Genomic DNA, 144179 nt, shown 5'->3' on the forward strand with positions numbered 1-144179 from the left:
AACCTTCTATGCCATAGCCAAGACTCTTCTTCTTTTGACATGAAACACTTAATCAAAGCATTAGTAGCACTTTTAAATGATACTTGATAAATATTGTCTACCCTTGTGCCTACTAGTACTGTGTCAAGTGTGTCAATGTTTTTAACCAAACATTGACTTGAATGAAATTCAATTGTGTAACCCGTATCACACAATTGACTGACACTTAGGAGATTAAAAGTCATTCCCTTGACTAGAAGGACATTCTTGATATGAAGACATTCGGATATATGAATGTCTCCAACTCCTATTACCTTAAGACTACCATTGTTACCAAAGGACACATTACCTCTACTTTTGTTTTGAAGAGAAGCAAATAGAGATTTGTCCCCGGTCATGTGCTTGGAGCATCCACTATCAACAAACCAAGTTGATAGGTGCTCCCCCTCGATCAATGCCTACAAGATACGAAAGATAGATGTTTTAGGTACCCAAATCTTGGGACCTAATGCATCTACAAGAAGTGACCTAGGAACCCATGCTTTGGTCATACCCTTCCTAGTTCCATGAACCCTAGAATCATTTGATCTATGGTATTGGGTCCTAGACACTAATGAGATAAAACTCGATTCTTTGGGTTGATAACCTATCCCGGCTTTGTTGTAGACTGCCCTTTGGGCATTTAAGATCATGTCTAATGTCTTAGAGCTAGTTGAGAATTTCTCAAGCATTTTCTTGAGCTTCTCAACCTCACTCTTCAAAGCCTTGTTCTCATCTTCAAGAAGCTCTAGATGGAGGTCATCAACCTCATCTTCCCTAAGAGCCTTTAGCATTTCTACTTCTTCTTTTAACAATTTATTTTCTGTTTTCGATTTTTTAAGCAATGTAGATAAATGAGTAATAGTCTTATAACATTTTTCTACATGAGAAGAGGTTACCTCTTCATCATCCGAGGATGATGAGGCCGCGTTTGAAGCATCACTTGAGTTGCCATCGCTTCCGGAGTCCTCCCTTGCCATGAGTGCTAAATGGCGAGTGCTCTTCTCCTTCTTCTCTTCTTCCTCGGATGAGCTTGAAGATGACTCATCCCAAGTGGCCTTAAGGGCCTTCTTCTTTTTGCTTCTTTCTTCTTTCTTCTTGGCTCGTTCTTCCTTCTTCTTGGCTCGTTCTTCCTTCTTGAGCTTAGGACACTCACTTCGGTAGTGCCCTTTCTTACTACATTCATAGCACGTAACGTTAGATTTATCAATGTTCGGATCATTAGGTTTACCTTTGTATCTTCGGCTTCTTCTCATGATCCTCCTCACGAAATTCGCCATTTCGCTTGATGACGATGATTCGCCTTCGTCATCGGACTCGGAGGAAGAGGTGGATGAGGAGATCTCCTTTTCTTTCTTCTTTTCCTTCTTTCTTCTCCCATCCTTGCTCCTTTCTCCTGCAACAAGAGCAATACCTTTCTCCTTTTGGCCTTTGTTAGCAAGTTCATGTAATTCCATTTCACAGAAAAATTCATCTAACTTGACAATTGAAAGATCCTTGGATACCTTGTAGGCATCTACCATAGATGACCACAAGGCATTCCTAGGAAAAGCTTTAAGTGCATACCTTACAAGATCGCGGTTTTCTACATTTTCATCTATGGAATGGAGACCGTTAATGATCTCTTTAAACCTACCATGAAGTTCACTTACATTCTCATTTTCCTTCATGGTGAGGTTCTGGAGTTGGTTGAGGAACAAGTCTCTCTTGGCAATTCGAGAGTCCCGAGTCCCTTCTTGAAGCTCAATGAGCTTGTTCCATAGATCTCTTGCACTAGTAAAAGGACCTACCTTGACTAGTTGGTCCTTGGCGATTCCACATTGCAAGGTGACCATGGCCTTGGCATCGGCTTGTGCTTTGCGGAGTTGTTCGGTAGACCACCTTGACGATTCGAGCTCCTTACCTTCCTCATCTCTTGGTGGTGTGTAGCCTTCCTTGACTGAGAACCACATGGCAATGTCCGTCTTTAGGTAATACTCCATGCGTCCCTTCCAGTACTGGAAATCTGCCCCTTCAAAGTAAGGTGGTCGATTTGTGCTAAAACCTTCCCTCATGGCCATCTCTTTGCTCTTAGGTTGTTAAGCCGGATGAAGAGCTCCAAGCTCTGATACCACTTGTTAGGATTTTGGATGGCTAGAGGGGGGTGAATAGCCTCTTCAAAAGCTAAAACTTAAAGATAAAACTCACACGAGTGGTTAGCGCAGCGGAAAACAAGTTAAGAACAGAATAAGAATAAGAGAAGAAACAAAGCAAACCACAGTGACTCAAGTGTTTACGAGGTTCGGGGATAACTTGCCCCTACTCCTCGGTGTCCGTAAGGTGGACAAGCCGATCTTCGGTAGATCAACCCCGGTGAACACCCGGCTATGAACTTTCTCCTTCTCGGTGGAGTGACCTCTCAACAAAATCTCAACAGGTATGTAGAATATAGCACAAGACTTACTGAGCTTGGTGACTTAGGAGAATGAAAATTAAGCTTACAGTCACGCGAAGGTCAGTGAAACAGAGAGCAAGTCGAGACAGCCGCTTCTCAGCCCCGAGCGTCAAAGCTTTTGCACTGATCGACAGAGAGTGTTTCTTTTTCTTCCCCAAGAACTTCTTCTTAACCCTCTCTTCAACCAGCCTTTTATGTCTCTGCCATCTCTGCCTTTCGCCCGCAACGGATCCCTGCCAAACTGCAGCAAATCTCTGCATCCAGCCATAGCATCGCCAATCACGCTTCTTTCTCATCTGATCATCTGAGCTCACACCAATGGAATTCTGGTCTTCACTGGTGTCTCTGAGCTCCACCCAATCACCATGAGTTGAGCTGATCGATGCCAGATCACCGCCAGATCGCAGCCACGACTTTGCTGCTTTAACAGGTTTACAGTGGAACATAGCAAAAGTCTCTCTGGTATCCTCTACTAATGAAGCTCAATTTGAAATCAACCAATTGCAAATTACCAGTAACCTGCACCTCAAAATCTTGCAGCAGATGGTTAGAAATATTTAGGCAAAAGCAACTTTGAATCAGAAAGAATCAGAGAAAGTGCATGCAAAACAGACTATAGTATGGATCGGTCGGCAGACCGATCCATACGTTCAAATCTCTTTTTCGATCGTTACTGATCGGTCTGCGGACCGATCAGGAACTAACCTGATCGGTCCTCAGACCGATCAGGTGTCGCGCGCACAAGCCTGATCGGTCTCCGGACCGATCAGGCATCAATCTGACCGGTCCCGAGACCGGTCAGTATCGATACAGTAGCATTCGCAGTATGCTACTGAGTTCTCACCGATCGGTCGGCGGACCGATCAGTAACAACACAGTATGCTACTGAGTGTTTACTGATCGGTCCGTAGACCGATCAGGGCACACTTAGTGTCACTGGCACCCGTGCCACTTGTGCCACTGGATCGGTCATCAGACCGATCCAAGGCTGTGATTTAAGAGGCAAGCTTCCAAGCTTGCTACCCTTAATCCTGACAGTCCAGAGACCGAGCTACCGAGCTCTTCTCCGACTATACATGCCAAGTTTCCATACTTGGACTTCCCAATACCAGATGTCCGATCACCCTTGATCCATCTGGATTTTCCCTTGCCTGGCTTCACTCACCAGGACTTTCCAATTGCCTGGTTTCACTCACCAGGACTTTCCAATTGCCTGGCTTCACTCACCAGGACTTTCCAATTGCCTGGCTTCACTCACCAGGACTTCTCCAATTGCCTGGCTTCACTCACCAGGACTTCTCCAATTGCCTGGCTTCACTCACCAGGACTTCTCCAATTGCCTGGCTTCACTCACCAGGACTTCTCCCGTGCCAAGCTCCTTGCTCGGACTTTTCCCAATCAGATTAATCAGGTCAACCAAGTCAACCCTGATTTGTCTGAGTTAATTCAATATCTGATTGAAACTTAAATCAGTGTCAACATCAAAACAACATCCAGGTCAGACTGTATCAACAATAAGGACATAGACATATGCTAATACAAATACAAACGGGCCATAAATGGCTAATTATTTATTCGACGGGTCATCAGATTGTACATTGGACTGCTTGTTTAAATGTGATAGATTAAATATTTTGCATTTGGTTTGATGCAAATAACGAACTACTTCCTTTCCACACATACAATGATGGATGTCTAAGAATCCTTTGGTGCTATGTCATATTTAATTTGACAAAATTCGTGATGCGGTGATAAAGAGGGGTCCACACTAGAGATAGGTCAAAGTAAGGAACACAGGTTGATGTGGAGGTCAAAGTCAGAGAGACACTGACCATAGATTGGCTGAACGGGCCAGTTATGGCCGGGTGAACAGCATGTCCGAACGGGCAAACAAGTCAAGGCCGAGCGAATGACTTGTCCGCCCGGATGAGAGGCATGCATCCCTTCAATAATGGAAAAGCTAAGGGAGATTGCTCGGTGCAGCACAATCGAGCATAACGTGTCTCAATCGAGCGACCACCAGTAGGCCTAAACAGGACTCGCTCGTATATCTCCTCGTACTCTTTTAGAGGTTTGTGTCGGTGACAACAAAAGCATGTTCCGCAGGCAAAGTGTACGGTAAAAGCTTCTAGATTGTTACATCATAAATATGCATGCTCGCTTAAGGAAAGGTGTTGGAGACATTTTTTGACTTATCTTTTCATAAGACACTTGGGAAAATGTGTGCACACTTTGAGATGCGTGCGCAGGCACTACATTGACACTATAAAAGAGGGTTCCCATCTACAGGAAGAGGTATGCGCAACTTCATTATTTTACACGCTTTAGCTATAGTTTTTCACTATTCTCTATATCATTGGAAACTGACTTGAGCGTCGGAGAGCCAACATTGGGAACTCCTTCTTGGCCCGGCACTAATGCTTCTGTGTTGCAAGACTACGTGGAATCTCCACCCCGTCAACTTTCCAGACACATCCCTAGCTTTTCGTCTTCTCCGCTTTTGGACAGGAACATATTTGGCGTCGTCTGTGGGAAGTTCACCTACATCCAAAATAAAAAGATGAAAGACACTGGACGACTCACCACCGCGATGCTAACACAAGAGGACCTGGAACTATTGATACAAACTTGAGCGGTTAAAATGATGGAGCAACAACAGGCAGCAATTGTTTACTGCGCAAATGACCCTGTAGTCTTAAGGACAGGTCAGCAAGCTGATCCAAGAGGCTGAAAGGAAAACCCTGTTGTTTGGAAGCCCAACAGCAGGTCGACTGGCACCTTCGGAGAAGCGCCAGACGCACCAATCCCTTACTGCTGTGCATTATTCCGCACGTCGTCAGAAGAACAGGGCCGAGCAAAAAAACCACAAAGTTCCTCTTTAGAGGACGCACCCGTCTAGGACAGACAGAAAGGGAAAGCACCCCGGCTCGACGACTCTCCCGAGCAAATAAATAGACAATTCTCCTAGGAAATCTTGGATGACCAATTGCCACAACACTATAGGCTATTGATGATCAGGGAATACATGGGAGCAACTGACCAAGAAGATCACCTGATCAAATTCGACAATATGGTCACACTCCACCAGTTTACCGATTTAGTCAAATGCCGAGTATTCCTCATCAGACTCTCCGGATCAGCACAGAGGTGGTTCAGGCTACTGTCGATCGGATTGATATGCAATTTTAAAGACTTCCAGATAGCATTCCTCCAGTATTTCGCGAGCAGCTGCCACTATCAGAAGACGAATGTCAACTTGTTCGCAGCCAAACAAGGGCCCAAGGAAGTATTGTGGGCGTATATTAAGAGATTTAGCCAAGTGGTCATAGAGGTTCCATCAGCTACTCTGAAAATCTTAGTGAGTTCTTTCTCACAAGGACTGGTGGATGGAGAATTCTTTCAGTCACTCATCAAGAAACCCCCGAGAGACTTTGATCATCTGTTTGGGCGAGCTACCGAGTACATCAATGTCGAAGAGGCCCAAGCAGCTCGGAAGAAGGAAGTGATCCCCGAGCCAACCTAGGTCCTGAAGCGCCGACTGGCGCACACACACTAGCCACTTAAGGGGCCTCGAGCGGGCATCGCGCAGCAACACCCAAAGCCCCGAACTCATACGGTTCAGCATGTGGAGGTCGAACGAACGAAGATCGTCGAGCATAAACCGTGGACACCGCTCTTCTATTCCTATTATCGATCACCAATGCACGACACCAGAGATTGGTATCAGCTCAAACCAAAGCCACATCGACCGACACCTTCAAGATTTCGCCATCGGTCCCCGACGTCCAATCGCCTCCATCATAGTCGATCGAGAGGACAACAAGAGGAAGGTAGGCTAGGAGATGAGCAACATCGACAGTAGCCTCCGCGTAGAGAATACGATAGGCCTACACGGGCATATGTCAAGCGGTCATGCCCGTAAGCCCGGGAAGAAGAGAATCGAAGCATGCAACACCACTCGGGGCAACATCGGTATGATCGAGGGAGGCCCGACCGACGGTGACTCCAACAGGGCTCGGAAGTCACACGCAAGATTGGAAATATACGTCGTCGAGTGCAGCAAGGAGAAAGCAGAGGGAACGAAGATCAGTTTTGGCTCTCAGGACTTAGAGGGAGTAGATGTCTCTCATGATGATGTCTTGATCATCAAGGCAATAATTGCTAATTATAATATTCATTGTACTTTCGTGGATACATGAAGTTTAGTGAACATCATGTTTAAGAAAGCGTTCGAGCAACTTTAGATCGAGCAAAGTGAGCTCCAGCCCATGACAACGTCCTTATACGGGATAATAGGCAATGAAGTGTTGCTAATCAGTCAGGCTCGGTTGGCTATATCCCTCGAAAAAGAGTCATTCCGACGGACGAGGATGACGAATTTCATTGTGGTGGATGCCCTGCCCGCCTATAATATCATACTGGGATGACCGACGTTGAATGAGTTCTGGGCGGTTGCATCCACATTCTGCCAAAAGATCAAGTTTTCCGTGGATAATTTGGTTGAAGAAGTTAAAAATGACCAACTAGCAGCTAGGCGGTGCTACGTCGAAATGGTCAAAATTGAGTCACGGGCTGCATGGAAGACTCAACAACTAGAGGTAAATGTAATTATGGAAGAGACTCTCATGCTAGTCTATGACGAAAAAGAAGAAGTCCAAGTGTATCCCAGCCGACTAGAAGCCACGACATTCATCGCGACTGACCTAGGTGCAGAAAAGAAGGCAGAGTTGGTTGCCTATCTGAGGCAAAACCATGATGTGTTCGCATGGGCAACGCACGAGCTCCCGGGTATCTTGCCAACCATTGTACAACATGAGTTGCACATCCAACCGGATGTCAGTTCGGTGAAGCAAAAGAAAAGAGACTTCAGCTTAGAGTAGAATCAGATCATTCGAGCAGAAGTGGAAAAGCTGCTGGAGGTCGGCCACATATGCGAAGTACAATTCTTGGCCTAGCTAGCTAACATGGTGCTGGTCTCTAAGTCGGGTAATAAATGGTGGGTCTGCATTGACTTTAGAGTCCTGAACAAGGCATGCCCGAAGGACTACTACTCGTTGCCACACATTGATTAGATGGTGGACTCTGCGATCAACTGCGAATTAATTTGCATGCTGAATGCATACCAGGATTACCACTAGGTTCCGCTCGCCAAAGAGGATCAAGAGAAGGTTAGTTTCATCATGGCGGACGGAACCTTCTGCTACAATGTGATGTCGTTCGGACTGAAGAATGTCGGAGCCACCTATCAGCGGCTGATGAATAAAGTGTTTCGAAGGCAGATCGGCCGAAACATGGAGGCAAATGTTGACGACATTTTGATAAAATCCCTCTGAGCCACTAACCTTTATGTAGATATAGAGGAGACTTGTCGAACGCTGAGGAGGTACGGAATCAAGCTCAATTCAAGTAAGTGCCTATTCGGAGCGAGGAGCGGATGATTCCTTGGTCACATCATCACCGAGTGAGGGATCGAAGCAAATCCTAGCAAAGTAAAGACGCTTAAAGACATGCCCCCTCCATGCAACCTGAAGGAATCTCGACGATTGATCGGACGGATTACCACCTTGCCAAGATTCATATTCAAGTCGTCTGATTGGACCCACCCTTTCTTTAAGGTTTTGCGCCGAGTTATGAAATTTCAATGGGGCGCTAAGTGCGACAAGGCGCTAGAGGAGCTCAAGAGTTATCTAACCTCTTTACCTGTATTGACAAAACCCATGCTGGCAAGCTGCTCTGGATGTATTTATCATCCACAGAGTAGGCGATTGGCTCAGCATTGGTGCGACAGAATGACGCTGAACAACAGTCGGTGTACTTTTTGAGTCATATATTGAAAGATGATGAATATCGCTAAACTTGTCTCGAGAAACTAACCTACGGGCTAGTCCTCGCCGCTCGGAGGTTGCGCCCATACTTTTCGTCACACCCTATAATTGTATTGACTAACAACACTCTAGAGAGGGTTCTTCTCAATCCTGAAGCGTCCAACCGACAAATCAAGTGGACCACGGAGCTAAGAGAATTTGACATATAGTACCTGCCCAGATCGGCGATCCAGGTGCAAGCCTTAGCCGATTTTGTGACGGAGGTACAGAACACTGAGCCAGAGGCAACCTAGAGAATTTATGTGGATGGATTTGTTAGGATCGTTTGTACTCGGCTAGAGAGGGGGGTGTGAATAGCCGCCCCAAATTCTCGCGTTCTTCCTACAGTTAGGGTTAGTCGCAGCGGAAATACAAGGAAGAAAATAAGGAGAAGAAAAACAAACCGATGTAACGAGGTTCGGAGATGAACTCCTACTCCTCGGCGTGTCCGTAAGGTGGACGAAGCCTACCAATCCGTCGGTGGATGAGTCCCCGGAGAACAGGCTAAATATGAGCTCCTTATGGGTGGAGAAACCTCGCCACAACTACTTCTTGCAACAGCAAGATAAGGAGTACAAATACAAGAGAAGCAAGAAGTAAATACACAGCAAATGTAAGCAACCCTTGCCTTCTTGTCGACTGTTGAAGAAGCAACAGCTTCTCAGACGCCAACCACAGCAGCAGCTCAGTCGGAGTCCCAGCCGAAGGAAGAAGCTCACGCGAAGCTTGAGAAGAAGAGCTCAACAAAGCTCAAGCACCAGAACAGCAGCTCTGTAGCAGAAGAGAAGAGGAAGAAGCTCTAAAAGCCAGGCTCGCAGCAGCAGCCCTCCTTTTATAACCTGCGGAGAAAGAAGCACAGAAGAAATCTAGCCGTTGCGTCGCAACGGCTAGTGTCCTGATCGGTCTGTGGACCGATCAGGGAACCTACTGATCGGTCCACAGACCGATCAGGGAACTTCCTGATCGGTCTGGGGACCGATCAGGCTTTGTGCTGATCGGTCCCCAGACCGATCAGCCCCTCTTGCGCCTCGCTCCTGTTCGGCTTCTGATCGACTCGATCAGAATATTCGCGGTATCACCGGATCGATCCAGCTCATGGTTTTCGCCCAAACCAAGTCCAAACCAACATCCGGTCAATCTTGACTGTTGGTACATTGCGCCTAGCATCCAGTCACTCCCTTGACCTGCTAGGACTCCCCGCCACACACCGCCTAACATCCCAGTTAGGACTTTCTCACCGCCTGACTTCACTCACCAGGACTTTCCAACCGCCTAACATCCCAGTTAGGACTTTCCCTCGTGCCAAGCTCCCTGCTTGGACTTCTCTGCCAAGTCTCCATACTTGGACTTTTCCAGTGCCAAGTCTCCATACTTGGACTTTTCCGTGCCAAGTCTCCACACTTGGACTTTTCGCGTGCCAAGTTCCCTGCTTGGACTTTTCCAGTGCCAAGTTCCCTGCTTGGACTTTTTCCGTTGTCTCCATACTTGGACTCTTTTCGAATCAGTCAACCAGTCAACCTTGACCTACGGTTGCACCAATAATCTCCCAAACATCTATTCTTGTCCCATATCAAGAATACAACTCTTCCACGAGTGTCAAACATCAAAATACAACTCAACTAGGTCAACCTTGACCTAAGGTTGCACCAACAATCTTCGTAAGTCAAACATCAAAATACAACTCGAGTCAGGTCAACCAGGTCAACCTTGACCTAAGGTTGCACCAACAATCTCCCCCTTTTTGATGTTTGACAAAACCATAATCAAGTTAGGTTAATCCGATAACCTAACTTAGGTTTCCCAATGTTCTTCAATGTTCTTCCTTGAACATTATATAGAACATTCTCCCATTCTCCAACACTCTCCCCCTTTTTGACACACATCAAAAAGAGAGAATCAAGGTCAAGAGTTTCCTCCTAATGAAAGTCCCATACCTTTCATTGAAACTCTTAATTTCCCCTTGATACTAAACTCAACAATAAACTTAGTGACAATCCTATGTCACTAATCCTCAAAAGTCTTAAGGAGTAAAAACTCCCCCTAAGCGTCAACTCCCCTTGACAATTAGGTAAAAACTCCCCCTAAAGGTTAACTCCCCCTTGACCATTGCACCAACAATGTCTTGGAGAGTTTCAAACCTTTAGAAACCCGAAACTCAACTCCCAAAAACTGAAATTTCAGACACCTGCTGAAAATCAGAAACTGACACGTACTGATTGGTCCTAAGACCGATCAAAAACCCCCTGGATCGGTCCCCAGACCGATCCATGCTTCATTGATCGCACTGGATCGTTACTGATCGGTCACCAGACCGATCAGGCCTTCACCAGATCGCACCAAGCTCTCTGGATCTTACTGGATCGGTCTGCAGACCGATCCATGCTTCACTGGATCGGTCCGCAGACCGATCAGGACTTCCCTGGATCGGTCCCCAGACCGATCCAGACTCTGACAGGAGATTTCTGAAATTTCCTTCCCGAAATTCAGAAACTCCTAGAAAATTCCAGAAAATTCGAAAAATTGTGAAATTTTGAGGATACATTCCTCATAACATATACTATCATGGAAAAATAGTTTTCTATGAAAATAACTTCCATTTTTCAATCTTGATACAAAGTTCAAAAACTTTGAAATAGTTCAAGTTTAACTCAACTTTGTATCACAATGTTCAATGATGAATGCAATCACCAAGATGGCTTCATCAAGGTTTTCCAAATCAATTTCAAAATGATTTTAAACCTTTTAATTTAGGACCATAATCTTAGGGCTAAATGTACATGACTTGTACACAAGCTTTCCTATGATCCTCCATTTCTTGAATTAGGCTCATCTAGGTACAAGAACTATGCACCTTGATCCTAATTCATGATCCTAATATCTCACACACATCTAAAGTGTATCAAACACATCCATGGCAATTTTGATGTGAGATATGGGTTTAGGTATCTTAGACTAAGGTCTCATGCATTTTCTAAACACAAATTTGATCTCAATATCAAAATGTGTTTTTCATCCTTAAATCAATTCAATTGATTATTAATGCAAGAGATGATGACATGGCATAAAATGGTATCATAAATGAAAACATGTGGCAATGTCATGATGTCATGGCATAAAGTTTGAAACTTAAATAAACATGACATAAAAACTAGCCTAAGCATTATCATGACATTTCAAATGATAATAAAACTAAACATGATGTCATGACATGTGAGGGCAAACAATCATGGCAAGATTTAACATAAATAAATATACCTAGATTACCTATCTAAGTATCCTTAACCACTTGGCTAACTTCAAATTTAATCCTAGATTGTCCCAAAATGCCAAAATCCTAATTTTGACACTTCTTGAACTCTAGATTAATTCATGCCACTTAAAGATCAAATTTATCCTCAAAACTTGGCATGTTTCATTTTTTTTTCTTCGAGAGTTCTCTAGATTTTCCCAAATTGTGCCAATTGAGATTAAAAATAAAATTTCCAATCTTTAGGCACATTTAACTCTTCAAAGGAGTAAATGATAATTCCATTTCATTTTCAAAAGTTCTCAAAACCTTGAAAATGCTCCTTGAGTGTCAATTTCCTCAAAGTTGGGTTAACTACCCTTCTAATCGGAGTTGACACTTTCTAACCCATCTATGGGGTAGAGAAGATGCTCCTAGGAACCCAATACCTATTAGAGCTCATTGGGTTCACTAAATATTCACTAGGGATAACTTCCCTAGCAACCCTCCTAATGACCCTCTTAGGCTTTAAAGCCTTGGTCATTTGGGTCTCATCAAGGTCAACTATAGGGGTGACTCCCCTTGTGACCTTGGTAATGGTCTTCCTAGCCCTAGGTTTTGTTCCATAATCGAATGAAATATTATGATAAGTGGGCTTGACCAATTGGGACTTAGGTTTGTGACCCAAACCTTTCTTGTCCTTGGACTTGGGTTTTTGACCCCTAGACCCTAGAGTCAAATCCTTAAGAGCCTTTTCTAGAGAGTCAAGTCTTGACCTCAAGACTTGATTTTCTTTCTCTAATACCTCAAGTTTTGATTTATCATTTTTCTTTGAGGTATTCCTAGACATGTGTCTAGATGATTTGGGATTTCTATCTAGATTTTCCTTAGCCTTAGATGAGTTAATTCTAGGGTTAGCATTTCTAGAATTGTTCTTATCTAGGCTAACATGCTTGGCTCCTAAGCACATGTATCGATTTCTAGTGTTAACATGCTTATCATTATTGACAATGGCAATAAGACTACTAGCATGCATCCTACTAGAATTGCAAGAATGAGCTTTAAATGTTACCTTAGGGTTTGCCTTAGCTCCCCCTTTACACGTGTTTGGCCTCTTGTCCTTGTGAGGTTGCCTCCCCCTTGGACATTGACTCCTATAGTGTCCCCGTTGCTTGCATTGGAAGCACACCACGTGCTTCTTTCTCTTGCATGTCGGGACTCCGGCTTCCTTGACCTTTGGTGCCGGTGGAGTCTTTCTAACCCTCTTTGGACACTTACTCTTGTAGTGCCCAAACTTCCTACACTCAAAACACATTATGTGTAATTTGCTTGAAATCACAGTGTTTGAGTTACCTAGGGTTGTGGATGTAGATGAGTTTTCTTCTTCATCCCTTCCGGAGGTAGATGCCTCTTCTTGCTCCGATCTTGAACAAGAGTTCTCCTCCTCTTCTTCCTTGGATGTTGAGTAACCCTCAACTCCCAATTCGCTTCCTCCATGATGTGAGCTACTTGGCTCATTAGGCTCTTCTTCATGGAATTTTGCCAAATTGTTCCACAATTCCTTGGCGTTGTTGTACCTATCTATCTTGCACAAAACATTATTAGGTAAAGCAAATTCAATAATTTTTGTTACCTCGTCATTGATTTCGGATTGTCGGATTTGCTCTTTCGTCCACTCCTTCTTCTTGATAGGTTTTCCTTCCTCATCCATCGGAGGGGAAAACCCTTCTTGTACACAAAACCAATTTAACATATTAGTCCTAAGAAAATACATCATCCTTACCTTCCAATATGTGAAGTTGTCGTGAGACTCGTAGAAGGGTTGAATCGTGACATCTTCTCCATAGAGATCCATCTCTAGCCCATGCTCCCCCGGGTGTTGATCCGTCGAAGAGCGGCCTCGCTCTGATACCACTTGTTAGGATCGTTTGTACTCGGCTAGAGAGGGGGGTGTGAATAGCCGCCCCAAATTCTCGCGTTCTTCCTACAGTTAGGGTTAGTCGCAGCGGAAATACAAGGAAGAAAATAAGGAGAAGAAAAACAAACCGATGTAACGAGGTTCGGAGATGAACTCCTACTCCTCGGCGTGTCCGTAAGGTGGACGAAGCCTACCAATCCGTCGGTGGATGAGTCCCCGGAGAACCGGCTAAATATGAGCTCCTTATGGGTGGAGAAACCTCGCCACAACTACTTCTTGCAACAGCAAGATAAGGAGTACAAATACAAGAGAAGCAAGAAGTAAATACACAGCAAATGTAAGCAACCCTTGCCTTCTTGTCGACTGTTGAAGAAGCAACAGCTTCTCAGACGCCAACCACAGCAGCAGCTCAGTCGGAGTCCCAGCCGAAGGAAGAAGCTCACGCGAAGCTTGCGAAGAAGAGCTCAACAAAGCTCAAGCACCAGAACAGCAGCTCTGTAGTAGAAGAGAAGAGGAAGAAGCTCTAAAAGCTAGGCTCGCAGTAGCAACCCTCCTTTTATAACCTGCGGAGAAAGAAGCACAGAAGAAATCTAGCCGTTGCGTCGCAACGGCTAGTGCCCTGATCGGTCTGTGGACCGATCAGGGAACCTACTGATCGGTCTACAGACCGATCAGGGAACTTCCTGATCGGTCTGGGGACCGATCAGGCTTTGTGCTGATCGGTCCCCAGACCGATCAGCCCCTCTTGCGCCTCGCTCCTGTTCGGCTTCTGATCGACTCCTGATCGGTCACCAGACCGATCAATTATCACACAGTATGCTACTGATGTGTTACTGATCGGTCACCAGACCGATCAGAATATTCGCGGTATCACTGGATCGATCACCAGATCGATCCAGCTCATGGTTTTCGCCCAAACCAAGTCCAAACCAACATCCGGTCAATCTTGACCTGTTGGTACATTGCGCCTAGCATCCAGTCACTCCCTTGACCTGCTAGGACTCCCTTGCCTGGCTTCACTCACCAGGATTTCCACACTGCCTAACATCCCAGTTAGGACTTTCTCACTGCCTGGCTTCACTCACCAGGACTTTCCAACTGCCTAACATCCCAGTTAGGACTTTCCCTCGTGCCAAGCTCCCTGCTTGGACTTCTCAGTGCCAAGTCTCCATACTTGGACTTTTCCAGTGCCAAGTCTCCATACTTGGACTTTTCCCGTGCCAAGTCTCCACACTTGGACTTTTCGCGTGCCAAGTTCCCTGCTTGGACTTTTCCAGTGCCAAGTTCCCTGCTTGGACTTTTTCCGTTGCCAAGTCTCCATACTTGGACTCTTTTCCGAATCAGGTCAACCAGGTCAACCTTGACCTACGGTTGCACCAATAATCTCCCAAACATCTATTCTTGTCCCATATCAAGAATACAACTCTTCCACAAGTGTCAAACATCAAAATACAACTCAACTAGGTCAACCTTGACCTAAGATTGCACCAACAATCTTCGTAAGTCAAACATCAAAATACAACTCGAGTCAGGTCAACCAGGTCAACCTTGACCTAAGGTTGCACCAACAGGATTATCCAACCGACAACAGGATAGCGGTGTTGCGTACTTCTGATATCACCACGTGAAGATCAAATGCAGTTGTCCGTTCGACTGGACTATTGAGCCATGAACAACGAGACAGAGTATGAAGCGCTGATCGTCGGGTTACAAGCAGCTCAACACGTGGAAGCCACCTGAGTCCTTATTCACTTGGACTCCCAACTAGTAGCACAACAGCTATCGGGAATGATGGGGTTGTAAGGTTGTAAACATAGTCCCACATTGAAAACACATAGGAAAGATCATGAGTTTATAAGAAAAAGATATCTCCATTGATATGAAGCATTTTGGGTTGAACCCAAAAATAAAATCATGAAAGCTTATGCCCAAAGTGAATAATATCATGTCATTATGAAGATATCTAAATTCTTTTCGATCCTTCAATTGGTATCAGAGCGAGGTCGCTCTTCATCGGACTCACCACAGGAAGAAGCACGAGCCAAAGCCATGATCTAAGCTCGAACCATGTGAGTGAAATCTTGAACGAAGTAGAAGAGATCCTGAATAGGTCAAGAGTGACTCGATGCTCGAGGGGAGACCCTGAGCAGGTCAAGAGTGACTCGATACTTGATGAACCTTGTGGTCTTTTGTTTGAGGGGGGATTGTTGGGGTTGCAAGGTTGCAAACATAGTTCCACATTGAAAATACATGGGAAAGATCATGAGTTTATAAAAAAAAGATCTCTATTGGTATAAGACTTTTTGGGTAGAGTCTAAAAATAAAACCATGAGGACTTAGACCCAAAGTGGACAATATCATGTCATTATGGAGATATCTAAATTCTTTTCGATCCTTTAGTGAACTTTTGAAATAAATAATGCCCAGCTAAATCTATATGCTGAGGATTTTAAAATTTTAAAGGCTAAATTTTCAAGAAGTAATTATCCAAAAAAATCCCACGAGCGAAGAATCAATATGTGGACGAGCTGGTAAAATTAGCAAGTTTCTTAACCCTTATAATGTTCGATAAGCCAATCGAGCAGGTAATATTAGTTGCTCATATTTGTTAGAGTGTATACTAAAAGTCTAGCTTTTTATAAATATTTATTTTGAAATAAAGAATCACATTGGTCAAATGTCTACATTTATATGCTAAGTGTAGTTGTTCAATTAATTTATAGACAACATGGTGTGTGGTGTCACACACAGAAGATCATGTTATCAATTCCTTATAAATTATAAACAGTAGCTCACGACTAAGATGGATTGAGCAGGACCATTTAAGGTAAGTTTTTTTTATACTGATTGCATAAAAGAACAAGATCTTTGTTATTATGGAAGTGTGTGCTCTTAATCTTGATATAATAATAAGCGTATATATTTAGTATTTATTTATTTAATTTATCAAAGGGTTTGATTTAGTTCGATAAATCAATAGGTCCGATAAGTTGGGAAATAATATTATTTATAGTGTGTGTTGTTGATTATAGAAGAAAACTGTGTCCTAGGAATCTAGGTTGATGATGTCTCCAAGAGGAGCTCATAAGGATTTTCATGTAAACCCTGTACGTGGACTTAGTCCGACATGACGATGAAGTTGAGCGGTACTACTCTAGAAGTTAGATATTAATTAAGTGAGTTGTCAGTAACTCATTTAATTGTAGGCATTCTATATCTTAAACACAGGGAGACTAACATACTCATGATAAAAAGGAGCCCATATAGTAATATGGGATTAGTGCGGTAGTTCAATTATAACTCTTTAGTGGAATGAGATATTATTGATGAACTCGAGTTGGGTGTTCGGGGCGAACACGGGAAGCTCAAGTTCATCGGAAGACCAAAACCAATTCCTCCTCTTGGTCCCTGTCGTAACCTTTTATTTATAAAGTTTTATACCCACCTATACCCACCTTCTTACCCATCCTTAGGTGGCCGGCCAAGCTAAGCTTGGAGCCCAAGCAAGGGCCGACCAAGACATGACTTAGATGGGTTGAAGTGTGGCTGGCCTAGCTTGAACCCAAGCTTAAGTGGTCAGCCACAATAAATTAAAAGGATTTTATTTTAAAATCTTTCCTTATGTGGAAGACATTGTTTTAAAAGAGAGTTTAAAATTTAAATCTTTCCTTTTATAGCTTTCTACAAAAGAGAAATGTTTGATATCTTTCCTTATTTGTAGTTAAAAGGAAGATTTTAATTTTTGATAAAACTTTCCTTTTTTGTAACCATCCTCATGGTTTTAAAAGAGAGTTTTAAAATTAAATCTTTCCTTTTATAGTTTCTACAAAAGATTAAGAGAAAGATTTGATATCTTTCCTTATTTATAGTTAAAAGGAATATTTTAATTTTTGATAAAATTTTTCTTTTTTGTAACCATCCTCATGATTTTAAAAGAGAGTTTTAAAATTAAATATTTCCTTTTATAGCTTTCTACAAAAGATTTGATATCTTTCCTTATTTGTAGTTAAAAAGAAGATTTTAATTTTAAAGAAAACTTTCCTTTTTGTAAATCATCCACATGTTTTAATAGAGAGATTTTAATTTATAAAAGTTTCTTTTTATAACCAACCATGAAGGGAATTTTTAAAAGAGAAATTTTTATTTTAAAATTTCCGGAAACAAATTAGGAAGTTTTAATTTTGTGTTTAAAACTTTCATTTTTTGGAGGATTTGATATGGCCGACCGTTAAGGGTTTAAAAGGAATTTTTAATTAAATTTTCCTTTTCATTGGCAAGGAAATTAAGGAAGTTTTAATTAAACCTTTCCTTATTTGCGAAGACCAAGGAATATAAGAGAGAGGGTAGAGGTACATCACCTCATAACAATCTATCTTCTATTATTCCTCTCTTCCTTGTGGTGGTCGGCCCTCTCTTCTTCCTCTTCCCCTATTCTTCTTCTTAAGTGGTCGGCGGCATCATCTTCTTCGAGAGATCTTGGTGGCCGGATTTTGCTTGGAGAAGAAGGAGAGATAGGAGGCATTTCCTAGCATCCCTTGGAGCTTGGTTGGTGGCCGAAGTTCTTCATCTCTAGGAGATTGTTAGTGGTCAAAACTTGCAAGGAGAAGAAGGAGGCTTGGGTGGATTCTCGTCTCAGTAGATCGTCGCCCACACGACGTCCGAGATAAGAAGAGGAATACGACAGAAGATCGTGAGGTTTATAAGCTATAAAAGGTATAACTAGGTATTAGTTTCCACATCATAACTAGTTTATCCTTTTATTTAGATCTTGAAATACTAACACAAGAGGCTAATGAATCTAGGTAATCGAATTTATGTTTTTAATTTTGTGTTTCTTTTGTTTTTTCGAACTTGTGATTCGATTATTCTTTTTGGTTAAACCTAGGGTTACTATAAGGAAATTAAATATTAAATTTCGTTGAAAGACTTTGTCTAGGAAGTGGTGGATGCTCCCATACCCAAGAAAGCCTAGTACCTCATCATGTTTAACCTGGAAGCCAATCTCTGAAATTAATATTTAATTGAATTTGTAACATGGGTGGATTTGGATCAATAATGTTAAGTATCGTTTGTGATCCAAGTCTAAACCACTAAGAACAGATAAATTGAATTTGGAATCAATAATGTTAAGTTCTGTTTGCGATTCCAAATTTAATTTCTAAAGAACACAATAGGTTGTTAGGAAAGGTTCAGGACTTGTACAAAATTTTTGTACAGGAGAATCGGTACGATATTCCGAGTAGCAACCAACAATATTGAGAGGTCGGCTGAGGGAGGGATCTTAAACAATTGGAGGACACTTTTGATCGAGTTCCTCCGAGCGGACAACGTGTTGACCGACCGGGAGCAGGCTCGATTAATAAAAAAGAAAATCAGATGGTTCACCTTAATAGGAGATCATCTATACAAAAGAGTCTTCTCGAGATCATTATTGAAGTGCACCGGGTTGGAAGACATTCAATACATTATGTAAGAAGTTCACCAAGGCTCCTGTGGCAGTCATCTGGACGGTCGTTCATTGGTAAGAAAAATCTTGTTGGTGGGCTCTTTCTGGCCTACCTTGCAAACTAATGTTGCAATGATGGCGACAGCCTGTTTGTTACCAAAAATATCAGAACATATCATATAGACTTATAGAAGAGTTGAAGGCATCTGTTGTCTCATGCCCATTCGACTAGTAGGGCATAGACATTGTGGGACCCTTCCCATTGGCGACCGGATAGAGAAAATTTCTTCTTGTGACGTGGACTATCTAAATAGGTGGAGATCGAGCCACTCGCTAAGATAACTGAACAAATAATTATCAAGTTCTTGTGACAGAACATTTATATTAGTTTAGCGTCACTCACAAACTTGTCTCCGACAATGGAAGGGAATTTCAAGGGTGGAAGCTTAGAGAGTAGTGTGCAGGCTATAGTATTACGTAGACCTTCACTTTAGTAGTTTACCCCAAAAACAATGGTCAGGTGAAAGTCACAAATAGGAAAATTCTCAAAGGACTAAGGACTTGGCTCGACCACGTTGGGTGGAGCTGGGTAGATGAAGTGCTAAGCGTGCTTTGGGCCTACCACACCATGCCCAGGGAAGCCACAGGCATAACCCCGTTCCAATTAGTATACGGATAGGCATTGAGTATGATCAAATGTATCTTTACGACGAGGAAAACCTTGAATGGTGTCTCATGGAGCAATACTTAATAGATGAGATCAGAGAAAAAGCAGCCGTGCGGTTGATGACATACCGATAGAGGATGAAGCAAAACTACAACCGGAGGGTGATTCCCAGATCTTTCCAAGTTGGCGACTTAGTTTGGAAAAGAGAAACCGGTCGACGACGTCACCAAGCTGGAGGCCCCATGGGGAGAACCGTACAGAGTAATCCAAAATCTCAATTCAGGATCCTATTATCTACAAAATGAGAATGGAAGGAACTTGGAACAGTCTTGGAGTGTAAATCATCTACTGCCCTACTAGGCTAGGTAGTAAGTTTGAGGTTGAATTCCTATAAATTGTAAAAACATTTGTCTTATGAATGTAGGAAAGGCTAAATGGAAAATTTGCTAAGTGTCCCAGACTCACGTGTCGTTCGGCCATGTTATAAGTGAGCAAAGTCCTCACGATAAAGTGTCAAAGACTCATGTGTCATTCGGTAGTATTATAAGCAAGCGAAGTCCTTGTGATAAAGTATCAAAAACTCACATGTCGTTCGGCCATATTATAAGTGAGCAAAACCCTCACGATAAAGTGTCAAAGACTCACGTGTCGTTCGACTATATTATAAACAAGCAAAGCCTTCGTGATAAAGTGTCAAAGACTCATGTGTCGTTCGGCAGTGTTATAAGCGAGTAAAGCCCTTGGCCTAAAGGTGTCAAAGACTTATGTGTCATTTGATCGTGTTATAAGCGAGCAAAGCCCTTGCGCTAAAGAGTCAAAGACTCTTGAGCAGTCAGCCGGGTTATAAGCGAGCAAAACCTTCGCGATAAAGTATCAAAGACTCATGTGCCATTCTGATGTGTTATAAGTGAGCAAAGCTCTCGTGCTAAAGGTGTCAAAGACTCACGTGTCGTTCGGCCGTGTTATAAGTAAGCAAAGCTCTTGCGCTAAAGTGTCAAAGACTCACGTGCCTTTCGGTCATGTTATAAGGGAGCAAAACCCTCGCACTAAAGAGTTAAAGACTCCCGAGCAGCCAGCCTAGTTATAATCAAGCTAAGCCATCGCGCTAAAGAGTCCAATACTTTTGAGCATCTAGCTGGATTATAAGCAATCTAAGCCCTCGCACTAAAGTGTCAAAGACTCAAGACCTGTTTAGGCGAGTTATAAGCGAGCAAAGACCTCGCGCTAAAGTGTCAAAGACTCACGAGCCATTCGGCTGTGTTATAAGCGAGTAAAGCTCTCGCGCTAAAGTGTCAAAGACTCTTGAGCAGCTAACCGAGTTATAAGCGAGCTAAGCCCTCACGCTAAATGTGTCAAGGACTCTTAGCCCATTCGGGCGAGTTATAAGTGAGCTAAGGACTCACGTTAAGTGTCAAAGACTCACACGTCTTTCGGTTATGGCATAAGTAAGCTAGGCATTTGCACTAAGTGCTAATGAGGCATGAGCCGCTCGACAAAGATACAATTTTGTTTGACATACTATATGGACAAATATAAAAAGCCAAGTATACTACGCTAAGGATAAGCTAAGGGATCGCAAGGCTCTATAACAAAGAACTTCAAATCATCGAACGGGAGCGCATGGATTCATACTTAGAAAATTTTTTACAAATCGCGCTTGGCGGATATAGAAAACTGCTAATAAACTTATTAAAAAAAAGGTAAATCCGCTACCTTAGCGACCTCCTAGTGTCAGTCCCACGGATATAGAAAGAGGTAAATGCATGTACACAGACCATATGCGCATGGTTGGGTAAACCCTAGGTCGTCAATTCTTGAGAATCGAGCCCTGACCATTACGACAAAGATGTCATGCACCTACCGTCTGCGCTACGCCCTGGGGGCACTGATAAACTTATTAAAGAAGCTAAGTGAGGTAGTTGAGCATGTCGTCGGGGAGCGAACTTGAGATCTTCTCCTTTTTTATAATTTTACTCGACAGATCGGGGGAAAGATAACCGTCGTTCTTTAATTATTGGAGGGTTCTATCGATATTATAATAAAAAAGGTGGAGAGTCTAGTCGATGAACATTTCATTGAATTCAAGGGAGCAAAGGTATTTCACCCTGAAAGATTTCTGCCGATCGGGTTCCTCCTCCTTGAACTTATTAAATGCAGCCTAGGACGCCTCTAACTCAGCCTTCAACGCAGCTAGCTCGACAACTTGCTTGTCTATTGTTCGTTTTATTCCCCGAGCTAGAGCTCACTCACCACCTGCTCCGATGTTTGATTAACCTACTCAGCCACAAGTGTCGCTTCGGCCTCTTCTAGTTTTTTAGGCAAGACCCGAGCCTCCTTATTTTTGGTATCCAAATCTTCGATGGCTTGGAGTTTCCTGGCATTGGCAAAATTTATCTTCGACTTGAAGTGTTGAGACTGCTTAGTCAGCTGGTTGAGCTGAAGTTCTTGATCATGATTTTTGTTCTTTTCAACTATAAGCTCTCGCTCGGACCCCAGTAGTTGCTTGAAGCTTGTGTCCAAGTCTTTTTTCAGTTGGGCAACCTCGACAGTTAGTTGTTCAACCTGACCGCTTGTGTTGTGTTCAGCTAGCCGACCGACGCTAGGAGCTGCTTGTTCTCATGTTCGAGGAAGGTCAACCGTTGGCATATGGCCAGACTTTTCACCCAACACTACAAGTCAATGGAGCAAGTTAGCGCCGATCGAGAAAAGTAAGAAAAGTTGTCGCTATACTTACCCTAGTGGTTTTTTAGGTAAAATCGTCAACAAGCTCCCCAGGAGGGAGGGTCACCGCTTGGGCCCTAGCGTCCCCAGACTTGTGCTAGAGGACCTTGGATGGTAATTTGATGTTGTGGGGAGTGTGGCGCAACGTCGTCTGGGTGGCGCTAGTCGTCGGTCGGCAAACGGAGGATAACCTTGATGTGTCTACCGCCGCTCGAAGTTGAAGGCACTGAGATAGTCGAACCCTTGGATTTGGACTTTGGGGAGGAGCGAATAATGGACGTGGGCGCTTCTACACTAGTCAGTGGAGGTGGAAGATAGGTGCCCGAAGGTGTGATTGTTATCTTGAACGGTAATGTAGACAGCGAGAGGGTCCAGTCGGATGAAGGGAGGTCGGTAGCACAGCCTCCCTCTTAAGAATTGCAGAGGTAGAGGATTCCCTCCTCTCGAAAGGAGGTTGAAAGGTCGTCATTGGAGCACGAGCCTACAAAGCTAAAGTCGTCGAGCAGGAAGAGGATTTCGCTTGGTGCCGATTGTGGAGTTGGATCAACGGCTCGCCTGATGTGACCGATTCGAAAGGAACAACAACTGGCACCATGGAGGGGCACTCGGGCGGTAGCTAGCCGCTGCGTCACTTGCTGCCACCTAACTTTCCCCTGCCTTGTCGGTCAAGGTCGACTCTTCGAAGTGTTCGACCGACAATAGGTTGTGGGTCTACAGCTCAGTTATTTCTTTGGCATTAATGTATGCATCGGAAAGCATGCATTTGTCACTCAACAACACGCAGTTCATGATTCGATCTGCAAAAGAGTAAGTGAAATCAGTTAGATTCAAATAAGACAAGAAGAAAAAGGTCATACCTAGAGGGACGAACAACCGTGTTCGGATCGAACTTATCTCGAACATATACAAAACGCCCTCCAAGAGAAGCCGATGTATGTGATATTTCTGACAGGTCAAACTGGAAGTTGCTTAGAGATAGGCAGTCGAGCTGCTGTACCTCTTGAGCGGGGGAGGTTTTGACAGTTCGATCTACCAGCTGGTTGGAAAGTCAAGCCAAGCAGGCAAAGTAGAAATAGTGCTCATTCCAGTGCTTATTTGAGGAGGATATTTTATCAAAATATACAACCCACTTGGGCTTGGAAAAGGAAGGTGTCTGGCTTAAAAATTTTGAGATAATAAAAGTAATGAAAAACATGAGGCACTAGAGGGATTCCATACAGAAAAAATAGTACGACTACCCTACATAGCAGTATGAAGGAATTGGGTACTAATTGATGCATGAGAATATGAAAATATCTATAAACTTAAAAAAAAAAAAAAGGGATTGACGGGAAAATGAAGGCCAACATAGAATTGGTCTTTAAAGAAGGGCAAGAAGTCATTTGGAGGCAAGGGAGGGTGGTCATAAGAGGGAATGACGATTTGATACCCGTTGGGAAAGCAGTAGATGAGTTTCATTTGGTCAACCTCATCGCCATTAAATTTGGACTCGATGGAAGTGTATCACAGCCTAGGGGCAGCTGGGGGTGGGGAATGGGAGATGGATATGGAACAGAGGATGGAAATTGAAGGTCGAAAGGGAGAAAAGAGAAGAAACTTACGGGCGAGAAGAAGATTGCCGACAACAAATAGAGAAAAGAGAGCAAAGAGATAACGGAGACAAAGACGAAGAATGCAAAGGGGAGAAGGAAAAAAGGTAAGAGTTTAAAAACCTTGCGGGCTATCGACGAGGGCCTTTTGATCGAGGGTTTTGGAAAATGAGGCTTCATCATGACTGTTGAATTCGAAAAGACAACCATCATATCAAACTCAAACAATCGCTATTCACATCACGCATGCGATGGTATACAGGGGCAACACATGACATTCGGTTACAGGTGGCATTAATAAGGAAGCAGAAAGCATGATTACAGGGTGTGGTCAAGCATACTTTGCATTAAATGGGGGGGGAGAGAGATTTGAACGACTTTCGAGAAATTATGATGACGTCAGCGACTATTAAAAGGCACTACGTAGGTTGAGCGGTTGGAGCAGAGATCAGAAGGAAGAAAAAAAAACAGCTAAGTGTCGGCCATGATATCGCCAAGCGACAATTGAGCATTGAAGATCATAGTCGAACGACGACTATAAACTCTTAAGCATTGAAAATTACAGGTGAGTGACGGCTATAAACTCTTGAAGCAACAACAATCACAGTCTAACGGCGACTAAAAACCCTTGGGCAAAAAAGATTACAGCTGAACGGTGGCTATAAACCCTTGAGCGAGGATCACAGCCGAGTGGCGGCTACAAACTCTGGATAAGTAAACATCATAACCGAATGACGACTCTAAACCCTAGAACACCTGGTCAGGGAGAAAGAATGCTAGGCCACACTAACCGTCTAGTCAGTCAGATTTGTAGCCTCCTTCGACTAGACTTGAGGGGAAGGCTTGTGATGCGGTGATAAAAAAGGACCCCACCAGAGATAGGCCAAAGCAAAGAATACCGGCTAACGTGGAGGTCAAAGTCAGAGAGGCACTAACCATAGATTAGCTGAACGAGCCAGTTATGGCTGGGCGGACAGCATGTCCGAACGGGCAAGCAAGTCAAGGTCGAGCGGGTGACGTGTTTATTCGGATGAGAGGTAGCCCTCCAACAACGAAAAAGCTAAGGGAGATTTCTTGGTACAGCACAACCGAGCAAGGCGTGTTCTGGCTGAGCGACCACCGGTTGGATTGGAGCATCGACACGTGGCTCCAATCCAACTCTAACTGCCCTCTTTGCCGGGCGAGAATCACGCCGGAGGACGCCGCCGTCCCCGTCGACAAGCTCCCTGCTTTCCTTCGAAGAAGGGGACTCGTTCCGGCGACGTGACAATCGACGTAAGGGACGATGAGCCAGAGGTGGACTGGCGGAGGCAACTGCGGCTCCACGGGAGCACCGACGCAAGGCGGCCGCCTCCAGCCGTGCCGCCCATGCGACGGTCCTTCTTTGTTGACATGGCAGCGGTAGATCGCCGACTATATGGGCAGGTGCAGAAGATCGTGTGGCGGCAAACCGCTGGCTCTATGGGGAGGTGCAGAAAATCGTGTGGCAGAATCCTCGCTTCCGAGAAGCGGCGACATCCATTGGAAGAGGCGATGAAGGTAGCAGCGGCGTCGGCAGAATCCGACGAGGGTTGTTTCCATTTCACCGGCGATCGAGCAGCGTAACAACCTTCTCCTAATGGTTTAATTTTTAAAAGAAAAAAAAAAAGAAAAAAAAAAGTAAAGTCGAAGAGTGTGGAATTAATATTGTTAGTAAATTTAGATAATATAATTTTTATTTTTATTTTATATTATACAATAATATCCAAGTTTTTTCACAAACTTTTACAAATTTTAAAAAATTCACTAATATAAAAATTCTGAATTATTTTAAATCAAAATCAATATATTTTTATAATTTTTTTAATATATATATATATATATATATATATATATATATATATATATATATATATATATATATATGCTTTTAAATTTAAATTTGATAATATAAATTGAAAATAATAAATTTTTGAACAAGTAAAATAAAAATTTAAAGACATATAAATCCTCATAATTATGTGTTTTTAAAATTATAAAAATTAAGTACATATAATACTGATTTTTTTTTGAAAATTTTTTTTAGTTGACATTAGAAATAGAAATATGACTTTTTGAACCGATTAATTTGAGATAAAACTCTTTAAACCTGTTTTACATAGGATGGAAATGAAACTCTTGTCCATTCTAATATACAATTATATTGGCATTTCTTTTATGGGGATAGCATCATCTCATTACATTCAAAAGTCAATAACAAAATGACAACATTCAAGAATTTTGAGAGGCAAAATAAAACTTTTCCAAAAATAAAAAAAAAATTGAAAATGATGGCAACGGAGAAAAGTCTTAACTTTTAAAATGAAATTGTGAAGAGAGCTGAGAGTTGACTTTGATAATGAAGTGGATTGACTTGTCAGTGATCATGATGGCAAAATAATTAAACGAAAATTGTTGAGGTTTGACCAAAAACTAACTGTTAAAATTGCCATAATAGGGCTTAAATTGACAAAAGAAAAAAAATAAAAATTTTATTTAATAATCAAGTATCTGGTTTCATGGATGATTATTAATCTACCACGTAAATTCTTATGTATATTTACAAGTAGACTTTCAAAATATCCGTCCCATTTGAAATTTGAAAATTTTAAAATATCACCTGGATTAAATTATTATCCTCTAATGATGTTTTAAATTGTGTTTAACCATTTTAAAGAATATAATATGTTTAACCAGTCGGATGAAGGGGATCAGTAGCACAACCTCCCTCTCAAGAATCGCAGAGGTAGATGATTCTCCCCTCTCGAAAGGAGGTCAGGAGGTCGCCATTGGAGCATGAGCCTGCAAAGCTAAAGTCGTCGAGTGGGAAGAGGATTCCGTGCCGATTGCGGAGTTGGATCGACGGCTCGCTTGATGTGGCCGATTTGGAAGGAACAACAACTGGTGCAATGGAGGGGTGCTTAGGCGGCAGCTCACCAGTAGTAGTCGCTGCATCACTTGTTGCCACTTGACTTCCCCCTACCTTGTCGGTGGGCTCTTCGGAGTGTTCGACCGGCACAGGTTGTGGCCTTGCAGCTCGGTTACTTCTTTGGCATTAATGTCTGCATCGGAAAACATGCATTTGCCGCTCAACAACATGCGGTTAATGATTCGATCTGCAAAAGAGAAAGTGAAATCAGTTAGATTCAAAGAAGACAAGAAGAAAAATGGCATACCTAGAGGGACGAACAACCGTGTTCAGATCGGACTTATCTCGAACATATACAAAACACCCTCCAAGAGAAGCCGGTGTATGTGATATTTCTGACCAGCCAAACTCGAAGCTACTTGGAGGTAGGCAGTCAAGCCGCGCTACTTCTTGAGCGAGGGAGGTTTTGATAGTTCAATCTGCCAACTGGTTGGAAAGTCAGGCCGAGCAAGTAAACGAATGTAGAAATAGTACTCCTTCCAGTGCTTATTTGAGGAGGACATTCTATCAAAATATACAACCCACTCGAGATTGGAAAAGGAAGGTGTCTGACTCAGAGAGTTTGAGATAATTAATAAAAGTAATGAAAAACACGAGGCACTAGAGGGATTCCATACAGACGAAATAGTACGACTACCCTACATAGTGTTGGGTGCTACTCATAATTCCGTTCTGCTTCCCATGTAAAAAAATTTATACAGGCACTGAACTTTCCTGACAACCTATGTGTTCCTCATGAGTTAAACTTGAATTGGAAACGGAACTTAACATTTTCACTTCAAATTCCACTCATGTGTTCTTCAGTAGTTAAAACTTGGATTGCAAATGATACTTAACATTATTAATCCAAGTTCATCCCATGTTACAGAAGTTAATTAAATATCTATTTCAAGGATTGACTTCCAGGTTAAACATGACGAGGCACTCGACCTTCTTGGGTATGAGATCATCCACCACTTCTTAGACAAAATATTTCAAAAAATAGGATATTTAAACTTCTTACAGTAACCCTAGGTTTAACTACAGAGACATCAATAGAAGCACAAAATCAAAACACTAAATCGAAACACAAAAATGAAACATGAGATCGTTAGCCTCTTGTATTGGTATTTCAGGATCCATATAAAGAAAAACTAGTTTCGCTGCGGAATTAAGAACTAGTTATACCTTTCTTTGTAAACAAAGATCTCTTGATCTTCTGCTGTATTCCTCTCCTCCTCTTGGACGTCGTGTGGGCGACAATCTACCAAGATGAAATCCACCCGAATCACTTCTTCTCCTCCAAGAAATTTCGGCCACCAAGGAATGCCAAAATAGGAAACTTTCTTCTCTTCTTCTTCCTCTCAAGCAACCGGCCACCAAGTGCTCCTTCTTTTCTTTCAAGTTTTGGCCACTAAGAAGAGATGGGTGCCGACCTTAGAAAGAAGAAAGGGAGAGAAGAAACAAGGTGTCGTCGGCCTTAGGAAGAGGAAAGGGAGAGAGGCCGACCACCAAGGAAAAGAGAGGAGAGAAATTGTAGAGATATGTACATATTTTTTAAAGCACCCTCTACCTCTCTTTTATAATTCTTGGTCATGACAAAAAAAGAAATTTTAATAATAATTAAAATCTCTCTCTTTTAAATTTCCTATTATCATGGCTACAAAAGGAAAGGTTTAAAATTAATCTCTCTCTTTTAAACAATGTAGAAGGCTACAAAAAGAAAGATTAAAATTAAAACTTCGCTCTTTTAAATCATAGTTACAAAAAAGGAAAGTTTTGTCAAAATTAAAATCTCTCTTTTTAAACATTATAGATAACTATAAAAAAGGAAAGGTTTAAAAAAAAATAAAATATCTCTTTTAGACCTTTGTAGATAGTTATAAAAGGAAAGATTTTAAAATTTAAAACTCTCTTTTAAAATCATGTGGATGGCTATTAAAGGAAATATTTTAACAAAAAATAAAATCTATCCTTTTAATCCTATGTGGTCGGCCCCTTGCTTGGGCACCAAGCTTGGCCGACCACCTCTTGGGCTCCAAGCTAATGCTTGACGGCCTTTTTACACCTAGCAAGGATGTGCCCGGCCCATTACTTGGGTAAGAAGTGGACTTTGTGGATACAAGGCTTTATAGAGGTTACAACAGGGACCGAGAGGAGGAATTGATTTTGGTCTCCTAATGAGCTTGAGCTTCCTGTGTTCGACCCGAACACCCAACTCAAGTTCATCAATAATAACTCATACCACTAAAGAGTTATTATTGAACTACCGCACCAATCCCATATTACATTATGGGCTCCTTCTTATTATGAGTGTGTTAATCTCCCTATGTTTAAGATATCGAATATCCATTAATTAAATGAGTTACTGACACTCACTTAATTAACATCTAGTTCCAAGAGTAGTATCACTCAACTTCATTGTCATGTCGGACTAGGTTCACCTGCAGGGTTTACATGACAAACCTTATGAGCTCCTTAAGGAGACATCATCAACCTAGATTACTAGTACACAGTTTCTTCTATAATCAATAACACACCATATAAATAATATTATTTCTCAACTTATCGGGCCTATTGATCCAACTGAATAAATCTCACTCATTGATAAATTAAAGAAATAAATACTAAGTATATGTGCTTGTTATTATATTGAGATTAAGAGTACACACTTCCATAATAACATAGTCATGTTCTTTTATGCAGTCAGTATAAAAATAACAATCTCAAATGGTCCTGCTCAATATACTCATAGTGTACTAGTGTAATTTTATAATCAAGATAAACTAATATCAAATTACATTATGACCGTTCCAATAGTTTGTCCCTATCCATCTTGGTCGTGAGCTACTATTTATAATTTATAAAGAACTGATAACATGATCTTCTGTGTGACACCACACCCCATGTTATCTACAATATAAATTAAATGGACAACTACATTTAACATAAATGCAGACATTTAACCAATGTGATTCTTATTTCAAAATAAATGTTTATACAAAAAGCTAGACTTTTAGTATATATCCTAACATATAGCAGTATGAAGGAATTGAGTATTAATTGATACATGAGAATATGAAAATATCTATAAACTTCAAAAAAAAAAAAAAAAAAAAAAAAGGGATTGACGGGAAAATGAAGGCCAACATAGAATTGGTGTTTAAAGAAGGGCAAGAAGCCATTTGGAGGCAGGGGAGGGTGGTCATAAGCAAAGGGAATGATGATTTGATACTCGTTGGGAAAGCGGTAGATGAGTTTCATTTGGTCAACCTCATCGCCATTAAATTTGGACTCAGTGGAAGTGTATCACAGCCCGGGGGCAGCTGGGGGTGGGGAATGGGAGATGGCCATGGAATAGAGGATGGAAATTGAAGGTTGAAAGGGAGAAAAGAGAAGAAACTTACGGGCAAGAAGAAGATTGCCGACAACAAATAGAGAAAAAAGAGCAAAGAGACAACGGAGATGAAAACGAAAAATGCAGAAGGGAGAAGGAAAAAAAAGGTAAGAGTTTAAAAACCCTGCGGGCTATCGACCCGGGCCTTCTGATCGAGGGTTTTAGAAAATGAGGCTTCATTATGACGGTTGAATTCGAAAAGACAGCCATCATATCAAACTCAAACAATCGCTTGTCACATCACATCACGCATGTGACAGTATGCAAGGGCGACACATGGCATTCGATTACAAGTGCCATTAATGAGGAAGCAGAAAGCATAATTACAGGGTGTGGTCAAGCATGCTTTGCATTAATTGGGGGGGGGGGATTTGAACGACTTTCGAGAAATTATGGTGACATCAGCGACTATTAAAAGGTACTACGTGAGTTGAGCGGTTGGAGCAAAGATCAGAAGGAAGAAAAAAAACAGCTGAGTGTCGGCCATGATATTATCGAGCGACAATTGAGCATTGAACATCATAGTCGAGCGACGACTATAAACCCTTGAGCATTGAAGATTACAGGCGAGCGACGGCTATAAACTCTTGAAGCAGCAACAATCACAGTCTAACGGCGACTATAAACCCTTGGACAAAAAAGATTATAGCTGAATGGTGGCTATAAACCCTTGAGCACTGATCACAGCTGAGTGGCGGCTACAAACTCTGGATCAGTAAACATCATAATCGAACGACGACTCTAAACCCTAGGGCACCCGGTCAAGGAGAAAGAATGCTAGTCCACACTAACCGTCTAGTCAATCAGATTTGTAGTCTCCTTCGACTAGATTTGAGGGGAAGACTTGTGATGCGATGATAAAGAAGGACCCCACCAGAGATAGGCCAAAGCAAGGAACACCGGCTAACGTGGAGGTCAAAGTCAGAGAGGCGCTAACCATAGATTGGCTGAATGAGCCAGTTATGGTGGGGGCGGACAACATGTTCGAACGGGCAAGCAAGTCAAGGCCGAGCAGGTGGCGTGTCCGTCCGGTGGAGAGGTATCCGTAACTTCGTTATTTTACACGCTTTCGCTACAATTTTTCACTATTCCTTATATCACCAGAAACTAACTTGAGCATTGAAGGATCAATGTCGAAAACTCCTTCCCGGTCTGACAGTAATACTTCTGTGTTGCAGGACTATATAGAATCTCTACCCCATCAACTTTCTAGCCACATTCTCAGATTTCCATTTTCTTCACTTTCAGACAGGAATAATCCTCGTGATGAAGTTAATGTAAGACCTCTTCATCTCCATTTTCTAATTCCATTTTGTTTTGATATTCAGTAATTTAAAATGGTAAAGATGGTATGATCCAAAGGAAATCAATTCAAAGCGTGATTGATGAACAGTTTGTAATATTCGATAACCCTTTATAGACAAGTAATATAGTTATCTAAATCCGTATCTGGATGAGATAGTCGAAGATTCCAAGTTTGAATAGTTGTTAGACTTTCTAAGAACACGCATTAGCTAGGATTTTACCCTAGCTAGCTAGTTATTTTCTTCGTCTTCTATTTTCATTTGTTGTTCATGGGTTCTCCTTCAAAGGACGCGACTATATGGTTCCTTTTGGTCTTTCATCATGAAGGTCTGCATCACTTAACACAAGTGAAGAGAAGGAAGAGGAAGGTTTGAATCTTGAGGGTCTTTGGACTTCACCTTTGTTTCCTAGTGGAACTTAGAGAAAGGGTTCTGTATGTGAACTTGCATAAGGACTCTTTTGTGGTCAATAGGATTCGTAGATTTCCATTCTAAGTATTTGTTTTTTTGCAGTAGCATAGAAGGTCATCAAAATACCGCGAGTGTCGCCCTCAAGCTTTTTATATAAGGGTGAGAAATTGATTCAAAATTGAACCAATCAAAATTTGATAAAAATTTTTTTGGATAAATCTAACTGATTGAATTTTTTATCAATCAACTAATGAAATCATCAGTCGAATGAGTGTGATTCATAATTAAATTGTGTGGTTGTCACATTTAAATATTTTCGTCCATTGTTTAAAATATAACAGTCGGCTGATTTTAATTTAACCCATTTAACTGATTTATGATATTTAAAATCAAATAATTTTTTTTAAAAATAATATTTTTTAAAAAGATGAATTTCAGAATTAACCAATCGAATTTCTGAATTGAGAACAGTTTAATCAAATCTTTTGTTCTCCCCGGTTTCTACACTAAAATTCTTCTTTATTTCCATTTGAGCATTAGATATGTCAATTGGAGGAATCAAAGAGACCCAAAACACTGAATCGACGGACTTCAGTGGGTCAACTTTCTAGCAAACAAGAAACTTTGAATAAGTCAATTTTTATAACAAAATTTCATTTTACCCCGATGTGTTGTTGTTAAAATATCTCTTTAATTTTTATTAATTTTAAGGATGTGTTTGACTCACGTTATCATATATAATTTTGATTATGTGATTATCAGATAATCATATAACTAAAATTTTAAAGAATAAAACATAATCAAATATTATTTGGTTCAATTTAAGTAATGCAATAAAAAAAAATTTAGGTACACAAGCGTATGATTTTAAGAATCGACCTCTGGTCATTAAGTCAGAGTCATGCGTCCACCATCTGTGCTACACTTTAGAAGCTAAATAATACAATAAAAACTTATTTATTTGAAGATTTTAATGAATAATCTAATTTAATATTTTAGTATATTACTCTCACATAAAATTTATTGATATACTATGTGTACAGTGAAATTTTTTTATTTGAAGATTTCAATGGATAATCTAATTTAATATTTTAATTTAACTTATTTTAATTTCACTAATATTTTAGTGTATTTATTTTAACACTGCTATTGTAATTTCAATTGAGTATAAAATTTATATTTAATTTCACTGAACCCTTAAAATTTACCAATTTCAAACGCGGATTGCAAGTTGACGAGATCAAATTCTTTAAAGAGGACAAAACTATCAAAAAAATATTATTATTATTATTATTAAAAAAAACACTTACTAAAATTTTATAATAATTCAAATAAAAAATTAAAAAAATAATAATAAGAGAAAAGATTATGGTCGCTATCACCAGTGATCCACCTTTTGAATTTTAACATTCTGAACGAATAAAGACGAAGAGCAACGAGAAAAAGTCCAACCGCACCATTTGTCACTCGCTTTCCGTCTTGACTATGTGCACTTGAGGTCAGGACTCCATTTCCAGCATCTTCCACCATTCACACACATCGCCATCCATCCATCCCTCCGTCCATTTATCTTCCATGCTTCGATTGGTTCGACCGGTTAAATTAGAAATTAATACTTTATTAATAAAAATACATAAAATTAATTTAACAGGAAATTTATCCTATTTTTATTTATTTGTTAAAAAAAATATAAGTTTTATAAATTACTATATTTTTATATATATTTAAATAAAAGTTAAAAATAAATTTACAATTAAGGTTTACTAAAAAAGAGAGAGTATCGAATCAATCTAATCTTGCTAGTAGTAAAAGCTTAATTTTTTTTAATTTAATATAAATGTGGTCCATTTAAAATTTTATTTCTATCAAAAATCAACTTGTTCATAGTAAATCATAGTCGATCTGATCCAGTCTAATAGATTAGCGGCTTCTTTCATTATCCATTGTTTACTTTTGAAGGATAAATCATAAATGAATGAGATAGTTTTCTTCTCAAGTGATAGACACTTAAGAGTAGGGGTGTAATCGAGCCGAGTCGAGACGAACTCTTGAATGTTTGAGCTTGACTCGTTTATAATCGAGTCGAGCTCGAGCTTTATTTAACGAATATATTCATGACTCACGAGCTTATTCGAACTTTTATCGAGCTTAAACGAGCTTAATAAGTATAAATTATAAATTTAAATATTCATTAAAAATTAAATTATATATTTAGATAAAATTATAATATTCTTATTAAAATTTATAATTTTATTATAATAAATAAATTTAATATATTTGTCTATATTTTTCATAAGTAGAGTGTAAAATTTATAAATTTAATATCAAAATTATTATTTTTTTTAATTTAAAAGTTAATTCATGAGCTTAACGAACGTGTTCACGAGCTAACGAGCCGAGTATTGCGAAGCTTGAGCTTGGTTTGTTTATCTTAACGAGCCTCATTAAACGAACTTTTATCGAATCGAACTTCTAATAGCTCACGAACGGCTTAGTTCATTTACACTCCTACCTAAGAGAACATTTGGCATTATACTGCAATAGATTAACTAGGTCAGCAAACATTGAATTTGGGACTATTTCTATTTTTCACCGATTGTCAGTATAAATCGAGAAGTACTCGTGATGATGATAATTAAAAATCCAATATTCTTTAGTTACGAATCTCATATACAAAAAAAATTCTTAGAAATATATAAATGAAAACTAGACGTCCTTCCTTTATTTACTGTGGGGCCTGGGTTGAGGGCGGTGAGCCAAATCAATTTTTTTTTTCATTAAGAGTCTTTTTAATGATGCACCTAAACCTGCCTCTCCTCCCCCTGATTCCTCTCTATCACTCTGTTTCTCTCTGCTCCTTCTCCTCTGTTTTTACTTCCAAATATATATCATGTTTCCGGCCGACGTCCCGCCGGCGAGGGTTCTTCCACCAGACTTCCGTGGACAATTGAACCCGACTACATATACTCCGCGTCCGTGGCCGCGGTCGCCGCCTCCGCCCCCGTCGTCATCTGGTAACATCCCCACCCTGGTCGTAACCATCCTCGGTGTCCTCATCGCCGCCATCCTTGTCCTCGGCTACTACTTCTTCGCCGCTCGGTGCTGCTTCTGGCGCAGGAGGTCCGACGCCCTCGACCGCTCCCAGCGCCGCCTCCACGACGACCTCATGATGTTCGCGGTCGAGAGCCGCGGCCTCGGCCAGTCGGAGATACGGCAGATCCCGACCTTCCGGTACCGTAAGGAAACCGACGCCTCCGCCGCCGGCGGGGACGACTGCGCGGTCTGCCTCGGAGAGTTCCAAGAGGAGGAGACCGTACGGCTGCTGCCGGATTGCTTCCACGTCTTCCACGTCGACTGCATCGACACGTGGCTCCAATCCAACGCTAACTGCCCTCTTTGCCGGGCGACAATCACGCCGAATGCCGCTGCCGTCCCCGTCGACAAGCTCCCTGCTTTCCTCCGAAGCAGGGGACCTCAGGGGACTCGTTCCGGCGACGTGACGATCGACGTAAGGGACGATGAGCCAGAGGTGGACTGGCGGAGGCAACTGCGGCGCCACGGGAGCACCGGCGCAAGGCGGCTGCCTCCAGCCGCGCCAACCATGCGGCGGTCCTTCTCGGTTGACACGGCGGCGGCGGACCGCCGGCTCTACGGGGAGGTGCAGAAGATCGCGTGGCAGAATCCGCACTTTCGGGAAGCGGCGACATCCATTGGAAGAGGCGGCGAAGGGAGCAGCGGCGCCGGCAGAATCCGGTGGGGGCTGTTTCCATTTCACCGGCGATCGAGCAGCGCAGCGGCCTTCTCCTAATGGTTTAATTTTTTAAAATTTAAAAAAAAAAGAGAAAAAAAAGTAAAATCGAGGAGAGTGGAATTAATGTTGTTATTAAATTTAGATAATATAATTTTTTTTATATCATACAATAATATCAAAGTTTTTTCACAAACTTTTACAAGTTTTAAAAAATTCACTAATATAAAAACTCTAAATTATTTTAAATCAAAATCAATATATTTTGTAGAATTTTTTTAAATATATATGCCCTTAAATTTAAATTTGATAATATAAATTGAGAATATTAAATTTTTGAATAAGCAAAATAAAAATTAAAAGACACATAAACCTTCATAATTATGTGTTTTTAAAATTATAAAAATTAAGTACATATAATACTGAATTTCTTTTAATTAATTTTTTTTTGTTAACACTAGAAATAGGACTCTTTAAACCAATTAATCCTAAGATTAAACTCTTTAAACCCGTTTTCCATAGGATGGAAATGAAACTCTTGTTCATTCTAATATACAATTATATTGGCATTTCATTTGTGGGGATAGCATCATCTCATTACATTCAAAAGTCAATAACAAAATGACAACATTTCAAAGCTGAATTTTGAGTCGCAAAATAAAACTTTTCCAAAAATAAAAATAAAAAAATGAAAATGATGGCAACGAAGAAAAGTCTACCTTTTAAAATGACATTGAGAAGAGAGCTGACAGTTGACTTTGATCATGAAGTGGATTGACTTGTCAGTGATCACGATGGCAAAATAATTAAATGGAAATTGTTGAGGATGGGTTTGACCAAAAACTAACGGTTAAAATTGTCATAGTAGGGCTTAAATTGACCAAAAAAAAAGGAAAAATTTTATTTAATAATTAAGTGTCTGGTTTCATGGATGATTATTAATCTACCAAGTAAATTCTTATGTATATTTACAAGTAGACTTTCAAAATATCCGTCCCATTTGAAATTTGAAAATTTTAAAATATCACCTTGATGAAATTATTATCCTCTAATGATGTTTTAAATTGCGTTTAACCATTTTAAAGGAAACATGTTGTGATGAATTAAATGGATGGCGCAAATTCGTGGTAATTAATTGAAGTCATCTTGGAAGTTCCCTTGAGAAGACTAAAAAGTTGAGTTGGTTGACTAATAAAAACACGAGTAATATAAATTGAATATTTTGTTGTTTTTTTTTGTTTCTCTGTGTTCATGTTTGAGAGTATTAAATATATTTTTTGTATTTACAAATTACTTTGAATGCCATTTTGAATTAAACTAACAATTTAGCTTTGCTATGATTGTGAAGTATTATGCTTCAATGGACATTAGGGAGGGTTTCGATAACTTAGTTTTGTCTTTGTGAAGGACTAATTAAGTGGCATGTTGATAGTTAGGGAAATATTGAATCGTCTATGTGTGTAAACATCGAACGGAGCCATATGGTAATAGTAGCTTCATTCGTTGCATTTTTCGTAGATTGATGGCACGCGGATAGTTAAGAGATTCATGATCGCAAAGTTGTACATAAAATTGTCAATTTCATTCCTAGACAAGAAGCAAAAAAATTGAAAAAAGAGTACATTAAGCTTGTACAACTAATATCGAAAATCATGTAAACTAATGGGCACATATCTTAATCCTATTGATCCTATTTTCCATGAAGTCAAGTGATATTAGTTAAGAAAAATAGAATGTGAGAAATGATAAGTAATGTAGACAAAGGGAGTTAAGAATAAAGAAACATAATGCCCATGTATGCAAATATGATTCGAAGAAATCCTATACTCTTCTTTCAAAGTGACGATAAAGCACGACTAATTGATAGGTTAAGGCATTATGCATACATCTTCAGTCTTCTCTAGCACACTTCAAAGTCGATGTTCTTACATCACACTCATTCACGAAGCATGTTCATGTAAGTATAACTGGAGAAGCGAATGAACAACTTCCGAACCAAATGGAGAAAACTAAACTGATCTTGCAAGAAAGACACGATCCAAAATAAGCGAAGATAAATTTGATGTGCTAAGATTGAAGACAAATGATGTGCAAGTGATAAAAGTATTCACCTACTTAATGAAAGAATTTCAAGATTGAGAATCCAAACTTACGGATAGACTCGATCCCAGCTTACGTTGGGTTCAGCAACATACTCAGTTATGGCCGAAGTGCCAAAGAAATTCTATTTTAGATAGTTTTCGGTATAGTTTCGTGTGGTAATAGTTAAGGATGTGAAATCCCACAGGTCACAGGTGGAGTGTTTCAATGCCTAGAAAATGCCATAGTGAGTGTGTAAAGTCTATGAGAAACTATGAGACTTTGTAACGAAGAGGGTTTTTGAATTCATGATGTTATAATACTGTGAATTAGTATCCGCTCTCTTATGACTCTCGCTAGGTCATCAACAACACATGAAGCACATCATCATTAGTATTCACTCTCTTGTAACTCTCTCACTAGGCCTCTTAGTCATCGACAACATGAAGAACATCCCAAAACTAAGGTTGTTGATACCTCATCCATCTTGCAGGGGAATGATAAAGCAACAAATTTTAACAACCAAAATTACTCTTTAAGAAATAGTATAGAAAAGGACTTTCCAAATTTTTTGACACCAAGAGTGGTTTTTTACTACCACCCCTTTGGATCTATATGTGTTGATTCCCCTATAAAAGGAATTGGTTTATTAGTCAACGAATACTAGCAATTTTCTCTACAAACTACATTACCTTTAGACAGCACCACATGTTAAAGCTTGACAAAATCTTTCATTTTTCGATGAAGAATCCATGTCGTTCTTTGCCCCACTCTCAATCGATCGAGTTTGCTTCTCCGTTTTTTTCCCACCTACAACAATATTATCATCGATAACTTGACAAAAACAAGATTGGGGGAATATCGATAAAATCATTCAAAGTTTGAAACAAAATAAGAATATCATAGATTATTGATTAAAGCATATAAAACTTAGTATTAGAAGAAAAGGATAAGAACAATATGGCCAAATAAAAAAGGTTTGCAGGAACAAGAAGATTAAAAATCTTTAGTTTGGTGTGCTATGCCTCGAAGTGAGGAGTTGTGTAATTGAGTTGACTCTAAATGGCACTTAAAATATTTGAGATTTGTGTTAAAGACTGCCATCATAATCACAACAGATCATGTTGAATGAGTATTTAATTCACAAAGTCCAAAACAGATACAAAGTGCATACACTGCATCAAGTTCTAGATACACAATGCATGTGATCAAACATTATCTAATAGTTTAATGACTAAGTTCATAGTGATTATAGTCTTAATATGGAAGTCTTCCATCAGCTAATAAAAAAATTACACAACCATAAGTTTTGAAAAAGCTATCGCAACAAAGATGTTACTTAAAGCAAAAAAAAAAAAAAAAAACCCTGCTAGATTTGCAGCATTTTAAGCTGTGAAAAATTTTCGAACTAAGAAAGTTAAGAAATGTACTAAAACTATTTTGGTATGTGTTCTAAAGTTTGAAAGTGAAGAATCTTAGAGTAATCAAATTTAAGAGTATTAAAGAAAGAAGATCATGTACCTACCTATAATGAGCCAGGATGATGGAAGTTTTGTCGAATGATTGAAGCATCATCTTGGATAAACCTCAGTTAGTGGACAAGAAGTGAGGCTGATAAAATAAATTGCTGAAATAGCTGGCACTAAGAAGTATCCTTTGATAAGACATATATCATATAGAATCGATTAATCAAAATAGTTGTAATGTCAACATGCTGCTGCCTTCAACAAAAATTTATTGTGAATGAAACTGACAGTTTATTTCAAACACTCTCAGGATCTCCTTCTCTAGTTCTGGTAGAAGAACAGGTTTCCGGATCAGACCGTTCATCCCTGACTGCATGCATTTCTTCCAAACATGATCATCAGTACTTGCTGTGAAAGCAATAATCAAAGGCCAACACCCATCTCTTGAACTACGAATTTTCGTGGCAACTTCATAACCATTCATATTTGGCATGCTGAGGTCCAAAATAACCAGCTGCAATTGTTGGTCAAAGGAATCGAGATAGATCAGGCATTCAGTACCAGATGATACAGAAAAGGCACAGCAGCCAAGCTTCTTCAGAAGCTTTTGCGTTACAACTCTATTGATGGCACTGTCATCCACAATTAAAACTTTGAGGCCTTCTAAAAGAGAGGAATATGAATGATGACTCTCTGAAGAAGCTCCTGATTCAGAAATTAGCATGGAAAGTTGCTTCTGTAAGCGGAGAATCAATGTTACACATTCCTGTAGCCCATCTGAACTCGGAACTATGAAGATTTCTCCTTGCATCAGCTGCAGCAGATGCACACGAACAAATATTATGAGAAGCTACAGAATGTCATCTTATTTGGAAGAAGCTTAACTTCAGTAGCAGCAAATTTGGATTCTAGGTTTAAACAAATTGATGTTTCAAGTCATATGAAGTCAATACGACAAAAATGAAGATCACAAAAACAAGAGTTGAGTAAAAAAACACCAAGATAAAGAAATTACATAAAGAAGTAGAGGTCTTGAAAGAGCTTATACGATATCAGAAAGTCTGTATCAATCTGTCATTTTGAAAAATTATCCATGAGCACATCATATAGTTGGATTTAAGTTGATTTACCTGCACAATTTTTTTACACATGCTGAAGCTGAAACCAATGTTAAACCCCTCCCTGCAAGGCTTTCTGTTGAACTGAACTAATGTGTTTGAATACAGGCCAAATGATTGTGTGATTGTAATCTCAAACTTCAGGAAGGTATACACATTTGGTACTCTTGATTTCCAAATCCCTCTTGCATCTTCCCAATCTGCTAGTTCTGAATCACTCCTTACACAAAAAGTCAAACATCCACCATTGAATTCATTCAGCAAACCATCAATTATATGCAACAAAACATGAAGAATCCGCCTCTCGTCACCAATAGCCTGACCAAGCACCATATTCTCAGCCAGAAATTCAAAACCAAATCCCCTACTATCACAAAGACACCTAGCAACACAAGCAGTTTCCTTGATCAGTGACTGTAGCTGGAATGGCTTCATTTCCAATGTAAAGTGTTCCCTGTTAATCACCATGACATCATTGATCAAAGTGGAAACCACATTACCCGTTTTTGCCATAGCATTCACTGTCAGCCTCTGTTCAAGAGACAAATTTGCTTGTTGCATGAGTGACAGGAGACCCACGATCGAATGGATAGGCCTCCTGATTCCTTGGCTCATGACCTTCTGGAATAAGTTCCATGCCTGGCTTGCCATCATTACATTTTGCTTTGCCTGTAACAAAGCTTTGTTTTGCTCTACCAATTTGTCTCTGATCACATGTGATTCCTCTAAAACTGCAGCATGGGACAGGGCAACAGCAACCTGATCAGAAACAACTTCAATCAGCTCTAGCTCATGGTGGCTCCAAATTCTAGTATCATTCTTAGGGAGAACCAAAACCAATATAGCATAGTGTGCTTGAAAAACCTCAGGTGTTCCACCTTCAAAATTAGAAACTTTCAACATAGGCATCCTAATTGCAGCAACAACCCCTGATTCACCAGCTGCGCCGCTGCTTGCAGAACCTAGTGTAGAATCAGGCTTCAGTATCTTGACTCCATCATACTTCTCGACTTCAAACACATCTGGATCGTGCATAGGAATCGAACGTATACAAAAGTCAGAAGAGCTCCTATTCAGCTCGTGAGTAAGAACCATCTCCAACTTACTCTCATTTGGCATCCACACAGCACAATTTTGCAGCTGTAGAGTCTTTGAGAGTTCAACCAGGGTAGTGTACAAAATGGTGTGCCTATCTAGTGATTTTCGGATTTCTTGAGTAAGCATTCGCACGTGCCAGCTCACTTCTTCCTGCCTTTTCATCAGCCCTACTTTCTGGTCCAGTTCATGAGCTTTTAGCCTCAGAAAATTCTCCCTCAATTTGACTTTTAGAAGCTGAGGGATCAAAGTCAAGAGGGTTATTGCAGTCAAGAAGGAGACAAGTGCTGTGAGGAATTTGGAAATGGTGAGAGCCAACACTAAGAGGAAGGAATGGGGCTTGTATGTGAACACATTGAGCAAGTGGGTCATTCCGCAAAGAACTATGAATGCGCTGAACTGAAAAAGGATCCATTTGAAGGGGAACAGCTTTGAGCATGTAACAAAGTACAATAGTTCAAGTGGAATGGAGAAATATGCAGCTGCAATCAACAAGTCGCTCGCTTTCTGGCAGTTTCGGATTCCCTCAATGCTCCACAGTCTGTCACCATCGCAATCACAGAGGGGAAACTCAAGCTCTGTAGCAGAACCAAATGAGAGTAAAGGCAGAAGCAACAGCCCATGGTAGAATGCTCTTGATGTTTGGATAAGAAACTTCATCGCATCAACATACTAAAAAATGACCATTCAGAAACTTGGATGGAATTGCTTCAGCTCGTTGCCTGCCTGAAGAACGTAAATACTTAACAAATTCTTCAAAAAAAAAAAAAAAAAAAAAAGGAAAAGAAGGAAGATTGGTAGAGTTTTTGGCAGAATATAAACCAGCAATCTGACTTTGAGAGGAGATATTCTTCAAAAATTATCTACTGGCTATCATTGTTCAAAATGCCTTTTTTTTAAAGAATGGAAGCATGAACTAGCTCGAAACCCTTTTAGCGAAATTGATTAAGCCGATCAAAACCAAAAATGCAGTTTTTTGCCTGTAGCTAAGCGAAAAATCTAAGTAGAGCCACGAGAAACAGAAGAATCAAGAACCATCACCCGCACAGAACCACCGTTCGAACGGTGAAGGAGCAAAAAAAGCATCGCCGAGAAAACAAATCCCTTCAAAAGCCTAACTTTCGCACGCTCCCACGCTCGATCCTCCAAAATCTGAAACTTCTGACTCTACCTTGTACTAAATCAGAGCACTCGGTCACCGGGAACGGGAGTGCGCGGTCGCTACTCTCGTGGAGTTCTAGGAATCCATGCCCACATCACATCGCGTCACGCCGCATTGTCTCCGATGCCTAATCGGGGGAGACACTGAACGTGGACTCCGCTGCGTTCCAGGCAAGGATTGCCTCGCCCGTCGATTGCCAATCGGAGGATGCAGAAGCATTGGGGGATTTAAAAATCCCATTCGCCAGACGCCGAAGGCCCGAAGCTCGCCTCCTCGCTCGCGCTTCTCCATCGATATATTTAATCACCAAAATATTGAGCTTCTATGCTTTAATCTGAAGGCACCACATAAATTTTGGGAAATTACATCTAAAGTCCCTGCCCTTTTTTCCATAACAGACCAATTATTCTACTATTCTCGATTTTTTCCAACCACGAGGAGAGTTTTCTTGGTTTTACAGATCTGCAAATTTCCAAAACAAATTGACGATAATTTATCACAGAGCACACTTCATTTTCAAAATTTCCTAAAAGCGCGCCCAATTTATTTCCAATTTATGTTTTTTTATTAACCAAAAGATGCATTTATTTTTCAAAAAATCTTCCCCTTAAAAAATTAAAAAAAAAATGTCCAAGTTGCACTTACTAATCATTTTTATTATTTTATTTTTTTAAGAAAAAAGTATTTAAAAAATAAATATATTTTTTGATAAATATAAAAGTGCACGCAAAAGTTAGACAGATAAAAGATGAAAATGTAAAAGAAAAACATCATTTACAAACTTACCCACCGTCATTTTCCATGATCAACAAAACATGAAACAAACTATGAATCCATATTCAATTCACAAATCCACCAATTTAACAACAATGTATCTTCTTGAAGATACCTACACTTGATGGCTTCACACTGCAAGATATCAGAAAGCAATCGACCACTGAAAAGAGTCGCGGCCGGGGGGTACGAATAAATTTTGCGGAGGTTAATTCTCATTCATCAATGTGGTCTTGAGATCTTACAACCATTACCACCACCACTACCTTGCCTATGAGTGTTCAAAGGAGAGATGGGGAATCAAAAAGGAACAAAAGCGACTTTCTCTTGTAGAATGGCTACTACCAAATCGAAAGGATACAATAATACAGGAATATATATACATCGAATTTCGACTCACATCTGGCTCGGCCTCCTTTTACCGCTATCTGTTCTCATCCTTTTTACAGGTTTGGCCCATTGTATATCTGCTATACTGCACGAAACCCTGTTGCGATCATTGGGCCGTTGCATCTCGCGATGTGGCAAGCTGGATGTGTGCTTTGCCTGGAGAGATGAATTGGAATTTCTTGGAATTGAAAGGGTGGAGTTTCGGTTGATCGAGGAAGATGGCCCGGAGCTCATGCCTCCTGAACTGGTTGGGGAGAGGGGTCCGAAGCGACTGGGGTTCAATGGTGATGCAGGACCAATTCTTTGCTTGACAGAGGATTTGTCCCTTTCTTTCCTCTTCTTCTTGCAGATGACAAGATCACCCGGGTGCGGCGGGTATTGTGAAGGTTCAAGTGCCTTCTCTGTCCAGCTCCCGGAAACCGGCCTCGAATCTTTTGGCTGCTTGGAAGATGTCAACTTGGTCCTGGATTCATCGTCCATAGGAGTGGCCATATGAGGTGAGGTTCTTGGTGGAGGCGAGGATTTCTCCAACTTGTTAATGAGTGTGTGCCGCTTGATTTTGTTGGTGATTAGTTTATGCGATGAACCAGCTGGCATTGTCGCAGGCTTCCTAGGGTTAGAAAATGTAACTGCATTCCTAGCTTGCCGGAAATCTGAATCTGGAAATGCAATCTTCATTATATTAAAGAACAAAGCTTGGAGCTTGTCGGCTTCACACTTCACCTGCAATAAAAGAGGAACACGATCAGGATAATATAACCCATAATGGTTCCTAATACCGAACATTCTTGAAAGTTTATAATGTTCACAAGCAAATGGCCATTACTTGGATGGAAGGTATTAGTGGGGAAGAGGGAAGGCTCACAAAATTACATATAGAAAGGTTAACCAAACTGAATATGAAAAGTTACGCACTAATCAGATATTACAAAAAATTTATCACACGATGATCAATCATAAAAAATATTTTGTTGAATGTCACAGTAGAACAATTTAACTGCAGAGAAAAATAACAAGAGAGCAGTCTTGCTTCTTTTTTTTTTTTTTTTGAATTTTGGGTTCTTTCAAGTTTTTTGTGAGCGGAATACAATCAACATTTGGGCATTTATTATTGCTTTGAACTTTTATGCTACTTTACCAATAATTATTAGATTGTGTATAATTTCATATTCCTATGTATCCAATCAGTTCAGGTTGGATGTTTTAGGTTTTAGATATATATATTAAAAAAAAACTGTAAACCCGACCAAACTAGAGCGTGTTTCACGACTAGAAACCCAATTCAGACTCAGGTTGGTTCAGTTTTCCTTGGTTTTCCAAATAATTATACTCGCACAGCAACATAGAGAAGAAAGCACTTTGCTGTATAGATCGACTGTGTTAACAAAGAAGTATCATGCAGCCATTGGCAAGATCAGCACTTGTAACAAATCATGCATCATAAGAAAAAGAAGAGTAATTGGAAAACAAATTATGCAATAATTTTGCACAACAGATTTATCGGTTGCTACTCTAAAGTACTTTAACTTGGAAATGAAGGAAGCAGACTATACCTCGTATGTATAGTTGCAATGCTGAACTATACTTTTTAGCATCGTCTGCACATCTGCTATGAAGTCTGTTACACCACTGTACTCCAAATTGTCCACGCGCTGTTCGATTCTCTGAAGATCCAGGACATTGCCACTTGCAGCACTAATAGCAAATGTTGGTTTCTCTTTTCTCCTCCACCAATCATAAAAAATTGGCACAATTTGATTACCATCTTTATGTATTCTCATCTGCAGCTTGCTAATGACATTCTTGCACTACAAGTATGAAAGTAAGTAATCTTGAATTCAACAGCACGGTGATAGCGCATATCAGGAACTTAAAACAATGCCGTGTTGTTTAGATCACTTTCGATGACAGCAAGATGAGTAATAAGCACTAAGGACTATTAAGACACGTGAAACTCAAATGCTAAACTGCATTTAACCCTTGGTAAAAAAGGCAGCCAGATACATGAAACTCCCACCAATGCGGAGTTCTGGGGAAGGATCTATACGTAGTCTTACCTTGCTTTGCAAGAGACAGTTTCCGAGACTTGAGCCCATGTCCTTTAAGTCACATGGCAGCAACTTTACCGTTGCACCAAGCTTCCCCTTCGCATTTAACCCTTAGTAAAAGAACAATAAACAAATAACTATTAACTCCATTCTATTTGTCAACTGTCGAAGCTAAAAGCCCCGAATAGTTCGCTAGACATGAAGATAAAATACAAAACATCAAATAGAAATGTGAACAAAAAACATAAGTTGTTAACATGATCAGTAAACAATATCTACGAGTCTGTTTAAATGTCATCATACTGTGCATAATTGAACTCCAAGAGAAGTCATATTTTCAGTGAACCAAATCATTTGGATCTTTCTTTGAACTTCATCCAGACACACCGTGTTGATTGTTTAATTATAGAATCTATTGGTTATTTTTGAAGATGCTTCCGTGTCTTTTATTTTTCTCACTTTATCATGATGCCAACACAACAATTACATTTTTTTGTGGTAATCTCATAATTATCCTGCACATCCATCTCAATATTCCCACCTTTGCAACTCTTGCCACCCCACCCCAATTCATTCTCCTAAAATAATTGTGCTAACTGGTTGTAATTCGATTCTTCTGTTTTGTGCCCCCCAATATTGCAAATGCTGAACAAAAAAATTCCTCACTGCCAAAAATGGTATAATTCTAAAACAGCTAAAAGACAATGGGGCTTACCTTTCTTTGTGTAATGTCAGACATTTTTTCACCCATGTGCGTAGACCCACCAGAATTGTTGGCCTTGTTATTCCAACTTTCTCTAGAATGTCCATTACCATCTTCGGTTGTACCAGAAAAGTAACTTATTCTGTCAGAGATTGGCATAGGTGAAATCTTTTTTGCTGGTGTGTTATGCTTGTGCTTCAACAACGAATTAGTTGTGCCATGCTTCCCTAAACCAGCATCAGAAAATGACTCAAGTTTTCCAGTCCTTGACGGACTATCATATTCGTTACCAACCTTTAGCAGTTTTGAACTACGTGCAGCAATTTTTGCAATATCTGATTGTTTATCATCTTTTTCTACATTATATCTTGGGTGAATCCTTATACTCCTCTTTCTCTTTATTTTTGGTTGCAAAACCTGTTGATCTTCCTCTCCATCCTCATGGTCATGAAGCTGGCTACCTGATTGTTGCAGATCCAAGTGAGAATCACCAGAGACTGCAATTTCACCTTCCTCTAGTTCCTCAGACTGAAAAATCAATAGATAACTAAAGTCAATCGAGTATCAAATAGAAAAGAACATAAAAAGGTACGATAAGGTTTAACCAACCATCTTTTTCAAAGGAAGACCAGGCCTGGCTTCTAATAAAGAAAGAGATCCAAACTTTTGTGAGGACAACACAGGAGTTTGAGGTTGTGACAGTCTACCACTTCCAGAAGATGTGTTTGTAGAACGTCGAACCATTGTTTGAGAGGACACATGGCCCCTTTTATCATGACCCATCCCCTGAGTTACTTGAATCTTATGGCTGCGTAAAACATCATCATCAATGAATTCTTCATCATTGAACCCTTCATCATTGAAACCCCCAACTTCCACCTCTTCTTCAGAAGCATTCCTCTCCTCTGAATCAATATCTGAATCTTCACCATATTCATCATCCAATTCCAGATAAACTTGATAATTTTTTCTAGGGCGGCCCCGTCTCCTTTCCATTTTACTAGAGGAAGGATCACACATAAGTGCATTGGGTTCAGTTACAACATTGCCAGACAATATGTTTTTTAAAGGTTTCTTGGATAAACTAGCAGTAACGGCATCAAGCTCACTAGAACTAACTCGAAGCCACTTAGGGACTTCACTGTGTTTAATCATGTCAGCAGTCCAATCTAGATCCTCATCCATTTGATCAAATAGTACAACCTCCTCCTCACTACGAGCAATCATGCGATTTACTTCTTGCATAGAAGGAACGTCATGTACATTTTCCTGATATCTCTCTTCATCATGCAGCAGCATCTCCAGTGTCATTCGTCTTTCCTCATGAGTTGTTCTTTGATCAAAACGACCAGCATTAATTACTTCATCAGCCATATCTAGCTTATATTGTTGTATGTTGCTTCTAATAAGGCTCTCAATTGACCCCATGTACCTATCTCTGCCAGCAAGATCATCATCTGAATCCCCAGCTATTCCACTCCTTAACTCATCTTCTTTCAGATAGCTTGAGATTTTGTCAACAACAGCTTCCATGTATATGACTTTCACCTCTCGTTTCTGTCCAATCCGATGAGCCCTTGCAACTGCTTGCTCTTCATTTTGGGGATTTGGATCAGGATCATATATGACAACTGTATCTGCTGTCTGGAGATTTAAACCTCTTCCAGCAGCACGAATGCTAAGCAAAAAGATAAAACACTCAGAATCAGGGCTGTTGAAATCTACAATTGCCAATTCCCGATCCTCCAAGCACGTTGAACCATCTATACGTCTATAGACAAGTCTTCGCCACTGCAAGTACTCCTCTAAAATATCAAGAAGTTTAGTCATTGTACTAAAGAGGAGAACTCGATGACCAGCTCTGTGAAGTTTTATGAGAATTCTGTCAAGAACCCAAAGCTTCCCACACGATCTAACAATGAAATCCTTCGAATAGTTACTCAAGTAAGGATAGTTAAGCAAAGGATGATTACAAACTTTCCTCAACTCCATACATTTATTGTTAAGATTCTTATATGTTTTAACCTGGTACAGTGGATTCTTTTGCACACGGCGGATCTCATCTTCAGGATCAACCCTAATAGTACCAGTAGGTTTAATCCAGTCATAAATGGCACCTTGGATAGCTGACATTCTACACCTAACCACAATTGGAATCTGCAAAAATAAAGTAACAAAAAAGCTTCATGGAAACTCTCGTATAATTTGCATTTTGGTTCACACTACAATTACCTTCCGAGGAAGTGAACCTTCAACATCCTCAAGACGTCTTCGCAGCATGAAAGGCTCCAGAATCTGGTGCAGTCTGTGGATTATGATCACCTTTTTTTCAGTCTCAAGCCACTCATCCTCTTCATTATGAGGACCATCTTTCTGAAAGGGCTTCGAAAACCAATCATGAAATGCCTTGCAATTATCGAAAACTTCTGGAAGAAGTAGATTTAAGAGGGACCACAGCTCCTTGAGGTCATTCTGCAAATAGATTTTCAACCAACATATTTAACACATATCTGAAATCGGAGTTACCTTGTCTAAATATGATCTAACTATCATCCCCATACACTATAAGCTGGGAAAATTCGATTCACTAGCTCGATTTAAACCCACATCATTAGTTAAATCCATGTAGAAAAAAATCTAATTTATAAGAAAGGAAATAATGTTAACATACAAAGGCATGACACCAAAAGAGGCTACGTCTGAGTTCCAAATTGAAATTAATCTAGACTAATCATCTTATCAACTGAAGCTTAAAATTTTAGTTTCTACCAACTCATCCCTAGTTCCCTACATCTTGATAAATGCCAAGCAGAATCAAATTTACAAGAAAACCATACTCACCAACAGAATTAATACACAATTTTTTTTATAGCTTTCTTGTCATTAAAGAGAAAATGATAAAGATGAGATCTGAGTTGACACGGGCCCCACTCGAGCCTCTAAAGACTATAAGATGACCTAGGATGAACCTGGTATTGGCTACTACATACAGGAAAGATCGCCTGTGAAAAATGATGCATGAAGTATATTGTTATCAAGAAAAACCCCAAACCTTTCATGGGAGGGATGTAACTTCGTCACAAGTGGCGATTATGTGTTGAAGACATGGAAGGGAAGCAAACTATGTTTCATCCTCACACATCATGTTAATATTAAAAACCATGTTTCATAAACCAAAATTTTATTAGATGTAAGATTTTTAAAGACTAATTAAAAAAAAACATAAACCATGTAATATCTTATGATATTTTGGTTTATAAAACATGGTTTCTAAAAGCCACCACTTGGGGCTCATATGAAGTCATCTAGACAGATCTTTAAATTGGCACATGCAGTTAAAAAATTTATCTTGGTTCATTTGAACCATGTTAAGCTCGACCAAATTTTACTTGAAATTTTGAATTACCTTAGTAGTTTGTGACTAGTAAGTGTTAGCTTAAACACTTTTGGAAGTGATAAATACTTTAGATATCAAAAAAAATATTTTTTTAAATACTGTAATACTTGACTGCATATGTTCCAACATATGGCTATGTAAGTTGCATATGCACTATGAAGCGAGTCAATCACATACCACCTGCTTACACTTTTTGAAACCATAATAAAGCATGCAACCAAACAAGCTAAGCATAGAACTTTGTGAAAAAAAAATATTTAAAACTATCATACTGCAAAACATTTATGTGGCATAAATATGTCACAAGCACTTCTAGTTGTTTACCAATATAAAAGGTAGATAGATCAAACCTGCAAAGGGGTTCCAGTGAGTAGCAATCGCCTTTGGCAACGGTATCTATCAAGGTCACGTGCCAAAACAGATTCTCTATCTTTCATTCTTTGAGCTTCATCAATGACGATGTACTTCCAATCAATTTTTGATAGCTTAGAGCGATCGTACATAATGAATTCATAAGTTGTTACCAGCACATTAAATTTAACAGCACATACTTCCTGCAAAGAAACAAAGAAGAAACTGAGCACGGATGCAATATGGTGTTGAAGTACATGCCAACTTCCAATTCATTAGAAGTCTTAATTAACCAAAAAGTTTCAATCATCAATTTAACCAAAAATTTCATGCATCCTCAGCTAACCGATTAGACCTTCTATTCTTGTAAATATCATAAAAGAAAAAAACTTAATGCAGCTTTTAAGGGTGGATTATATGTTGGTATAATTGGTCGTTTATTTTGTTTCTGTTAACACAAGGCTTCTGAGGGACTTTATTTTTGAGCAAAAAGGAGTATTTAATTCATTTGCCTTATGGAACTTATTTTTCTAAGGGTCATTATATTTATGTCATTTACTTTATGGACTTTTCCCTAAAATTACATCAACATTAACCATCATTTATATTCTACAGAACAAAAATCTATCAGTTTGTAGATTAAAATGGGGAATGAAATAATATCTATTCTGTGGTCAGCAATTGTTATAATTTAAAGTGAATCACAAATCATAAACCACTGTAAAGAAAACAAGATTGATATTAAACTGATAAGAACAGATACTCCACTTAGAAAACAAGAAAGATAAAGCATTTCTTTCAAAAAGAACTGTAGATAAATTATAAGTTAACACTCATCTAGCATAGCAACTATTATCTTGATACTGTGCTCTTATGAAATGTATTTTAGTAGTAATAAGGATATAAAATAAGAATGTGGAGAAAGAAAGGATATGAGGATATGACAGAAACATTAGCTTCAGCAAGAACAAAAATGTCAGTCATGGATTGAGAGGCTTGACATATTATCATGGTAAGTTGATCACACCTTTCCATTCCTTACCATTAGTGTATATTGGGTCAAGTCCAGCTTTGCTCCCGATCTAACCTAAAATTTCCAGGTGCACAAGGCACTCAACCTTGTGATAGTAAATGAACCCTCATGCTATGTTTGCATTATTAGTTGAGTGAATTGGACCATTTGAGTCAAATAATGTTAAATTAGGTCTGGTTGGTTTTGGATCTCTACTCTCTAGTAATATATACTAATGAGTTAGGTTAAAAAAAGTACACTACTAAAATTCATGTATTTTGCTTTGATAAATTCAGAAAGAAAAAACCCAATAAAGTACCAAAAATCAACAAAGGCATTACATGTGCTTCCAAGAAATTGATTAACACTCTAATTGATCAATATGCCACTTCCACCATGACAGATGACAATCAAATAACTTTAGCATTTTTGCAATGGTATTTCAACCATGTCAACGTGTCATACATAATAATCCAACAAAAATCTTATGCCAAAGTGCCATACATAATGATCCGACAAAAATCTTAGGTAGACATCATAAAAAAGTATTAAAATCTTGATACTCAAAGTTGCTGAAACATGTGTTCAAGTTGTAAAGGTTAAAGTGACATAGGAATGAGAACTTTCAGTTGTAAAATTTCATCTGTAAGGTCAAAGTGAAGTTTCATAGAAACAAATTACTTGAGTGTTAGAATATATAGTTTTCAGTCCCACATTGCTTATACAATATTTTATTTGAAACTTGAAAATGAGATGAAATTGTAGTATTGTACTACCCAAATCAATTCAGTTACACCTTTCTTCACAACCCCTCTCACCTTTAAAGTCTAAAGTGCAGTTGACCATGCATTTTTTTAAGTTGAAACAAAGTCATGCGCATAGCACTCTTGGCAGTTTATTTTGGTTGCAATGTCATGACTGACTCACAAGTCACAGTGAAATGCATGGTGTCATAGAGTGTATAAAGTATTTGAAGAAAGAATTTGACACAAATCAGTGAAAGTAAAGCTTTGGAGTTTGAGATTCCTAACAGTGCGGAAAGAGTCTTGTCTCAGAGGATATGTTCTACGGATCTATGTGAGACCCTTGGATGCAAATCAGTATACACTCCAACTGTTCCAAATGATACCAGGCAAAGATTTCGAAGACTGCCTATGATATTGGAGACTTGTGGGAAAACATTATGTACTGTGCAGTTAAAAGACCTGATCTCTTTCGCTTTTGGTGCAGCAAGTCAATTCGTGCAAACAAAAATCTGAAGTGTGTCATTGCCATAGGATAGAAGTGTTGAATGGTCTACATAGCGTAAAAGAGCATCCAAGAAGAAAAGTGTAATTGTACGAAGCATGTACAACTGAGTATTGAAACATTCTCATAAGCAAAATAATGTGTGCTTTCTATCAACAGCAACTCTACGTTAGAATATGCACTTATGTTAGATGTTGTTTTGGGTAGAAAGAACCAGACTATTGTAGCTTGCTTTTGTGCTACAAACATAGATTTTGAGATGATGTGACCTAACACTAACATCTTGGCTTCACAAGCTTTGAACTACATGCATTGTGATAATTAGACTAAACACATTACATTTGATTGTTAATGATGAGAAACTATTATGTCCAAAGAATCAGCATAGCATAGCTACACGACTTTTTTCATGAATATATTATTGAAATATACACCAACCCTCTTAGTGAAGTGCTATCAAAATAACTAGTCTTTTCAGTCTCACATTGCATATTTGCTTGTCTTATGTTGTGTTGGACTGGAGCATAAAAGGTGGGCCTGGTATAATTCAATTACACCACTCCTCTAAACTCTCATATTAGCGCTCTAGGTGTTTCCTTATGATTTCTACAGAAGTTATCATCCATGCATGGGCAGTTACATTGTCACAGTTTATGTGCACCACTCAAATCATTCAGCATGTTGATATCCATCAATAACCATGCAGAATTACATGTAAATAAATAGCCCACTAAATGTAGACACCTGTCAGATTTTCATTGTTTGTAACATGAACTTGTAAAGAAATTCATGTATCAGTGGCGTGTGCATAAAGTAGAAAAGTGGAAAATCACATTATCATAAAAGAAACAGGTATACACCAACCAACCTGAGAGAAAAGCTTTGACCTTTCTTCCTTGCTACCAACATAAAAAATGCATGATATAGATGGCAGCCAATTTAGCAGCTCACTCTGAATACATTTTGCAGTGTCAGCCCATTCTCCAAATTCTTTTTTTAAGAACATGAGCATATTGAAGAATAACACTGAACCAAAGGCATTACCTTCCAATTTACTAAAACAGCATTAGGGACGATGATCAAATGTGGGCCATAATTTCCTTTGAACTCCATCAGGTAAGCAATCAGTGCCATTACCTGTAGAGCTCACAAATCAAATGATGCTTCATCAATTTAATATGTCAAACATTCATGTTACAAACATTCATGTTACAAACATTCACATTACAAGCACTCAGTTGAAATCGACAAAAAATGTTCCAAAGAAGCAAATATTAAAGAACAAGTCCAGAGTCCAAAAATAAACAAAATTGCACATAATATACTAATGCAGTATAATTTGTTATCCAGAAGGGAAAATATAAGTGGGTATCAGCAATATTAAATAGCATGAAGATTTAGAAATTAGCAACCTGCACAGTCTTGCCGAGACCCATCTCATCTGCCAAAATACCATTCAACTTGTTATTGTACAAGGAAAGCATCCACTGCAATCCAACCTGGAAATATAACTAAATAAAATCACTTCATCTACAAACTTATAGTCATATGCAAAAAAAATTTATGAAATTGAACCTACAAGTTGATAGTCTCTCAAGGTTCCAGCCCGCAACATCGAAGGTTGCCTCGTGACTCTTTCTGTCACAGCATGAGCCAAATTATAATACCTAACACAAAATATAGAGACAATGAGACAATAAAGGTGAGATAAGAAACAATAAAGGAGAGATGGAGATATCGTTCCAAGGAAGAGGATAACATTTCAATCAAATATATAGCCAAAAAATTAAGACAAGCTTACTTGTTAACAGAACTGTCCTTTGGGGCATTCATTTCAGAGAACCGGTTTCGTATCATTACTTCCTCCCCTGCGCATGCTGCTGCAGCTCTGATTTCTTCTGATGAAAGACCCTGTCAGCAGTAATGATAGTACTATAATTAAGCAGTGGAAAAGAGATAGAAGAGCAAAAATCATTCAGCATTATTAAACCTGTGCACGTGCAGCAGAAGCTGCAGCATTTGCTGCTTCTTCAACCTCTTGATTACCCTTTGCATCTGTGATTTTCCCCCCAAGCCTGAGAAGATACTCCTCTGTCTGGGTTAAAAAGGAAGAAAGAACAGCATAACGCTGAGCAGCATCTCCTTGGATGCTTGTCTGCTGCTCCAGTAACATTTCACGGTACCTATCTACATCATTATTCTTCAATGCCTCCATTCTTTTATTTCTGTCTTCATCCTCCCTCTTAGAAAACTCTCTCAACATCCTCTCATGATATTTAGCAATTCCTCTATTTCGTGTAGTCCGAGCATCGCGAATGGCCCAATGTGACTCTAAGAGTTTCTTACGCCACTGAAATACGGATTTCAGTAACTTCTCTCTCGATGCCCTTTGCAGCTGTTGAACTTGCCTTGCTAGCTCAACGCGTTGCTGTTCACATTGTCTAACAAATTTGCGGTATTGCCTGTCAGACATTGCCATTATCTCCTCTTGTTGATGTTCAATTTCATCCCTTAAACGTGCCTGAAGATTGAATAGTTTGAGTTTTTTCTCTTCAATTTGCAACTGTACCACAAGATCTGGCTTAATTATTTTCCGTTCGAGGTTAAATGCAAGTAACCAACTAATCTTCTTTAAGTTCTCTGTTCTATTCTTGGTAAGCACAGATTTAGCTTCCTCATACAGCAAATCTTTGACATCATAAGCCAAAGTTAGATTACTGGAGTAATTGGTAGCCGTTGATGCCAAGGTGTCAGGTCTCCTAGTAAATGATGAGAAATCAAAAATTGGGCCATGGTACTTTTTCAAAACACCATCTCTTGAAGATTCTGTGGTATTTGTTGGTGCAGGCATTTTCACACATCCAGGAACCATACTGCCACCATCTGCAGGACTAACTTTTTCCTTGACAACATGACAATCGCCTTTGGAGGATGAGTTTTGACTTCCCTTTTCACTCTCTTGCTCGGATTTGACATTGGAGCTACTTTCTTCCAACTTACCAATAGAACCCATGTGCGCAGGCTCCTTTTCTAAATCAACAGAAACTTGCATTTGACTGGCAAATGCAATTTTCTCCTCTCCATAAAAAGGCTCCTCCTTCATCTGAGTATGCCTTTTGGTCGCAAAGGTAGATTGTTCAGTCTGGCTATTAGATTCTATGATTCTCCTATGCTCGTTGTTGCTGGTGATAGCAGTCTTTGCCGAATCATGGTTTACGTTTTCAGGTTGACTGGGGCCATGAGATGGTTGATAATCTGAAGCAGAATCTGAGATTGCTTGAAGAACTTCAGGTGGTAGACTTCGTTCACCACGCTATTGTGGACGACACGAAAAAAAAAAACTCTTAGTTAAAATCTTGAAAGGAAAACAGTATCACCTTATGAATTATAGAGAATTTCATGGCAAATGCACCAAGGAAAACAAAAATGAAGTGACAGTTTTCAATGAAAAAAAAGCAGGAAAATTTTCAAGTACCTTCAAACGCCTGAAAGCTAGGATTTGAGCCTTGAGAACATGAAGTTGTTTCTTGGTGAACCCAAAATGTTGTTTTGGTGTCTGAGAAGATCCAGTATCAGTTGGATTATGAGCACCTGTAATATTATTGGATGGAGTTGCAAGTAATGGGATGGGCTGATTCGCTTGCTGCAAGGGCCTAAAACTTTGCGTTTGCATTTTATTCACCATTGAAGTACTATTATAATTAGATTTTTCTAGGGTATGATTCATGGAACCAGATGAATTTGCCAAATGTGTATCTTGTGCACCACTGCAGCGCACTGTTGGAAGTCGAATAACCGTTTCATTCTGACCGACCTGGCTATTCTCAGCAAACTGCTGCTGTTTCATATGCAAAATACTATTATTGATGCTAGGGGTATCTCCAGCACTATTAGAACACAGTGGAAGCATTTGGCGACGCTTCATATGCTGCCCAACGGACAAGTCACTTGTTGAATTTCCATGAGCTGAACTTTCACTACCAGCTGGTGACTGCATTGCCTGCTGTTTAGAAGTCGGTAAAGATTGATGTATCATCGTACTAGTTTCAGTTGGCTTTTGCCCAGCAGGAACTCCATTCGACTGCATAAGTGGCAGAATTTGGGCAATCAAATTTAAATTTGCAGGAACAGACAGATCAATGTTATGTTCCTTAGCCCATGCCTGAATTGCTTGCATCTGTACCATCTCTAATTGGTTGTTTGCAAAATTTTGCACATTAGATGGTGGCAGCAGTGATTGCACTGGTCTTATCATGTTAACAGAAGCCAAATGAGCATCTGTTGGGAAAGGCTTCAGATCATTTCTTTGATCATGATTTGTCCGACCTTGCTCCATCTGCTTCTCAGCATTTGTGAATTGTTCAACTGTTCTCTTAAACATGGGCATCTGTGACTTATTAGCAGTCTGTGACATAAGTTCCTGCATCTTTAATTTGTTCATGATCATGTCTTGATCTCTTCCAGATTGACTAACCATACTGGTTTTAACTTGCTGCTGCATAGCGAAATTACCATCAGATTTCTGCTGAGCAGACTGCAAAGCAAATTGGAGGTAAGCTTGATGAATTGGATTCTGCAGTTGTTGTCCAGTGCCAAGCCCTTTACTTTGATTTTCTTCGCGAAGCTGCAACACACTTGGTTGATAAGGAATATTGCCATATTTTTTGGATGATTGAGACAAATTTGGGGCAGAGTTTGCCAGAAATCCAGCTCCAGAGACTCCAAATGTACCACCAGCTTGATAGGGAAGATGAGATTGATCGGTTTCAGCTTTACTTAGCTGCTGCTGCTGATGATGATTTTGTTGTTGTGCTAGTAATGCCTAAAATACAAGCAAAACTAGTCACGTACAACAAAAAAAACCAAAACTTTGTTTCTTATGACAATTGTACATATCATTAGCTCTGGCCAATACATAGACTGATGTATGAACTATATAAGACGGAGTCGAATCCAAGCGTTGCAAAACAAAATAGACAGAAAGTCCGGCAAGTAGTATGATCATGAACATCTAAATAATCAGAAAAAGGAAATCCAAAAGAAGCAACTGGAAGAAGATGTCCGAACCTAACCACTGATGAAGGCTCAGTGCTCCAGTAAAACATTTGCAGAAACATACAACCAAACAAAACCTTGTATAGAAACTATTATATCGCTGTGCCAGACTTCACAAAGACTGAAAATTGAAAATATAGTCAAGTTCTGACATTTCAAAAGAATGAAAAGAAATCCGTATTCAAACATGAGAAAACCAATCCATTTGAAATCATAAATGTAAAAGAAATGAATGGAAGAAGTCAAGCTCGGAGACAACAAAAATTGGGATGCAAGTCGATAATTTTAGCTCTGAATCGATTGACGCCGCAAAAACGAAATACAAATAGAAGAAGTTGCAAGGCCTAGAGATAGATAGAGAGAATAAATGGAAGATTAAGCTGAATAAATCTGTCATAGATTGAGATATAGGAAGAGGAGAGAAAGAGGTTCATCCCTGCCGACCTGGGAGTCAGCTAATCGCCGATAGATGGCAGAGAAAAGCACTTGAACGAAAAGAACATATGACCAAAATCGAACAAGGAGCCTGGTTAGAAAAACACAGCATACTGGTGAGAAAAGCACAGGATACAGCGAATCTAGGCCGCTACGTCCAGTGCGAATTCTCCGAAAACCGAAGATTTAGAATTACAGAACACACTCTGTCCCCACTTTTCCCGAAATATGGAAACAAACATTGACGACCATCTTTTTCTCAGATCCCCACGCAACGGCCGCAACTGTCACACATGTCAGGGTACGAAGACAAACAATAACGGGTGTCCACTACTGACCTTCCTATGAGCCAGCTGCAGCTGCCGCTGCTGCTGTTGCCGCTGCTGCATCGACTCGAGACCAAGGTGGTTGGGAGCGGAGACGGCGGAGGACGAGGAGGACGGAGACGCGGCGGAAGACGGTGACGACCGCCCCGGCGGCGGCTGATGAGCCGGCGCCGGGCTGGGGCCGCTGCCAGATTGCATGCCCAATCCGCCACCACCTTCAAAGATCGATCTTTACGGATTTGAAACCCTCCAAAACTGCAGCCGCGTCAAAGCCGACCGCCAACACTTCCGATCGCGACGCAACCGAGTGGACTGAAGTATACCGCTCACGCCAGTCAGTTTGCCGGCCACCTACCCAAAATAATAGCTGCTTTGAAGACGCCAGATGGCAGGTGAACCATCAAACTCGCCTCGGAACACTGCGATCCCGCCGGAGCGCCGGCGATTGATCTCAGAATTTTAAAAACGAAAAAAAAAGTCTCGATTACGTGCCAGCTTCGGTCAAACCCTAACCCTAAAACAACTCACCTCATCTGGTTCTTTTTTCCTCATTTATTCTCGCTTTTTGCTCATTTTTCCACGATCTCTTTTCAGACGTCCATCGGATTCTACCTGAGTTGGCTCCCATAACCAAGGTTAAATGATTTGGTTAATAGCCCCCCACATTCTATTAAATTACGACGGATACCCCTGGTTTTAGAAATGTAAGAAAACCGCTTTTTCCATCTTCATACTTGAATTTCCATTCATAGACATACTCTCACTTAGTTGTAAACTCACCGAGTGAGGGCAATTTTGTCAAATAACAATCTAGTAATGGTCTAAAGTAGTCTTGACCGGGTTGACCAAGTGGTTTTATGACGTGGCAGTTCGGCGCCTGACCAAAGGCTGTTTTGGGGCGGGCCCCGCTTAAGCCTCTTCCTTAAATAATTTAATTATTTACAAAAAAAAATGTGAGTAAATTACAGCTGGAGTCTAGGTGCGCCCTACTTCTTTAATAAAGTAATTTGTTGGGCTTCGCAAGTGATCACGACAGGAACTTCTCTTGTGAGCGAATGCAACAATGCCAGATGGTCGCGCCACGTTGTGTTGTCCTATATGGAAAGGCTCTGTGTAACAGTGTGTTGGCTGTTTGGACTAAGAAGCGGATTTATTCGAAGCGGAGTCAAGTGCTGTGCAGTAAGGATACAAGATATTTCGAGGTACTTAATCACGTGGAAAAGGCGTGACCAAGGGGTTTCCTCACTCTCCCATGTCCACTCCCTCCCTGCCCCCCTCGCGTCCACTCGGTGATTCTCTTGTCTTCCAGAAGTCGATCGCCTGATCCCTTCCCGATCGCAACTGTCTGAGGTACGTAACAAGATCATCTTCGTTTAACGGTCTGTGCATTCTTATTCCCCACCACCAACTGCGGATTTGTCGTGGTGTATGATTCTGATGTTGTTAGATCAGGGTTATCCGTAGTTTGAAGCTTTTGCCTTTTTTTTTTCCTTACTTCTTGGATTTGATTCTCCCTCCTGGTTCTGATGCTTGGGAGTTGATCTAGGGTTTTTTTTTATCATGTGATGGGTCTCTCGGCCGAAATAGGTAGTCCCGTGGAGACGATCGAGAAGTTTGACAAGGATTCGGTTTTTCGGCGTTTTCCCTTCCGCTTGTGTGATTATCTTAACCTAATTTTCTCTTTTACCTATTTTGTTCAGTTTTACCGTAGTTTGTTCTGTATTTATGCTGGAAATGATTTTACTTTAACAATATGGAAAATTTTCTTTTAAGGGATCATGCCTAGCTCGTTGCTGTTCCTATTGGTGTAATTCTTTTTAATAGACCAGATGTATGCAACAGCTTAAGACAGTAAAGCTAAAACCGTTGTGCCTTTTGAGGAGTCCGTCAAACTGGACTGAGTCGCCACACACGATCTTGTTTAGCTCAGCAATGGCCTCTGCGTTAATATTGTGCATCTGCTGTTTTTTGTTCTTCATATTTTAGGGTAATTATAGATAAATGCGTGGTAAATAATGTCAATGCTTGAGAGAATGCAGAGCTTAGGACGGTAGCGGCAAGGTTGCTCCTGATGCACGGTATAATGGTATCTATGTAGGACTTCATGATTGCCTTTAGTTTTGGGTTTCGCCGAATAATGTTCTTGAAATTGAAAAATGTGAAGGAGTGGATTGGATGCTTGTAGGCAATTGACATCATGAAGTGTTGAAGCGATTCCACACTCCAATACTTCGAGATCTCGGCCGTCGGTTGTCGACGAGCTTCCTACCCACTCCTGTTGGAGTGAGTTAGGAAAGATAATCACTGAGTTGGCAGCATTCAATTCTTATTATAATTAGCGTATCACTTGTTAGGAATATAATCTCTAAATTACGGTAGGATAGGCAGTATTCAACTAGTGGGAAAATGTTTGGTTATTGTTGTTGTTATAGGCAGCATTCAATTTTTTACTGTAATTAGCATATCACATTGTATCACTATATAATGTATGTATTATCGTTGGATAATTCAAGGAAAAGAAATACTTTTCTTCTACCTAAAGGTTTTGACATGGTATTAGAGCTAGTTACAACCTCTACATTCTAATTCTTCCACCACCCTACCATGGTCGTTGAAATTCCTTCAACCGACCTAACCACTCAATTTAATCAACTCGGCAGCCACACAACCTCCGGATCTGACATAGCTATAGCCTCGATTGGCATAAAGCTGGATGGCTCCAACTATTCGTTATAGTCCAGGTGGTTGAAATGTATATTCCGGACAAAGATAAATTGGGATATATCAATGGAGATTTCCCTCAGCCAGCCCTGGCCAATCTGGCCTTTCGACGATGGCATACTAATAATGTTATTGTCAAAGGTTAGTTAATCAACTCTATGGATGTCTTCCTTATTTTGAATTTTATTCGCTTCCCAACCACGAAATCGGTATGGGACGCCCTAGCCACAACACCTCTCAAGTGTACGATCTTTATCGCCATTTGACATGACTTAAACAAGTCGGTGGTTTTCTAGAGGAGTTCTATTTAGATCTTCAAGGACTTTGGCGGGAAATTGATTTCCGATGACTAAATCCGATGGACTACCCAGTTGATATTTAGCAGTACAATTCCTTGGTTCAAGAAGATTGCGTCTACCTATTTTTGGATGGCCTTGATAATATGCGTAGCGATATCCTACAAGTCTAGCCACTCGCCACACTATAGCAAGCTTTTATCCATGTTTGTTGGGAGGCTACTCAACAATCAGTAATGACCAGCCACCCTGTGAATGATCTACATGGAGCAGGCTTAGCAACCTGAGGTTCTCGGTCAGGCTCTCGGGTTCCACCTCATGTTGGTTCTTGGTCGAGTCCTGGTGGGAGAACAGGTCCAACCGCTAAGCCCGCTCCTTGCTCGCATTGTGGTAGCGTTAAGCACTCCCGTGACAACTGTTTTAAACTTTATGGATACCTTGACCGGTGGCATGACCTCCAAGCCGACAAGAGAAAAGATAGCAGTGGGCAAGGCTTTTGGCCAAGCCAGGCAGGCAGACTTAGCAAGGCATCTCTTGTTGACGAGCGAGATATTGAACAGGACAGTTTGTCTAGCCCGATAGTCAAGCCAAGCCAAGTTGCAGTGCAGGAGCAGCTGCCCAAACAACAGGGCAAAACATTGATCTAGGCCAGACCATTGGACAAGATAGTCCAAGTCGGGCAGTCGAGCAGCAGCTGTCCATCCTTCCACCTGATGGTCTACCTACTTCCTCAGGTAATACTCTTCTTAGTTCGGCTCAAGGGATAGCATATCATTCCTGGACACTTGATTTTCGTGCAACATATCACATGACTTTTAATGTGACCGATTTTACTCAGCGCTCGCCTCCCAGGCGAACCACAATTGTCAATGCTAATAGTGGCAAATCTTTGGTAACTGGAGTTGGGACTGTGCAATTGTCCCCACCCTATCCTTATCTAATATCCTACTAGTGCCTTCCTTGGCGCACATACTACTATCTGTAGGCCAACTTACTAAAGACTTGCACTGTACTGATTTATTCATGTTTTGTGTCATTCTGACAAAGGAGATCATTGGACGTAGTACTAAGAGGGAGGGAGTGCTCACCACACATCAGTGATTGTCAAGCATAACAGGTTCTTCTAAAGCGTCGTCAACTAGGCTACCCTCCTTTCAGTTATTTGCAACATATTTTTTAGCTTTATTTAAATATGAAACTTGTTTGTTAGCAAAAAGCCACAGTCTCGTATTCGTTACAACTTAATAAATGTGGCATTCCTTTTGCATTAGTCCATTCTAATATTTGGGGTCCTGCTCCAAATCCCACGTCTAATTACCGATGGTTTGTAACCTTTATTGATGATTGTACCCGCATGACTTGGGTTTATTTACTGCTCTATAAAAATTAAGTGTTCACATGATTTCAGTCTTTTTAGACTTATTCAGACACAATTTAGGCTAAATCAAGATGCTTCGCTCCGACAATGGGGGCGACTATGTTAATCAGTCTTGTCAATATTTCAGTTCACATGGTTTCATTCATTAGACCTCCTGCCCCTATACTCTCAAATAGAATGGCATTGCGGAGCGTAAAAATCAACATATTCTGGAGACTACTCGAGCCCTCATGCTTGGGGCCTATGTCCCGTAGCACCTCTCGGCTAATGTCGTCTGGGTTGTCGTATATCTTATTAATCAAATGCCCTCCAAAGTCTTGGGGTTCTAAACTCTACAAATTCTAGCGGCCTCAGTCTCATTACCTACCATTCTAATGCTTCCACCTTGTCCTGGTGCGAGAACAGGTCCTACCACCAAGACCGTTCCTTGCTCGCATTGTGGTAGCGTTAAGCACTCCTGTGACAATTGTTTTAACTTCATGGATACCCTGACTATTGGCATGACATCCAAGCCCGCAAGAGAAAAGATAACAAGCAGGCAGACTTAACAAGACATCTCTCGTTAATCAGCAGGATGTTGAATAGGAGGACAGTTTCTCTGACCCTATGGTCAAGCAAGGCCAAGTTGCAGTGGCAGGAGCAACCAACAAGGCAGAACTTTGATCTAGGTTAGACCATTGGACAAGATAGCCCAAGTCGAGCAATAGTTGTCCATCCTTCCACCTAACGGTCTACCTACTTCCTCCGGTAATACTCTTTTTGGTTTGACTCAGGGGATAACATATTATTCCTGGATACTTGATTTTGGTGTGACGGATTACATGACTTTTGATGTGATAGATTTTACTTAGCACTCTCCTCCCAGGTGAACCACAATTGTCAATGATAACGGCTGGATATCTTTGGTAACTAGGGTTGGGACTGTGCAATTGTCTCCTACCCTATCCTTATATAATATCTTACTAATGCCTTCCTTGTCCCACAAGACTACTATCTGTTGCCAACATACTAAAGACTTGCACTGTACTGATTTATTCATGTTTTGTGTCATTTAGGATATTCTGACAAAGGAGATCATTGGGCGTAGTACTAAGAGGGAGGGAGGGAGGGAGGGAGTCTCACCACACATCTAGTGATTGTCAAGCATAACAGGTGGTTCTATAGCGCGTCGACTGGCCACCCTTCTTTCAGTTATTTGCAACATATGTTTTTAGCTTTATTTTTGGGTATATCTCCTATAGATTTTAAATGTGAAACTTGTTTGTTAGCAAAAGCCACATAGTCTCTTATTTGTTACAACATAATAAATGTGGCATTCCTTTGTATTAGTCCATTCTGATGTTTGGTGTTCTGCTCCAAATTCCACGTCTGGTTATCGATGGTTTGTAACCTTTATTGATGATTGCACCTGCGTAACTTGGGTTTATCTACTGCATTATAAAAAGGAAGTGTTCATTAGATTTCAGTCTTTTTAGACGCTTATTCAGACACAGTTTAGGCTAAAATCAAGATGCTTCACTCCAACAATGGGGGCAACTATGTTAATCAATCCTGTCAATATTTCCATTCACATGGTCTCATTCATGAGACCTCCTGCTCCCATATTCCCCAACTGAATGACATTATTGAGCGTAAAAATTGACATATTCTACAGACTACTCGAGCCTTCTTACTTGGGATCCATTCCTCGTCGCACCTCTGGGTTGATATCATCTGTGTCGTCGTATATCTTAGTAATCAAATGCCTTCCAAAGTCTTGGGGTTCCAAACTTCTCTACAAGTTCTAACGGCTTCAGTCTTATTACCTACCATTCTGATGCTTCCACCTCGTCCTGGTGGGAGAATAGGTCCTACCGCCAAGACCACTCCTTGCTCACATTGTGGTAGCGTTAAGCACTCTCGTGACAACTATTTTAAACTTCATGGATACCCTGACTGGTGGCATGACCTCCAGGGCCACAAGAGAAAAGATAGCAATGGACAGGGTTTTTGGCCAAGCTAGGAAGGCGGACTTAGCAAGGCATCACTCGTTGACGGGCGGGATGTTGGACAGGAGGACAATTTGTCTGGCCCTATGGTTAAGCCGGGCCAAGTTGCAATGGCAGGAGCAACTACCCAAACATCAAGGCAGAATGTTAGACCATTGGACAAGATAGCCCAAGTTGGTTTGTCGAGCAGCAACTATCCATCCTTCCACCTAATGGTCTACCTACTTCCTCCAGTAATGCTCTTCTTAGTTCAACTCAAGGGATAGCATATCATTCTTGGATACTTGATTTTGGTGCGACGGATCACGACTTTTAATGTGACTAATTTTACTCAGTGCACTCCTCCCAGGCAAACCATAATTGACAAAATGCTAATGGCGACAGATCTTTGGTAACTGAGGGTTGGGACTGTGCAATTGTCCCCTACCCTATCATTATCTAATATCCTACTAGTGTCTTCCTTGTCCCACAGATCTGTTGGCCAACTTACTAAAGACTTGTACTGTACTGATTTATCCCATGTTTTGTCTCATTCAAGATATTCTCACAAAGGAGATCATTGGGCATGGTACTAAGAGGGGGGACTTTATTACATGGATGACTTCATCAGCGGTAGTGTCACCACACATCTAGTGATTGTCAAGCATACGGGTGGTTTTATGAAATCACTGGGCTGCCCTTCTTTTAGTTATTTGCAATATATGTTTCTAAAGTTATTTTTGGGTTTATCTCTTATGAATTTTAAATGTGAAACTTGTTTGTTAGCAAAAAGCTACATAGTCTCTTATCTGTTACAACATAATAAATGTGGCATTCCTTTTACATTAGTCCATTTTGATGTTTGGGGTCCTGCTCCAAATCCCACGTCTGGTTACCGATGGTTTGTAACCTTTATTGATGATTGTACCCGTATGACTTGGGTTTACCTACTACGTTATATAAAGAAAGTGTTCATTAGATTTCAATCTTTTTAGACTTATTCAGAGAAGGCCAAATCCTCTGATCCAAAAAATGGTTTGCTTTGCATGTATTGGTGGAAATTGATGGTCCCCACATATTTTACAAGTAGGGGTCATCAATTTCCACCAATGTATGCAAAGGGACCATCCTCCGGTCCGCAAAATTTTGACCAAAGGATTCTGCATTCAAACAAATAGGCTAAAATCAAGACACTTCGCCGCAACGGGGTGCTGTTAATCAACTCTTTTGTTAATATTTTAGTTCACATGGTCTCATTCATGAGACATGCTCCTATACTCCCCGACAGAATGGCATTGCGGAACGTAAAAATTGACGTAGTCCGAAGACTACTCGAGCCCTCCTACTTGGGGCCCATGCCCCGTCGCACCTCTGGGCTGACGTCTGTGTCGTCGTATATCTTATTAATCAAAGTCTTCCAAAGTCTTGGGGTTCTAAACTCCTCTACAAGTTCTAGCAACCTCAGTCTCATTACCTACCATTCTAATGCTTCCACCTCGTATTTTTGGGTGTGTGACCTTTGTCCATTATCCTAAAACCCAACGGACCAAGTTTGATCCTCGTGCCATCTCGTCAGATTTTTATGGGATATGGAACTCACCGTAAGGTATCGATTTTATGACCATTGGCTCGCCATGATATATGTTACTTCCGATGTTATTTTTATGAAAACTACCAACTTTCTTTTAGTGGGGCTCATCTGGCTAAGCCCTCTCCTCATCCAGCCTAGGTCTAGGTCTCATGAATTTTTTATCAATCAACTAATGAAATCATCAGTCGAATGAGTGTGATTCATAATTAAATTGTGTAGTTGTCATATTTAAATATTTTCGTCCATTGTTTAAAACATAACAGTCGGCCGATTTTAATTTAACCCATTTAACCGATTTATGATATTTAAATCAAATAATTTTTTAAAATAATATTTTTAAAAGATGAATTTCAGAATTAACCAATCGAATTTCTGAATTGAGAAGGAAGTTTAATCAAATCTTTGTTCTCCCGGTTTCTACACTAAAATTCTTCTTTATTTCCATTTGAGCATTAGATTTGTCAATTGGAGGGAATCAAAGAGACCCAAAACACTGAATCGACGGACTTCGATGGGTCAACTTTCTAGCAAACAAGAAACTTTGAATAAGTCATTTTTTATAACAGAATTTCATTTTACCCCGATGTGTTGTTGTCAAAACATCTCCCTAATTTTTATGTGTATTTGATTCAAGTTATCATATATATAATTTTGATTATGTAATTATCAGGTAATCATATAACTAAAATTTTAAAAAATAAAACATAATCAAATATTATTTGGTTCAACTTAAATAATACAATAAAAAAAATATAAGTACACAAGCGTATGATTTTAAGAATCGACCTCTGGTCATTAAGTCAGAGTCATGCGTCCACCATCTGTGCTACACTTTAGAAGCTAAATAATACAATAAAAACTTATTTATTTGAAGATTTTAATGAATAATCTAATTTAATATTTTAGTATATTACTCTCACATAAAATTTATTGATATACTATGTGTACAGTGAAATTTTTTTATTTGAAGATTTCAATGGATAATCTAATTTAATATTTTAATTTAACTTATTTTAATTTCACTAATATTTTAGTGTATTTATTTTAACACTGCTATTGTAATTTCAATTGAGTATAAAATTTATATTTAATTTCACTGAACCCTTAAAATTTACCAATTTCAAACGCGGATTGCAAGTTGACGAGATCAAATTCTTTAAAGAGGACAAAACTATCAAAAAAATATTATTATTATTATTATTAAAAAAAACACTTACTAAAATTTTATAATAATTCAAATAAAAAATTAAAAAAATAATAATAAGAGAAAAGATTATGGTCGCTATCACCAGTGATCCACCTTTTGAATTTTAACATTCTGAACGAATAAAGACGAAGAGCAACGAGAAAAAGTCCAACCGCACCATTTGTCACTCGCTTTCCGTCTTGACTATGTGCACTTGAGGTCAGGACTCCATTTCCAGCATCTTCCACCATTCACACACATCGCCATCCATCCATCCCTCCGTCCATTTATCTTCCATGCTTCGATTGGTCTGACCGGCTAACTAGAAAATTAATACTTATTAATAAAAATACATAAAATTAATTTAATGAAATTTATCCTATTTTTATTTATTTGTTAAAAAAAATATAAGTTTTATAAATACTATATTTTTATATATATTTAAATAAAAGTTAAAAATAAATTTACAATTAAGGTTTACTAAAAAAGAGAGAGTATCGAATCAATCTAATCTTGCTAGTAGTAAAAGCTTAATTTTTTTTAATTTAATATAAATGTGGTCCATTTAAAATTTTATTTCTATCAAAAATCAACTTGTTCATAGTAAATCATAGTCGATCTGATCCAGTCTAATAGATTAGCGGCTTCTTTCATTATCCATTGTTTACTTTTGAAGGATAAATCATAAATGAATGAGATAGTTTTCTTCTCAAGTGATAGACACTTAAGAGTAGGGGTGTAATCGAGCCGAGTCGAGACGAACTCTTGAATGTTTGAGCTTGACTCGTTTATAATCGAGTCGAGCTCGAGCTTTATTTAACGAATATATTCATGACTCACGAGCTTATTCGAACTTTTATCGAGCTTAAACGAGCTTAATAAGTATAAATTATAAATTTAAATATTCATTAAAAATTAAATTATATATTTAGATAAAATTATAATATTCTTATTAAAATTTATAATTTTATTAAAATAAATAAATTTAATATATTTGTTCATATTTTTCATAAGAGAACAGAAATGTGAGTAAATTTATATCAAAATTATTATTTTTTTAATTTAAAAGTTAATTCACGAAATTAAATCTAATCTAGTTCATTTAGCTAACGAGCCGAGTATTGCGAAGCTTGAGCTTGGTTTGTTTATCTTAACGAGCCTCATTAAACGAACTTTTATCGAATCGAACTTCTAATAGCTCACGAACGGCTTAGTTCATTTACACTCCTACCTAAGAGAACATTTGGCATTATACTGCAATAGATTAACTAGGTCAGCAAACATTGAATTTGGGACTATTTCTATTTTTCACCGATTGTCAGTATAAATCGAGAAGTACTCGTGATGATGATAATTAAAAATCCAATATTCTTTAGTTACGAATCTCATATACAAAAAAAATTCTTAGAAATATATAAATGAAAACTAGACGTCCTTCCTTTATTTACTGTGGGGCCTGGGTTGAGGGCGGTGAGCCAAATCAATTTTTTTTTTCATTAAGAGTCTTTTTAATGATGCACCTAAACCTGCCTCTCCTCCCCCTGATTCCTCTCTATCACTCTGTTTCTCTCTGCTCCTTCTCCTCTGTTTTTACTTCCAAATATATATCATGTTTCCGGCCGACGTCCCGCCGGCGAGGGTTCTTCCACCAGACTTCCGTGGACAATTGAACCCGACTACATATACTCCGCGTCCGTGGCCGCGGTCGCCGCCTCCGCCCCCGTCGTCATCTGGTAACATCCCCACCCTGGTCGTAACCATCCTCGGTGTCCTCATCGCCGCCATCCTTGTCCTCGGCTACTACTTCTTCGCCGCTCGGTGCTGCTTCTGGCGCAGGAGGTCCGACGCCCTCGACCGCTCCCAGCGCCGCCTCCACGACGACCTCATGATGTTCGCGGTCGAGAGCCGCGGCCTCGGCCAGTCGGAGATACGGCAGATCCCGACCTTCCGGTACCGTAAGGAAACCGACGCCTCCGCCGCCGGCGGGGACGACTGCGCGGTCTGCCTCGGAGAGTTCCAAGAGGAGGAGACCGTACGGCTGCTGCCGGATTGCTTCCACGTCTTCCACGTCGACTGCATCGACACGTGGCTCCAATCCAACGCTAACTGCCCTCTTTGCCGGGCGACAATCACGCCGAATGCCGCTGCCGTCCCCGTCGACAAGCTCCCTGCTTTCCTCCGAAGCAGGGGACCTCAGGGGACTCGTTCCGGCGACGTGACGATCGACGTAAGGGACGATGAGCCAGAGGTGGACTGGCGGAGGCAACTGCGGCGCCACGGGAGCACCGGCGCAAGGCGGCTGCCTCCAGCCGCGCCAACCATGCGGCGGTCCTTCTCGGTTGACACGGCGGCGGCGGACCGCCGGCTCTACGGGGAGGTGCAGAAGATCGCGTGGCAGAATCCGCACTTTCGGGAAGCGGCGACATCCATTGGAAGAGGCGGCGAAGGGAGCAGCGGCGCCGGCAGAATCCGGTGGGGGCTGTTTCCATTTCACCGGCGATCGAGCAGCGCAGCGGCCTTCTCCTAATGGTTTAATTTTTTAAAATTTAAAAAAAAAAGAGAAAAAAAAGTAAAATCGAGGAGAGTGGAATTAATGTTGTTATTAAATTTAGATAATATAATTTTTTTTATATCATACAATAATATCAAAGTTTTTTCACAAACTTTTACAAGTTTTAAAAAATTCACTAATATAAAAACTCTAAATTATTTTAAATCAAAATCAATATATTTTGTAGAATTTTTTTAAATATATATGCCCTTAAATTTAAATTTGATAATATAAATTGAGAATATTAAATTTTTGAATAAGCAAAATAAAAATTAAAAGACACATAAACCTTCATAATTATGTGTTTTTAAAATTATAAAAATTAAGTACATATAATACTGAATTTCTTTTAATTAATTTTTTTTTGTTAACACTAGAAATAGGACTCTTTAAACCAATTAATCCTAAGATTAAACTCTTTAAACCCGTTTTCCATAGGATGGAAATGAAACTCTTGTTCATTCTAATATACAATTATATTGGCATTTCATTTGTGGGGATAGCATCATCTCATTACATTCAAAAGTCAATAACAAAATGACAACATTTCAAAGCTGAATTTTGAGTCGCAAAATAAAACTTTTCCAAAAATAAAAATAAAAAAATGAAAATGATGGCAACGAAGAAAAGTCTACCTTTTAAAATGACATTGAGAAGAGAGCTGACAGTTGACTTTGATCATGAAGTGGATTGACTTGTCAGTGATCACGATGGCAAAATAATTAAATGGAAATTGTTGAGGATGGGTTTGACCAAAAACTAACGGTTAAAATTGTCATAGTAGGGCTTAAATTGACCAAAAAAAAAGGAAAAATTTTATTTAATAATTAAGTGTCTGGTTTCATGGATGATTATTAATCTACCAAGTAAATTCTTATGTATATTTACAAGTAGACTTTCAAAATATCCGTCCCATTTGAAATTTGAAAATTTTAAAATATCACCTTGATGAAATTATTATCCTCTAATGATGTTTTAAATTGCGTTTAACCATTTTAAAGGAAACATGTTGTGATGAATTAAATGGATGGCGCAAATTCGTGGTAATTAATTGAAGTCATCTTGGAAGTTCCTTTGAGAAGACTAAAAGTTGAGTTGGTTGACTAATAAAAACACGAGTAATATAAATTGAATATTTTGTTGTTTTTTGTTTCTCTGTGTTCATGTTTGAGAGTATTAAATATATTTTTTGTATTTATTAATTACTTGAATGCCATTTTGAATTAAACTAACAATTTAGCTTTGCTATGATTGTGAAGTATTATGCTTCAATGGACATTAGGAGGGTTTCGATAACTTAGTTTTGTCTTTGTGAAGGACTAATTAAGTGGCATGTTGATAGTTAGGGAAATATTGAATCGTCTATGTGTGTAAACATCGAACGGAGCCATATGGTAATAGTAGCTTCATTCGTTGCATTTTTCGTAGATTGATGGCACGCGGATAGTTAAGAGATTCATGATCGCAAAGTTGTACATAAAATTGTCAATTTCATTCCTAGACAAGAAGCAAAAAAATTGAAAAAAGAGTACATTAAGCTTGTACAACTAATATCGAAAATCATGTAAACTAATGGGCACATATCTTAATCCTATTGATCCTATTTTCCATGAAGTCAAGTGATATTAGTTAAGAAAAATAGAATGTGAGAAATGATAAGTAATGTAGACAAAGGGAGTTAAGAATAAAGAAACATAATGCCCATGTATGCAAATATGATTCGAAGAAATCCTATACTCTTCTTTCAAAGTGACGATAAAGCACGACTAATTGATAGGTTAAGGCATTATGCATACATCTTCAGTCTTCTCTAGCACACTTCAAAGTCGATGTTCTTACATCACACTCATTCACGAAGCATGTTCATGTAAGTATAACTGGAGAAGCGAATGAACAACTTCCGAACCAAATGGAGAAAACTAAACTGATCTTGCAAGAAAGACACGATCCAAAATAAGCGAAGATAAATTTGATGTGCTAAGATTGAAGACAAATGATGTGCAAGTGATAAAAGTATTCACCTACTTAATGAAAGAATTTCAAGATTGAGAATCCAAACTTACGGATAGACTCGATCCCAGCTTACGTTGGGTTCAGCAACATACTCAGTTATGGCCGAAGTGCCAAAGAAATTCTATTTTAGATAGTTTTCGGTATAGTTTCGTGTGGTAATAGTTAAGGATGTGAAATCCCACAGGTCACAGGTGGAGTGTTTCAATGCCTAGAAAATGCCATAGTGAGTGTGTAAAGTCTATGAGAAACTATGAGACTTTGTAACGAAGAGGGTTTTTGAATTCATGATGTTATAATACTGTGAATTAGTATCCGCTCTCTTATGACTCTCGCTAGGTCATCAACAACACATGAAGCACATCATCATTAGTATTCACTCTCTTGTAACTCTCTCACTAGGCCTCTTAGTCATCGACAACATGAAGAACATCCCAAAACTAAGGTTGTTGATACCTCATCCATCTTGCAGGGGAATGATAAAGCAACAAATTTTAACAACCAAAATTACTCTTTAAGAAATAGTATAGAAAAGGACTTTCCAAATTTTTTGACACCAAGAGTGGTTTTTTACTACCACCCCTTTGGATCTATATGTGTTGATTCCCCTATAAAAGGAATTGGTTTATTAGTCAACGAATACTAGCAATTTTCTCTACAAACTACATTACCTTTAGACAGCACCACATGTTAAAGCTTGACAAAATCTTTCATTTTTCGATGAAGAATCCATGTCGTTCTTTGCCCCACTCTCAATCGATCGAGTTTGCTTCTCCGTTTTTTTCCCACCTACAACAATATTATCATCGATAACTTGACAAAAACAAGATTGGGGGAATATCGATAAAATCATTCAAAGTTTGAAACAAAATAAGAATATCATAGATTATTGATTAAAGCATATAAAACTTAGTATTAGAAGAAAAGGATAAGAACAATATGGCCAAATAAAAAAGGTTTGCAGGAACAAGAAGATTAAAAATCTTTAGTTTGGTGTGCTATGCCTCGAAGTGAGGAGTTGTGTAATTGAGTTGACTCTAAATGGCACTTAAAATATTTGAGATTTGTGTTAAAGACTGCCATCATAATCACAACAGATCATGTTGAATGAGTATTTAATTCACAAAGTCCAAAACAGATACAAAGTGCATACACTGCATCAAGTTCTAGATACACAATGCATGTGATCAAACATTATCTAATAGTTTAATGACTAAGTTCATAGTGATTATAGTCTTAATATGGAAGTCTTCCATCAGCTAATAAAAAAATTACACAACCATAAGTTTTGAAAAAGCTATCGCAACAAAGATGTTACTTAAAGCAAAAAAAAAAGAAAAAAAAAAACCCTGCTAGATTTGCAGCATTTTAAGCTGTGAAAAATTTTCGAACTAAGAAAGTTAAGAAATGTACTAAAACTATTTTGGTATGTGTTCTAAAGTTTGAAAGTGAAGAATCTTAGAGTAATCAAATTTAAGAGTATTAAAGAAAGAAGATCATGTACCTACCTATAATGAGCCAGGATGATGGAAGTTTTGTCGAATGATTGAAGCATCATCTTGGATAAACCTCAGTTAGTGGACAAGAAGTGAGGCTGATAAAATAAATTGCTGAAATAGCTGGCACTAAGAAGTATCCTTTGATAAGACATATATCATATAGAATCGATTAATCAAAATAGTTGTAATGTCAACATGCTGCTGCCTTCAACAAAAATTTATTGTGAATGAAACTGACAGTTTATTTCAAACACTCTCAGGATCTCCTTCTCTAGTTCTGGTAGAAGAACAGGTTTCCGGATCAGACCGTTCATCCCTGACTGCATGCATTTCTTCCAAACATGATCATCAGTACTTGCTGTGAAAGCAATAATCAAAGGCCAACACCCATCTCTTGAACTACGAATTTTCGTGGCAACTTCATAACCATTCATATTTGGCATGCTGAGGTCCAAAATAACCAGCTGCAATTGTTGGTCAAAGGAATCGAGATAGATCAGGCATTCAGTACCAGATGATACAGAAAAGGCACAGCAGCCAAGCTTCTTCAGAAGCTTTTGCGTTACAACTCTATTGATGGCACTGTCATCCACAATTAAAACTTTGAGGCCTTCTAAAAGAGAGGAATATGAATGATGACTCTCTGAAGAAGCTCCTGATTCAGAAATTAGCATGGAAAGTTGCTTCTGTAAGCGGAGAATCAATGTTACACATTCCTGTAGCCCATCTGAACTCGGAACTATGAAGATTTCTCCTTGCATCAGCTGCAGCAGATGCACACGAACAAATATTATGAGAAGCTACAGAATGTCATCTTATTTGGAAGAAGCTTAACTTCAGTAGCAGCAAATTTGGATTCTAGGTTTAAACAAATTGATGTTTCAAGTCATATGAAGTCAATACGACAAAAATGAAGATCACAAAAACAAGAGTTGAGTAAAAAAACACCAAGATAAAGAAATTACATAAAGAAGTAGAGGTCTTGAAAGAGCTTATACGATATCAGAAAGTCTGTATCAATCTGTCATTTTGAAAAATTATCCATGAGCACATCATATAGTTGGATTTAAGTTGATTTACCTGCACAATTTTTTTACACATGCTGAAGCTGAAACCAATGTTAAACCCCTCCCTGCAAGGCTTTCTGTTGAACTGAACTAATGTGTTTGAATACAGGCCAAATGATTGTGTGATTGTAATCTCAAACTTCAGGAAGGTATACACATTTGGTACTCTTGATTTCCAAATCCCTCTTGCATCTTCCCAATCTGCTAGTTCTGAATCACTCCTTACACAAAAAGTCAAACATCCACCATTGAATTCATTCAGCAAACCATCAATTATATGCAACAAAACATGAAGAATCCGCCTCTCGTCACCAATAGCCTGACCAAGCACCATATTCTCAGCCAGAAATTCAAAACCAAATCCCCTACTATCACAAAGACACCTAGCAACACAAGCAGTTTCCTTGATCAGTGACTGTAGCTGGAATGGCTTCATTTCCAATGTAAAGTGTTCCCTGTTAATCACCATGACATCATTGATCAAAGTGGAAACCACATTACCCGTTTTTGCCATAGCATTCACTGTCAGCCTCTGTTCAAGAGACAAATTTGCTTGTTGCATGAGTGACAGGAGACCCACGATCGAATGGATAGGCCTCCTGATTCCTTGGCTCATGACCTTCTGGAATAAGTTCCATGCCTGGCTTGCCATCATTACATTTTGCTTTGCCTGTAACAAAGCTTTGTTTTGCTCTACCAATTTGTCTCTGATCACATGTGATTCCTCTAAAACTGCAGCATGGGACAGGGCAACAGCAACCTGATCAGAAACAACTTCAATCAGCTCTAGCTCATGGTGGCTCCAAATTCTAGTATCATTCTTAGGGAGAACCAAAACCAATATAGCATAGTGTGCTTGAAAAACCTCAGGTGTTCCACCTTCAAAATTAGAAACTTTCAACATAGGCATCCTAATTGCAGCAACAACCCCTGATTCACCAGCTGCGCCGCTGCTTGCAGAACCTAGTGTAGAATCAGGCTTCAGTATCTTGACTCCATCATACTTCTCGACTTCAAACACATCTGGATCGTGCATAGGAATCGAACGTATACAAAAGTCAGAAGAGCTCCTATTCAGCTCGTGAGTAAGAACCATCTCCAACTTACTCTCATTTGGCATCCACACAGCACAATTTTGCAGCTGTAGAGTCTTTGAGAGTTCAACCAGGGTAGTGTACAAAATGGTGTGCCTATCTAGTGATTTTCGGATTTCTTGAGTAAGCATTCGCACGTGCCAGCTCACTTCTTCCTGCCTTTTCATCAGCCCTACTTTCTGGTCCAGTTCATGAGCTTTTAGCCTCAGAAAATTCTCCCTCAATTTGACTTTTAGAAGCTGAGGGATCAAAGTCAAGAGGGTTATTGCAGTCAAGAAGGAGACAAGTGCTGTGAGGAATTTGGAAATGGTGAGAGCCAACACTAAGAGGAAGGAATGGGGCTTGTATGTGAACACATTGAGCAAGTGGGTCATTCCGCAAAGAACTATGAATGCGCTGAACTGAAAAAGGATCCATTTGAAGGGGAACAGCTTTGAGCATGTAACAAAGTACAATAGTTCAAGTGGAATGGAGAAATATGCAGCTGCAATCAACAAGTCGCTCGCTTTCTGGCAGTTTCGGATTCCCTCAATGCTCCACAGTCTGTCACCATCGCAATCACAGAGGGGAAACTCAAGCTCTGTAGCAGAACCAAATGAGAGTAAAGGCAGAAGCAACAGCCCATGGTAGAATGCTCTTGATGTTTGGATAAGAAACTTCATCGCATCAACATACTAAAAAATGACCATTCAGAAACTTGGATGGAATTGCTTCAGCTCGTTGCCTGCCTGAAGAACGTAAATACTTAACAAATTCTTCAAAAAAAAAAAAAAAAAAAAAAGGAAAAGAAGGAAGATTGGTAGAGTTTTTGGCAGAATATAAACCAGCAATCTGACTTTGAGAGGAGATATTCTTCAAAAATTATCTACTGGCTATCATTGTTCAAAATGCCTTTTTTTTAAAGAATGGAAGCATGAACTAGCTCGAAACCCTTTTAGCGAAATTGATTAAGCCGATCAAAACCAAAAATGCAGTTTTTTGCCTGTAGCTAAGCGAAAAATCTAAGTAGAGCCACGAGAAACAGAAGAATCAAGAACCATCACCCGCACAGAACCACCGTTCGAACGGTGAAGGAGCAAAAAAAGCATCGCCGAGAAAACAAATCCCTTCAAAAGCCTAACTTTCGCACGCTCCCACGCTCGATCCTCCAAAATCTGAAACTTCTGACTCTACCTTGTACTAAATCAGAGCACTCGGTCACCGGGAACGGGAGTGCGCGGTCGCTACTCTCGTGGAGTTCTAGGAATCCATGCCCACATCACATCGCGTCACGCCGCATTGTCTCCGATGCCTAATCGGGGGAGACACTGAACGTGGACTCCGCTGCGTTCCAGGCAAGGATTGCCTCGCCCGTCGATTGCCAATCGGAGGATGCAGAAGCATTGGGGGATTTAAAAATCCCATTCGCCAGACGCCGAAGGCCCGAAGCTCGCCTCCTCGCTCGCGCTTCTCCATCGATATATTTAATCACCAAAATATTGAGCTTCTATGCTTTAATCTGAAGGCACCACATAAATTTTGGGAAATTACATCTAAAGTCCCTGCCCTTTTTTCCATAACAGACCAATTATTCTACTATTCTCGATTTTTTCCAACCACGAGGAGAGTTTTCTTGGTTTTACAGATCTGCAAATTTCCAAAACAAATTGACGATAATTTATCACAGAGCACACTTCATTTTCAAAATTTCCTAAAAGCGCGCCCAATTTATTTCCAATTTATGTTTTTTTATTAACCAAAAGATGCATTTATTTTTCAAAAAATCTTCCCCTTAAAAAATTAAAAAAAAAATGTCCAAGTTGCACTTACTAATCATTTTTATTATTTTATTTTTTTAAGAAAAAAGTATTTAAAAAATAAATATATTTTTTGATAAATATAAAAGTGCACGCAAAAGTTAGACAGATAAAAGATGAAAATGTAAAAGAAAAACATCATTTACAAACTTACCCACCGTCATTTTCCATGATCAACAAAACATGAAACAAACTATGAATCCATATTCAATTCACAAATCCACCAATTTAACAACAATGTATCTTCTTGAAGATACCTACACTTGATGGCTTCACACTGCAAGATATCAGAAAGCAATCGACCACTGAAAAGAGTCGCGGCCGGGGGGTACGAATAAATTTTGCGGAGGTTAATTCTCATTCATCAATGTGGTCTTGAGATCTTACAACCATTACCACCACCACTACCTTGCCTATGAGTGTTCAAAGGAGAGATGGGGAATCAAAAAGGAACAAAAGCGACTTTCTCTTGTAGAATGGCTACTACCAAATCGAAAGGATACAATAATACAGGAATATATATACATCGAATTTCGACTCACATCTGGCTCGGCCTCCTTTTACCGCTATCTGTTCTCATCCTTTTTACAGGTTTGGCCCATTGTATATCTGCTATACTGCACGAAACCCTGTTGCGATCATTGGGCCGTTGCATCTCGCGATGTGGCAAGCTGGATGTGTGCTTTGCCTGGAGAGATGAATTGGAATTTCTTGGAATTGAAAGGGTGGAGTTTCGGTTGATCGAGGAAGATGGCCCGGAGCTCATGCCTCCTGAACTGGTTGGGGAGAGGGGTCCGAAGCGACTGGGGTTCAATGGTGATGCAGGACCAATTCTTTGCTTGACAGAGGATTTGTCCCTTTCTTTCCTCTTCTTCTTGCAGATGACAAGATCACCCGGGTGCGGCGGGTATTGTGAAGGTTCAAGTGCCTTCTCTGTCCAGCTCCCGGAAACCGGCCTCGAATCTTTTGGCTGCTTGGAAGATGTCAACTTGGTCCTGGATTCATCGTCCATAGGAGTGGCCATATGAGGTGAGGTTCTTGGTGGAGGCGAGGATTTCTCCAACTTGTTAATGAGTGTGTGCCGCTTGATTTTGTTGGTGATTAGTTTATGCGATGAACCAGCTGGCATTGTCGCAGGCTTCCTAGGGTTAGAAAATGTAACTGCATTCCTAGCTTGCCGGAAATCTGAATCTGGAAATGCAATCTTCATTATATTAAAGAACAAAGCTTGGAGCTTGTCGGCTTCACACTTCACCTGCAATAAAAGAGGAACACGATCAGGATAATATAACCCATAATGGTTCCTAATACCGAACATTCTTGAAAGTTTATAATGTTCACAAGCAAATGGCCATTACTTGGATGGAAGGTATTAGTGGGGAAGAGGGAAGGCTCACAAAATTACATATAGAAAGGTTAACCAAACTGAATATGAAAAGTTACGCACTAATCAGATATTACAAAAAATTTATCACACGATGATCAATCATAAAAAATATTTTGTTGAATGTCACAGTAGAACAATTTAACTGCAGAGAAAAATAACAAGAGAGCAGTCTTGCTTCTTTTTTTTTTTTTTTTGAATTTTGGGTTCTTTCAAGTTTTTTGTGAGCGGAATACAATCAACATTTGGGCATTTATTATTGCTTTGAACTTTATGCTACTTTACCAATAATTATTAGATTGTGTATAATTTCATATTCCTATGTATCCAATCAGTTCAGGTTGGATGTTTTAGGTTTTAGATATATATATTAAAAAAAAACTGTAAACCCGACCAAACTAGAGCGTGTTTCACGACTAGAAACCCAATTCAGACTCAGGTTGGTTCAGTTTTCCTTGGTTTTCCAAATAATTATACTCGCACAGCAACATAGAGAAGAAAGCACTTTGCTGTATAGATCGACTGTGTTAACAAAGAAGTATCATGCAGCCATTGGCAAGATCAGCACTTGTAACAAATCATGCATCATAAGAAAAAGAAGAGTAATTGGAAAACAAATTATGCAATAATTTTGCACAACAGATTTATCGGTTGCTACTCTAAAGTACTTTAACTTGGAAATGAAGGAAGCAGACTATACCTCGTATGTATAGTTGCAATGCTGAACTATACTTTTTAGCATCGTCTGCACATCTGCTATGAAGTCTGTTACACCACTGTACTCCAAATTGTCCACGCGCTGTTCGATTCTCTGAAGATCCAGGACATTGCCACTTGCAGCACTAATAGCAAATGTTGGTTTCTCTTTTCTCCTCCACCAATCATAAAAAATTGGCACAATTTGATTACCATCTTTATGTATTCTCATCTGCAGCTTGCTAATGACATTCTTGCACTACAAGTATGAAAGTAAGTAATCTTGAATTCAACAGCACGGTGATAGCGCATATCAGGAACTTAAAACAATGCCGTGTTGTTTAGATCACTTTCGATGACAGCAAGATGAGTAATAAGCACTAAGGACTATTAAGACACGTGAAACTCAAATGCTAAACTGCATTTAACCCTTGGTAAAAAAGGCAGCCAGATACATGAAACTCCCACCAATGCGGAGTTCTGGGGAAGGATCTATACGTAGTCTTACCTTGCTTTGCAAGAGACAGTTTCCGAGACTTGAGCCCATGTCCTTTAAGTCACATGGCAGCAACTTTACCGTTGCACCAAGCTTCCCCTTCGCATTTAACCCTTAGTAAAAGAACAATAAACAAATAACTATTAACTCCATTCTATTTGTCAACTGTCGAAGCTAAAAGCCCCGAATAGTTCGCTAGACATGAAGATAAAATACAAAACATCAAATAGAAATGTGAACAAAAAACATAAGTTGTTAACATGATCAGTAAACAATATCTACGAGTCTGTTTAAATGTCATCATACTGTGCATAATTGAACTCCAAGAGAAGTCATATTTTCAGTGAACCAAATCATTTGGATCTTTCTTTGAACTTCATCCAGACACACCGTGTTGATTGTTTAATTATAGAATCTATTGGTTATTTTTGAAGATGCTTCCGTGTCTTTTATTTTTCTCACTTTATCATGATGCCAACACAACAATTACATTTTTTTGTGGTAATCTCATAATTATCCTGCACATCCATCTCAATATTCCCACCTTTGCAACTCTTGCCACCCCACCCCAATTCATTCTCCTAAAATAATTGTGCTAACTGGTTGTAATTCGATTCTTCTGTTTTGTGCCCCCCAATATTGCAAATGCTGAACAAAAAAATTCCTCACTGCCAAAAATGGTATAATTCTAAAACAGCTAAAAGACAATGGGGCTTACCTTTCTTTGTGTAATGTCAGACATTTTTTCACCCATGTGCGTAGACCCACCAGAATTGTTGGCCTTGTTATTCCAACTTTCTCTAGAATGTCCATTACCATCTTCGGTTGTACCAGAAAAGTAACTTATTCTGTCAGAGATTGGCATAGGTGAAATCTTTTTTGCTGGTGTGTTATGCTTGTGCTTCAACAACGAATTAGTTGTGCCATGCTTCCCTAAACCAGCATCAGAAAATGACTCAAGTTTTCCAGTCCTTGACGGACTATCATATTCGTTACCAACCTTTAGCAGTTTTGAACTACGTGCAGCAATTTTTGCAATATCTGATTGTTTATCATCTTTTTCTACATTATATCTTGGGTGAATCCTTATACTCCTCTTTCTCTTTATTTTTGGTTGCAAAACCTGTTGATCTTCCTCTCCATCCTCATGGTCATGAAGCTGGCTACCTGATTGTTGCAGATCCAAGTGAGAATCACCAGAGACTGCAATTTCACCTTCCTCTAGTTCCTCAGACTGAAAAATCAATAGATAACTAAAGTCAATCGAGTATCAAATAGAAAAGAACATAAAAAGGTACGATAAGGTTTAACCAACCATCTTTTTCAAAGGAAGACCAGGCCTGGCTTCTAATAAAGAAAGAGATCCAAACTTTTGTGAGGACAACACAGGAGTTTGAGGTTGTGACAGTCTACCACTTCCAGAAGATGTGTTTGTAGAACGTCGAACCATTGTTTGAGAGGACACATGGCCCCTTTTATCATGACCCATCCCCTGAGTTACTTGAATCTTATGGCTGCGTAAAACATCATCATCAATGAATTCTTCATCATTGAACCCTTCATCATTGAAACCCCCAACTTCCACCTCTTCTTCAGAAGCATTCCTCTCCTCTGAATCAATATCTGAATCTTCACCATATTCATCATCCAATTCCAGATAAACTTGATAATTTTTTCTAGGGCGGCCCCGTCTCCTTTCCATTTTACTAGAGGAAGGATCACACATAAGTGCATTGGGTTCAGTTACAACATTGCCAGACAATATGTTTTTTAAAGGTTTCTTGGATAAACTAGCAGTAACGGCATCAAGCTCACTAGAACTAACTCGAAGCCACTTAGGGACTTCACTGTGTTTAATCATGTCAGCAGTCCAATCTAGATCCTCATCCATTTGATCAAATAGTACAACCTCCTCCTCACTACGAGCAATCATGCGATTTACTTCTTGCATAGAAGGAACGTCATGTACATTTTCCTGATATCTCTCTTCATCATGCAGCAGCATCTCCAGTGTCATTCGTCTTTCCTCATGAGTTGTTCTTTGATCAAAACGACCAGCATTAATTACTTCATCAGCCATATCTAGCTTATATTGTTGTATGTTGCTTCTAATAAGGCTCTCAATTGACCCCATGTACCTATCTCTGCCAGCAAGATCATCATCTGAATCCCCAGCTATTCCACTCCTTAACTCATCTTCTTTCAGATAGCTTGAGATTTTGTCAACAACAGCTTCCATGTATATGACTTTCACCTCTCGTTTCTGTCCAATCCGATGAGCCCTTGCAACTGCTTGCTCTTCATTTTGGGGATTTGGATCAGGATCATATATAACAACTGTATCTGCTGTCTGGAGATTTAAACCTCTTCCAGCAGCACGAATGCTAAGCAAAAAGATAAAACACTCAGAATCAGGGTTGTTGAAATCTACAATTGCCAATTCCCGATCCTCCAAGCACGTTGAACCATCTATACGTCTATAGACAAGTCTTCGCCACTGCAAGTACTCCTCTAAAATATCAAGAAGTTTAGTCATTGTACTAAAGAGGAGAACTCGATGACCAGCTCTGTGAAGTTTTATGAGAATTCTGTCAAGAACCCAAAGCTTCCCACACGATCTAACAATGAAATCCTTCGAATAGTTACTCAAGTAAGGATAGTTAAGCAAAGGATGATTACAAACTTTCCTCAACTCCATACATTTATTGTTAAGATTCTTATATGTTTTAACCTGGTACAGTGGATTCTTTTGCACACGGCGGATCTCATCTTCAGGATCAACCCTAATAGTACCAGTAGGTTTAATCCAGTCATAAATGGCACCTTGGATAGCTGACATTCTACACCTAACCACAATTGGAATCTGCAAAAATAAAGTAACAAAAAAGCTTCATGGAAACTCTCGTATAATTTGCATTTTGGTTCACACTACAATTACCTTCCGAGGAAGTGAACCTTCAACATCCTCAAGACGTCTTCGCAGCATGAAAGGCTCCAGAATCTGGTGCAGTCTGTGGATTATGATCACCTTTTTTTCAGTCTCAAGCCACTCATCCTCTTCATTATGAGGACCATCTTTCTGAAAGGGCTTCGAAAACCAATCATGAAATGCCTTGCAATTATCGAAAACTTCTGGAAGAAGTAGATTTAAGAGGGACCACAGCTCCTTGAGGTCATTCTGCAAATAGATTTTCAACCAACATATTTAACACATATCTGAAATCGGAGTTACCTTGTCTAAATATGATCTAACTATCATCCCCATACACTATAAGCTGGGAAAATTCGATTCACTAGCTCGATTTAAACCCACATCATTAGTTAAATCCATGTAGAAAAAAATCTAATTTATAAGAAAGGAAATAATGTTAACATACAAAGGCATGACACCAAAAGAGGCTACGTCTGAGTTCCAAATTGAAATTAATCTAGACTAATCATCTTATCAACTGAAGCTTAAAATTTTAGTTTCTACCAACTCATCCCTAGTTCCCTACATCTTGATAAATGCCAAGCAGAATCAAATTTACAAGAAAACCATACTCACCAACAGAATTAATACACAATTTTTTTTATAGCTTTCTTGTCATTAAAGAGAAAATGATAAAGATGAGATCTGAGTTGACACGGGCCCCACTCGAGCCTCTAAAGACTATAAGATGACCTAGGATGAACCTGGTATTGGCTACTACATACAGGAAAGATCGCCTGTGAAAAATGATGCATGAAGTATATTGTTATCAAGAAAAACCCCAAACCTTTCATGGGAGGGATGTAACTTCGTCACAAGTGGCGATTATGTGTTGAAGACATGGAAGGGAAGCAAACTATGTTTCATCCTCACACATCATGTTAATATTAAAAACCATGTTTCATAAACCAAAATTTTATTAGATGTAAGATTTTTAAAGACTAATTAAAAAAAAACATAAACCATGTAATATCTTATGATATTTTGGTTTATAAAACATGGTTTCTAAAAGCCACCACTTGGGGCTCATATGAAGTCATCTAGACAGATCTTTAAATTGGCACATGCAGTTAAAAAATTTATCTTGGTTCATTTGAACCATGTTAAGCTCGACCAAATTTTACTTGAAATTTTGAATTACCTTAGTAGTTTGTGACTAGTAAGTGTTAGCTTAAACACTTTTGGAAGTGATAAATACTTTAGATATCAAAAAAAATATTTTTTTAAATACTGTAATACTTGACTGCATATGTTCCAACATATGGCTATGTAAGTTGCATATGCACTATGAAGCGAGTCAATCACATACCACCTGCTTACACTTTTTGAAACCATAATAAAGCATGCAACCAAACAAGCTAAGCATAGAACTTTGTGAAAAAAAAATATTTAAAACTATCATACTGCAAAACATTTATGTGGCATAAATATGTCACAAGCACTTCTAGTTGTTTACCAATATAAAAGGTAGATAGATCAAACCTGCAAAGGGGTTCCAGTGAGTAGCAATCGCCTTTGGCAACGGTATCTATCAAGGTCACGTGCCAAAACAGATTCTCTATCTTTCATTCTTTGAGCTTCATCAATGACGATGTACTTCCAATCAATTTTTGATAGCTTAGAGCGATCGTACATAATGAATTCATAAGTTGTTACCAGCACATTAAATTTAACAGCACATACTTCCTGCAAAGAAACAAAGAAGAAACTGAGCACGGATGCAATATGGTGTTGAAGTACATGCCAACTTCCAATTCATTAGAAGTCTTAATTAACCAAAAAGTTTCAATCATCAATTTAACCAAAAATTTCATGCATCCTCAGCTAACCGATTAGACCTTCTATTCTTGTAAATATCATAAAAGAAAAAAACTTAATGCAGCTTTTAAGGGTGGATTATATGTTGGTATAATTGGTCGTTTATTTTGTTTCTGTTAACACAAGGCTTCTGAGGGACTTTATTTTTGAGCAAAAAGGAGTATTTAATTCATTTGCCTTATGGAACTTATTTTTCTAAGGGTCATTATATTTATGTCATTTACTTTATGGACTTTTCCCTAAAATTACATCAACATTAACCATCATTTATATTCTACAGAACAAAAATCTATCAGTTTGTAGATTAAAATGGGGAATGAAATAATATCTATTCTGTGGTCAGCAATTGTTATAATTTAAAGTGAATCACAAATCATAAACCACTGTAAAGAAAACAAGATTGATATTAAACTGATAAGAACAGATACTCCACTTAGAAAACAAGAAAGATAAAGCATTTCTTTCAAAAAGAACTGTAGATAAATTATAAGTTAACACTCATCTAGCATAGCAACTATTATCTTGATACTGTGCTCTTATGAAATGTATTTTAGTAGTAATAAGGATATAAAATAAGAATGTGGAGAAAGAAAGGATATGAGGATATGACAGAAACATTAGCTTCAGCAAGAACAAAAATGTCAGTCATGGATTGAGAGGCTTGACATATTATCATGGTAAGTTGATCACACCTTTCCATTCCTTACCATTAGTGTATATTGGGTCAAGTCCAGCTTTGCTCCCGATCTAACCTAAAATTTCCAGGTGCACAAGGCACTCAACCTTGTGATAGTAAATGAACCCTCATGCTATGTTTGCATTATTAGTTGAGTGAATTGGACCATTTGAGTCAAATAATGTTAAATTAGGTCTGGTTGGTTTTGGATCTCTACTCTCTAGTAATATATACTAATGAGTTAGGTTAAAAAAAGTACACTACTAAAATTCATGTATTTTGCTTTGATAAATTCAGAAAGAAAAAACCCAATAAAGTACCAAAAATCAACAAAGGCATTACATGTGCTTCCAAGAAATTGATTAACACTCTAATTGATCAATATGCCACTTCCACCATGACAGATGACAATCAAATAACTTTAGCATTTTTGCAATGGTATTTCAACCATGTCAACGTGTCATACATAATAATCCAACAAAAATCTTATGCCAAAGTGCCATACATAATGATCCGACAAAAATCTTAGGTAGACATCATAAAAAAGTATTAAAATCTTGATACTCAAAGTTGCTGAAACATGTGTTCAAGTTGTAAAGGTTAAAGTGACATAGGAATGAGAACTTTCAGTTGTAAAATTTCATCTGTAAGGTCAAAGTGAAGTTTCATAGAAACAAATTACTTGAGTGTTAGAATATATAGTTTTCAGTCCCACATTGCTTATACAATATTTTATTTGAAACTTGAAAATGAGATGAAATTGTAGTATTGTACTACCCAAATCAATTCAGTTACACCTTTCTTCACAACCCCTCTCACCTTTAAAGTCTAAAGTGCAGTTGACCATGCATTTTTTTAAGTTGAAACAAAGTCATGCGCATAGCACTCTTGGCAGTTTATTTTGGTTGCAATGTCATGACTGACTCACAAGTCACAGTGAAATGCATGGTGTCATAGAGTGTATAAAGTATTTGAAGAAAGAATTTGACACAAATCAGTGAAAGTAAAGCTTTGGAGTTTGAGATTCCTAACAGTGCGGAAAGAGTCTTGTCTCAGAGGATATGTTCTACGGATCTATGTGAGACCCTTGGATGCAAATCAGTATACACTCCAACTGTTCCAAATGATACCAGGCAAAGATTTCGAAGACTGCCTATGATATTGGAGACTTGTGGGAAAACATTATGTACTGTGCAGTTAAAAGACCTGATCTCTTTCGTTTTTGGTGCAGCAAGTCAATTCGTGCAAACAAAAATCTGAAGTGTGTCATTGCCATAGGATAGAAGTGTTGAATGGTCTACATAGCGTAAAAGAGCATCCAAGAAGAAAAGTGTAATTGTACGAAGCATGTACAACTGAGTATTGAAACATTCTCATAAGCAAAATAATGTGTGCTTTCTATCAACAGCAACTCTACGTTAGAATATGCACTTATGTTAGATGTTGTTTTGGGTAGAAAGAACCAGACTATTGTAGCTTGCTTTTGTGCTACAAACATAGATTTTGAGATGATGTGACCTAACACTAACATCTTGGCTTCACAAGCTTTGAACTACATGCATTGTGATAATTAGACTAAACACATTACATTTGATTGTTAATGATGAGAAACTATTATGTCCAAAGAATCAGCATAGCATAGCTACACGACTTTTTTCATGAATATATTATTGAAATATACACCAACCCTCTTAGTGAAGTGCTATCAAAATAACTAGTCTTTTCAGTCTCACATTGCATATTTGCTTGTCTTATGTTGTGTTGGACTGGAGCATAAAAGGTGGGCCTGGTATAATTCAATTACACCACTCCTCTAAACTCTCATATTAGCGCTCTAGGTGTTTCCTTATGATTTCTACAGAAGTTATCATCCATGCATGGGCAGTTACATTGTCACAGTTTATGTGCACCACTCAAATCATTCAGCATGTTGATATCCATCAATAACCATGCAGAATTACATGTAAATAAATAGCCCACTAAATGTAGACACCTGTCAGATTTTCATTGTTTGTAACATGAACTTGTAAAGAAATTCATGTATCAGTGGCGTGTGCATAAAGTAGAAAAGTGGAAAATCACATTATCATAAAAGAAACAGGTATACACCAACCAACCTGAGAGAAAAGCTTTGACCTTTCTTCCTTGCTACCAACATAAAAAATGCATGATATAGATGGCAGCCAATTTAGCAGCTCACTCTGAATACATTTTGCAGTGTCAGCCCATTCTCCAAATTCTTTTTTTAAGAACATGAGCATATTGAAGAATAACACTGAACCAAAGGCATTACCTTCCAATTTACTAAAACAGCATTAGGGACGATGATCAAATGTGGGCCATAATTTCCTTTGAACTCCATCAGGTAAGCAATCAGTGCCATTACCTGTAGAGCTCACAAATCAAATGATGCTTCATCAATTTAATATGTCAAACATTCATGTTACAAACATTCATGTTACAAACATTCACATTACAAGCACTCAGTTGAAATCGACAAAAAATGTTCCAAAGAAGCAAATATTAAAGAACAAGTCCAGAGTCCAAAAATAAACAAAATTGCACATAATATACTAATGCAGTATAATTTGTTATCCAGAAGGGAAAATATAAGTGGGTATCAGCAATATTAAATAGCATGAAGATTTAGAAATTAGCAACCTGCACAGTCTTGCCGAGACCCATCTCATCTGCCAAAATACCATTCAACTTGTTATTGTACAAGGAAAGCATCCACTGCAATCCAACCTGGAAATATAACTAAATAAAATCACTTCATCTACAAACTTATAGTCATATGCAAAAAAAATTTATGAAATTGAACCTACAAGTTGATAGTCTCTCAAGGTTCCAGCCCGCAACATCGAAGGTTGCCTCGTGACTCTTTCTGTCACAGCATGAGCCAAATTATAATACCTAACACAAAATATAGAGACAATGAGACAATAAAGGTGAGATAAGAAACAATAAAGGAGAGATGGAGATATCGTTCCAAGGAAGAGGATAACATTTCAATCAAATATATAGCCAAAAAATTAAGACAAGCTTACTTGTTAACAGAACTGTCCTTTGGGGCATTCATTTCAGAGAACCGGTTTCGTATCATTACTTCCTCCCCTGCGCATGCTGCTGCAGCTCTGATTTCTTCTGATGAAAGACCCTGTCAGCAGTAATGATAGTACTATAATTAAGCAGTGGAAAAGAGATAGAAGAGCAAAAATCATTCAGCATTATTAAACCTGTGCACGTGCAGCAGAAGCTGCAGCATTTGCTGCTTCTTCAACCTCTTGATTACCCTTTGCATCTGTGATTTTCCCCCCAAGCCTGAGAAGATACTCCTCTGTCTGGGTTAAAAAGGAAGAAAGAACAGCATAACGCTGAGCAGCATCTCCTTGGATGCTTGTCTGCTGCTCCAGTAACATTTCACGGTACCTATCTACATCATTATTCTTCAATGCCTCCATTCTTTTATTTCTGTCTTCATCCTCCCTCTTAGAAAACTCTCTCAACATCCTCTCATGATATTTAGCAATTCCTCTATTTCGTGTAGTCCGAGCATCGCGAATGGCCCAATGTGACTCTAAGAGTTTCTTACGCCACTGAAATACGGATTTCAGTAACTTCTCTCTCGATGCCCTTTGCAGCTGTTGAACTTGCCTTGCTAGCTCAACGCGTTGCTGTTCACATTGTCTAACAAATTTGCGGTATTGCCTGTCAGACATTGCCATTATCTCCTCTTGTTGATGTTCAATTTCATCCCTTAAACGTGCCTGAAGATTGAATAGTTTGAGTTTTTTCTCTTCAATTTGCAACTGTACCACAAGATCTGGCTTAATTATTTTCCGTTCGAGGTTAAATGCAAGTAACCAACTAATCTTCTTTAAGTTCTCTGTTCTATTCTTGGTAAGCACAGATTTAGCTTCCTCATACAGCAAATCTTTGACATCATAAGCCAAAGTTAGATTACTGGAGTAATTGGTAGCCGTTGATGCCAAGGTGTCAGGTCTCCTAGTAAATGATGAGAAATCAAAAATTGGGCCATGGTACTTTTTCAAAACACCATCTCTTGAAGATTCTGTGGTATTTGTTGGTGCAGGCATTTTCACACATCCAGGAACCATACTGCCACCATCTGCAGGACTAACTTTTTCCTTGACAACATGACAATCGCCTTTGGAGGATGAGTTTTGACTTCCCTTTTCACTCTCTTGCTCGGATTTGACATTGGAGCTACTTTCTTCCAACTTACCAATAGAACCCATGTGCGCAGGCTCCTTTTCTAAATCAACAGAAACTTGCATTTGACTGGCAAATGCAATTTTCTCCTCTCCATAAAAAGGCTCCTCCTTCATCTGAGTATGCCTTTTGGTCGCAAAGGTAGATTGTTCAGTCTGGCTATTAGATTCTATGATTCTCCTATGCTCGTTGTTGCTGGTGATAGCAGTCTTTGCCGAATCATGGTTTACGTTTTCAGGTTGACTGGGGCCATGAGATGGTTGATAATCTGAAGCAGAATCTGAGATTGCTTGAAGAACTTCAGGTGGTAGACTTCGTTCACCACGCTATTGTGGACGACACGAAAAAAAAAAACTCTTAGTTAAAATCTTGAAAGGAAAACAGTATCACCTTATGAATTATAGAGAATTTCATGGCAAATGCACCAAGGAAAACAAAAATGAAGTGACAGTTTTCAATGAAAAAAAAGCAGGAAAATTTTCAAGTACCTTCAAACGCCTGAAAGCTAGGATTTGAGCCTTGAGAACATGAAGTTGTTTCTTGGTGAACCCAAAATGTTGTTTTGGTGTCTGAGAAGATCCAGTATCAGTTGGATTATGAGCACCTGTAATATTATTGGATGGAGTTGCAAGTAATGGGATGGGCTGATTCGCTTGCTGCAAGGGCCTAAAACTTTGCGTTTGCATTTTATTCACCATTGAAGTACTATTATAATTAGATTTTTCTAGGGTATGATTCATGGAACCAGATGAATTTGCCAAATGTGTATCTTGTGCACCACTGCAGCGCACTGTTGGAAGTCGAATAACCGTTTCATTCTGACCGACCTGGCTATTCTCAGCAAACTGCTGCTGTTTCATATGCAAAATACTATTATTGATGCTAGGGGTATCTCCAGCACTATTAGAACACAGTGGAAGCATTTGGCGACGCTTCATATGCTGCCCAACGGACAAGTCACTTGTTGAATTTCCATGAGCTGAACTTTCACTACCAGCTGGTGACTGCATTGCCTGCTGTTTAGAAGTCGGTAAAGATTGATGTATCATCGTACTAGTTTCAGTTGGCTTTTGCCCAGCAGGAACTCCATTCGACTGCATAAGTGGCAGAATTTGGGCAATCAAATTTAAATTTGCAGGAACAGACAGATCAATGTTATGTTCCTTAGCCCATGCCTGAATTGCTTGCATCTGTACCATCTCTAATTGGTTGTTTGCAAAATTTTGCACATTAGATGGTGGCAGCAGTGATTGCACTGGTCTTATCATGTTAACAGAAGCCAAATGAGCATCTGTTGGGAAAGGCTTCAGATCATTTCTTTGATCATGATTTGTCCGACCTTGCTCCATCTGCTTCTCAGCATTTGTGAATTGTTCAACTGTTCTCTTAAACATGGGCATCTGTGACTTATTAGCAGTCTGTGACATAAGTTCCTGCATCTTTAATTTGTTCATGATCATGTCTTGATCTCTTCCAGATTGACTAACCATACTGGTTTTAACTTGCTGCTGCATAGCGAAATTACCATCAGATTTCTGCTGAGCAGACTGCAAAGCAAATTGGAGGTAAGCTTGATGAATTGGATTCTGCAGTTGTTGTCCAGTGCCAAGCCCTTTACTTTGATTTTCTTCGCGAAGCTGCAACACACTTGGTTGATAAGGAATATTGCCATATTTTTTGGATGATTGAGACAAATTTGGGGCAGAGTTTGCCAGAAATCCAGCTCCAGAGACTCCAAATGTACCACCAGCTTGATAGGGAAGATGAGATTGATCGGTTTCAGCTTTACTTAGCTGCTGCTGCTGATGATGATTTTGTTGTTGTGCTAGTAATGCCTAAAATACAAGCAAAACTAGTCACGTACAACAAAAAAAACCAAAACTTTGTTTCTTATGACAATTGTACATATCATTAGCTCTGGCCAATACATAGACTGATGTATGAACTATATAAGACGGAGTCGAATCCAAGCGTTGCAAAACAAAATAGACAGAAAGTCCGGCAAGTAGTATGATCATGAACATCTAAATAATCAGAAAAAGGAAATCCAAAAGAAGCAACTGGAAGAAGATGTCCGAACCTAACCACTGATGAAGGCTCAGTGCTCCAGTAAAACATTTGCAGAAACATACAACCAAACAAAACCTTGTATAGAAACTATTATATCGCTGTGCCAGACTTCACAAAGACTGAAAATTGAAAATATAGTCAAGTTCTGACATTTCAAAAGAATGAAAAGAAATCCGTATTCAAACATGAGAAAACCAATCCATTTGAAATCATAAATGTAAAAGAAATGAATGGAAGAAGTCAAGCTCGGAGACAACAAAAATTGGGATGCAAGTCGATAATTTTAGCTCTGAATCGATTGACGCCGCAAAAACGAAATACAAATAGAAGAAGTTGCAAGGCCTAGAGATAGATAGAGAGAATAAATGGAAGATTAAGCTGAATAAATCTGTCATAGATTGAGATATAGGAAGAGGAGAGAAAGAGGTTCATCCCTGCCGACCTGGGAGTCAGCTAATCGCCGATAGATGGCAGAGAAAAGCACTTGAACGAAAAGAACATATGACCAAAATCGAACAAGGAGCCTGGTTAGAAAAACACAGCATACTGGTGAGAAAAGCACAGGATACAGCGAATCTAGGCCGCTACGTCCAGTGCGAATTCTCCGAAAACCGATTATTTAGAATTACAGAACACACTCTGTCCCCACTTTTCCCGAAATATGGAAACAAACATTGACGACCATCTTTTTCTCAGATCCCCACGCAACGGCCGCAACTGTCACACATGTCAGGGTACGAAGACAAACAATAACGGGTGTCCACTACTGACCTTCCTATGAGCCAGCTGCAGCTGCCGCTGCTGCTGTTGCCGCTGCTGCATCGACTCGAGACCAAGGTGGTTGGGAGCGGAGACGGCGGAGGACGAGGAGGACGGAGACGCGGCGGAAGACGGTGACGACCGCCCCGGCGGCGGCTGATGAGCCGGCGCCGGGCTGGGGCCGCTGCCAGATTGCATGCCCAATCCGCCACCACCTTCAAAGATCGATCTTTACGGATTTGAAACCCTCCAAAACTGCAGCCGCGTCAAAGCCGACCGCCAACACTTCCGATCGCGACGCAACCGAGTGGACTGAAGTATACCGCTCACGCCAGTCAGTTTGCCGGCCACCTACCCAAAATAATAGCTGCTTTGAAGACGCCAGATGGCAGGTGAACCATCAAACTCGCCTCGGAACACTGCGATCCCGCCGGAGCGCCGGCGATTGATCTCAGAATTTTAAAAACGAAAAAAAAAGTCTCGATTACGTGCCAGCTTCGGTCAAACCCTAACCCTAAAACAACTCACCTCATCTGGTTCTTTTTTCCTCATTTATTCTCGCTTTTTGCTCATTTTTCCACGATCTCTTTTCAGACGTCCATCGGATTCTACCTGAGTTGGCTCCCATAACCAAGGTTAAATGATTTGGTTAATAGCCCCCCACATTCTATTAAATTACGACGGATACCCCTGGTTTTAGAAATGTAAGAAAACCGCTTTTTCCATCTTCATACTTGAATTTCCATTCATAGACATACTCTCACTTAGTTGTAAACTCACCGAGTGAGGGCAATTTTGTCAAATAACAATCTAGTAATGGTCTAAAGTAGTCTTGACCGGGTTGACCAAGTGGTTTTATGACGTGGCAGTTCGGCGCCTGACCAAAGGCTGTTTTGGGGCGGGCCCCGCTTAAGCCTCTTCCTTAAATAATTTAATTATTTACAAAAAAAAATGTGAGTAAATTACAGCTGGAGTCTAGGTGCGCCCTACTTCTTTAATAAAGTAATTTGTTGGGCTTCGCAAGTGATCACGACAGGAACTTCTCTTGTGAGCGAATGCAACAATGCCAGATGGTCGCGCCACGTTGTGTTGTCCTATATGGAAAGGCTCTGTGTAACAGTGTGTTGGCTGTTTGGACTAAGAAGCGGATTTATTCGAAGCGGAGTCAAGTGCTGTGCAGTAAGGATACAAGATATTTCGAGGTAGTTAATCACGTGGAAACGGCGTGACCAAGGGGTTTCCTCACTCTCCCATGTGTAGCTCCTCCCTGCCCCCTCGCCTCCACTCGGTGATTCTCTTGTCTTCCAGAAGGCGATCGCCTGATCCCTTCCCGATCGCAACCGTCTGAGGTACGTAACAAGATCATCTTCGTTTAACGGTCTGTGCATTCTTATTCCCCACCACCAACTGCGGATTTGTCGTGGTGTATGATTCTGATGTTGTTAGATCAGGGTTATCCGTAGTTTGAAGCTTTTGCCTTTTTTTTTTCCTTACTTCTTGGATTTGATTCTTCCTCCTGGTTCTGATGCTTGGGAGTTGATCTAGGTTTTTTTTTTTATCATGTGATGGGTCTCTCGGCCGAAATAGGTAGTCCCGTGGAGACGATCGAGAAGTTTGACAAGGATTCGGTTTTCGGCGTTTTCCCTTCCGCTTGTGTGATTATCTTAACCTAATTTTCTCTTTTACCTATTTTGTTCAGTTTTACCGTAGTTTGTTCTGTATTTATGCTGGAAATGATTTTACTTTAACAATATGGAAAATTTTCTTTTAAGGGATCATGCCTAGCTCGTTGCTGTTCCTATTGGTGTAATTCTTTTTAATAGACCAGATGTATGCAACAGCTTAAGACAGTAAAGCTAAAACCGTTGTGCCTTTTGAGGAGTCCGTCAAACTGGACTGAGTCGCCACACACGATCTTGTTTAGCTCAGCAATGGCCTCTGCGTTAATATTGTGCATCTGCTGTTTTTTGTTCTTCATATTTTAGGGTAATTATAGATAAATGCGTGGTAAATAATGTCAATGCTTGAGAGAATGCAGAGCTTAGGACGGTAGCGGCAAGGTTGCTCCTGATGCACGGTATAATGGTATCTATGTAGGACTTCATGATTGCCTTTAGTTTTGGGTTTCGCCGAATAATGTTCTTGAAATTGAAAAATGTGAAGGAGTGGATTGGATGCTTGTAGGCAATTGACATCATGAAGTGTTGAAGCGATTCCACACTCCAATACTTGAGATCTCGGCCGTCGGTTGTCGACGAGCTTCCTACCCACTCCTGTTGGAGTGAGTTAGGAAAGATAATCACTGAGTTGGCAGCATTCAATTCTTATTATAATTAGCGTATCACTTGTTAGGAATATAATCTCTAAATTACGGTAGGATAGGCAGTATTCAACTAGTGGGAAAATGTTTGGTTATTGTTGTTGTTATAGGCAGCATTCAATTTTTTACTGTAATTAGCATATCACATTGTATCACTATATAATGTATGTATTATCGTTGGATAATTCAAGGAAAAGAAATACTTTTCTTCTACCTAAAGGTTTTGACATGGTATTAGAGCTAGTTACAACCTCTACATTCTAATTCTTCCACCACCCTACCATGGTCGTTGAAATTCCTTCAACCGACCTAACCACTCAATTTAATCAACTCGGCAGCCACACAACCTCCGGATCTGACATAGCTATAGCCTCGATTGGCATAAAGCTGGATGGCTCCAACTATTCGTTATAGTCCAGGTGGTTGAAATGTATATTCCGGACAAAGATAAATTGGGATATATCAATGGAGATTTCCCTCAGCCAGCCCTGGCCAATCTGGCCTTTCGACGATGGCATACTAATAATGTTATTGTCAAAGGTTAGTTAATCAACTCTATGGATGTCTTCCTTATTTTGAATTTTATTCGCTTCCCAACCACGAAATCGGTATGGGACGCCCTAGCCACAACACCTCTCAAGTGTACGATCTTTATCGCCATTTGACATGACTTAAACAAGTCGGTGGTTTTCTAGAGGAGTTCTATTTAGATCTTCAAGGACTTTGGCGGGAAATTGATTTCCGATGACTAAATCCGATGGACTACCCAGTTGATATTTAGCAGTACAATTCCTTGGTTCAAGAAGATTGCGTCTACCTATTTTTGGATGGCCTTGATAATATGCGTAGCGATATCCTACAAGTCTAGCCACTCGCCACACTATAGCAAGCTTTTATCCATGTTTGTTGGGAGGCTACTCAACAATCAGTAATGACCAGCCACCCTGTGAATGATCTACATGGAGCAGGCTTAGCAACCTGAGGTTCTCGGTCAGGCTCTCGGGTTCCACCTCATGTTGGTTCTTGGTCGAGTCCTGGTGGGAGAACAGGTCCAACCGCTAAGCCCGCTCCTTGCTCGCATTGTGGTAGCGTTAAGCACTCCCGTGACAACTGTTTTAAACTTTATGGATACCTTGACCGGTGGCATGACCTCCAAGCCGACAAGAGAAAAGATAGCAGTGGGCAAGGCTTTTGGCCAAGCCAGGCAGGCAGACTTAGCAAGGCATCTCTTGTTGACGAGCGAGATATTGAACAGGACAGTTTGTCTAGCCCGATAGTCAAGCCAAGCCAAGTTGCAGTGCAGGAGCAGCTGCCCAAACAACAGGGCAAAACATTGATCTAGGCCAGACCATTGGACAAGATAGTCCAAGTCGGGCAGTCGAGCAGCAGCTGTCCATCCTTCCACCTGATGGTCTACCTACTTCCTCAGGTAATACTCTTCTTAGTTCGGCTCAAGGGATAGCATATCATTCCTGGACACTTGATTTTCGTGCAACATATCACATGACTTTTAATGTGACCGATTTTACTCAGCGCTCGCCTCCCAGGCGAACCACAATTGTCAATGCTAATAGTGGCAAATCTTTGGTAACTGGAGTTGGGACTGTGCAATTGTCCCCACCCTATCCTTATCTAATATCCTACTAGTGCCTTCCTTGGCGCACATACTACTATCTGTAGGCCAACTTACTAAAGACTTGCACTGTACTGATTTATTCATGTTTTGTGTCATTCTGACAAAGGAGATCATTGGACGTAGTACTAAGAGGGAGGGAGTGCTCACCACACATCAGTGATTGTCAAGCATAACAGGTTCTTCTAAAGCGTCGTCAACTAGGCTACCCTCCTTTCAGTTATTTGCAACATATTTTTTAGCTTTATTTAAATATGAAACTTGTTTGTTAGCAAAAAGCCACAGTCTCGTATTCGTTACAACTTAATAAATGTGGCATTCCTTTTGCATTAGTCCATTCTAATATTTGGGGTCCTGCTCCAAATCCCACGTCTAATTACCGATGGTTTGTAACCTTTATTGATGATTGTACCCGCATGACTTGGGTTTATTTACTGCTCTATAAAAATTAAGTGTTCACATGATTTCAGTCTTTTTAGACTTATTCAGACACAATTTAGGCTAAATCAAGATGCTTCGCTCCGACAATGGGGGCGACTATGTTAATCAGTCTTGTCAATATTTCAGTTCACATGGTTTCATTCATTAGACCTCCTGCCCCTATACTCTCAAATAGAATGGCATTGCGGAGCGTAAAAATCAACATATTCTGGAGACTACTCGAGCCCTCATGCTTGGGGCCTATGTCCCGTAGCACCTCTCGGCTAATGTCGTCTGGGTTGTCGTATATCTTATTAATCAAATGCCCTCCAAAGTCTTGGGGTTCTAAACTCTACAAATTCTAGCGGCCTCAGTCTCATTACCTACCATTCTAATGCTTCCACCTTGTCCTGGTGCGAGAACAGGTCCTACCACCAAGACCGTTCCTTGCTCGCATTGTGGTAGCGTTAAGCACTCCTGTGACAATTGTTTTAACTTCATGGATACCCTGACTATTGGCATGACATCCAAGCCCGCAAGAGAAAAGATAACAAGCAGGCAGACTTAACAAGACATCTCTCGTTAATCAGCAGGATGTTGAATAGGAGGACAGTTTCTCTGACCCTATGGTCAAGCAAGGCCAAGTTGCAGTGGCAGGAGCAACCAACAAGGCAGAACTTTGATCTAGGTTAGACCATTGGACAAGATAGCCCAAGTCGAGCAATAGTTGTCCATCCTTCCACCTAACGGTCTACCTACTTCCTCCGGTAATACTCTTTTTGGTTTGACTCAGGGGATAACATATTATTCCTGGATACTTGATTTTGGTGTGACGGATTACATGACTTTTGATGTGATAGATTTTACTTAGCACTCTCCTCCCAGGTGAACCACAATTGTCAATGATAACGGCTGGATATCTTTGGTAACTAGGGTTGGGACTGTGCAATTGTCTCCTACCCTATCCTTATATAATATCTTACTAATGCCTTCCTTGTCCCACAAGACTACTATCTGTTGCCAACATACTAAAGACTTGCACTGTACTGATTTATTCATGTTTTGTGTCATTTAGGATATTCTGACAAAGGAGATCATTGGGCGTAGTACTAAGAGGGAGGGAGGGAGGGAGGGAGGGAGGGAGTCTCACCACACATCTAGTGATTGTCAAGCATAACAGGTGGTTCTATAGCGTCGTCGACTGGGCTACCCTTCTTTCAGTTATTTGCAACATATGTTTTTAGCTTTATTTTTGGGTATATCTCCTATAGATTTTAAATGTGAAACTTGTTTGTTAGCAAAAAGCCACATAGTCTCTTATTCGTTACAACATAATAAATGTGGCATTCCTTTTGTATTAGTCCATTCTGATGTTTGGTGTTCTGCTCCAAATTCCACGTCTGGTTATCGATGGTTTGTAACCTTTATTGATGATTGCACCTGCGTAACTTGGGTTTATCTACTGCATTATAAAAAGGAAGTGTTCATTAGATTTCAGTCTTTTTAGACGCTTATTCAGACACAGTTTAGGCTAAAATCAAGATGCTTCACTCCAACAATGGGGGCAACTATGTTAATCAATCCTGTCAATATTTCCATTCACATGGTCTCATTCATGAGACCTCCTGCTCCCATATTCCCCAACTGAATGACATTATTGAGCGTAAAAATTGACATATTCTACAGACTACTCGAGCCTTCTTACTTGGGATCCATTCCTCGTCGCACCTCTGGGTTGATATCATCTGTGTCGTCGTATATCTTAGTAATCAAATGCCTTCCAAAGTCTTGGGGTTCCAAACTTCTCTACAAGTTCTAACGGCTTCAGTCTTATTACCTACCATTCTGATGCTTCCACCTCGTCCTGGTGGGAGAATAGGTCCTACCGCCAAGACCACTCCTTGCTCACATTGTGGTAGCGTTAAGCACTCTCGTGACAACTATTTTAAACTTCATGGATACCCTGACTGGTGGCATGACCTCCAGGGCCACAAGAGAAAAGATAGCAATGGACAGGGTTTTTGGCCAAGCTAGGAAGGCGGACTTAGCAAGGCATCACTCGTTGACGGGCGGGATGTTGGACAGGAGGACAATTTGTCTGGCCCTATGGTTAAGCCGGGCCAAGTTGCAATGGCAGGAGCAACTACCCAAACATCAAGGCAGAATGTTAGACCATTGGACAAGATAGCCCAAGTTGGTTTGTCGAGCAGCAACTATCCATCCTTCCACCTAATGGTCTACCTACTTCCTCCAGTAATGCTCTTCTTAGTTCAACTCAAGGGATAGCATATCATTCTTGGATACTTGATTTTGGTGCGACGGATCACGACTTTTAATGTGACTAATTTTACTCAGTGCACTCCTCCCAGGCAAACCATAATTGACAAAATGCTAATGGCGACAGATCTTTGGTAACTGAGGGTTGGGACTGTGCAATTGTCCCCTACCCTATCATTATCTAATATCCTACTAGTGTCTTCCTTGTCCCACAGATCTGTTGGCCAACTTACTAAAGACTTGTACTGTACTGATTTATCCCATGTTTTGTCTCATTCAAGATATTCTCACAAAGGAGATCATTGGGCATGGTACTAAGAGGGGGGACTTTATTACATGGATGACTTCATCAGCGGTAGTGCTCACCACACATCTAGTGATTGTCAAGCATAACAGGTGGTTTTATAGCGTCGTCGACTGGGCTGCCCTTCTTTTAGTTATTTGCAACATATGTTTCTAGCGTTATTTTTGGGTTTATCTCTTATGAATTTTAAATGTGAAACTTGTTTGTTAGCAAAAAGCTACATAGTCTCTTATCTGTTACAACATAATAAATGTGGCATTCCTTTTACATTAGTCCATTTTGATGTTTGGGGTCCTGCTCCAAATCCCACGTCTGGTTACCGATGGTTTGTAACCTTTATTGATGATTGTACCCGTATGACTTGGGTTTACCTACTACGTTATATAAAGAAAGTGTTCATTAGATTTCAATCTTTTTAGACTTATTCAGAGAAGGCCAAATCCTCTGATCCAAAAAATGGTTTGCTTTGCATGTATTGGTGGAAATTGATGGTCCCCACATATTTTACAAGTAGGGGTCATCAATTTCCACCAATGTATGCAAAGGGACCATCCTCTGGTCCGCAAAATTTTGACCAAAGGATCTCTATATTCAAACAGTTTAGGCTAAAATCAAGACACTTCGCTCTGGCAATGGGGGTATGTTAATCAATCCTTTTGTTAATATTTTAGTTCACATGGTCTCATTCATGAGACATGCTCCTATACTCCCCGACAGAATGGCATTGCGGAACGTAAAAATTGACGTAGTCCGAAGACTACTCGAGCCCTCCTACTTGGGGCCCATGCCCCGTCGCACCTCTGGGCTGACGTCTGTGTCGTCGTATATCTTATTAATCAAAGTCTTCCAAAGTCTTGGGGTTCTAAACTCCTCTACAAGTTCTAGCAACCTCAGTCTCATTACCTACCATTCTAATGCTTCCACCTCGTATTTTTGGGTGTGTGACCTTTGTCCATTATCCTAAAACCCAACGGACCAAGTTTGATCCTCGTGCCATCTGCTGTATTTTTATGGGATATGGAACTCACCAGAAGGGGTATCGATTTTATGACCCGTCGGCTCGCCGTATATATGTTACTCTGGATGTTATTTTTATGAAATATGAATTATTTTACTCCCCCACTACTTCCCTTCAGCGGGAGACGACGGTATCAGAAGGGACTATGTGGTTGTTGTATGACCAACTAAATGAAGCGAGCATTCCACTTTCTGACTCAAGCAAACAACCGAGCTATTCGGGCATGACTACTTGCCCAAGAGAAACAACAAATTGCCCGGTGCAAATGGAAGATTGCTGAGGAGGAACCACTCCTTGTCCGGGCGGCAGAGCAAACCTTCTAGATGAAACTCATTCTGGCCCAAGCAACACCATGCAAGTACCGCTCGAGACCCTTCCCTCGCCAGTATCCAGTAGTCTATCTCCTGAGAGTATCATTGAGGTACATCCTTATGCTAGTGATAAAACTGCTATTGTTGGCTATGAATTATCTTTCTGGCACAATAGGGCTAAACTCCCAAATCGGTACTCTCCCGAAGGAAAAATCAAGTAGTCCAAATATCTCATTGCAAATTATGTGTCTACACTAAGGTTGTCTAATCCTCTAAAACATTTTGTATTTGAACTATCCTCAAATCAAGTTCCTACAGGTGTAGAAGAGGCATTGAAGAATCCTAGGTGGACTCAATCAATGGAAGAAGAGATGACAGTGTTGCTTAAAAACAAGACATAGATACTATCACTACCAGAGAATAAAAATATAGGGGATGCAAATGAGTATTTTCTATCAAATATAATTCCAATGGATCGATTGAGAGATACAAAATTAGGCTGGTGGCGAAAGGCTATACACAGACATACGGTGTAGACTATCAGGAAATTTTCTCACCCGTAGCTAAATTAAATACTGTCAGGGTATTGTTGTCTCTTGCAACAAATCTTGATTGGCCTTTACATCAGTTTGATGTAAAGAAAGTCTTCCTCCATGGTGATCTGGAAGAAGAAATATATACATGGAAGTGCCTCCGAGTTATCGGATAGACCCTCAAACTAAAGGGTATGTAAGTTGCAAAGAACTTTGTATGGGCTGAAGCAATTTCCTAGAACATGGCTTGGCCGTCTAACTACTGCCACGAGAAGATATGGTTCAAGCAGTCACTCAAACCTTATTCTTAAAGCGTCGGTAAGATAACTGTTGTAATAGTATATGTGGATGATATGATCAGTATAGGAGATGACCTAGAAGGAATGCCTAATTTAGAAAGGAGGTTGACTACCGAATTTGAAATGAAGAATCTGGAAGAATTGAAGTATTTCCTAGGTATTGAAGTTGTTCGCTCAAAACAGGGTATATTTCTTTCTCAACAAAAATATGTTCTTGATTTATTAGCAGAAGTTGGACTACTAGATTGTAAACCTGTGGACACCCTAATAATCTAAAATCGCAGGCTTAGAGAATACCCTGATTAGGTTCCAACAGATAAGGGCAGGTATAAAAAATTAGTGGGGAAATTAATTTATCTCTCCCATAGTCAGCCTAATATTGCATATGCGGTAAGTGTGGTGAGCCAGTTCATGCACAACCCAAGTAAACAGCACATGAGAGTGGTGGTTCGTATTCTCCAATATCTAAAGTCATTTCCGGGAAAGAGACTTTTGTTTACAAAGAACAACTATTTGTTGTTTAAGGGGTATACAGATGTTATTTGAGCTGGTACAATTTCGGACAGGAAGTCCACCTCGGGGTATTTTACGTTTATTGGTGGTAATCTAGTCACCTGAAAAAGTAAGAAGTATAATATGGTAGCTCTATCCAGTGCTGAAGCGGAATTCCGAGGTATGGTAAAAGGGGTGTGTGAACTCATCTGACTAAGGAATCTATTAACTGAAGTGGGCTTTGCGTCTATCATGAAATTGATTTATTTTGTGATAATAAAGCAGCGATTGTTATTGTGCATAATCTAGTTTAACATGATCGAACGAAGTATGTGGAAGTTGATCGACACTTTATAATTCGGTTTCCTTTTGTCAAATATGAAGATCAAGCGGATATACTTACAAAAGTAGTATGTAGAAGAAATTTTTATGACACTCAATAAGTTGGGATTGCAAAACATCTACCTACTAACTTGAGGGCAGGTGTTGGAGTGAGTTTGGAAAGATAATCATTTAGTTGGCAGTATTTTATCACTTGTTAGGAATATAATCTCTAAATTATGGTAGGATAGGCAACATTCAATTTTTTACTATAATTAGCATATCACATTGTATCACTATATAATGTTATGTATTATTGCTGGATAGTTCAAGGAAAAGAAATACTTTTCTTCTACCTAAAGGTTTTGACGACAAGTCCATAGCTTTCAACTTCAAGAAGGATATTCAATCAAATCGAAAATGGAAAGCAATCATGAAATTCTACATTGATACCATTATATGGAATATCAAAAGCAATCTCATTGCCACATTCTGAAGGCTCCATAGCCTTCTCTTTGACATCAATAGCATCCATATGCCCTTATCTCTAGTTACACATTAAATGTTAGAAAAAAGAAAGCAACTGCCCAAGGTTAATGCTGATATGCTGTTATTGAGCTAAGCATGCTCTTCCCTAGTGATCTCGCACCCAACGCACTAGAGATCATGCCACCTGCTTTGTCTACAGAGCGTCTTGAAGCAAAAGTTAACAAGATGGACAAGTAAATAAGTAGAGAAGTAGCTTCAAATTTCAACACTATATGCTTCAAAGATCTCCTTTTTGTTGCCCTCGGGACTATGGTCCAGCGGCAGGGTATCTAAGTTGTCACTCAGGCATTCATGGTTCGAACTCCAGTTATGACGAATTTGTAGGAATTTTTCCTTCAAATGGGGCACGCAACTAAAGGATGTTGGGTTCTTCACGATTTATCCTGGTGGCCGATGGGAAACTTCCGTGGGACCGGACCGATCACCTAGGCTCTATAAAAAAAAAATCTTTTTGTTTAAATGTATTGACACCGGTGACAAAGAGCCATGGACATTAGTCTTAGATTCCTCGTTGTATGCACCAAAGAGCTCTCCGCTTCAAACCGGAGGATATTGATCTAATTAACTACGATCAAATATAGACTCAAATTGCTTGATCTTGTAATACATTGATTTTACTAAGAGCCAATAGATCTTAGATCTTGCAAAATAATTATTGATATCTTCACTAAGTCAATCGTATGGATAGTGCTTCAATAAGTTGATAATCCAACTACAACACTTGTTAGGTTTCCCCAGAGTTAAAACAGAATTATTATCTTAGATATAAGGCTTGTACAAGTTTTTATAGAAATGTATGTTCTTATCTTGATCCATTGAGTTGGAAGAAACCCTTGTTGTGGTCTAATAAGTTGATAATTTAAGTTTTTAGCATTCTATTAGGATCTCCGAGTTTGTTGGCTTCTCGAGGTCTTTTGGTTGTCCATTCTTGTTTTTCTTTCAAAAAATTTATTAAAGATCTGTGTTTAACGATTTGTGTTCTTGGGCATTCTTATTAAGTGTTTATAAAATCAGTAGGATGTGTTATAGAATCAAAAATCTGACTTATTTAAAATTCTTTTGGTAACATTCGTTTATTTCCTTGACTTCAGCTTCATATATTTGATTTTTTAAAAAATAAACATAAGAATTTTAATAATGTAATATTTAAATAATAATAATAATTTTCAACTTAATAGATTATTCATCCTTTTTAGTGGAGCCATTTCAGTTGTACACATCGTTTGATTGATCTTTTGTATGGTAATTGTCTGAAAGAAAGATAAAAGAAGTGTTTGAATCTAAGACTTAGTTTCATATCTTTTGTTCAGCTAATTAGTCTCGGCATAAGCATTAACCTTATGCGGTAGTAGCTGCTTTCTTCTTATTAGTTCAACTCAGCTTGAATTCAACGACGTTTGATGGCAGGTAAAGATCGTGGATGTTGAATTTGACGATGAGTGTCTGACCTGTAGAGATGGTGTCCCGTCAGCTGAGGCAGCGAAAAGGAGATGCTGGACTTCACCTTCCCAGATATATTTGCGTCTATCCCACCTCCAATTACCCAGCCCTTAGAGGAGAGAGTTACTAGGCTAGAGGAGTCATCATCTCTTCTACAGGCTTCTCTCGTAACGAGCAGTCAGTTTTTAGTCTTCATGAGGAGGTTATTGTTGGATTTCAGTGAAATTTATGCTTGACTCATCCACCACTACCACCACCACCACCAGCTGACGAGGTTTAGGCTTACTAGCTATTTTTTAATTATATTTTTGGATATGCTTGTACTCTTTTTATTGTATTTGTTGGATCCATTTGACTTGCTTACCAGCACTTTTGGATTATATCTATCTGATAATATTTTTGCTTTTGGATACCTATTGATTGTTTGCTACTGTTTACTTATATTTTGTGTTTTGATGCATGTTAAAGTAGAGGATAATTTGTTAAATAACTCGAGAAAAATCATAACACAAATCATGTTATTTATGATGTTTTTTTTTCTAGTTTTTGGTTGGAAATACAATTAAAATTTTATATTGAAAATAATAATAATAATTATAATTTTAAAAGAGAAAAATATTTTTGTTGGTATGAGATATTTTGTATAGTGTTTAAAAATAAAATTGAAAGTTTAGGTTTATAGTGGACAATATCATTTATTATGGAGATATGTGAATTTTTTTTATCCTAACAAATGATATCAGAATCATGATCCAAATCGAATGTCAGATGAGATGATTTTGAACGAAGTTGAGAGGAAGTTTGGAACATGTCAGGGTGATTGGATATTTACGGGAGGTTCGGAGTAAGTTAAGAGTGATTAAATGGTTACGGAGAAGTTTAGAGTAGTTTAGGGTGACTGGATATTTGCATGGAATTTCGGATCAGGTTAAGAGTGATCGGATGTTTGTTGAGAGATCCAAAATATATCAGGATGATTAGATGTTTATGAGGAAGTTTGGAGTATATTAAGAGTGATCAGCTGTTTATAGAGAGATCCAAATTAAGAGTAATATTGATCATTCTTTTGGGGAGAAGATTTTTAGAAATATAATCAAATTTTAATATTGATAATATAAGAAAAATAGAGAGATCCAAATTAAGAGTAATATTGATCATTCTTTTGGGGAGAAGATTTTTAGAAATATAATCAAATTTTAATATTGATAATATAAGAAAAATATCATGAGTTTAAAAAAAAAAAAATGAGGTCTTTTAAATAAAATCATGAAAACTTAAATTCGTAGATAAGTATCGTGTCATTTGGGAGTTGAAAGGAAGGATTGTTGGTAGTCAGCATTAAAAACACTGCCAGAGATAGACAAGACAAAGGAGCTGGAATACATTTCAATGTAAGTGATAAATATATTTTTTTCAACGTAAGAAAAATAAATTTATCTTTGATTGGATTTACGATCAATAAAATGACAGCTCTTCAAATCAAATTAATTCTCGAGCATTACTTGGTGAACCAAACCTCTAGTTGACTTTGCTTTTTATAAAAAAATTTGAAATCCAAAATTATATTACTTTTCTCAATTTTTTAGCTTTCATAAAATTATATTAACTTGCAGGGTTATCTTTGTAAAAGTGATTTGTACAGTTTGTTCTATATAATATTCCATGGACTTCAGCCGTAGCCGTAATGAACAAAACAACACTTTATAACTGACTAACTGTTCAATTCTGTTTGTTACCGAGTTGATCTTGAATTAGTGGAAGTGGTCGCTAAATAGTTTGATCTTGCCGTTCACTATTAGGGCAGTGGATGAATCGATCTGAGTTGAACAGTAAAAAGCTCGGATTCAATTTGTTATCTCTAAGTCTGAACTTGATTCGAGCTTTAGTTCTTACGTTTAAGTTCGGCTCGTAAAAAAATTAAATAGCTCGAGTTCAGCTCGAGTTTGAGCTCGATTTGAAAAAAACTCATTTAAAAATTAAATGAACTTAGTTCAGCACATTTAAGATAATTAGTTATAATAATTAATAATAAATTATTATATTTATTATTTATGTGATATTTAATTATATATATATAAACGAGCCTTTTAATAAATATGTTCGTGAGCTTCTTAAGGAACATGTTCGTGAGTCTCTAATTGAATTTGTTCAAGAGTTCACGAATCAAATACTGTTAAACTCGAGCTCGAACTCGACTCAATAATGTTTTCGAATTCGAAAATCAGACTCAAACTTGACTCGCTAACTTAATCGAATGAACTCTAATGAATTTTTTTTTTAAACTGAGACTCTAATAGTTTACAAGCGACTTAACTCATTTACCTCCCTATTCACTATCTTCTTAACGGTCTTTCTAACCCTACATTGCAGCAATTCATTCGCTGATGTTGCGCTAGCTTAATGAAAAACTTTTATGTGAGTTTTTCCAAACACTCCATCTGTTTGTGAACTTCCTTGAAATCATACCGCATCAATAAGGTCAGATCCTCTGGTCCAGAAAATTCTAGACCAAAAGAGGCCATGTCCATTCATTGGTTGGATGAATTGGATCTCACCTGTTAAACAGGTGGGATCCAATTCATCTCACCGAATGAACAAGGGACCAGGAGTGGTCCAGGGATCCTGGACCAGAGGATCCCTGGCCATCAATTTCCTCTCAATCATAGGTAAAAAGTTATTAAAACTTTTATTTTTTAAAAACATAAATTTATAAATTTAATTTTTTAATAAAATTTAGTTTTCTATTTTTTTAAATGTAAATTTATTTATTAAATTTTTATATTCAAATTTGGATAATAAATTTTTTTTTGATCGATAAAATTATTAAATTATTTAATATTTTTTAAAACATGGGTAAATAAGATTTTATTAGTTTAAATTTTAAAAACTTTTTTTTTCATGAAACTAATTTTAATCTTGAAAATTGTATTGTTAGTAGTATTTTTATAAGTTATCTATGTTTTGAAAAATATATATATATATATATATATATATATATATATATATATATATATATATAAACTTTAATATTTAAGTTTATTATTTGAGTAAATTGTCGAAAAATCTCCAACCACAACTTCAATTCTATTAAAAAAAATTTAAGCTAATATGTCATGTTTTAAAAAAAAATCAAGTTTAAACATTCTTTTTTAGAAAATCATCATCAAATAATTTAAAATTTCTATATCATAAAAAAAAAATCAAATTGTTTTTTTATATCTTAAATTATTCAAACTTTTGAAAATGGAGAAATGACACAATCAATAATATAACTGTAATAATTAATTTATAAATAAATGAATAAAAAAATTTATGTTATTAATTTCATTCTCATCAAATATTTTTTTAATTATATATTTTTCACAAAATTTTAATTTTATACTCATTTTATTTGTAATTTCTTTAATTAGAAATCACAACAAATGTCAATACATATTTTTATAATCATTAAAACTGATGGAATGTATGGTACAATTGACACTTATATGTAATGTTGCTATAATTGGTCGGTCGATTCCTAACATCTGTGAAATGAAGCGCGGGTCACATGATCCATGCAAAGGATCACTGTGTCGTGTGAGTGTATCATCAACTAAGAAAAAAAAAAAAATACAAATCATTGTGCAAAAGAGGAGAAGGATACAAAATACCAATCAAAGAGAAAAAAAAAAAGACATGAGATCATCAACGATCATATTAGTCATTATTCCAAAGACTAATAGTCATCCGTAAAAAAGACATGAGATCATCAACGATCGTGCTAGTCACTATTCCAAAGACTAGTAGTCGTCCGTGATTTACCTCCTTCGTGTTGCCACAGTGAAGACAGATATTTTTAAATAAATGCAGAAAAGAAAAAATCAATTAGATTTTAGAAAATAAAGTATATGATTAAAAAAATTACAACAAATAAAATTAAAATAAATATTTTTAAAAATAATTTCAAATTAAAAATGAACTTTTTTATTTAAAAAAATCTAATATAATTGATATTAAAACATCATAAATTAAGGGCTCCAATCAAATTGGAGCGCCGGACATGACATCAACAACACATCCACTAGTTTTCAAGAGTTTACCAACATAACATTCATCATTTTATTCACATTCGGTAATTTATTTGACTAAGGAGAGCAAGTGTCATAAGTTGATGAAAATCTTAAAATTTGAATCATTATATTCTCCTCTTCTATCGTTTCAAAATATTCAATTTAATTCTTAATCTTCGTAACTTGACCTTTCTCAATTTCAAAGGTTACAAGTAGTCGCCCAATCATATCGATAAGAACAAAATTTCGTCACTAATCGAACCTTTATGCCGCATTTCCTTACTAGTTAGATGGGATGCTGCTCCGCCATGCACGCTCAGGCGCTCCATGATCTCGGCGGCCTATCGACCACGAGTATTCTACCCGCTCCTTTATCTCGCGCCCGACGCACAGCTAGCTGGAGGAGACGACGGACCTGCTCCGTCTGAAGATGGATAAGATCTCGAAGCGGCCGCGATCAATGTATATAATGAAGCGGTCGTGCAGATTCTGCACATTTTAATTTTTTAATTATTTACTTCATCATCAAGGCGGTGGAGCCGTTGGTGAACGCAGCAGCGTTGGAGGAGAAGGAGCGGAAGTTGAAGGCGGCGGTGGCAGAGGAGGTGGACGTCGAGATGATACGGGACGGAGAGTGGTTGATGGCGTACGAATTCGACAGCATTCGACGGCAGATGAAGACGCTGACAGAAGCGACAGATGATGGATGTGCGTTTGAATTTGGCAAAGCATATTAGGGCAGCGGAGAAAGCGGCGCCGGAGATGGAGAAAATGATCGACGAACTCGAGAGCAACGCCATCGAGATCAATTTCTACTGCTACAAGATCCAACAATTCGAGATCAAATTTATGTCTTTGAGTTAATTTGTTTGATTTATAAAAAACAAAAAGAAAAAAAATATATATTTTATAAATTAATTTATATTTTTTTATGTAAATTTGATGTTTTAGTATAATTGTAGAAGCTAATTTTTCGGGCTATAACTTTAATCTAGACCGTTACTTTATTAATTCAGGGACTCCTCAAAAAATATTTCAATTGTACACAATTTTTATAAAAATTTAAATATAAATTTGTTCTCTCCTCTAAGCTCAATTTATGTTGATTGATTGCAAAAAGAATATAAAGTAGGGACTCATTCGAAAATATTGTAAAAGTATTAAAAAAAACAAAAACAAAAACAAAAAGGTCACGCTTTCATCTGCAGTTATGCTCCAAGATCCGATCTTTGTGCATCCATCACTTCAATTTGAATCTTGGGGAGCTTCAAATTTAATTTCCATCTGATCCCTGATCGATCCCACCTCGCAATCCCTCGTAAGGTTTCATTTCCGTCTAATACGGTATATAAAGATAGGACATGATTAAAAGGACGTGACAGTCAGAAGTCAAGAGGACGTGACAGTTATGAGTCAAGGAGATGTGGCAGTCAGGAGTCAAGGAAACATGACATTTAGGAGTCAAGGAGACGGAACAGTCAGAAGTCAAGGGGACGGAGCAGTCAGAAGTCAAAGCGGCGTGGTAGTCAGAGATTAAGAGATGTATCGCCTCACTGAGAGATTGTAGTGTTTAAAGGTCGTTACTCAGCTAACCTTGGGTCGTGAGTCTCAGGCCAGAAACTAAGATGGGTTACTCGGGCAAAAGACCTAGATCAGGAGTTCAGGATGAATGCTCAGTTAGGATTTACAGAACAGGACTTACCAATCAGCCTATGCAGGTCAGGATTTATAGAACAGGACTTACCAGTCAGGCTATGCGAGTCAGGATTTACAGAACAGGACTTACCAATCAAGCTATGTAGGTCAGGATTTGTATAACAGGACTTCCGGGTCAGACTATGCAGAACAGGATTTACAGACCAAACTTACAGGTCAGGATGTGCTGGTCTAGATAGATTGGTAAGGATTTCTTGGACAGATCTCCTCGCAGGGTACATAGTTATACCAGAGCTAAGTCCTCAGACGGCTGGTCAGCAAGAGAGCTTCTCTCTTCAGGTCGGTAGGTCACTACACGACAATTAAGCCAGAGAATCGTAACCGTCTGTCGGAGAATAATCGCTGTGTGTCAAGGTATATTCCGATGGTCCGTGACTCATTACCAGAAGAACCTTCCTATAACCTATGATAGGATGCCACGCGTCACTTATCCCCAGACAAAGTCTGACACCCGAAATTTCCTGACATTTGCCAGAAACCAGAAGTACGCATTGTTATATAAAAAGGGGTGTTCTCTCCCTTACAGAGATACGCTCTCTAACCTTTTCGCATCCGTCTTTTACTTTCTGCAATTTTATTGTTCTTCCGAGGAAAAACTATTTGACTTGAGTGTCGGCGGGCTAACGCCGGGGACTTTTTCCCTGATTCTTGGTCCCTAACGTGGAGGGTGTGCTTGTCTGAGTGTGCGCAGGGAACTCCCGCTTCTTGACCCTCGTCATCACCCCCTGTCAGTAGCCCGTGGAACGGGCCCGTGCAACATTGTCCTCGTAGAAAGTCTCCGTCACCTTCTGTCAATGCTAGCGACATCACAACCGACCTCCATCTGACTCAGATTCCGAACAGGATCACCGTCCCCAGATTTTGTCGTCGTCTGCTGCTCCGGCGGCGATGCCCGGGAAGTAGCCTCAAAGAACCGACAATGTCGATCCCTTGCGGAATCCCCATCATCGAGTGTGTTTACTGCCTTGCGTGTGCCCACTGGGTCTTGAAACACCGCATCCACAACGTCCGCCATGACAACAAGACTTGGAGTGGGTCTCGCTTTTGTCGAGGAGTTCGAGCTAGTTCTGCGCCTCTGCCGCTACATCCTCGATCTCCAACTACGAGGACGACCTCGAGAAGCCCCGCCTAGGCTTGCCAGGCGGCTGCCCCGTCGACCCGACCTTGGTGGTGCACTGAAAGAAGTACCGGGACACTTGCGACCGCGCGCCGCCTTACCTGACCTACCTAGATCACCTGCACTCCGACGTGGTGCAATCAAGAATGATTGATGCAATGTTTGAGAAAATGTGCATGATTTTCTTGTAAAATGTTAAGTTATTATTTCCATAATCCTACTTTTTTTAGCGCAAAGGTTTCATTTCTTCAATTTGCTTTAATTTTCTCTCCCATAAGACATGTACTTCACCATCAGGTTGTAGTTGGCATGACAATCTACTGTTGAAATTTAGGTTGCATGTGGTAATAGAATCGAAAATGAAATGAACTAAAGTGAGATGGATGTTTTCTCTTTTTATTTTTTATTTCATTGGCATAAGATTGGATCCAATTGAAGTTACCTTAATTGACATTTTTCATTTTCCTTTCCTTCCTCACATCTTCAAATCTAATTGGTTGTCTTAATAGAGACATTGTCATTCCACACCTTTGTTTCATTAATTTCTTCTATGGGATTGATGATTGTCCTATATATCATAGAACAATTACCAGAAATTATTGTACATTGTTTTATGTTTCTAGTTTTAGATATGGAATATAATTTGATTCTTCAAAATAAATATGTTATCATGAGACCTCTATTTTGCTATTTTGCAAGTTGCATAATGGAAAAAAAATATTGTTTCATTTTAACTTGTTCTTGAAATTCAAATGGCTAATAAAAGTATATTGTAAATACACCATTTAATTTGTATTTGTCAAAAGGACTGTTGGTGATACATGAAAGTCTGTTTTGTGTAATCTATAGGCATATGGATCCGAATTGAAGAAAGAAGTCACATTTTTAGATTCAACACCTATTGGCTTTTGGACACTACTTTCTTCTTTTCATCATCCAATTGCAACATTTCTTCTATTTATTGTGTTTTTTTAGTTCATAAAAACTGCTAGTATTTTGATGCCAGGATGGTTTTTTGCCTAGGACTGCTACTCCATTGGAAGACATTTTCAAGTCTCTCTTCTGGTAAACAAGATGAAAACTATTTTTTTTTTACTTGGTTATGTTTGGTACTACATCTTATGTATTAGGAATAACTATAGCATCATTTGTAGAACTTTGATCACCGTTCACCGTTCCTAGTAAACCGCTCCTGGTTTAGTGAAAGGTTTGAACAAACATTGCCAAACATCATTTGTCGAACTTTGATCACCTACTAAAAGATTATCTATCTATATCAGTGTGTTCCTAGTAAACCATTCCTGGTTTAGTGATTGGTTTGCACAAACATGGCCAGCCAAGCCCCTTCGGCTATCCTAGCCATGTTTTAAAGTAAAGGTAGCAAAACATCTTTCTTAAAGTTTTAAAGGTATTAACTTCTCTCAACAGTTTAGGCGAATATAGGCTTCCTTGTGAGATCAATATAACAACAAGTAAAAGATTCCTAACGTGTTTTTACCGCATCTTCACTGATTTGGAGAATCAAACCTTTAGTCGATGATGCATCTTGTAAAAAAATTGAGTTCTAATGAAGAGTGTGCAGGTCTTGAAACTGCCACAAATTATGTTTTTTGTTCTTCCATTCTTAGCCTTCACAAAGTTATATTAACTTGGGTATCTTTGTAAAGGCGATTTGTACTTTATTTCTTCATTTTGCACCCGAACTTAGATGAATGATCTTTTTCAGCTTACCTTGCCTGCTCTGTTTACAATGTATCAGGAACATTTGCATTCTAGAAGATGTGCTGCTACAAGATCCAAGGAGGCTCTATGCACGTGGTCAGCTGTTCCATATTGTCGAGAGAAAACCATTATAGTATTTTACTCAGATTACCGATTTTCTGATGATTTGATTGGTGAATACAATCAACTCTCATTATCTTTGGACCAAAAACAAGCAAGAGGCTAAATACCACAACTAGAAGTTATACCTGATAAAAAAAATGGTAAAATGTAGTTATTGTAATTGAAACATATCTTTTTACTTCCCGGATATCCAACAATAGGTTCCATTGAATGAACAATGGCTCCAGATCCCAAAAATAATAAAGCTTTAGATTAAGTATGATTAATCAAATGGAATAAAACAACTCGATAAGAACTTTGAGCTAACATAATATAACCAAGACAGTAAGCGTTACTCCAATTTTTTTAATAATTCTTTTAAAAAGCAAACTTACAATAAATTGAAAACCATTGAGATCCAATCTTGAAATCAAAATCATGCATATTTCAACTTCTTAATCTAAAGTGAAATATGAATCTAGTTATGTCAGCTTAGCATCCTTAGTTCTTACCTATGCTTTTTATTGTGATGGCAAGAATCAACTGAAAAGTAATGAAGTTCCTATCCTATCATCTAATTTTTTCTCTCTAAGAACTCATATTTTGTAGTTTTTCTTTAACACTTTGAATTTACTTTTTTAACTACTACATGGTCAAAGGAGCCCACAACTATATTCTTATAGTCAATCTCATATTGGTAACATGACTGTGATGTTTGTCAAAAGTGACAGTGTTCGTAACAATCTCAATCTTCATCTTCATCGGTTGTTTTAGAACTAAAAGTTATGAACCTAGTATCTTTTTGCTAAGTTGTAGCGGCTCTTGTATGCTAGGACATAATACTGACGTTCGGAAGTACAAAGTTAGTAGAAGATTTAATCTGATACTGTAAATCCAATTTGTTACTCCTAGTCAATTTGTTGAAGGCTTGGAGGTTATCTACCACTCGATGCTCAATTCATTGAAGATTATGATGTCGTTATAATCATAGTCTACTCATACAGCTTGATTCTCTTCTCTACTTTCTGAAGGTTTGGAAGATATCCACCAGTTGTTCGCACTGCAGGGCCTGTCGATGGGAGATTTGAGCACATTGTCCTTTCTTGAAATGCCATATCTGATCATGATATACTCTAGATCGAGAGGGAAGCTTGAATGGCCTTAGGCCTTAGATGTATGTTTCTTTCATCCTTGTTCTTATTGCCCGAGTATTCTATAAGATTTATTTGAATCGGCTGCGATGTTTCTCGAATGTAGTTGATGTTGCAGAAGGATAGGATCATAGAGGCCCCGCCAAAGCAGAGGATGGAAAGGCAGGAAACTCTAGCCAAAGAACATAGAGAGGAGAACAAGGCAGCGTCAAGAAGGGCCGTCACACTGTTCTCGATGTCGCTTCACCAACGGCATATGGTGCATTCGATGATCAAGCTAGTGATGCAGATGATAATTCTACTTTCTCGCTGTGCTTCACAGATCAGCATCCGACAGTTGATGCTTTTTATTGCTATTCTTTTCTTCTCTTTTGATCTATTTCTCCATTACAGTTGGTGCTTATTGCTTAACATGCTTCAAGATTATGTATTTATCTTATTCTTCAATGAGAAATTTATTCATAATATATCAAAAATCTATTCTTATTGTTGATAATGAAATATATTAGTGAGTGAATAAAAGAAAACTGTCATAGAAAAAGAAGAGGAAATTTTGATTTGATGTTCATGGTTTATTAGAAATTTCAAATCAAATCATTACAACATATTGTGGAATGATAATATTAGGGGTAGTGGCAAACCTGAGAACTATCCAGATGAATCTTCATGTATACTTTTTTGATTTATTTAGATGATTGATAACTATCCAGATGAATCTTCATGTATACTTTTTTGATTTATTTAGATGATTGATAGAAAATTTTTATGAGATCAGGCCACTTATCCAAGATTAAAGCTTAGATATTTAATACCAACTAAAAGAATAATATTAGGTTAATATTTATAGTTGTTAAAAAATACAGTGGGACGAGTAAAATTTAGATTCAATCAAAATAATTAAGAAAATTAGTTTTTTCATAGTTTATTATTTGAAAATATTAATTATTTTAGTTAAATAGTTTAATTTTGATTAAAAATTTAAAATTTTAATTAAATTGATTAAATTAATTGAAGAAAAATATGATTTTTTTATTCAAATTGACAAGGTTTTATTAAATACCATAGTAAAAATTTTAAATTATTTTTAAAATGATTAATTCAATTCGCAATAGAATTAATCAATTTTTGTTATCATTGAGTTCGATTATGATGTATCTAGGAACTTTTAGAATAATTACAATTGATATGAACCTGACATAATTTTTACTAGGTCCAACCATGTATGCACTTCAATTCTATACGAGAGTAACTTTGAGAGGTGAAATGTCGAGGTTTCAATTCATCCCACTAATGATTGAATAGGGGTCCAGGACAAATCTAGGGATATTTGCCTGAAATGCAAGGGTATAGGAATGAGATCGTTATTTTTTTTTAAAAAAAAATATAATATATGTCTTTAAATTGAAAGTGTTATTTTGTGCATTCCTCTCCATTACTATATTTATGTTTTTTGATAATTTATTATCTAAATTGTTTTCACCCCTTCACCTATATGATTTTCGCTCCGTCCATAGTGAAAATGCAATTTATTTTTTTTAATTATTTTTCATGGTCTAAAGAATATCATCTTAATCTCTGTTGTTTCATTTCACTTGAATAATTTTAGATTCTAAAATATGTGATGTGAACCATAATTGTTGATAAATATAGGGGCAAACTGAAAGGTGTATCTAAATTACGCTGAGAAAGGCCTATAAAAGAATTCACAGTAGGCCCAGCCCAGTGGCGAAGAAGGCCTATATAAATGATTTCAAATTTCGAACGAGTTGGCTACGATCCCTTTGCTTTCCCTCCGCTCTCCGTCGGCTATCGAATCCAAATTTTGATAATGACAAAGGGATTTAAAGTTAGAATTTCTTATTATCTAACATGTTTAAATGAGGTTTCAGAAAAGTTCTAATTGCGGTTAGGCAGGTGAAAATCCTAAGGGGTGATAACCTTAAGTCCTAGGAGGTGGTAACCCTAGGTGAAGGAAAAATCTTAAGGGGGGATAACCTTAGGTCCTAGGGGATGGTAACCCTAGGTGGAGAAAAACCCTAAGGAGCGGCAACCTTAGGTCCTAGGGGCGGTAACCCTAGGTGGAGAAAAATCCTAAGGGGGGTAACCTTATGTCATAGGGGGTGGTAACCTTAAGGGGAGAAAAACCCTAGGGGCGGTAACCCTAGGTCCTAGGGGATGGTAACCCTAGGCGGAAAGTTCAGTCGGTCTAGAGGACCGGACTGGCAACAGGTAACTCTCTCGAGCGGAGTAGGTGAGGACGCGTTCCCCGTAGAGGGAACAGTAGGCGTCGGGTCGACCTAGGGTTTTCGGTTGGAAATCCAAAGTCAAACTCGGACAGTTCGTTGACTGTCGTTATTTTCACTTAGTATACCTATTCTGTGCTATCTTTGTTTTGCAGGGTATGTGTTTGGGACTAACACATTTTGCAGGAACAAAGAAGCAACTTTGGCCTCGGATGAACAGTATCCAAGGCGCCTCCATGGGGCTTGGAGGCGCCTCGGGTGCGAGTCAGCAGAAGTTTGCGCAGAAGACTTGGAGGCGCCTCGGATGTGTCTGGAGGCGCCTTGGACCAGGCGTTGGAGGCGCCTTCAATGGGATAAGGCGCGACCAGATCAAAGTTGATCCACGTGTGCGACTCGGCGGCCTGGAGGCGCCTCAGACAGACTTGGAGGCGCCTCCAGCACAGTATAAAAGGGGGGTCGAGGCAGCAGCTCAAAACAACAACTTCCGAGCAATCCTTACGCTACAAGCTGCTAACAAGATGATCCCGAAGTGCTACAACATCATCCCGACGACCCGGAGCTTCAGCTTTCATTTCTTTGTTGTCAGTATTACTTAAATCTGTAGTACATAATTCATATCTGTACTATTGTGATTTAATAGTGAATTGCCCAAAGTAATCGCTCAACGAGCGAGGGCCTTGGAGTAGGAGTCGCCCAAGGTCCGAACCAAGTAAAAACACTTGGGTCTTTTCTGTGTTCGGTTTTTCCTTTATTTCCGCTGCATTACTCTCAAACGATTTCTGAATACGAAACGAACGAAATAGCCACGAGCGCTATTCATTCCCCCTCTAGCGCTTTCGATCCAACAATTGGTATCAGAGCGGGGTTGCTCTGAATTGGTACGCCTTTCATTTTTTTCCCTCCAAAATTATTTTCGAAAAATTCATTCTCATTTCTTCATCACTCATTAGTATTGATAAAATATCACATTTAGCAAAATTTGATATAGTATTTTTTTAATAATATTTTATTATTTTTTCTCGAAATTCGTGAATTTTTATTTCTACCTTTTTCCCGCACTACAAATTCAAGACCAAGTCTTGGAACAAGTTTTATTATTTTTTTTGCAAGATTCCTTCTTAATGGCCTACGAAGATGGGTACAACTCCACATGCCTACCACTTCTATCCGACAAGAACTTCAGATACTAGAAAGACCAGGTGGAGCACCAATTGAAAATCGAAGCAGATATATGGACCATAGTCCATATTGGATTTATTCTCCCCACTGAAGAAGGTGTACCCATCACGTGTCATAAGTGGGATGCACAAACAATAAGGAGATTCGAGACAAATGCAAAAGCAACTTGCATTCTCCTATGCGGACTAACAAATTTAGATCTTGATCGAGTTGGAAAGTTCAACAATGCTAAGGAGCTTTGGGAGAAAGTGCTCAAGCTTTATGAGATCCCTTCAGAGTCAGAAGATCGAATAGAACCTGAGTCCAAATCTGAACTTGAATCCCCAGAGTCAACCTCTGAACCAGATTCAGAAGAATCAGAGCAAACCGATTTCATAGCACTGATGGACAAAGACGAGATATCTGAATCTGAGTCAGAATTTGAAATGACAACAGTCAAGGGGGAGGATCCTATCACAGATCTAAAAGGTAAAATTGTAAATTCAAATTGTAAATCTCTCATAACCTGTTTTAAGTGTAGAGAGAGAGGGCACTATAGAAACGAATGCCCCACTCGTAAGACTCGACCGGCACAATCGGAGGAGAAGGAGAAAATGATCAGGAGAGGGAAGAAACACATTAAATGCTCCAAATGCAAACTAATGTGTCACTGCAAAAAACAATGCCAGAAAGAAGACCCAAGAATCCAGAGGAAGAAATCAAGGTTAGTACATTTACATTATATGAAAATCCAGTTTTTGCAACACATGATTGCACTAGTTTAACTAATCCTGTTGGCTCTAGTATAGATTTCTCTTCAAAATTAGATATGCATGCTAATAATGTAATGAATAAAATTAATTCAAATAAAAATAAGAAATTAACTCTTAGAAAATTAGAAATACAAAATAATATTTTAAAAGATAAAATTGATAAATTAGAGAAGATTGTTAATAATTTAGTTAAATCACAAAATCTAGACTTGGATTATAAGTCTAAAGTAAAACTTAAACACTACATACCAAGGTATAATCAAGTACCTTTTATTTACTAAACTTAATTTAAATATAACCCAAATCTAATTAATAAATAAATAAAAATTATCTTAACAAATAAATAATTAATTAAATTCATCTTAATAAATAAATAAATAAATAATTATCTTAACAAATAAAATTAAAGGAATATAATCAATAATGGAGGCTCCAGAATAGCTGACACCTCCAAAAGGAATCTACCCGATAGGGTAACCAAACACAACCTACCCGGCAGGGTAATTAGGGCTAGAATAAAAAGGGCTAAGTTTAACTTGACTCATGGTACTAGTGAAGTATTGGATGATAGTACGTTAGGGAAGCTTAGACTATGCATGTCTAGGAAGATATGACTTCGACCTGGTGCATTTGGCTATGTGGAACTGACCGAAATTACTCTTTATGGATCCTAACTAGTTAGACCAAGGTTTTGTACTAAGTTCAGTGGATATGATTATTTGGAAAACGTCGAAGACATGGTTACTTTAATGATGTCCAAGTGACTCACCATAGCCTAGAAGTTTATCCAAAGAATGTCTATTTGTTGAGCCCAAAGCTAAACCTGAATCTAACATAAAGTTAAACCAAACCCTATAATTGAACTTAATTCATCTCACAAAATTATAGGATCCCCTGATTGAAAAATCAAGATCAGGTGAGATGACTAAGGACAAAACTCAAAATTCAAATTAAATTAAATTAAAATTAAATTAAATTAAAAATCACAAAAAAAGTATTTTAAAAATTTATTTTAAATCCTTTCAAAATTCATTTAAAAATCATTTTAAAAATCTTTTGAAAATACTTTAAAATTCTTTTGAAAATACTTTAAAAACTCTTTTCAAAATCATTTTAAAAATCTTTTAAAAAAAATCATTTTAAAAATCTTTTGAAAATACTTTAAAAAATTATTTTAAATCCTTTAAAAAATTCTTTTAAAAATCATTTAAAAAATTCTTTTAAAAATCATTATAAAAACCATTTCAAAATTTATTTTAAAATTTGTTTTAAAAATTATTTGAAAAATTATTTAAAAATCGTTTTAAAAATTATTTTAAAAATTGTTTAAAAAAAAATATTTGGAAAATTATTTAAAAATCATTTTAAAAATTATTTGAAAAATCATTTAAAAAACATTTAAAAAATTATTTGAAAAATCATTTAAAAAACGTTTTAAAAATTATTTGAAAAATCATTTAAAAAACGTTTTAGAAATTATTTGAAAAATTATTTTAAAAAATATTTGAAAAATTATTTAAAAATCATTTTAAAAATTATTTGAAAAATTATTTAAAAAATCATTTTTTTAAAAAAATTATTTGAAAAATTATTTTAAAATCATTTTAAAAATTATTTGAAAAATAATTTAAAAATCATTTTAAAAATTACTTGAAATTCAAAACTTATATTAAATATCAAATGCAAAGACAACTCCATCTCAAGCTCACTCATAAGTTGAACGTGCGTGTTAACCTAGAATGGGTGAGATGAAAAATTAGGTAAATTTCTTCCTAGTTTTTTATTCACTTGCTTGGACTCCTGGACCTAAAGAATTTATTAAGGCATTTATTAAGGGGGAGTGATTTTGAGTTGGTTTTAAAACTTGTTTTTCTTTAAAATAAAAATTTGACTTGACTTCAAAATTAAAAACTATTTTTAACCTGTCTTCAAAAATTCAGGTTATTTTTAACTTAGCTTTAAAATTAAAATTATTTATGACCTGGCTTTTAAATTACAACTCTTCTAGAATATTTTTAAAGCTAAGTAAAACCTCTTTAAGCTAAGTACTTAATCAAGTCTTCTTTAACTAAACTTAGTTAGATTATTTTCTAAACTTAGTTATTTGGCAAGATGTTTTCTCAAGGCAATCATTTTTAAGCTGAATACATAGCTAAGTATTTCAAATTTAGCTAAGTATTTTCAAACGTATTTTCAAAATTTTATCAAAACAATTCTTTTTTGAAAAACTAAGTCCTTTTAAGGTTAAATACTTAACAAAACTATTATCTTCATAAATTTAGCTAAGTCTTCGATAAAAGTAATTTCAAAGTAAAAAATCTTAGCTAAACTAAGTCTTGATCAAATTTTGTTTTTACTAACTTTATTAAACTCCCTCTTTAAAAACTAAGAATTTAAAGTGGTTTGATATCACAAAATTTTGCTAAGTTAAAGACAAAATAACTTTATCTCAGCTAAAAGTATCTCTCAAACTAAAGGAGGAATTTTGTTTTCAAAATTTTTGATAATATCTTTTGATTTCACCTAGCTAAAAGTTTTACAAGAAAATACCTCTAAGCTAAGTACTTATCAAAGTATGTTTAACCCTATATTTTTCTATATTTTTGAAAGATAAAATAATAATTATTTCTGAAAAGTTAAGGTTTCTCAAAACAAGCTAAGGCCTACACTCAATTTTTTTTACTCTCTCGGATATTTTGATATATGGCAAAGGGGGAGAGTATAAAATTCAAAGAAATCTAGAGAAAGTTAAAGAAACTCAGAGAAAGTTAAAGAAATTTAAGAAAATTTAAGAACAGAAATCCTTGAAATTTTTAAATTCAAGGGAACTTTTATTAAGGGGGAGCTTTTGTAAGCTTCTATTTAGGGGGAGCTTTGTATGCTGAATTTATGATTATACTTATTTCATACTTGTCATTTTATACTTGTGATATCACTGTCTTTTCTTTATTATCTTTTTACTTAACTTTGAATTTCGGTTGTCATAATCAAAAAGGGAGAGATTGTTGGTGCGGGAAGCATCCGACGATCGAACCCAAGTTTTGATAATGGCAAAGGGATTCAAAGTTAGGATTCCTTGTTATCTAACATGCTTAAATGAGGTTTCAGGAAAGTCCTAACTGCGGTTAGGTAGGAGAAAATCCTAAGGGGTAGTAACCCTAGGTGAAGGAAAAATCCTAAGGGGAGTAACCTTAGGTCCTAGGGGGTGGTAACCCTAGGTGGAGAAAAATCCTAAGGGATGGTAACCTTAGGTCCTAAGGGGCGGTAACCCTAGGTGGAGGAAAATCCTAAGGGGGGTAACCTTAGGTCCTAGGGGGTGGTAACCCTAGGTGGAGAAAAACCCTAGGGGGCGGTAACCCTAGGTCTTAGGGGGTGGTAACCCTAGGCGGAAAGTCCAGTCGGTCTGGAGGACCGGGCTGGCAACAGGTAACTCTCTTGAGTGGAGTAGGTGAGGGCGCGCTCCCCGTAGAGGGAACAGTAGACATCGGGTCGACCTAGGGTTTTTTTGTTGGAAATTTGAAATCAGACTCGGACAGTCCGTTGACTATTGTTATTTTCACTTAGTATACCTATTCTGTGCTAACTTTGTTTTGCAGGGTATGTGTTTGAGACTAACACATTTTGCAGGAACAAAGAAACAACTTTGGCCTCGGATGAACAGTGTTCGAGGCGCCTCCATGAGGCTTGGAGGTGCCTCGGGTACTAGTCAGCAGAAGTCTGCGTAGAAGACTTAGAGGCGCTTCGGACGTGTCTGGAGGCTCCTTGGACCAGGCGTTGGAGGCGTCTTGGAGCAACTTGGAGGCGCCTTCAATGGGATAAGGCGCGACTAGATCAAAGCTGATCCACTCGTGCGACTCGGCGGCCTGGAGGTGCCTCGGACAGGCTTGGAGGCGCCTCCAGCACAGTATAAAAGGGGGGGGGGTGTCGAGGCAGCAGCTCAAAACAACAACTTCCGAGCAATCCTAACGCTATAAGTTGCTAACGAGATGATCCCGAAGTGCTGCAACATTATCCCGACGACCCGGAGCTTCAACCTTCATTTCTTTGTTGTCGGTATTACTTAAATCTGTTGTACTTAATTCATATCTGTACTATTACGATTTAATAGTGAATTGCCCAAAGTAATCGCTCAATGAGCGAGAGCCTTGAAGTAGGAGTCACCCAAGGCTCCGAACTAAGTAAAAATACTTGGGTCTTTTCTATGTTCGGTTTTTCCTTTATTTCCACTGCATTACTCTCAAACGATTTCCGAATACGGAACGAACGAAATAGCCACGAGCGCTATTCACCCCCCTCTAGCGCTTTCGATCCAACACCTACGACTCAGTAAAGGAGCTTTGGGAGAAGTTCCTTGAGCTACACGAAGGGACATCCGAAGCCAAGCTCGCGAGACGGGATCTGCTAAGGAATCAGTTAAGCAACATAAAAGTAGAAGCAGAAGAAACCGTTGCACATCTTCACTCGAGAATGAATGAACTAATCACCGGACTCACAAATCTCGGAGAAAAGGTAGACAATCGAGATTTGCTAAGGTACGCATTTAATGCATTTCCTAGATCCACTGAGTGAGCATCATTAGTAGATGCTTACTATATTTCTAAAGATTTAGAAGTTGTTACCTTAGAAGAAATGTTTTCAATATTTGAAATCCATGAAATGAGATGTGCAGATTCGAAGAAGGAGCCGAAGCACAACGTAGCCTTTAAGGCAAGGATAGACGAACGAGATTTAGAATCCTCTTTGGACAACGACGAAATGGTAATGATGGTAAGATAATTTAAAAAATTATTTAAAACTAGAAAATCTAACCATCTGCAGGGTAGAAAGAAAAGAACAATCATATGCTACCACTGCAATGAAGAAGGGCACGTTAAAGACAACTTCTCTGAGTTAAAGATCAAGGATAAGGACAAAGGAAAGAACAAGAAGCCTATCCAATCCAACAAGTACAAGACGCTAAAGACGACGTGGGATGAAACGTCGTCCGAATCAGAAGTTGAAGCTGTTGCCGGACTTGCGTTAATGGCAAGTCATCAAGACGACGAAAACGAAGCAAGCTCGTCCGAAATGAATATCGAGAGCATCGATGAAGGGGGAGCGACATTGGAAGAAAGCAGTAGTTCAAGGGGAGCTACGAATAACGAGATCAACAAGGTAAGTCAGATACGATCTATTCCTCCCGATAAGTTGTTTAAATTTGTTAAGTTATTATCTAAAGATTGTTGCAAATTAGAAAAAGAAAATAAAAAATTAAAATTAATTCTAGTCAAATCCTGCTTATTAGAAAATTTTGAAAAATTAAAATTGGAAAATGATAAACTAAAGATACAAGTAGAAAACTTGAAAAATCATACATGTTTAACTATTCAATCTCAAAATTTTAAAAGACTAAGCTAGTATCTTAGATTTCACAGGGTCAAATTAGAAAAATTTTCAAAAGTTATGTGCCCCCAAAATTTCTAATTAATCCTATAGGAAGGAACCTATATTAGGTTCCAAAAACTTATATAAATTAAAAAGTTTAATTGGATTTAGGGCTTTCAGTGAGAAAATTAAATGTTTGAATTTTCTTAAGAGACTTTGTCTAGAAAGTGGTTATTGCACTAATAACCAAGAAGACCTAGTACCTTACCACAGCCTGGAAGTCAATTAATGAAATAAAATGTTTAATTGACTAACTGATAAATCATTTAATTGTAATTAAATAATACTTTAAATAGTTATTCAAATATTTTTTTTCAGTGTTTTTCACTTAGAAAATTTTTAAGAGACTTAAAGCTTTTTTTTGGAAGTCTCAGCTTTACTTTACCAATATTATTTCTACAAAATTAGTTTTTAAAAATTTATTTAACTTAGGAAACTATTGATATATTTTTTTTGTGATATCAAAAATATTTTTTTTTACTTAGATTTTTTTCTAAAATTATTGTAATTTTTTTAAGTGCTATCAAAATTATTTTCAAAATGTTCAAAAACTTGATAAGTTTTTTAAAATGTTGTAAATCAGATTTTTTTTTAACTTTCCTATTTTTTTGAAAAATTTACCCTTAGATTTCTTTTGGTACCCAATTTTTTATGTGATCAAAGGGGGAGAAGGAAAGATTAAGTCTACGGGGAGGTAGTTTAACCTTTTTCAATTTTTTGCACTTTTATTGCAAAATTTATCTCTATTACTTTATGCTAGTTTATCCTAACTTAACTTGGGTTGCTCAAATCAAAAAGGGAGAGATTGTTGGTACCCCAAGGTTATTTTGATGTGATCAAACAAGTTATGTTAGGTCCTATTATGTTTAATCATGTGTCTAAGTGTGGAGGAACTTAGGAGCACAAGATATTGAGCAAAAGACACAGCTAGTGAGAAGGATGACATGTGAGAGAGCCGACGGGCTTGGTGCGTCCGAGGGACGAGGTGCTGCGGAAGAGTACATGGGCGGACGAGAAGGAGGCGTACGGTGTTTCCGAGGGACGAGAACTAAGAGCGGAAGCTTGTTCGAGAAGGTCGGAAGTTGGGTTCGGGTGACCCCTATTCCGGATGGTCGAGATCACCCAAGAAAGAGGAACCGGAGCGGAAGACCCGGATCAAGGCGAGCGAAACCGGAACGGAAGACCCAGACTAAAAAAGTCAACTTGGTTAACTTTCCTAGTCCGAGCGCCCGGACTCGATTCGGGCGCCCGGAACCCTTCCAGGCCCCGAAATCAAATTTTATTCGGATCACGTTTGACCATGATCTGTTGCGAAGGAGATAAAACTTTATCCCCCTCTAGGCACCTGGAACCCTTCCAAGCGCCCCGAGCAAGGCTATATGAGCAACCTTGCTCCCAAAGCTAAACAATAATGAGAAATACAAAGAAACAACACTTGCACACTCCTAGTTTTTTGTTTAACTTCTTTTCTGTGCATTCATTGCTGTAAGAGGCTTCTCCGCTTGAAGGAGATTTTTTAGTGTACTTTTTCGCCCCGGTTGTAACCAAGTAATTCACCGTGCCTCTTTCTTTTTAGTTTCTTTATTATTCTTTTATTCAAGTGTTCATTTCATTTAAGTTATAAGTCAAGAAAGGTATTTTTTTTTATTTTTGTGCAGGGGCTATTCACCCCCCTCTAGTCGGCCGTCAAGGGTCCTAACAGTGGGGAGGTTAAAGTCAAGGAAGTCAACGCTAAATAACCAACGGGCTCATCGAATATGGGCAGAAGTCGACGTCAACTGCCAAGCGGGATGTAAGTGTTCGATCGGCTAACAGGTTCATCGGAGAAGATCGCTCGGCCAGCCGGGATCACTACATCAAGAACGTCAGATGCTCATTATTGCTCAAAGGAATGCTAAGATGACCAAAACACCTATCCGGTCGGACGCGAAACAATCTACTGAACCGAGGTACTACAGAGAAGAGTGGTGAAGATCGATCGGCTGGGGATTCCCGGCCGAGCAGTTCCCCCACTCAACCAAATTGTGGGATCCCTTCTATATCTCGTAATATCTCTCTGGAAGATAATGCCGTTGACAATAGGGCAAGGTCAACAAATAAATCACACGACAGAAGCTTCTACTATCACGTCAAAGATCTACACGCCTTGTTAAGGTATGGTGTTAGAGATGCTTTTCTGACATATCTTTTCATAGGATAGATAGGAAAACGTGTCTGTGCCTTGAGGAGCGTACACATCGCCTACTGTAGCACTATATAAAGGGGGTTTAGGGGTATTTGTGCTTGTGCTCACGTTGCTACTAGATTGCTCCATCTTCTTTCTACTGTTCCGGTGATTGACTTGAGCGTCGGAGGGCCAACACCGAGGACCCCTTCCCTGGCCCGACACTGACGTTTCTTATGTTGCAGATTGGAGTGAAGTCTTTACGTAGTCAACCGATGAGCCACATCCCCAGCTTGCCTTATTCACCGATTTCGGACAGGATCACATTGACATCATTTTTGGGAACGTAGCCTATATCCAAAGACGAAAAGATGGAGGATGTTGGACGACCCATGACGATGACACTAACACAGGAGGAATTAGACATACTGGTACAAACCTGAGCAGTAAAGATTGTGGAGCAGCAATAACATGTGATGGCCGAGCGACACGTAAATGAACCCGCAACATCAGCAATGGGGCAGCAGGCCAGATGCAGAGACCAAGTGGAAAATATATCCATTCGGGGGCAGAACAAGAAGCCGACTGGCACATACAGGGATGTGCCAAATGTGACGATCTCCTTTCACCAAGTGTTGTTCCATACCCCTTCGGAGGAACAAGGCCGATTGGATAGAGAGCAAGGATCTTCATTGGACGATGCACCTATCTGGGATGGACGGAAAGGAAAAATACCAAAAGTTGTTGATACCCCCGAACATATCAACAGGCAATTTTCGTAGGGGATCATGGACGACCCACTGCCACGCCATTACACGTCATTAATGATCAGGGAGTATAATGGAACGATCAACCCGGATAATTATTTGGCCAAGTTTGACAACGAGGCCAGGCTCCATCAGTATACCGACAAGGTAAAGTGTTGGGTCTTCCTCACCACTCTCTCTGGATCAACACAGAGGTAGTTTAGGCATATGCTGATCGGATCTATTTGCATCTTCAAGGATTTTCGAGTGGCATTCCTGCATCATTTTGCCAGTAGCTGCCGTTACCAGAAGACGAGCGTTAACTTGTTCTCTCTGAAGCAAGGACCCAGGGAGGCACTGAGAGCCTATATCAAGAGGTTCAACCAGGTGGCCATGGACATCCCATCGGTCACCCTGGAGTTACTGGTGAGGGCTTTCTTGCAGGCACTTTCAGAGAGTGAATTCTTTCGTTCACTTATTTGGAGGCCTCTAAAGGACTTTGACCACCTGCTCCGACACACCAGCAAGTATATCAACGTGGAGGAGGCACAATCAGCGAGAAGGAAGGAGGTGCCCGCTAAACTCGCAGCCGCCCCTGAGCGACGACTGGCCGTCAACCACCAAAGGGCCCCCGAGCAGGAACAGGACAGTCACACTAGGATCCCCGAGCCCATGTTGTGCAGCACGTGACAGCCGGTCGCCCGAAAGCTGCAAAAGGCAAGTCATGGACGTCATTGTTTTGCTCCTTTCATCAATCGACGATACACAACACACGTGACTGCAATGACTTAAGGCCAGTTGCAAGTTGACCGGTTCCATTGGGATATCATTGTCGCTCACCATCTCCCGATTGGCTCCAATCAGCCGGGCAGTGGGACGGTGAAAAAATGGAGTTTGAGCGGCTTCAACGGCAGCCTAAACAGAGAAGTAATTACACAAGTCCCGCTCGAGCTTCGGCTGAGTGGACTAGACCCTCAGCTTGAGTGGAGGAAAATCGGAGCAATGCCGCCGGGGCGAAATCGGAATGATCGTCAGGGGACTAACTAGTGGTGATTCCAATAGGGCCAGGAAGTTGCACGTTCAGCGACTGGAGATACATGCTGTGGGATGTAGAAAGAGAAGGCCGAAGGACTAGAGATCAGTTTCAGCCCCCAGGACCTAAAGGGAGTGGATTTCCCTCACGACAATGTCTTGATCATCCGAGTGGTAATAGCTAATTACACTATTCACTAAACTTTTGTGGATACAGGTAGCTCGGTGAATATCATCTTCAAGAAGGCGTTCGACCAACTGCAGATCGGCCAGAGTGAATTGCAACCCATGATGACCCCACTGTATGAGTTCACGAGCAATGAAATATTGTTGATCGGCCAGACTCATTTGGCTATATCATTCGGAGAGAAGCCTCTCAAGAGGACCAGGACAACAAATTTCATCGTGGTGGATGCGCCGTCTACCTACAATGTCATATTGGGTCGACCGACCCTGAACGAGTTCCGAGCTATAGTATCCATCTTCTGTTAGAAGATCAAGTTTCCAGTGGGCAATGTAGTAGGTGAAGTCAAAGGTGACCAATTGGCCACTCGATGGTGTTACGTCGAGATGGTCAAGTCAGAGGCAAAGGCCGCTTGGAACACTCAGCGCTTGGAGGTGAATGCCATCATAGAGGAACTGCCGCCGCTGGTCTATGATGAAAAAAGGAGGTTCAGATCCATCCTAGCCGATCAAAAGCTACAACATTTGTCGCCGCTGACTTGACAAATGAGAAGAAGGCAGAGTTGGTTGTCTGCCTTAGGCAAAATCATGACGTACTTACCTGGTTAACTCACGAGCTCTTGGGCATCTTGCTAAGCGTAGCTCAACACGAGCTTCACGTCCAACCAGACGCTCGGCCAGTGAAATAGAGGATGAGGGACTTCAGCTCGGAGTAGAATCAGATCATCCGAGTGGAGATAGAAAAATTACTAGAGGCTGGTCACATCTGTGAGGTACAATTTCTGAGTTGGCTGACCAACATCATACTAGTCTCCAAGCCGGGTAACAAGTGGCGAGTTTATATTGACTTTCGTGATTTAAACAAAGTTTGCCCGAAGGACTTCTATTAAATCAAACGGTAAACTCCACAGCGGGTTGCGAGTTGATCTGTATGCCTGATGCATACCAAGGCTACCATCAAGTACCGCTGGCCAAGGAAGACCAAGAGCAGCTTCATTACAACTGATGGGATCTACTGCTACAACGTTATGCCATTCAAATTGAAGAATGCCAGTGCCACTTATCAAAAATTGATGAACAAGGTGTTCCGGTGGTAGAGCCGCCAAAATATAGAGGTATATATCGATGACATATTAATAAAATCGCTCCGAGTCGCTGACCTTTACACAGATATCGAAGAAACCTGTCGCACTCTGAGGGCATATGGGATTAAGGTGAACCCAAGCAAGTGTATGTTCAGAGTGAAGAGTGGTCGATTCCTTAGTACATAGTGACTGAGCGGGGAATATAGCCAAATCCAAGCAAGGTGAAGGCACTGCAGGACTTGCCCCCACTGTTAGGATGTATACTATAAGCTTAGCTTTTATATGAACACCTGTTTTGAAATATTTTGAAATGAGAATCACTTTGGTCAAATATTTGCATTTTATATTTATATATATATATATATATATATCAATATAGTTGTCCATTTAATTTATATTGTAGATAACATGGTGTGTGGTGCCACATAGAAGATCTTATTATCAGTTCCTTATAAATTATAAATAGTAGCTCACAACCAAGATGGATTGGGATAAACCATTGGAACGGTTGTAGTGTAATTTGGTATTACTTTATCTTGACTATAAAATTACGCTAGTACACTATGTGTGTATTGAGCAGGACCATTTGAGGTTGTTCGATTTATACTGATTATATAAAAGAATAGAACCTCTGTTATTATGGATGTGCATCCTCTTAATCCCTATATAATAACAAGCACGTATACTTAGTATTTATTTCTTTAACTTATCAATGGGTGAGATTTATTCGTTAAATCAATAGGCCCGATGAGTTGGGAAATAGTACTATTTATATGTTGTGTTGTTGATTATAGAAAGAATCTGTGTCATAATTATTTGGGTTGATGATGTCCCCTTGAGGAGCTCATAAGGATTATCATGTAAGCCCTGTAGGTGGACTTAGTTCGGCATGATAATAAAGTTGAGTGGTACTACTCTTGGAATCAGATGTTAATTAATTGAGTTGTTAGTAACTCATTTAATTAACGAACATACGATACCTTAAACACGGGGAGATTAACACACTCATGATAAGAAGGAGCCCATATTGTAATATGAGATTGGTGTAGTAGTTCAATAATAACCCTTTAGTGGTATGTGTTATTATTGATGGACTTGGGTTGGGTGTTCGAGCCGAACACAAGAAGCCCAAGCCCATCAGGAGGCCTAAACCAATTCCTCTTCTAGGTCTCTGTTGTAGCCTCTATATAAAGCCTCGCATCCACCCATCCATAACTTGGTTTGGTTTAACTTGGTTTAGTTTAAATTAACTTGGTTTGGTTTAACTTAACTTGGTTTGATTTAACTTAACTTGGTTTGGTTTAACTTGGTTATAGAAAGAGAGATTTTTTCTAAACAGAATTCTGTTATTTTTCTTTCTTTGTAACCGACGGCAAGCATATAAAAAGGAGTAGGTGGTAGCTCCTAAAACCTAATTTTCCTAATTCCACAATTCTCTTCTCTCCTCCTAGGGTTGGCGGCACACATCCTTCTCCTCGTGGCCGACACCCCTCACCTCCCCTCTTCCTCCTTGGTAGCCCGCACCACCTTCACCTCCACCTAGGGCCGGCGCCATTCTTCCCAAGCTAGGGCCGACACCCCTCCCCTCATCCTTGAGGGCCGGCACCCCTCCTTGCTAGGGTTGGCGCCCCTCCTTGCTAGATCACTTGGTGGTCGGTGGCTTAGAGAAGAGGAAGAAGTTGAAGAAGAGGAAGAAGAGGAAGAAGAAGAGAAGGAAGAAGATTAGAATGTGCCCCATCCTAGAGCCTCCTTTTATAGCCAGCAGTTTGGAAACTGAGAAGAGAAGGAGGGTGGTGTTGTCTTGGAGATCGTCGCCCACACGACGTCCAAGAAGAAGAGAGGAATACGGCAGAAGATCAAGAGGTCTTTAGCTACAAAGAAAAGGTACAACTAGTTCTTTAATTCCGCTGCGTAATTAGTTTAGTTTTCTTTGTATCGATCTTGAAAACCAACACAAGAGGCCAGCGATCTTGTAATTCGATCAATGTGTGCTTTGATTATTCAAGAACTTGCTTGATTGATCAAACACATGTTTGATCGAACATGCGGGTTGCTAGGAAAAGTTCTGTTCTTGTATAATTTTTTTTGTACAGGAAAATTGAAACAGAACGGAATTCCAGCACCTTCAAGTGGTATCAAAGCATGTTTTCTGGTTCTGTGTGATTGGTTTTCAATTAAATTATGCACCGCTCATATATAAATTTAGGCTGGATAATAGTAGGATGTGCAAGATAGATTAACTCTGTGGTTGCAGGCGTCCTAAGTTCAACTATTATGGCTTTATGTGTTTGTATATGATTTGAACCCTCGGGCATGTCAAGGTTGTTGTGTGTGCATGATTGTAATAATTAAAATATGGTTGGTTGTCGTATTATTTTTTTTGCATTCCGTTCGATCTAGATTACATGTAAATTCCTTTGTGGAATATAGGATCGATAAATGTAATTTTTTTTTGTTTCGGCTTGTATCCTTGCTATGCGTGGTGCTATTTTGAGGTCCGGAGGAGCGGCGGAGAAGGAAGCGAGATAGACGTGACGACTTGATCCATTGGCAGCATATTGGAGGACAGCGTTGGATGAGATCATAATAGTTGGAAATTTTATTTTTATATTTATTGCCTTTATATGTTGTTTGGGTATGCTGTGATGATGGTTTTATGTGTTGTGATGTGTGTGCATGTTAAATTCCTCAATTTAAATAACTAAGTAGGAGAGAGATTATTTAAATAAATTCCACGGTCTCCATTACTGGTTTTTAAGTGATGCATTCAAACTTGCACGTTGGCTTTAAGTACCTTCCTACATATCGGATGAGTTTGCTTGTGGATCACTAGATCAAACTTCCTCTATGGATGATTATAGGAAATATTTAGGGTTGTGTGATCTTCTCCATCTGAAGGGGCACAATCCTAATTAATGGACTAAGTATAAAGTAATGATGTATACTTAGACGCATTTAATAGTATTCTTCCCATCGGAGTCACTGCTATTATTTGTGTAACCGAAAATGAACTAACTATTAATTTTATTTGTCATAAAGTTAGGTTGACAAGATAATAAAATTAATGGGTAAAACTTCCTCTTACAAATGTTTAAATTAGTATACGTCCACACTATCGTGACATACAAAATTCACGGTGTTTTGAGGTGTTGGTGAATTTAATTTATATTGTTTGAGGAATCAATATTATTTTAAATTCTAAAGTTTTGACCAAATATCTTATTTTGTGATTCTCAGGATTTCAAAATGACTTTCAATCATCTTGCTGTTATTTTAAAAGAAAATAAACTTACTGGTCCAAATTATATTAATTGGAAACGAAACTTGGGCATTGTCTTAATTACTAAAGAATACAAGTTCGTACTTCTTGAGGTCTGTCCTAGCGTGCCTGATAAGGATTCTAGTGAAGAGGAGATAGAGAGACATATGAAATGGGTTAAGGCAGATGAGATGACATTGTGTTATATTTTGGCTTCTATGTCAAATGTGATGCAACATCAACATCAGACCCTACCCACTGCCTATGACATGATGCTCAATCTCAAGGAACTCTTCAGACACCAGAATCGGGCTGCCATGCAGGAGGCCATGAGAAACTTAATGACGACCACCATGACTGAGGGGATACCTGTAAGGGATCATATCCTCAAGATAATGGCTCATTTGAATGAGATGGAAGTCCTTGGAGCTGAAATCGATGGGGAAACCCAGGTCGATATCATTCTCCAAATGCTGGCCAAAAGTTTTGAACAGTTCCACCTGAATTACAACATGAACAAAAGGGTTTATTCATTGGCGAGACTTCTGACAGAACTCCAAGCGGCAGAAGGGCTATTTCATCAAAGTTCTCAAGTTCACATTACTGAAGACGTTTCTGCCTCTAAGCCGAAAGGCGTTAAGAAGAAAAAGAAACAAGTTGGTTCGGCAAAGAAAGTGATTTGACCTCAAGGGACTGGGTCGCAGGCAGGTGTGAAGAAGCCGAAAGGCAAGTGCTTCACATGCAAGCAGTCTGGACATTGGAAGGTGAGCTGTCCTCGCAGAAAGGAGAATAATAAAGGTATACCTTATTCATTAGTTATTGAAATATGTTTAGCGGTGTTATCTACCGGTACTTGGTGTGTAGATACGGGAGTCACTGATTATGTCTGCAATTCATTGCATGGGTTCCAGGAAACTCGACGAATACATGAAGGGGAGATCACCGTCTACATGGGCAATGCTACGAGAGTGACGACTGTTGTAGTGGGAGTTGTTTATTTATCTTTTGATATGAATAAAACTTTGATTTTGAAAATTTATCTTTATGTACCATGCTTTAGAAAGAACTTGATTTCAGTTTCTTAATTATTTATGGATGGATATTCTGTTTCTTTTGATGACAAAGTGGTTGTCAAGAAAAATAGGATGATTATCTGTTTTGGTACGTTGGTTGGTAATTTATATACTCTTAATCCAATAACTTCCACAATGCAACAAATGAAAATTAATAGCACATCTTCTAATTCTAATAAGAGAAAGCAATCTTCGGAAATGAACCAAACATATCTTTGGTATATACGGTTGGGTCATATTAACTTGAGTAGGATTCAAAGGTTAATAGCCGATGGACCTTTGGGTTCATTGTTAGTGGAAAACTTTCCAACCTGTGAGTCTTGTTTGGAAGGAAAAATAACCAAAAGGCCTTTAAAGGCAAAGGGATATAAAGCTGAAGAAGTGTTGGAATTGGTTCATTCTGATTTGTGTGGGCCTATGACTATCCAGGCAAGAGGTGGTTTCGAATACTTTCTCTCTTTTATAAATGACTATTCGAGATATGGGTACATTTACTTGATGCACCACAAGTCTGAGTCCTTTGATAAGTTCAAAGAGTACAAGGCTGATGTGGAGAAACATCATGGTAAAAGTATCAAGACACTATGGTCTGATCATGGTGGAGAGTACCTCTTAGGAGAGTTTAGGAGTTACTTATCAGAGGCCGGGATTCAATCCCAATTGTCTGCACCTGGTACACCCCAACAGAATGGTGTGGCGAAACGAAGGAACAAGACTCTTATAGAAATGATTAGATCAATGATGAGTTATTTAGAATTATCAAATTTATTTTGGGGATATGCTTTGGAAACGACGGCGTACATTCTGAACTTGGTACCTTCTAAGTCAGTACCCTCTACTCTAACAGAATTATGGAATGGGCGTAAGCCTAGTTTGAAACACATTCAGATTTGGGGTAGTCTAGCACATGTGTTGAAGGGAGACGCTGATAAGTTGGAATCACGTACAGAAGTTCGCTTGTTTATGGGATATCCTAGAGGAACGAAAGGTGGTTTGTTTTATAGTCCTAAAGATCATAAGGTCATTGTTGGCACCAATGCCCAATTTTTAGAAGAGGACTATGTAATGAACCACAAGCCCATGAGTAAATTTGTTCTTGAGGAAATAAGAGAGGGCACATCTACTTTAGTACCAATGGTACAAGATGAGATACCACAAGTAATTACAACACGTGTCACAAATGGTGCACAATTACAGGTAGTGTCTCGTCGTAGTGGGAGGGTTATTAGACAACCTAATAGATTCATGCTTTTGGGAGAGTCTTCGGACTTGATCCTTGGTGAACATGAAGCTGATCTTTGGACATATAATGAAGCACTCCAAGATAAAGATGCAGCATCTTGACAAAGTGCAAAGAGCATCTTGTATGTAAGCTCAATCAATCCATTTATGGACTGAAGCAAGCTTCGAGATCTTGGAACATCCGGTATGATGAAGTGATCCAGTCTTATGGATTCATTTAGTGTCCGGATGAGTCTTGTGTATACAAGAAAAGTGACAGAAACATGGTGACATTTCTTGTACTATACGTAGATGACATTTTGCTCATTGGCAACAATATCAAAGTGTTGTCAGACGTAAGGGTATAGATGTCCAAGCAGTTTGGTATGAAAGACTTCGGAGAATGTGGCATATTCTTGGGATCAAAGTAATAAGGGATCGCAAGAAAAGGATGTTGTGCTTATCCCAAGCTTCATACATCGATATTATCCTAGCTTGTTTTAGCATGCAAAACTCCAAAAAAGGTTTTCTACCTTTTCGGCATGGAGTACCTTTATCTAAAGATATGTGTCCAAGACATCAAAGGAGATAGAGGAGATGAAGGTAGTTCCTTATACTTCGGCTGTAGGAAGCCTAATGTATGTAATGCTATGTACGAGACCGGATATCTGTTTTACCGTGGGCATGATTAGCAGATATCAAAGTAACCCAAGACCGGGACATTGAACTGCCATAAAACATATATTAAAGTACCTGAAAAGGACTAGAGATTATATGCTGGTTTACCAGGCAGGTGATTTGCTCCCTATGGGTTTTAGGGATTCGGACTTCCAATCAGATAGGGACAGCAGTAAATCAACCTCAGGGTATGTATTTACTTTGGGAGGTGGAGCCATAGCATGGAGGAATGTTAAGTAGAAATACGTTTCAGACTCTACCATGGAAGCTAAGTATATGGCAGCCTCTGAGGCAACAAAAGAAGTTGTATGGCTCAGAAACTTCTTGATGGACTTAGATGTGATTCTTAGTTTGCCCAAAGTTATCAAAATTTATTGTGATAACAGTGGTGCAGCAACAAACTCGAAGGAACCACGAGCCCATAAGGCAAGTAAACACATTGAGCGCAAGTACCACCTGATACGAGACATCGTAAAACGAGGAGAGGTTGTTGTCGCCAAGATTACATCAGTAGATAACCTTGCAGATCCTTTCACTAAGGCCCTTCTGACGAGAGCTTTTGATAGACATGTTAAGGGGATGAGAATCAGATATATGATGACATTTATGGTAGCATAGTCTTTTAGTATAAGTGAGAGATTGTTAGGATGTATACTATAAACCTAGCTTTTGTATGAACATCTGTTTTGAAATATTTTGAAATAAGAATCACTTTGGTCAAATGTTTGCATTATATATATATATATATATATATATATATATATATATATATATATATATATATATATATATATATATATATATATTATATATTTATATATATATATATATATATATATATATATATATATATATATATATATATATATATCAATACAGTTGTCCATTTAATTTATATTGTAGATAAAATGGTGTGTGGTGCCACATAGAAGATCTTGTTATCAGTTCCTTATAAATTATAAATAGTAGCTCACAATCAAGATGGATTGGGACAAACCCTTGGAGCGGTTGTAGTGTAATTTGGTATTACTTATCATGGCTATAAAATTATGCTAGTACACTATGTGTGTATTGGGCAGGACCATTTGAGGTTGTTCGATTTATACTGACTATATAAAAAAATAGAACCTCTGTTATTATGGATGTGCGTCCTCTTAATCCTTATATAATAACAAGCACATATACTTAGTATTTATTTCTTTAACTTATCAATGGGTGAGATTTATTCTTTAAATCAATAGGCCCGATGAGTTGGGAAATAGTACTATTTATATGGTGTGTTGTTGATTATAGAAGGAATCTGTGTCATAATTATTTAGGTTGATGATGTTCCCTTGAGGAGCTCATAAGGATTATCATGTAAACCCTGTAGGTGGACTTAGTCCGGCATGATAATAAAGTTGAGTGGTACTACTCTTGGAATCAGATGTTAATTAATTGAGTTGTCAGTAACTCATTTAATTAACGGACATACGATATCTTAAATACGGGGAGATTAACGCACGCATGATAAGAAGGAGCCCATATTGTAATATGGGATTAGTGCGGTAGTTCAATAATAACCCTTTAGTGGTATGGATTATTATTGATGGACTTGGGTTGGGTGTTTGGGCCGAACACAGGAAGTCCAAGCCCATCAGAAGGCCTAAACCAATTCCTTCTCTAGGTTCCTGTTGTAGCCTCTATATAAAGCCTCGCATCCACCCATCCATAACTTAGTTTGGTTTAACTTAGTTTAGTTTAACTTAACTTGGTTTGGTATAACTTAACTTGGTTTGGTTTAACTTGGTTATAGAAAGAGAGATTTTTTCTAAACAGAATTCGGTTATAGAAAGAGAGATTTTTTCTAAACAGAATTATGTTATTTTTCTTTCTTTATAACCGATGGCAAGCGTATAAAAAGGAGTAGGTGGTGGCTCCTAAAACCTAATTTTCCTAATTCCATAATTCTCTTCTCTCCTCCTAGGGTCGGCGGCACACATCCTTCTCCTTGTGGTCGACACCCCTCACCTCCCCTCTTCCTCCTTGGTGGCCGGTGCCACCTTCACCTCCACCTAGGGTCGGCGCTATTCTTCCCAAGCTAGGGTCGGCGCCCCTCCCCTCATCCTTGAGGGCCGGCACCCCTCCTTGCTAGGGCCGGTGCCCCTCCTTACTAGATCACTTGGTGGCCGGTGGCTTGGAGAAGAGGAATAAGTTGAAGAAGAGGAATAAGAGGAAGAAGAGGAAGAAGAAGAGAAGGAAGAAGATTAGAATGTGCCCCATCGTAGAGCCTCCTTTTGTAGCCGGCGGTTTGGAAACTGAGAAGAGAAGGAGGGTGGTGTTGTCTTGGTAGATCATTGCCCACATGACATCCAAGAAGAGGAGAGGAATACGGTAGAAAATCAAGAGGTCTTTAGCTACAAAGAAAAAGGTACAACTAGTTCTTTAATTCCGCTGCGTAATTAGTTTAGTTTTCTTTGTATCGATCTTGAAAACCAACACAAGAGGCCAGTGATCTTATACTTTGATCAAGGTGTGCTTTGATCATTCAAGAACTTGCTTGATTGATCAAACACATGTTTGATCGAACATGCAGGTTGCTAGGAAAAGTTCTGTTCTTGTATAATTTTTTTTGTACAGGGAAATTGAAACAGAACAGAATTCTAGCACCTTCACCCACCTCACAACTTGAAGGAGGCCCAACGGTTAACCAGATGGATCACGACGTTGTCAAGATTTGTTGGTTGCTATCCTAAATATAGTAGCGGTTCCCCTGTACAAAATTTTATACAAGTCCTGAACATTTCCTAACAACCTATTGTGTTATTTAGAAATTAAATTTGGAATCGTAAATAGAACTTAACATTATTGATTTCAAATTCAATTTATCTGTTCTTAATGGTTTAGACTTGGATCACAAACGATGCTTAACATTATTGATCCAAATCCACCTATGTTACAAATTCAATTAAATATTAATTTCAGAGATGGACTTCCAGGTTAAACATGACAAGGCACTAGGCCTTCTTGGGTATGGGAGCATCCACCACTTCCTAGACAAAACCTTTCAACGAAATTTAATATTTAATTTCCTTATAGTAACCCTAGGTTTAACCAAAAGGAACAATCGAATCACAAGTTCGAAAAACAAAAGAAACACAAAATCGAAAATATAAATTCGATAACCTAGAATCGAAAGCCTCTTGTGTTTGGTATTTCAAAATCCATACAAAGAAAACTAGTATGATGCGGAATAAAACTATTAGTTATACATTTCTTTGTAAGCAACAACCTCTTGATCTTCTATTGTATTCCTCTTCTTTTCTTAGACGTCGTGTGGGCGGCAATCTACCAAGAAGAAAACCACCAAAGCCCTCCTTGCTTCCAAGTTTCGGCCACCACCACAATGCTCTAAGGGATGCTAGAAAACAATGCCTCCTTCCTCTACTTCTTCACCTCCAAGCTACCGACCACCAAGTGCTCCACCAAGGAAGATGCCGCCGGCCACAATGAAGAAGAGAAGGAGAAGAGGTAGGGCCGACCACCAAGGATGGAGGAGAGGAACAATAGAATAGGTTGCGTGTCTCGTGAAGGCACCCTCTCCCCCTCTTTTATATTCCTTGGTGAATCCGAAAAGGAAAGTTTTATAACAAAAATAAAACTTCCTTTTATTCCTTTTTATTGGTCGGCCACCTCTTGTAAAACCAAACAAGGAAAAATTTTAAACAAAAATTAAAATCTCTCTTTTATAAATCCCTTTTGTGGTTGGCTATAAAAGGAATGTTTTATAAATTAAAATCTCTCTCTTTTAAATCCTTTTATGGATATCTATAAAAGATAAGAGATAAAAATAAAACTCCTTTTATATCATGGTTACAAAAAGAAAAGTTTTGTCAAAAAATTAAAATCTTTCTTTCACATTATAGATAACTACAAATAAGGAAAGATATCTAATTTCTTTTTAATCCTTTGTAGAAAATATATAAAAGGAAATATTTTAAAATTTAAAACTCTCTTTTAAAACCATGTGGATGAAAACATAAAAGGAAAGATTTTATCAAAATTTTATTTTTAATAAAATCCCTCTTCCCTTTTCACACTTGGCGGGCCCTTGCATGGGCACCACGTAAGGCTTGGCCGACCCTAGCTCAAGCACCAAGCTTGGCTTGGCCGGCCCTTTGCTTGGGCTCCAGGCAAGGATAGGGGCCGACCCCTAGCATGGGTTAAGATACTAGGCTTTGGGTGGATATAAGACTATATATAAGAGGCTACAATAGGGGCTGAGAGGAGGAATTTGTTTTGGTCTCCCGATAAAATTAAGCTTCCCGTGTTCGTCCCGAACACCCAACTTAATTTCATCAATAATAATTCATACCACTAAAGAATTATTATCGAACTACCGCACCAATCCCAAATTACATTTTGGGCTCCTTCTTATCATGAGTGTGTTAATCTCCCTGTATTTAAGATGTCGAATGCCCACTAATTAAATGAGTTACTGACAACTCACTTTAATTAATATCTTAGTCCAAGAATAGTACCACTCAACCTTGTCGTCATGTCGGACTAAGTTCACCTGCAGGATTGACATGACAATCCTTATGAGCTCTTCTTGGGGACATTATTAACCTAGAATACTAGGACACAGTTTCATTCTATAATCAACAACACACCATATAAATAATATCATTTCCCAACTTATCGGGCCTATTGATTTATTGAACTAAATTGCACCCTTTGATAAATCAAAGAAATGAATATTAAGTATATGTGCTTGTTATTATATCATGATTAAGAGCACACACTTCCATAATAACAAAGGTCTTGTTCTTTTATTCGTCAGTATAAAAAGAACTTACCTTAAATGATCCTACTCAATACACTCAGAGTGTACTAGTGTAATTTTATAGTTAAGATAAACTAATACTAAATTACACTCTAACTATTCCAATGGTTTGTTCCTTTCCATCTTAGTCGTGAGCTACTGTTTATAATTTATAAGGAATTGGTAACATGATCTTCTGTATGTGACACCACACACCATGTTTTCTAAAATATAAATTAATTAAACAACTACAATTAACATATAAATGTAGACATTTGACCAATGTGATTCTTTATTTCAAAAATAAATGTTTACAAAAAGCTAGGCTTTTAGTATACACTCTAACAATCTCCCACTTATACTAAAAGACTATGCTGTCATAAACGCTGCCATACATCTGATTGTCATTCCTTCAACATGTCGATCAAAAGCTTTTGCCAGAAGGGCCTTAGTGAAAGGATCTGCCAGGTTATCCACTGATGTAATCTTGGAGACAATAACTTCTCCTCGCTTTACGATGTCTCGTATTAGGTGGTACTTGCGCTCTATGTGTTTAATCGCCTTATGGGTTCATGGTTCCTTCGAGTTTGCTACTGCACCGCTATTATCACAATAAATTGTGATGATTTTGGACAAACCAGGAATCACATCTAAGTTCATTAGGAAGTTCCTAAGCCATACAACTTCTTTGGCTGCCACATACTCTGCTTCCATGGGTGAGTCTGAAATGCATTTCTACTTAACACTCCTCCATGCTATGGCTCCACCTCCTAATGTAAACACATAGCCTGATATAGACTTACTATTGTCCCTATCTGATTGGAAGTTAGAATCCGTGTAACCCACAGGGATCAAATCTTCTACTTGGTAAAATAGTATATAATCTCTAGTCCTTCTCAGGTACTTTAATATATGCTTTACAGCAGTCCAATGTCCTTGTCTAGTATTACTTTGATATCTACTAACCATGCCCATGACAAAACAGATATCCGGTCTCGTGCACAACATAACATACATTAGGCTTCCTACAGCTGAAGCATAAGGAACTGCTTTCATGTCCTTTATCTCCTCTGATGTCTTCGGAGACATCTCTTTAGATAAAGCTATTTCATGTCTAAAAGGTAGAAAACCTTTCTTGGAGTCTTGCATGCTAAAACGAGCAAGGATTGTATCGATATATGAAGCTTGGGACAAACACAACATCCTTTTCTTACGATCCCTTATTACTTTGATCCCAAGAATATGTGCGCATTCTCCCAAGTCCTTCATATCAAATTGCTTGGACAACCATACCCTTACTTCCGACAACACTTTGATATTGTTTCCAACTAACAAAATGTCATCTATGTATAGTACAAGAAATACCACCACGTTTCCATCACACTTCTTGTATACACAAGACTCATCTAGACACTGAATAAATCCATACGACTGGATTACTTCACTAAACTGGATGTTCCAAGACCTTGAAGCTTGCTTCAGTCCATATATAGACCGATTTAGCTTGCACACCGATTTAGCTTACCACTAAAGAATTATTATTGAACTACCGCATCAATCCCAAATTATATTTTGGGTTCCTTCTTATCATGAGTGTGTTAATCTCCCTATGTTTAAGATGTCGAATGCCCACTAATTAAATGAGTTACTGACAACTCACTTTAATTAATATCTTAGTTCAAGAGTAGTACCACTCAACCTTACCATCATGTAGGACTAAGTCCACCTGCAGGATTTACATGACAATTCTTATGAGCTCCTCTTGGGGAGATTATCAACCTAGATTACTAGGACATAGTTTCATTCTATAATCAACAACACACCATATAAATAATATCATTTCCCAACTTATCGGACCTATTGATTTATCGAACTAAATCGCACCCTTTGATAAATCAAAGAAATGAATATTAAGTATATGTGCTTGTTATTATATCATGATTAAGAGCACACACTTCCATAATAACAAAGGGCTTGTTCTTTTATTCAGTTAGTATAAAAAGAAATTACCTTAAATGGTCCTGCTCAATACACTCAGAGTGTACTAGTGTAATTTTATAGTTAAAATAAACTAATACCAAATTACACTACGACTATTCCAATGGTTTGTTCCTTTCCATCTTAGTCGTGAGCTACTGTTTATAATTTATAAGGAATTGATAACATGATCTTCTGTATGTGAAACCACACACTATGTTTTCTACAATATAAATTAATTGAACAACTACAATTAGCATATAAATGTGGGCATTTGACCAATGTGATTCTTTATTTCAAAAATAAATATTTACAAAAAGCTAGGCTTTTAGTATACACTCTAACACATCTCCATATCTTTTGACTGGTCTTCAAGATCCTGCGACACACAACAAAATTCCAGTGGGACGCGGAATGTGACAAAGCCCTGGAGGAACTTAAGAAATATCTTACCTCTCTACCTGTACTAGCAAAGCCCAATGCCGAAGAGCCGCTCTGGATTTATTTGTCATCCACAGAGCATGTTGTTGGCTCAGCATTGGTATGACAGAATGACTCTGAATAACAGTCGGTGTACTTTCTTAGCCATATATTGAAAGATGCTGAATCTCATTATTTTGGTCTCAAAAAATTGGCATACGCATTAGTAGTCGCCACTCGAAGGCTTCGCCTGTATTTTCTCTCACATCCCATCATAGTGATGAATAACAATGCACTGGGAAGAGCCCTTCTTAACCTAGAAGTATCTGGACGGCTGATCAAATGGACCATCGAACGAAGCGAGTTTGACATACAGTATCAACTGCGGATGACAATCAAGGCCCAAGCCTTAGCTGATTTGTCATTTAGGTGCAAAACGCTGAGAAAGACGCGACTTGAAAGATATATGTGAATAGTTCATCCACTCGGCAGGGCAGCGAAATCGACATCCTTTTAATATCACCCTGTGAGGATTGGATGCATTTGTCTGTAAGATGGATTACTGGGTGACAAATAACGAGGCAGAATATGAAGCCTTGATAGCTAGCCTGCAAACAACTCGGTATGTGGGAGCCACAAGGGTCCTCATTCATTCAGATTCTCAGTTGGTAGCCTAGCAGCTATTGGGGGCGTTCAAGATAAATAACACCCCACTCAAGCTGTACGCAGAAGCTATCAAGAAATTGTAGACAAGTTTCCAAGAAGTGATTATATAGAAGATCCCCTAGTCGGACAACCAGTATGCTGATGAGCTGGCTAAGTTAGCAAGTTTTTTTATTTCCGATCATCATAGATTAGACATTCGAACAGGTCTTGCTGGTGGAACACAATTGTTGGACCGCGTTGGCCTGCTAGAAGGGGGTTGAATAGCCCTAAAAAAATACAAATACAAAATACCCTTCTCGAACTTATAACTTAAACACTTGCATAAAATTTGAAAGTAATAAACTAAAAGAAGAGGCTCACAGACTTGACTTGGTTTCAGCTGGGAAGGTTGTTAATCCAAGAAATGAATCACACACTAAATGTTGGCGTAGCCGGGGTCGGCAAGAGGGGGTGAATTGCCTACCAAAATAAAAGTACACCCTCCTCGATTCTTTCAACTCCAAAATATGCAATAGTAATAAAAGTAAACTTACATAAAGAATAGGAAAGACTCAGCTATTTACTTGGTTACAACCAAGAAGGTTGTTAATCCAAGGCAGTAGAAAAGCTCTGAAGATTCTCCTTCTCTGAAGACGGAGAAGCCTTTTACACACTAGAAGCTCAAAACTATTGCAAGAAAGAAGTACAGAGTTGTTTGCTTAATTGAATTATTAGATCTGGACCAAGGCTATATTTATAGCCTTGGTCGGGGTGCCCTGAACGATTCCAGGTACCCTAGGGGTATAAAATTTTATCCCCCAATGAATAGATCGCGGTTTGACTACGATCAAGATAAGAAGGCATCCCGGGCGCCCGGACTGTGAAGTCAATCGGGTTGACTTTTTTGTTCGGGCCTTCTGCTCCATTTCA

General features: G+C 38.8%; 6 protein-coding genes, 1 long non-coding RNA gene and 1 pseudogene across 13 annotated transcripts; 4 read left to right on the top strand and 4 right to left on the bottom strand.

The window, feature by feature from the left end:
• Nucleotides 1–34691: 34691 nt before the first annotated feature.
• On the top strand, nucleotides 34692–35817 carry LOC122016639 (RING-H2 finger protein ATL16-like). Its single transcript, XM_042574012.1, has one exon. The coding sequence runs from the start codon at nucleotides 34812–34814 to the stop codon at nucleotides 35727–35729; it is 918 nt and encodes a 305-aa protein (XP_042429946.1). The 5' UTR covers nucleotides 34692–34811; the 3' UTR covers nucleotides 35730–35817.
• A 3451-nt stretch (nucleotides 35818–39268) lies between these two features.
• Nucleotides 39269–42872, bottom strand: LOC122014227 (ethylene receptor 2-like). Of its 3 annotated transcripts, none has more exons than XM_042570402.1 (3): nucleotides 42469–42858; nucleotides 40345–42149; nucleotides 39269–40028 (listed from the first exon to the last, which is right to left on the bottom strand). In XM_042570402.1, the coding sequence occupies exons 2-3, from the start codon at nucleotides 42085–42087 to the stop codon at nucleotides 39483–39485; spliced, it is 2289 nt and encodes a 762-aa protein (XP_042426336.1). In that variant the 5' UTR covers nucleotides 42088–42149; nucleotides 42469–42858; the 3' UTR covers nucleotides 39269–39482. The 3 variants fall into 3 exon arrangements, with proteins under 3 accessions (XP_042426336.1, XP_042426335.1, XP_042426333.1); XM_042570401.1 differs by having other exon boundaries at nucleotides 39399–40028; nucleotides 40345–42153; nucleotides 42599–42872; XM_042570399.1 differs by having other exon boundaries at nucleotides 39399–40028; nucleotides 42599–42858.
• Nucleotides 42873–43550: 678 nt separating this feature from the next.
• LOC122016888 (ATP-dependent helicase BRM-like) lies at nucleotides 43551–58909 on the bottom strand. Of its 2 annotated transcripts, XM_042574315.1 has the most exons (14): nucleotides 58341–58908; nucleotides 55988–57334; nucleotides 54503–55825; nucleotides 54314–54423; nucleotides 54092–54179; nucleotides 53925–54011; nucleotides 53557–53649; nucleotides 53381–53464; nucleotides 50252–50455; nucleotides 48737–48976; nucleotides 47114–48661; nucleotides 46517–47032; nucleotides 45307–45561; nucleotides 43551–44476 (listed from the first exon to the last, which is right to left on the bottom strand). In XM_042574315.1, the coding sequence occupies exons 1-14, from the start codon at nucleotides 58524–58526 to the stop codon at nucleotides 43760–43762; spliced, it is 6798 nt and encodes a 2265-aa protein (XP_042430249.1). In that variant the 5' UTR covers nucleotides 58527–58908; the 3' UTR covers nucleotides 43551–43759. The 2 variants fall into 2 exon arrangements, with proteins under 2 accessions (XP_042430249.1, XP_042430250.1); XM_042574316.1 differs by lacking the exons at nucleotides 43551–44476; nucleotides 45307–45561 and adding an exon at nucleotides 45811–45911 and having other exon boundaries at nucleotides 58341–58909.
• A 264-nt stretch (nucleotides 58910–59173) lies between these two features.
• On the top strand, nucleotides 59174–104919 carry LOC122016892. Its single transcript, XR_006121220.1, has 2 exons — nucleotides 59174–59678; nucleotides 104475–104919. It is a non-coding gene; the product is annotated as an uncharacterized LOC122016892 (long non-coding RNA).
• On the top strand, nucleotides 68957–70080 carry LOC122016891 (RING-H2 finger protein ATL16-like). Its single transcript, XM_042574322.1, has one exon. It carries the CDS (start codon nucleotides 69077–69079, stop codon nucleotides 69992–69994), a length of 918 nt encoding a protein of 305 aa, XP_042430256.1. The 5' UTR covers nucleotides 68957–69076; the 3' UTR covers nucleotides 69995–70080.
• Nucleotides 73532–77135, bottom strand: LOC122016890 (ethylene receptor 2-like). 3 transcript variants are annotated; one of them, XM_042574320.1, is made up of 3 exons: nucleotides 76732–77121; nucleotides 74608–76412; nucleotides 73532–74291 (listed from the first exon to the last, which is right to left on the bottom strand). In XM_042574320.1, the coding sequence occupies exons 2-3, from the start codon at nucleotides 76348–76350 to the stop codon at nucleotides 73746–73748; spliced, it is 2289 nt and encodes a 762-aa protein (XP_042430254.1). In that variant the 5' UTR covers nucleotides 76351–76412; nucleotides 76732–77121; the 3' UTR covers nucleotides 73532–73745. The 3 variants fall into 3 exon arrangements, with proteins under 3 accessions (XP_042430254.1, XP_042430253.1, XP_042430252.1); XM_042574319.1 differs by having other exon boundaries at nucleotides 73662–74291; nucleotides 74608–76416; nucleotides 76862–77135; XM_042574318.1 differs by having other exon boundaries at nucleotides 73662–74291; nucleotides 76862–77121.
• LOC122016889 (ATP-dependent helicase BRM-like) lies at nucleotides 77814–93171 on the bottom strand. Of its 2 annotated transcripts, none has more exons than XM_042574317.1 (14): nucleotides 92603–93170; nucleotides 90250–91596; nucleotides 88765–90087; nucleotides 88576–88685; nucleotides 88354–88441; nucleotides 88187–88273; nucleotides 87819–87911; nucleotides 87643–87726; nucleotides 84514–84717; nucleotides 82999–83238; nucleotides 81376–82923; nucleotides 80779–81294; nucleotides 79569–79823; nucleotides 77814–78739 (listed from the first exon to the last, which is right to left on the bottom strand). In XM_042574317.1, the coding sequence occupies exons 1-14, from the start codon at nucleotides 92786–92788 to the stop codon at nucleotides 78023–78025; spliced, it is 6798 nt and encodes a 2265-aa protein (XP_042430251.1). In that variant the 5' UTR covers nucleotides 92789–93170; the 3' UTR covers nucleotides 77814–78022. The 2 variants fall into 2 exon arrangements, 1 of the variants encoding a protein (XP_042430251.1); XR_006121219.1 differs by lacking the exon at nucleotides 77814–78739 and adding an exon at nucleotides 80073–80173 and having other exon boundaries at nucleotides 79681–79823; nucleotides 92603–93171.
• A 6272-nt stretch (nucleotides 104920–111191) lies between the features above and the next one.
• On the top strand, nucleotides 111192–114775 carry LOC122013854 (annotated as a pseudogene).
• Nucleotides 114776–144179: the final 29404 nt, after the last annotated feature.

The sequence above is a fragment of the Zingiber officinale genome, chromosome 8B (genome assembly GCF_018446385.1).
Source record: "Zingiber officinale cultivar Zhangliang chromosome 8B, Zo_v1.1, whole genome shotgun sequence".
NCBI lineage: Eukaryota > Viridiplantae > Streptophyta > Magnoliopsida > Zingiberales > Zingiberaceae > Zingiber > Zingiber officinale.

Bases quoted from the DNA above. Each gene is read 5' to 3' on its own strand.
- LOC122014227 (XM_042570402.1), bottom strand. From the start codon at position 42,087: ATGAAGTTTCTTATCCAAACATCAAGAGCATTCTACCATGGGCTGTTG. The intron at 40,029-40,344 runs GTAAATCAACTT...CATCTGCTGCAG, and splicing joins TGTGTAAAAAAATTGTGCAG to CTGATGCAAGGAGAAATCTT.
- LOC122016890 (XM_042574320.1), bottom strand. From the start codon at position 76,350: ATGAAGTTTCTTATCCAAACATCAAGAGCATTCTACCATGGGCTGTTG. The intron at 74,292-74,607 runs GTAAATCAACTT...CATCTGCTGCAG, and splicing joins TGTGTAAAAAAATTGTGCAG to CTGATGCAAGGAGAAATCTT.
- LOC122016888 (XM_042574315.1), bottom strand. From the start codon at position 58,526: ATGCAATCTGGCAGCGGCCCCAGCCCGGCGCCGGCTCATCAGCCGCCG. The intron at 48,977-50,251 runs GTTTGATCTATC...ATCTATTTGCAG, and splicing joins TCACTGGAACCCCTTTGCAG to AATGACCTCAAGGAGCTGTG. The intron at 47,033-47,113 runs GTTGGTTAAACC...TTGATTTTTCAG, and splicing joins GTCTTCCTTTGAAAAAGATG to TCTGAGGAACTAGAGGAAGG.
- LOC122016891 (XM_042574322.1), top strand. From the start codon at position 69,077: ATGTTTCCGGCCGACGTCCCGCCGGCGAGGGTTCTTCCACCAGACTTC.
- LOC122016639 (XM_042574012.1), top strand. From the start codon at position 34,812: ATGTTTCCGGCCGACGTCCCGCCGGCGAGGGTTCTTCCACCAGACTTC.
- LOC122016889 (XM_042574317.1), bottom strand. From the start codon at position 92,788: ATGCAATCTGGCAGCGGCCCCAGCCCGGCGCCGGCTCATCAGCCGCCG. The intron at 87,912-88,186 runs GTTGCTAATTTC...TGAGCTCTACAG, and splicing joins GTCTCGGCAAGACTGTGCAG to GTAATGGCACTGATTGCTTA. The intron at 79,824-80,778 runs GTAAGCCCCATT...TCATACTTGTAG, and splicing joins CTGACATTACACAAAGAAAG to TGCAAGAATGTCATTAGCAA.